The sequence below is a fragment of the Ovis aries genome, chromosome 3 (genome assembly GCF_016772045.2).
Source record: "Ovis aries strain OAR_USU_Benz2616 breed Rambouillet chromosome 3, ARS-UI_Ramb_v3.0, whole genome shotgun sequence".
Classification (NCBI taxonomy): Eukaryota; Metazoa; Chordata; class Mammalia; order Artiodactyla; family Bovidae; genus Ovis; species Ovis aries.
Window position 1 is genome coordinate 99,543,038 of NC_056056.1, and position 144,179 is coordinate 99,687,216.

The window sequence follows — 144,179 nt, forward strand, 5'->3', positions numbered from 1 at the left end:
TCGCACAGAGTCGGACACGACTGAAGTGACTTAGCAGCAGCAGCAGTCCCAGCACAACTTATTGAAGAGACTTCATCTTCTCCATTGTTCATTCTTGCCTCCTTTGAGCAGATTTACTAACCATTGTTTCACGCATTAATTTCCTGACTTTCTGTTCCACTCCACTGATCTCTAATTCTGTTTTGTGCCAGTACCATACTGTTCTGATTAACTTTATAGTGTAATCTGAAATCAGAGAGCTTGATTCCTTCAGCTCTACAGTTTTTTCTTTAAGATTGCTTTAGCTACTTATGTTCTTTTAGGTACCTGTACAAATTTTAAAGATTTTTGTCCTTGATCTGCAAAAAAAAAAAAAAAAAAAAAAAAGCCTTGGTGATTTGATAAAGATTGCACTGAGTCCTTTGACTGCCTTGGCTAACGTAGTCATTTTGACAGCTTTTATTCTTCCTATCCAATAACATGATTTACCTTTCCATGAGGAGGGCATGGCAACCGACTCCAGCATTCTTGCCTGGAGAATCCTCAGGGACAGAGGAGCCTGATGGGCTACAGTCCATGGGGTCTCAAAGAGTTGGACATGACTGAGCGACTAAACACAACTATTTGTATCATCTTCCGTTTATTTGCATGTTTTAGTTTTTGTAGTATGTGTCTTTTGCCTAGTTAGGTATGCTGTTCCTAAGCATTTTATTCTTTTTGATGTGATGCTAAATGGGATTATTTCCTTACTTTCTATTTCTGATCTTTCAGTGTTAGTGTGTAGAAATATAACACATTTTCTCTGTTTCATCTTCTTCAACTATAAAAAATTCGTTAATGAGCTCTAGTAGTTTTCTGGTAGCATTGTTAAGATTCTCTATACCTAGTGTCATTCATATGAAAACAGATTTTTGCTGCCTCTTTTCCAGGTTGGATTCATTTCATTTTCTGCTGCTTGCCATGACTAGTGCTTTCAAAAGTTTGTTGAATGAAAGTGGAGAGAATGGGCATCCTTGTCTTGTTCCTGACCTTGGAAGAAATGCTTTCGGCTTTTCATCATTGAGAATGACTTTTGCCGTGGGTTTGTCATATATGGCCTTTATTATGTTGAGGTAGGTTTCCTCTGTGCTCACTCTCTGGACAGTTTTTATCAAAAATAGAAGTTGAGTTTTGTCAAAAACTTCTTCTACATCTATGAGATTATCTATTTTTTTTTTTATTCTGCAGTTTGTTAATGTGGTGTATCACTGGTTGATTTGCAGATATTAAAAAATCCTCACATTCCTGTGATAAACGCCACTAAATCATGGTGGCTGATCCTTTTAATGTTCTGTTGGATTCATTTTGCTTGTATTTTGTTGACGATGTTCCTCTCTACATTCGTTAGTGATATTGCCTGTAATTTTGTGGTATCGGCCTGTAATTTTCTTTCCATTTGGTATCCATGTCTTGTTTTGGTATCTGGGTGATGGTGACTTCATAGAATGTTTGAATGCGTTCTTCCTCTGCAATATTTTGGAAAAGTTTCAGAAGGATAGGGGGCTTCCCAGGTGGTGCTAGTGGTAAAGAATCCACCTGCCAGTGCAGGAGCTGAGAGAGACATATGGGTTTGATCCCTGGGTCAGGAAGATCCCCTGGAGGAGAAAATGGCAACCCACTCCAGTATTCTTACCTGGAGAATCCCATGAACAGAGGCCACAGTGCACGGGATTGCAAAAGAGTCAGACACAACTGAGCGTGCACACACACGTTTGGTAGAACTCACCTTCCTCCTCTGTTCTCTTGTAATTGGATGACTTTCTTTTATGTTTCGTTGACTTCCTTTTTATCTACTGTAGATTTGGGGGTTTGGGTTTACTTGTGGTTTTTATATAGCAGTCTATATATATATAAGATTTTTTAAGTTGCCGGTCTCTTAATTTTAAATGTGTTTCCACTATCCTGCATTTGTGATCTCCTCTTCTCAGGATTGCTAGCTTTGAGATTGTGTGTGGTGTGGATGATTTTCTACCTTTACTGTTTATTCGTCTTGACCTCTGAGCTTTCCCCTTTCCTGTCTTATTTCTAGTTGTGAGTTTTCTATTCCTCCTACAGAAATGCCTTTAGCATTTGCTGTAAAGCTGGTCTGGTGGTGCTGAATCCTTTTAGCTTTTGCTTCTCTGTAAAGCTTTTGATTTCTCCTTCAAGTCAGGAGAGCCTGACTGGGTTGCGTATTCTTGGTTATAGGTTTTTCCCTTTTATTACTTTAAATATGGGCTTCCCAGGTAGCTCAGTGGTAAAGAATCTGCTAGCCGAAGCAGGAGACAAGGGTTTGATCCTTGGGTTAGGAAGATCCCCTGGAGGAGGAAATGGCAACCCACTCCAGTAGTCTTGCTGGGTGGACAGATGAACCTGGTGGGCTTCAGTCCATGGGGTCACAAAGAGCTGGACACAACTGAGTGTGCCTGCACTGCCCTGCACACTTTAAATACATCATGTCACTTTCTTCTTGGCATGAAAGGTCAAAACAACCTTGTGCTATGTACGAGTTTCAAAACTGTGACAGTGCAGAAACTTATACTCAGGTCTCTTTCCAACTAGGTGGCACCACTAGTAAGAAATAATTCCAGAGACCAAAAAAAAAAAAAAAAAAAAGGCTATTCTGAGTAAAGTTTATCTGGTAAAGAAAAGAATAAAAATTCTCATTTTAAAAAAAGACAATTGCTCTTAGTACTGATTGTTTTATTGTTTGCTAAAAATATATTAACTGGTAAAAAAAAAAAATCACCAAAATATGGTGAAATCTCTCTGAATCCTTCCACTGAGATGGTCTGTTTAGGCAAATTTTCTGGATAGCTGACTCCCCAATTTTCCTAAGTTCTTGTATTTTTAATTTTTGTTGAAAAATCCCTCAGGAATGTGTTAAAGTAATCCCCTTCTTTCTTTAGAGCACTAAACATCCTATAAAGTCTGGGGCTGGCAGAGGGTCATAGGGATACAGTCATTGGCCCTGAGCAACTCAGAAACCCCTGCAGTGGGGGGTGGGCCAGGCTTTGGTCTCCAGACGTCTCGGCTCCGCCTGACTGCTCTCTACTCTCTCATTCCTTGTACGTTGCTCACCAATTGTATGTTTTATCCACTCTATTTGCAGATTTCACTATGACTGGAGAAATCAAGTTTATTTGCAGAATTACTAGAGACAATGCTACCATTCCCTGAGGACAGGCCATCTGCTTGACCCTGTGGACTTTAAGGTGACCCGCCACCTCTGCCCTTCTCCTCGGGTGCTCACAGCACCATCTGCTTGTTACCAGCTACAGGGTAAGAGGAAAGATGCACTGGCCAGCTGTGAAAGGCACCCCGATCCTTAGAGCTTGTGAACATTAGAGCTCGCGTTTGGATATGAAATCTATTGATTTTGTTAGGCTCCTGAGTCAAAGGAGAAAAATAAATAAAAACTTTTTGTGAGATGTAAGTCTAAGAGGAATGGATAAAAAAACAATATGGTACATATATACAATGGGATAGTACTCAGCCGTTAAAAAGAACAAAATAATGTCATTTGTAGTAACATGGATGGACCTAGAGATTGTCATACTGTGTGAAGTAAGTCAGGCCTGAGAAAGAGAAATATGTTATGACATACCTTATATGTGGAACCTAAAAAGAAATGATACAAATGAACTTAATTACAGAATAGAAACAGACTCAGACTTACAGAACAAACTTATGGTGGGGGAAGTTAAGGAGTTTGGGATGGACAGGTACACACTTCTATATTTAAAATTGATAACCAACAAGGACCTACTATATAGCACAGGGGACTCTGCTCAATGTCATATCAGCCTGGAGGGGAGGGGAGTTTGGGGGAAAATGGATACATGTGTATGTACGGCTGAGTCCCTTTACTGTCCACCTTAAACTATCACAACATTGTTAATTGGTTATACTGCAATATAGCTTTTTGTAAAAAGCAAAAAAAAAAGATGTAAAAGTCTATACAAATGTTGCCCCTATGAGTTTTGGACTGGTAATACATTAATAAGACTCATATTTAATCTATTTTAGGAGCAAGCAAACAGATGGAATACAGCTGAGGCTACAGAGGGGAGTCAGCCCTCAGCTAATGACCTCTGACCTCCCCAGGAAGAAGATGTCCTCACTCTCCACCTGACCTGGGAGCACGCAGGTAAACTCAGGAGAGAGCTGGCAAAGAAACAGACTTGAAGGAGAACAATCAATACCGGGTTTTGACAATTTTATTGGAAAATAAGTACAGTCCATTGATCAATGATATGTGCTGTACATGAATCTGGTGTCTTTCTATATAAAAATATTTGGTATCTGCTGCAGAATTATACAAACAAGGTTTTTTAAAAAATCATTAACCAGTACAAATATAATTTATCAAAAAACTCATTAAAAAATGGCTCAATACCCTCTTTTACTGCAAATAGAGGCAGAAGGGGGAAAGTAAAAATTCTGCTAAGCCAGTTTCAACAACTGGAAATGGAATACTTCACTATACTTGCAAACTTTTCTTAAACACTCACACTGACCAAGAAAAACAATTCCCATCAGATTATGCAGTAAAATCTAATTAATGGGGAAGGCCTGAAAGGAAAAGGTTAAAGGGAAACTGAACAGAGGTTTCCAAAAAATAAGATAACCCGTGGACATTTTTAAACAGTAAAGCACTACACCAGTCTATGTTATCTGTGCAAATTTCTTCTGAAGGCACTGCCAACAAAGAGACACCCCTGCCTTTTCTGCAGAGAACAGGGCTTGGAGCTGGAGACAGAAGCAAGTTCCCGCAGAGAGAGCCTAAGTACAATCAGATTAAAAGAAACACAACAAGTGCCTGAGGGCAGTTTCTTGGGGACAGGGACTTGGAGTAAATTTTGGGTTTTAGTAAAATTTGGGTCAGCTAGAGAAAATGTGAAGAGGATTTCTGGTGAGAGGAGACGGGAGGGAGAGGCAGAGGTGGAGGGAAGCTGGGGACAGGTGTGAAGGTGAATGATCTGGGCGCGCGCAGAGCAGGACTGAGAGGTGTCTGGCTGCGTAGGGCGGTGGGGAGATGCTCGTGGGCGGAAGTGGGCTTTCGCTCCTGACCCAGGAGGAGCCCGTGGAGGCGGTCTAGTAAGGGCATTTTAAGATCCGAGCATCGTAGAAAGATGTTTCATCTATAGGCCGTGTGTGTGACAGTGAGAGGAGGTGACTGTGGAAGCGGGCCTTCCAGAGAAGTGGCGAGTCCAGGAGTAAGCAGAAGAATAAGGTGGAACCAAGTGGTCCCTGCAGGGGGAAGGCAGTAAGAGATGGGTCCATTCTCCGCTATTCTCTCAAAATTCTCTCTCTCCTGCAGAAAGCTAAGGTTATCTCAAACCCTTAAGAGTCGGGGGAATTCCTTTGCTCAGTTGAAATGACAGTTTTAAAGGTTCCATGAAATGAAATTCCATCTTTGGAAAGTGACTGCCAGCTGTCTGTCGAGAGGTATGGGAAATGCAAGGCAGATGGAGAGTTCTCCAAGAATGCTTCTACGTCCTCTGGGAAGTACAGGTCTCGGTCTGCCTGTAGCAATGCCCAGGAGAACCACTCGAGGGCCTGCTGTCCCCAGACTGGGCCACAGCCCTGCCCTCAGACCCTGGGAGACTTCCTAAATCTGTCTATAGATGGTGAATATTACCTGCGTGTTCATTCCTCTGGTTTGCTGCCCAGCGCCTTTTCTCAGCAGTTCAAACATTCAGACAGGGCATCCAGCGCCTGTTAAAGGACTTCCCAAGCCCTCTGCCTGGAGTTGCCCTGGCCACAGAGCAACTGTCGCCACATCCTGCTCCCTTAATCCGGTCCCAGGTGACCTCAGGGATAAGGGACTAAACAGGTATGGAGGATGACTGTGCAAGTCAGTGAGGCCCAGCCTGCGGTGCCCGAAGACAGGAGCCACCGAGGAGCTCTTGGCCAAGCTTCTCCACTACCCGAGAGGCACGTGGACCTCCATGGGTCGTTTCTCCTTAGAGTCCAGCAGAGCGGCCGGGGACAGCAGCTGGTGCTTGGATAAACGCCGCTGCCGCTGGACTGGCATGTGGTACCTGACCTTCTTCCAGAATCTCGAGTTCATAGACTGCGACCCCTCTCTAAAGTCCCCTGACCAGCGTATGACCCCCTGCTTCTGCTTAATGAATTTAATGGATTCTGGCATTTTCTCATAGTCTGGAATCTCCTCCAGCTCCAGCAGGACGACTTTAATTCCTTCCTGAATCAGAGCATTGTACATGGCCACCTGCTCTTCAGATGAATTGCCCGGCCAGCTGAATCCTGACGTTTCTGAGACCAAAATGATAATCAGTCTCCTGCTTTTCTTTACATTTTCATTAACAACCTCAACAATGCCTGAAAAACAGGAGACGCACCACAGTAAGTAAACTTTCAACCTATAATCCTTCCCTCCAGAACCACGGCCCCTCAAGGTTCTTCCCACCCCACCACCTATGTCTCCCGATACTCTTTCTTCTTGCCTTAAAATTGAAGGAGTTTCTCATTTTACAGAAGAGCTCAAACACTGACCCACAAAAGGTGAGTATTTCATGTCAGAGTAGGAGTACTTTAAGGATAAATTTTATAAACTTTCCTGCTAAACCACTGGATCTACATCACTCCTATTTTACCATCAGTTGTAAAGTAACTACTAGATCTAACTAGTTAAGTTCTGCAAAACAAAATAAAATTTAGCTAATTGTTGCCCCAATAGAGAATGAGAAAAGTAAACACTTTGCATTTGGTATGAAAACCATCATGTGCCACCATGCTGTTCTTGTTTAGTCTCTCGGTCATGTCTGACTCTCTCTGACCCTTTGGACTGAAGCCCACCAGGCTCCTCTGTCCGTGGGATTCCCCAGGTAAGAATACTAGAAAGGGTTGCCATTCTCTCCTCCAGGGGATCTTCCTGACCCAGGGATTGAACTCGCATCTCCTGCATTGGCAGGCAGATTCTTTACTGCTGAGCCACCAGGGAAGTCCCACTTAAGAGGCTCTTCAAGATGTCAAGTATATACACCCAGGCTGCAGTCTTCCAGAGACAGGAAACCCAACTTTAGTAATTAGTTATACAAGATGTCACTTCTTTCTACTGCATACATACTTTCCCCAACGTAGTCATCTCGGCCACAGATGAACAACTTATAGCCACACTGTTTTTCCAAGACCTCAGGCATGACTTTAAACACAAAAATATCTGAGTTACAGGTGGACCCTTCCCCAGGGGTCTTTGGACATAGTATGTATGCATCATATGTCTTTCCATCTGAAACTAAAAGAGAAAATGCAATAGCTTTAGAACAAAAGAAAAAATGAGATTTGGTAAAGTCAATATCACAAACATCATTTCATAGTGAATTACTAATTTTGTGTACAATGGTACACAGCAACAATACCAAAAAGTATAATGTCTTTTTAAAGTGTTCATCTCTGACAAGTTTCTTTTTATTGTGTTTCACTGCAAAGTTCTTATATTAGTCAAAGGTCCCCATAAGGAAAGATTCTTCACCTGCCTAGAATGAAACTCTCTCCATTTCCTTGTTCTCATCTTACTCAAATGTCTCAGGCCTGCATTCTCTCCACTCTTCCTTTTATGTATCAGTGTTGTTGTTTAGGCACTGAGTTGTGTCTGACTGTTTTCATGACCCCATGGACTGTAGCCCACCAGACTCCTTTGTCCGTGGGATTCTCCAGGCAAGAGCACAGGAGTGGGTTGCCATTTTCTTCTCCAGGGGATCTTCCCAACCCAGGTATTGAACCTGTTTTTCCTGCATTGGCAGGCAGATTCTATATTAGTGGAGCAGTAGTTTTTTCTGAGGTTTAAACAAAATAGAAAATGCTTCCCTGGTGCATGAAAACTGAGTCATTTCTTTCATTTTACGGCAGATAATGGGGTGATCTCTGTGCTACCTAGCACAGAGCAAGTCTTCAACCATGGCTTCTGAATAACTGGATTTATAAGCAGATGCTCTAAATGCCAGGCTATCCCACCATTATGAACACCAGAGCAGTAACTTAGAAAATATTAATACTATTCAGTCTATTCAGTTATGAAACTATAAATATGTATAATTACGTTATTTTGTATGGACCACATTTCATTTTAAAATTTGAATTAAAACCCTCTTAACTAACCCCACTTTCTCAGGAAAATACTACATAGAGTACAAAACCATACCTTTTTTCGGGAGGAAATCATAGAAGGAATCTCTGTACCAAAGCACAATGTCAACCTTGAAGACTTTGTAGATGCAAACAGAGCATGTAATTACCAGTGTTAACATGACGAATATGCCAACTGTGGGCTTCTGGAAATCAGGGACTGTAGCAGGGAAGAGGGAAGAGCACATCAGAACCCAAAGGACTTAAAACCTGAGCACAGCAAACGAAACATTACCATCCCAGAGAATCCATATTTGGGATCGGCCTCTAAGTCCAAATTCCAGACAGTATTAGCTCATTCATTACCGTATCTTATTACTAGATGATTGTTGTTGTTGTTATTTAGTTGCTGAGTCATGACTGACTCCTTTGCGACCCCATGGACTATACAGCCTGCCAGGCTCCTCTGTCCATGGGATTTCCCGGGTAAAAATACTGGAGTGGGTTACCATTTCCTTCTCCAGGGGATCTTCCCAACCCAGGGATGGAATCTGCGCCTCTTGCATTTACAGGCTGATTCTTTACCACTAAGCCACCAGGGAAGCCCCTATTAATGGATACTCATCTACAAAGGCATTGAGGATGGATACTGTATAACACTAAGGTGCACTGCATTTAATTTCCACTTACGTAGTACGCAATAATGTAGAAAACCACCAAAGACCATAAGATAGAGCGCTCCATAGGAAAATGAGTAAAGTCAAAGTCACTCAGACGCCTACAGACGTTCTACAAAAGTAGGAGAGTCACGTGGAAAAAGTGGTAGACTGGAGGAAAGGAAAGAAGAGTTTAGGACTGCCAGAGTGTTTCACACTTCACATTCTCCCAGCTCCACAGGCTAGTTATTCAGCTGATGACCGCAGAGGAGTCTGGTGGAGAGGTACAGGGGAGGAGGGCAGAGAAAGAAGAAAGAGCCTTCTAAACATCAGGAGCCGAGGAGACAACCAGGAAAGAGAATCTAAAAGCTCCGTTATTTTGTTTTTCCAATTTAGGTCACTGACCCCCCTGCAGTTAAACTGGGTATGAAGTGGCAATCAAGGTAGACTAATGTCCTATTGGCCTAATTGATAGTTCACATTTATACTCAATTATTGCAGCTTTTAAAAATACTTATTTATTGGGCTGTGTCGGGTCTCAGGTGCAGCACACAGGCTCTCTAGTTGCGGTGCTTGGGGTTGGTTGCTCCACAGCATGTGCGATCTTGATTCCCCAACCATGATCCAACCCATGTCCCCTGCATTGCAAGGCAGATTCTTAACCACTGGACCACCAGGGAAGTCCCCAGCTGTAGCGCTGTGCACGATCATCTTATCTGACGGGTAAATCTTCCAGACTGTTTTTATGCAAGACCACCTTAACTATTCTGGGCCCTTGACATTTCCAATATGACTTTTAGAATAAACACACCCACAACAACATGCCGACACAAACACACACCCACACCTGCACAAATACTGCTGAGATTTTGACTGGAACTGCTTTCAATGTACAGATTAATTTGAGGGGAACTAGAAGGCAATGGCACCCCACTCCAGTACTCTTGCCTGAAAAATCCCATGGACAGAGGAGCCTGGTGGGCTGCAGTCCATGGGGTCGCTAAGAGTCGGACATGACTGAACGAATTCACTTTCACTTTTCACTTTCATGCATTGGAGAAGGAAATGGCAACCCACTCCAGTGTTCTTGCCTGGAGAATCCCAGGGATGGGGGAGCCTGGTGGGCTGCTGTCTACGGGGTCGCACAGAGTCGGACACGACTGAAGCGACTTGGCAGCAGCAGCAGCAGAGTATTTATAATACTGAGTCTTTCAATCTATGATTATTTATCCCTCCATCTATTAGGTCTTTGTCTCAGTAATTATTTTTAGTTTGTATCAGATTTTGAACAATTGTTGCTGCATTTATTCCTAAGTATTTAATAGTTTTGATGCTATTATAAATGCTATTTTTTTAAACTTAAGTTCTATTTCTTCATTGTTGCTATTTAAAGATTACATAGAAATACTATATATACACATATATAGCAACCCACTCCAGTATTCTTGCCTGGAGAATTTCAGGGGTAGTAGAGGAGCCTGGCTGGCTGCAGTCCACAGGGTCACAAAGAGTCAGACATGACTGAGTGACTAACTTTCACTAGTGATATTTCTAAATTCATTTACTAAGCCTAATAGTTTGTCCATAGGTTCTTTCCATTTTTTTCCATGTATACATTCATAAATATTTTAATTCAACTCTAAATTATCTTTAAATGTTTCGCACACTTTAAAATTTTTACTTATTGAAGTATAGTTTATTTATAATGTTGTTTCAGGCATACAGCAAAGCAATTAAGTTTTATATATATATATGTGTGTGTGTGTGTGTGTGTGTATACACTTTTCCGGGCTTCCCTGGCAGCTCAGAGGTAAAGAACTTGCCTGCCACTGTAGGAGATACAGGTTTGATCCCTGAGTTTGGAAGACCCCACAGCCAGAGGAACCTGGCTGGCTACAGTCCATGAGATCACAAAAGATCTGGACACGATTTAGAAACTAAACAACATATACACTTTTTTCAGATTTTCTTTCCCTTATAGCTTATTACAAAATACTGAGTACATAGTATTTGCTAGATACAGTAGGTTCTTGTTGGTTATCTATTTTATATATATTAGTGTGTACATGCTAATCTCAACCTGCTAATTTATCCCTCTCTCTCTCCTTTGGTAGGGCTTCCCTGATAGGTCAGCTGGTAAAGAATCTGCCTGCAATGTGGGAGACCTGGGTTCAATCCCTAGGTTGGGAAGATCCCCTGGAGAAGAGATTCCCTGGAGAAGGGAATGGCTGCCCATTCCAGTATTCTGGCCTAGAGAATTCCATGGAATGTATAGTCCACGGGGTGGTAAAGAACTGGACACGACTGAGGGACTTTCACTTTCATTCTGACCAGAGGGAAGTGATAGTTTATTGTAGTTCTGATCAGCATTTCTCTATTAATTATTGATGTTGAACATTTTTCCATATGCCTGTTGGCCATCTATATGTCTTCTTTGAAAAAAATATCTATTTAGGTCTTCTGTCCATTTTTTGACTGGGTTTTTGCTGTCACTGAGTTGTATAACTGGAGATTAATCCCTTTCCAGTCATATTGTTTACAAATATTTTGTCTAATTTCTATAAGTTGTCTTTTCATTTTGTTTATAGTTTCATTTGTTGTACAAAAGCTTTTCAGTTTAATTAGGTCCCATTTGGCTTTGTTTTTATTTAATTTATCTAGAAAATGGATCAGAAATAATATTGCTGTGGTGGTGGAAATAATATGTCTCAGTCATGTCCGACTCCTGTGATCCCATGGACTGTATGTAGTCTGCCAAGCTCCTCTATCCATGGGATTCTCCAGGCAAGAATACTGCAGTGGGTTGCCATTGCCTTCTCCAGGGGATCTTCCCCACCCAAGGATCAAATTCACTTCTGCACTGCAGGCATATTCTTTAGTACTGAGCCACAAGGCAGTCCAATATCGCCGTGATGTATGTCAAAGCGTATTCTGCCTCTGTTTTCCTGCAGGAGGGCAAGACGTAGCTCCACCCACCAGAAGGCCTGAACAAGCCTCTAAACCAGCCTCGCCCACCAGAGGGCAGACACAAGAAAACTGCCATCTCACAGCCTGTGGAACTGAGTACGCAAACAGGTCAGAACCTACCCTGGGACCACGGCCCCTGGCACTTGGGTGATGAGAGGGAGGTGTACTGATGGGACAATAGAATGTTCCCTATAGAGGCCACTTCTCCAAGGTCAAGAAACATGACTAACCTTCCATATACACAAAAATTCAAATAGAAATCTACGCAAAATGAGACAGCAAAGGAATACATTCCGGACAAAGGAGCAAGATAAAACCCTTCACCTAGAAAAGCAGCTAACTGAAGTGGAGATAGGCAGTCCACCCAAGAAAGAGTTCAGTATACTGATCGTAAAGGCCTTAAAGTTCTACTCAGGAAAAGGGTGGATGCACAGAGTGAGAAGCTACAAGAAGGCTTAGCAACCCAGCAGAGCAGAAGGATACCATAACGGCAATGAAAAATACACCAGAAGGAGTCATGGCAGGATAAATGAGACAGAAAAATGAATCCATGGGCTGGAACACAAAGACTGTCAATATTGTGTTTGATTATACAATGTATGAAAACCAGTAACGTCTGACATCCTCTCTGGAAAGTAGATATTTTGGCTTCCCCTGTGCATCCATCACGGAACTGTTTACCTAAAAATATATTCATTAGGCACCTAGGATGATCAAGATGCAGGTCAGGAAGCAACAGTTAGAACTGGACATGGAACAACAGACTGGTTCCAAATCAGGAAAGGAGTACGTCAAGGCTGTATGTTGTCACCCTGCTTATTTAACTTCTATGCAGAGTACATCATGTGAAATGCTGGGCTGGATGAATCACAAGCTGTAATCAAGATTGCTGGGAGAAATATCAATAACCTCAGATATGCAGATAATACCACCCTTATGGCAGAAAGTGAAAAACTAAAGAGCCACTTGATGAAAGTGAAAGAGGAGAGTGAAAAGGTTGGCTTAAAACTCAACATTCATAAAATCAAGATCATGGCATCCATCCTATTACTTTCTGGCAAATAGATGGGGATAAAATGGAAACAGTGTCAGACTTTATTTTGGGGGGACTCCAAAATCACTGCAGATGGTGACTGGAGACATGAAATTAAAAGACACTCGTTGGAAGGAAAGTTATGGCCAACCTAGACAGCATATTAAAACACAGAGACATTTCTTTGCCAACAAAGGTCCATCTAGTCAAAGCTATGGTTTTTCCAGTAGTCATGTATGGATGTGAGAGCTGGACCATAAAGAAAGCTGAGCACCAAAGAATTGATGCTTTTGAACTGTGGTGTTGGAGAAGACTCTTGAGAGTCCCTTGGACTACAAGGAGATCCAACCAATCCATCCCAAAGGAAATAAGTCCTGAACACTCATTGGAAGGGCTGATGCTAAAGCTGAAACTAATACTTTGGCCACCTGATATGAAGAACTGACTCACTGGAAAAGACCTTGATGCTGGGAAAGATTGAACGCAGGAGGAGAAGGGGACAACAGAAGATGAGATGGTTGGACAGCATCACCGACTCTATGGACATGAGTTTGAGTAAGCTCCAGGAGTTGGTGATGGACAGGGAGGCCTGGCGTGCTGCAGTCCATGGGGTCACAAAGAGTCGGACACGACTGAGCGACTGAACTGAACTGATGATCAGACTTAAGTTGCTAACTAGCTCTGGAAATAGAATGATTAGCAATTGTCTGCATTATCATAGAACTTACAATCATGTAAAGAAAACTAAGTAAGATATGGAAATACATAGCTGAGGCCCTAACACCTTATCTTTTGGGGCAGAGAGATGCGTTAAGAGACGGAAAGTAGGACAAAAAAACTTCACAGAAGATACAGTTCACCTGAGAAGTAAAGTGAATGGAAGTCCCCAGGTTAAAAGGAATCTAAGAGCATTGTGGGCAGGGGAAATGGCATGGCAAACCTCAAGGTCACGGTATCTTACCATGGGAAAACAAAACTGCATTTCAAATAACCGACTCTCTTGTTTACCTGGATGTATCAGTTGTATATACGCTGTGCTTATTCCTTCTGTATTCTTGGCTAAACAGGTAAATGGATGCAGGAAAAATTTACTTTCCACTGCCGAAATATTAAGCCGTGCGAGGACTGTACTCCTTCTTCTGTTTACAGGATTCTCCACTCTGTTCAAAAGAGTAAGTAAAATTGTAAAGATGGCATCAACTATAGAAACAATACAATTACCTGGTTTATCTCTTTGTCGCATAAACGGCAGCAGTAAGAATCACCAGCCTAAAGCACAGGCGTAAGAACAAGGCTGTAAGCAGCACACTGATCTGATATTTGATAGCTCTAGGACCACTTACTAGCAGAGAGAAATCAAATCAAAATGACCAGCTTCCAAAAAGAAAAATGGGGATACAGGCATTCTGGGCTCCATGGGACACAGGGAATATATGAAGTAAGAGTAGATCAAGACAGGTGGGCAAGGTTCCCAGGTGATGCTAAGGGCTGGGAGTTTCTCCCTGGAGAAGTGACAGGAAGACATCAGAGACTTGAGCAGGGGTGTGCTTTAATTCTTGGTTACATTTCATGAGTCTTCTCTAAACTACTTTAAAAATGAAATGACATGAAGTGAAATTCAGGACGATTGCATCATTGGAATGTTGCAATTTTTGACTGAATTTAAGAGAAAGCCTTCCAATTGGTCTGGAATTGGTACCATAATAACATGTAGTTCACCTGTATTATACAAGATCTTATGAATCCTAAGCTTAGCAAAACTCAAGGGTCAATCAAAGACCCACTTAGAGAAGGAAATGGCAAGCCACTCCAGTATTCTTGCCTGGAAAATCCCATGAACAGAGGAGCCTGGTGGGGTACAGTCCACAGGGTCACAGCAACTAAGCAAAATGACCACTCATCCTTGGTACTAACCCTTGCTTTGTTATTTAGCTACTCAGTTGCCAGGGTCCCGCCCCGGTGGATCCAGGGAATTTGAAGGGGAGACAGCGTAGGTGAGGGAAAAACTGATTTATTTAGAAATATAAAAGAAATTAAGAAGAAATAGTATAGTAGGAAAATTTAGTGGAGAAAAGAGGCTGAATAACTTGGTTCACGTGGAAAGCCAATAAAGTTCCAGACAAGAAACTTGCACCATCTACGTTAGGCCACCAGTGTCCTCTTGAATAGCGGGGGGTGCCCCACCTTGGGCTCCCTCTCACGTGGATCTTAGAAGCCGGGGCAAGTAGACATGGTGAGCCTTCATGCCCCAGATGGGAATTCAGCCAGAAAATAGAGTAAAGAGGAGACGTGAGGGAAACCAGTCCAGCGACTAGCCCCACCTCTATTGTCCAGAAAGGCCTTATATACTCTTGATTTTACATAGAGATCAATGGATAATACAAAATTATGCAGCATCAGCAGCCCTGACTCTTATCGAGACCAGGCTTTCTCTCTGCATACCTAGTTGTATACATAAGTCTTGGGTGATTTACATCATCTTCTGGGCATAAGGCCAATTAACATTTTACGGCCCTTTTCTGATAAGGGTTTGTCATCCAGAAGACTTATTTGTCTTACAAATGTTGTTCTTCCCAAAGTCTGGTGCCACTCTCGGAAAGCACTAAATAAAGTTACATTCTTACACAGCAAAGATACAACAGCTTATAACAAGTAAAAGGAGTACAGTGATTTATAAAGAGAAAAGTAATTAACTCAAAAGTCTAGTGTTGCTAACATCAAAACTACTATATTCTTATTTCTGCATCCCAATTACATTGATTAATATCCTCCCAGGTGCCTAAAAGATACAGAATATGAAGGCCTGGCAACAGTCATTGAGTCAACAGTGAAAACCTGTCACCAATATAATTTTTAGCTCTTTAGAAAAGGCTCTGTATCTTTAAAATGCTTTAAGCTTTGTGCCTCTCACAGTTGGGGGGCTGTAAGCAATTCACAAGCTGCAAAGGTCCTGGGGAACCTGTCAGGCAAGTTAGAGAGCCATCAAAGGGGTTTGAGCTGATGCAGGAGACTGAAGCCCTGAATTAACTTTTTTTCAGAGAATGTCAGAAGAGTGAAAAGCACAGTAATAAAGCAGGCAGACTCTGGTTTTGGGGGGTAGATGTTCAGGAGAACTCAGGGGGAACCCCTGAAGCCAGATCACGCCTTTGCATCTTGTTGGGCTTCCTTCCTCATGACCTTTGCCATGGGCAGGATTCCTCACGCTGGCTCCCGGCACTCAGTCATGTCCAACTCTTTACAACCCCATGGACTGTAGCCTCCCGGGCGCCCCATCCATGGGATTTCCCTGCAAGAACACTGGAGTGAGTTGCTACTTCCTCCTTAAGGGAATCTTCTCAACCCAAGGATTGAACCTGCATCTTCTCCATTGTAGGCAGATTCTTTACAAGTGAGCCACCAGAGAAGCCAAGCCTTGCTACCCTTGGAATTGAATACCACAGTTTGTCTAGGGCACAACTGACTCTTGGCATACTTACGTGATAAAGTCTTCCTCCAGCACAGGAGTATATGTGCTAATCATTGACCCATTCCACTTCCAGTAGACATAGTTACTTAGCCGGCCAGTAACATTGCAGATCAACTGAAGCCAGGATCCTGCAAAGCAATGTATTTTTAAATCATAACATTAATGGACTCTGGTCTATCTAGATTAACAAATGACTGTTGAATAAAAATTTTAAAGTATAAGAAAGGAAAAGAAATGGCTCTTACATCTACCACTGAGAGATGACCATGATTCAGTTCAGTTCAGTTCAGTCACTCGGTCGCGTCTGACTCTTTGCGACCCCATGAATCGCAGCACGCCAGGCCTCCCTGTCCAGCACCAACTCCCGGAGTTCACTCAGACTCACACCACGATCAGTAACTTCATGTATCTTACTGCTTACTTTTCTGTGCACTGTGCAGCTTTTAAAATGGGGCATTATCATCTACTCTGACTATTGAGAATTTCGGCTCACATGATCAGCCTTCCAAAACAGGCTATTTCAAAGCAGTTTAGTATTCCATCATACAGACATATTATGACAAGCTCCTTTCCTATTCAGTTCAGTTCAGTTCAGTCGCTCAGTCATGTCTGACTCTTTGCGACCCCATGAATTGCAGCACGCCAGGCCTCCCTGTCCATCACCATCTCCTGGAGTTCACTCAGACTCACGTCCATCGAATCAGTGATGCCATCCAGCCATCTCATCCTCTGTCGTCCCCCTCTCCTCCTGCCCCCAATCCCTCCCAGCACCAAAGTCTTTTCCAATGAGTCAACTCTTGGCATGAGGTGGCCAAAGTACTGGAGTTTCAGCTTTAGCATCACTCCTTCCAAAGAAATCCCAGGCCTGATATCCTTCAGAATGGACTGGTTGGATCTCCTTGCAGTCCAAGGGACTCTCAAGAGTCTTCTCCAACACCACAGTTCAAAAGCATCAATTCTTTGGCGCTCAGCTTTCTTCACAGTCCAACTCTCACATCCATACATGACCACTGGAAAATCCATAGCCTTGACTAGACGGACCTTAGTCGGCAATGTCTCCGTTTTTGAATATGCTATCTAGGTTGGTCATAACTTTTCTTCCAAGGAGTAAGCATCTTTTAATTTCATGGCTGCAGACACCATCTGCAGTGATTTTGGAGCCCCCCAAAATAAAGTCTGACACTGTTTTCACTGTTTCCCCATCTATTTCCCATGAAGTGATGGGACCGGATGCCATGATCTTCGTTTTCTGAATGTTGAGCTTTAAGCCAACTTTTTCACTCTCCTCTTTCACTTTCACCAAGAGGCTTTTAGTTCCTCTTCACTTTCTGCCATAAGGGTGGTGTCATCTGCATATCTGAGGATATTGATATTTCTCCCAGCAATCTTGATTCCAGCTTGTGTTTCTTCCAGTCCAGCATTTCTCATGATGTACTCTGCATAGAAGTTAAATAAGCAGGATGACAATATACAGCCTTGACGTACTCCTTTTCCTATTTGAAACCAGTCTGTTGTTCCATGTTCAGTTGTAACTGTTGCTTCCTGACCTGCTTACAGATTTCTCAAGAGGCAGGTCAGGTGGTCTGGTATTCCCATCTCTTTCAGAATTTTCCACAGTTTATTGTGATCCACACAGTCAAAGGCTTTGGCACAGTCAATGAAGCAGAAATAGATGTTTTCTGGAACTCTCTTGCTTTTCCATGATCCAGCAGATGTTGACCATTTTATCTCTGGTTCCTCTGCCTTTTCTAAAACCAGCTTGAACATCAGGAAGTTCTTGGTTCGTGTATTGCTGAAGCCTGGCTTGGAGAATCTTGAGCATGACTTTACTAGCGTGTGAGATGAGTGCAATTGTGCGGTAGTTTGAGGATTCTTTGGCATTGCCTTTCTTTGGGATTGGAATGAAAACTGACCTTTTCCAGTCCTGTGGCCACTGCTGAGTTTTCCAAATTTTCTGGCATATTGAGTGCAGCACTTTCACAGCAGCATCTCTCAGGATTTGAAATAGCTCAACTGGAATTCTATCACCTCCACTAGCTTTGTTCGTAGTGATGCTTTCTAAGGCCCACTTGACTTCACATTCCAGGATGTCTGGCTCTAGATGAGCGATCACACCATTGTGATTATCCAGGTCATGAAGATCTTTTTTGTACAGTTCTTCTGTGTATTCTTGCCACCTCTTCTTAATATCTTCTGACATAATTTCCTAATTTTTAATTATGATTGATATACCAATGAACATGCTTGTACATGTTCATTATGAAATGTTATCCTCAATTTTTTGAGGTTTATAAGTCAGAGATTGAGGGGACTTTTTTTGTTTGGATGGCTTTTTTCTCTCTTATAAATCCAATATATTTTCTAAAGATTTTGCGAAGATACTTTATAGACAGCTCTGTTGCAATAGGATCTCTTTTCTCGTTATGTTTACTTACTGGTTTTTGCTAAAGTCTAATACTATAGTATATTAATTTTATATCTGGCCAGTTAATACAATAATTATTCTAACTTTCCCCAGTTCTCTTGAAATTTATAGGTATGTAATTATACAATCAGAAAACAAAGTTCTTTTCTCCCCTACAGTCAGCAAGCGTTGGTTCTTTAATCTTTGCATTAGTGGGCACTTCTGGAACAAGTTAAGTAATTGTTAATTGTTACAGTAACTGTTACAAGTAACAGTTAACTGTTCATGTGGTCAGCTTAGTCTCACTTGACTTCAATAAGAAAGTTAAGACCTATATAAGGCTTAACACTATAGTGTTTCACAATTAAAAATGCTGGGGATGACTGGTTTGAATTAATGTTATTTATCAAGTGTAAAGGGCTTCCTAGGTGGCTCAGTGGTAAAGAAGCTGCCTGCCAAGTAGGACACTCAGGTTTGATCCCTGGGTTGGGAAGATCCTCTGGAGACGGAAATGGCAACCCACTCAAGTATTCTTGACTGGGAAATCCCATGGACAGAGGAGATTGGCAGGCTACAATCCATGGGGTCGCAAATCAAGTGCAGAAAGTATCCCTCAGTTCCTATTTTTCTAAGTCATTTTATTGGTAATTAATGTGAAATCTTATCAAGTAAAAGCCTGACTATAGCATAACCTTGTGCTATGGTGACCAGGCCTCTGATCAGTGTGGTATATTAAAATAATTATTTCTAATGTAATATAGGAAGGAGGAGAAGGGTATGACAGAGGATGGGATGGTTGGATGGCATCACCAACTCGATGGACATGAGTTTGAGTAACCTCCAGGAGTTGGTGATGGACAGGGAAGCCTGGCATGCTGCAGTCCATGGGGTCGCAAAGAGTCGGACACAAAGGACAGACTGAACTGAATGCAGTTATTATTTTTAGATCTGTAGATCAAATCTAGGTTTTAGAGAGAGCTCTTAAGTACACATTCCGAGAGCATGCCTTCTCAACAGGGAAAAATGTGCTTCTTAGTGAGGAGCGCAAGAAAAGCCTATCTATTGCAATGGTCTGCAGTCCTCTAAAGTGCCAGAGTACATATCTGGGCATTAAATATCTGAGAAAGTAAAGAGGACTGGGGAGAAATGTCCTGTTAGGTGCTACAGGGGAAGAAAAAAGGGGGAAATAAAAGGTTGAAAACACTGCTCTGAATTCTTCTGGCCAATATTTAAAGTTTTCATATCTTTGTTTACATCTATGAATGTCTATATATTACCTTCCAACATGAAGAACAACTTGGCCAAGTACAGAATTCAGAGCTCACACATTTTAGCTTTTAATCTCTGTACAAGTATTCTCTGTCTTCATGCAGTTACTATTACAGAAGAGAATTCTATATGCCAGCCTGAATTTTGATCCTCTGATACAAAAGAAAAGTCTGTTTTTTATGCTGGGACCAGTGGTTTCCAACAACTTTCAGTGTTGGCAAAAATGTTCTATAGCTGTGCTGTCTAATACGTAGTCACATCTAAGCCAGTCAGCCCTTGACTGAGGCAGTAATATTTAATTAAATTTACTTAATTTAGTGTAGCTATGTACATAATCACACATGCCTAGCTGCTACTGTATTGCACAGCTTAGATGTGAATGCCTATAGTATTACGTCTTTATTCTTGAAATAAAACACTATCACTAACTTGGAAAAATAATCCTCTAGAGTAATTTATCTTCTGGGCCTATAGTCTTAGTCTTCTACCTAAAAGTTTAACTCTCTCAGGAAAAGAAATCCCTCCTACACCAAATATATTCCATTTCTTATTCCTAGGCCTAGTGAACTTGGTCTTTAAGATTTTTTTTTATGTGGAGCATTTTTAAAGTCTTTATTGAATTTGTTATAATATTGCTTCTGTATTATGTTCTGGTTCTTTGGCCACGAGGCAGGTGAGATCTTAGCTCCCCTCCCTGGGATTGAACCCACCCCCCTTATATCATAAGGCGAAGTCTTAACCACTGCACCACCAAGGAAGTCCCTGAACTTGTTTTTCGGCTGATGTCTTCATGAATAGTAACTGTCCATAGAAAAGTAACACTGAGTCAATGAGATGTGGCTAGATGTTTGCCATAAGAGGCAAAAAATCCAAAGAATCAAAACACAACCTGTGCCACTTTCTAACTTTAGATACATGGAGTAAACAGCTTGGGTTGTATGCACTAAAGGTACCATTTATCTTACTCTCTAGTTCAAAAAAATACTGATTTCAGCATATTCTAATTGTAGCCCACTTACCCAAGACCACTTCCATTGTCTCATTAGCTGGACTCACAATCTCAGGTATTGTGTTTCTGGATTTCTCTGAAAGAAAAACACCCACAAGGTCTCTTGTAGATTCGAATCTCCAAAGATGACAACACTTGGCAAAATATACCAAATACTAATATATACAATACAGCATCTGCCTCTAGGGGCCAAAGTATGCATGGCAGGAGACAGAGGGCCAGGACTGTTGTGAGGGCAGGAGGCTGACTCAGGGGCCACAGCAAAACCATAACACCTCGACCCTTCTGAACCCAGAGTTTGGTGCTACAAAAAGAAAAGACCACAAATATCACCAGGCCCTGGGTCTCCGGACAAGTGCATCTCTTCATGCACATCAGGGAAAACAAAGTGGCTTCCCTGGATGGAGCTTTATTAACCAGAAAGTCACCCAAGAGTGAAAGCCACAGTTATCAAAGAATGCCACACATTTCGGCATACTTTATTAAAGTAGGCAGAAAAATACCAAGAATCTCCAGAAATTAATCTGTCCTTTAGTGGCTCAGACAATAAAGCGTCTGTCTGTAATGCAGGAGACCCAGGTTCGATCCCTGGGTTGGGAAGATCCCCTGGAGAAGGAAATGGCAGCCCACTCCAGTATTCTTGCCTGGAAAATCCCATGGACCATGGAGCCTGATAGGTTACCGTCCACGGGGTCGCAAAGAGTCGGACACGACTGAGCAACTTCACTTATTCTCAAGAAGACAGGCTTAAAGAGTTGATCTGGGACCAAACCTTAGAAATTCCAAATTTGAATGCCTAGTATTCATTCTGCTACTTAAAAAAATTGTTAGCTCCATCAGCACAGGATATTATCTCTCTTGTTCCCTAATGTATACCTAGAAAGTGCCTGGAAGATAGGAAATGCCCAATAAATATTTATAAATCCACCGTTAGAAAAGAAACAAAATAGAACCCCACCCCTGATTATATTATTTCTACATGAGGGATCAGAAAAGATGTCTGAAAGTAGTTAAAACCCATTTGAATTCTTAAAATTCTGTTTTCCCTCAAATCTGGTCTGCTGGTCTGGCTGCAGTACCCCAAGAAACACAGACTGGAGATACACAATGCCCGGGGAAGTGCTGCTAAGGATGGTTGTGACTCAGGACTCCTGAAATTTAGGAGTCACTGATACTTGTAGGATGTAGGCAAGGAATCGGTTTTGAGACAACACAATTAACCTATGGAAAAAGTAAATAATTGTAGAATTGAGAAAACACAGCTATCTGACAAGTGATCATCTGGGTTTACCTGGGATAGTCCCTATTAGGCCTGTTGTCCCAGAATAATTACTAGTAGAGACTGCTTTAACTTTTCAAAGTCCTGGTTAGGGTAACTTTACTCTTTTTTTTTTTTTTGTAAACAGCTTGATAAATTTAACTTTCTATTTCATATCAGAGTAAAGCTGATTAACAATGTTGATTGTTTCAGGTGGACAGCAAAGGGATTCAGCCATACATACACGTGTATCCATTCTCCTCCAAACTCTCCTCCCATCCAGGCTGCCATGTAACATTGAGCAGAGTTCCCTGTGCTATGCAGTAGGTTCTTGCTGGTTATCCATTTAAAATATAGCAGTGTGTACATGTCCTTCCCAAACTCCCTAACTATCCCTACCCCCCATTCTTTCCCTCTGGTAACCATAGTTCATGGGAATAACCCTCTTCATACATTACTGAAAGCTTAGGAAATCCTAGTATTGAGAGACAGGTTGAGCATGCTGCCCATCTCCAGGTAACTTATAAAGGTGCATTTGTTCTATTTTGTTTTAAAATAGTTTTTAATATGAAATATGGTGGATAGCAGCCTCAGGATAACTAACAAGAAAACCTGGCATGCACCTATTCATTTCTCAGCTGTCAGGCACCAGGCACATGACTATAAGCTGAGCACGCCTGATCAGCAACACAGTTCACAACACCCTTGGAAGCCTGAATCTGCTTACAGAGAAGCAAACGGGCTTAGAGAAGTTACGTGACTGGGTTAACAAAGACCTGACAAGAGTGGAGCTTATTCCATGGATAAAGAAGCTGTGATACAAGTAGTCAGTGGAATATTACACACCATTAGAAAGAATGCAATAATGCCATTTTCAGCAACACGGATGGACCTAGAGATTGTCCTACTGAGTGAACTCAGTCAGACGGTAAAGGGGAAATATCGTATGACATCCCTCCATCAAGCTAAAAGAAACGATACAAAGGAACTTACAAAAAAGAAAGAGACTCATAGACTTAGAGAACGAACTTACGGTCACCAAGGGGGAGGATGCGGGAACGGATATATTTAAAATGGACAACCAACAATATATATAAAATATATATTAGCTGTCACCACTGTGGTCTTCCCTCACTGACCCTGGCAGAGTACTCACCATACTGTGGATTGATTAATTTTTAACTATGAAGAGTCATTTACTGATTTTAAGAGTGGCTCATGCAGATTGAGGAAATCAAAGAAGCCCTGTGGGGACTTCAGCTTATGGTTACCAGGGGGGAAGGGTGCAGGGAGTTTGGGATGGACGTGTACACACTGCTGTATTTAAAGTGGATAACCGACAGGGCCTACTGTATAGCACAGGGACCTCTGCTCAGTGTCATGTGGCTGCCTGGAGGGGAGTTTGGGGAAGAATGGATCCATGTACATGTGTGGCTTAGCCCCTTTGCCGTGCACCTGAGACTATCGCAGTGTTGTTAATTAGCTATACTCCAGTAGAAAATAAAAAGATGTTTTTGAAAAAGTGTAACTTATTTCAAGGTCCGTTGGGGTCCATCAACAACTGCTAGACACCCAGACTCCCCAGGTGAGAGGTCTCAGAACTGTCCTTTCCCCAGTACTAGCCAGATGAGTCCCTGAAGCCTCTAGGGAACCATCTTTAGCTACGCCCAAAAACAAGCCTCCTAGTTCAGCTGGAAAACTCAGCTCATCCCATCTGTTTAATCAGCACTGCGTCTGAAACAGGAATGAAAACACTTAAATAGCATATAGCAACAAACACTAAAGCCAGGTGACCTCTAGCAAGTCATCAAGCTTCTCTTGGACTTGGTCCCTCTGTAGACAGTGAAGGTGATATTACTCACGGTCTCTGGACCTTCCCGGATTTAAACTCCCAGGACTGCAGCTATGACTCACCCAGAGTAATCAGCTTTATCGCCCGGGTGACACGATACTGCTTTCCCAAGTGTGTGTACGATGCAAGACACATATAGTGCCCACTGTGTGTTGTGTTCACATTTGTGATGATCAGCTTATTTGTTACTCCAGCAAAGTTTACATTGTCAAGAAGTAGAGGTTTGCAATCCTAGACAGGAGGAAAGGAAGCATTGAAAACCAATTAGTCATAGTTGCATTCATGTAAGGGCAACCCACTCCAACATTCTTGCCTGGGAAACACCATGGACAGAGGAGCCTGGTGGGCTACAGTCCGTGGGGTCGCAAAGAGTCAGATACGACTAATGGACTAGGACACACAGTCAAGTATATGTGAATAGAAAGGTCCTTGCACGGAAGTTTTAATTTTGCTTTTTTTTTTTTGGCAAAGTCATAATTATATTCCCAGGATATTACATTTTTATGCCTATGAGTCTTGCACTTTGAAGACAACTGGAGACAAATCTACTTTGTAAGAAAAAAATGTTTGAGGAAAGAATGCTAACTACAGTTTCTTCCTAATGATATACTTCCACTCTTTTTGTATTATTATTATTTTGTATTTTTAGACCTCTAAAAAATCATTATCCATGTAAGCTCCAACAAGCCAGGTACATCAAAGATACCAGAATCTGATGTATGCCATGCAGTGCTAGCTGATCACTTTCCAGTTATAGAAACCACTAAAGTTATCTAAGGACCACTTAATAGTTATAATAAAACATGAAATAACATACTTTGTAACAAAGAGTCACTTTAAAAAACCCTAAATATATAATCATCTTTAAACATCTTACGTGCCCACTGTACTTTTCTCAGCTGTGCCCTATTACACAAAAATGACAGTAAATTTTTAGTTAAGCTGCAAATTAAACACATACAATCATAAAACTTTTAAAATGCTCTATGAAGTTTCACCACTCAAAAGCAAATAATCTGCCAAAAGTACTTTGCAGATTCATCCTATTGTCTATGAGAGCAAACTGTTTTATTTGCTAGAGAAGTAAAAGGCCATATGTAATAGAAAATTACCTTATACCACTGTACTTGGGGTAACTCATTGTTTTCATCTTTTAAAAAATCCAAGTAAGGACATACAAGCTGTCCGTCTCCCGCGGTCAGTAGTCTCTGGGTAAACACAGTTCTTTCACTGTAACACAAGTTAGGCTCATGCTGCACAAACTCTACCACTATTTTAATTTTGAGGCAGTAAGTTGAATTTCTAAAATAAATCAAAATAGATTCATTAAAAAAAAATTTTTTTTTTTCTGTCCTGAAGTATTGCAGGAACAGACATCACATGTTTGTAACGTACTTAGCGCTTGCTTACCTCACCGAGCAGTAGTAAGCTCCTGAATCCTCCACTTCAGCAGGAACAAACCAGAGCTTGTCTTCGTGCTGATGAATCCTGGATCCTCTTTCTGTAGATACAGCTGTTGTGCTGTCATTTTTATACCAAGTTATAGGCTCTTTGTGTACACTTGTGATGAGAGGACACGAACGGGCGTCAATTTCATGTGCGGGGGAAACTAATGTAATTTTCTCTTCATGCTCCTCACATTTATCTTTAAAAAGGAGAAAGGGAAAGTCATTTCTGTAAGAAATTTGTCAACGTTTCTTCATGGACTATCTAAATAAAAACACCAGTTATTAAATATATTAATTTGTGTTATACAGGAGACTGTTAGTTCAGTTCAGTCGCTCAGTCATGTCCGACTCTTTGCCACGCCATGAATCGCAGCACGCCAGGCCTCCCTGTCCATCACCAACTCCCGGAGTTCACTCAGACTCACGTCCATCAAGTAAGTGATGCCATCCAGCCATCTCATCCTCTGTTGTCCCCTTCTCCTCCTGCCCCCAAACCCTCCCAGCATCAGGGTCTTCTCCAATGAGTCATCTCTTTGCATGAGGTGGCCAAAGTACTGGAGTTTCAGCTTCAGCATCATTCCCTCCAAAGAAATCCCAGGACTTATCTCCTTTAGGATAGACTGGCTGGATCTCCTTGCAGTCCAAGGGACTCTCAAGAGTCTTCTCTAACACCACAGTTCAAAAGCATCAGTTCTTCGGCGCTCAGCTTTCTTCACAGTCCAACTCTCACATCATACATGACCACAGGAAAAACCATAGCCTTGACTAGACGGACCTTTGTTGGCCAAGTAATGTCTTTGCTTTTCAATATGCTATCTAGGTTGGTCGTAACTTTTCTTCCAAGTAATGTCTTTTAATTTCATGGCTACAACCACCATCTGCAGTGATTTTGGAGCCCCCAAAATTAAAGTCTGACACTGTTTTCAGTTTCCCCATCTATTTCCCATGAAGTGATGGGACCAGATGCTATGATCTTAGTTTTCTGAATGTTGAGCTTTAAGCCAACCTTTTCACTCTCTTCTTTCACCTTCATCAAGAGGCTTTTAGTTCCTCTTCATTTTCTGCCATAAAGGTGGTATCGTCTGCATATCTGAGGTTATTGATATTTCTCCCGGCAATCGTGATTCCAGCTTGTGCTCCTTCTAGCCCAGCGTTTCTCATGACGTACTCTGCATAGAAGTTAAATAAGCAGGGTGACAATATACAGCCTTGACGCACTCCTTTTCCTATTTGAAACCAGTCTGTTGTTCCATGTCCAGTTCTAACTGTTGCTTCCTGACCTGCATACAGGTTTCTCAAGAAGCAGGTCAGATGGTCTGGTATTCCCATCTCTTTCAGAATTTTCCACAGTTTATTGTGATCCACACAGTCAAAGGCTTTGGCATAGTCAATAAAGCAGAAATAGATGTTTTTCTGGAACTCTCTTGCTTTTTCGGTGATCCAGCAGATGTTGGCAATTTGATCTCTGGTCCCTCTGCCTTTTCTCAAACCAGCTTGAACATCTGGAAGTTCATGGTTCACATATTGCTGATGCCTGGTTTGGAGAATTTTGAACATTACTTTACTAGCATGTGAGATGAGTGCTTTTTCGATGATTCAGCGGATGTTGGCAATTTGATCTCTGGGTCCTCTGTGTTTTCTAAAACCAGCTTGAACATCTGGAATTTCATGGTTCACGTATTGCTGAAGCCTGGCTCGGAGAATTTTGAGCATTACTTTACTAGCATGTGAGATGAGTGCAATTGTGCAACAGTTCGAGCATTCTTTGACACTGCCTTTCTTTGTGTTATACAGGAGAAGTTAAGAACCTGACAATTAGGAGAATTATCCTGGAAGTCTGAAAGATTTCTAGCCACTTACTACCTGTGTCCTTGAGCAAGTTATTTAACCTCTCTCATCCCCTCTGTAGAGATGTTTCAGTAAAAAGATGGAATAACCGTAATTTGCCCTCCCACCTGAACAGCTAAAAAAATTGGACAAAGTATAAGAACCAACAATGTTCAAGACATTGAATGTCAGGGAACAAAGGACAGAAATACCACAAAGTCAGGACACAAAAGGAGGGGAACCCTAGAGTTTCCCCAAAGTACTGTGTAGAGGGGGATTCTAAACTGTGGCACTGCAGGGAGGAAAGGAGGCAAAACCCAGTGTTCCTTCTTGAGCTGAGGAGGTGGACCTGGGAATCCAGGTAAACCAGGAGGCCGGAGGGCAGGATACCAAAGAGATGACAGCTGCACCCAGAGGAGGAGCGAGTTCTGGAGGACTACAGGACTGAGCACTCCTCAATTCATGTAACATGCATCCCTGAAGGGCAGGAGAAGGCCTGTCTCCCTGGAACAGGAAAACTCTTTGAAAAAATAAAATTTGAAATTTTTCAGAATTTTATGAAAATGACGTACCCACAGACCCCAAAGCCACAATGATCCCCAAGCCAAAGAAACATGAAGAAAACCACACCACGTAAGACAAAAACGATGCAGCCTTCTTACCAGAAACAATACAAGCCAAAGAGAAAAGAATAAAGGTAAGTACTAAAAGGAAAAAAAAAATCATCTACCTAGAACTCTATATCCAGGGAAAGTATCTTTCAGAAATAGAGGCAACACTGCAAAATTCAAGTCAGACAATTGGTAATACCTGGTTAATAATATTCATCCCTATTCTGTCATCACAGAAAACACATAATTATCACTATGCTCCATTTTCAGTGATGCAAAATTGGATCATCCAGCTAAATTTTATCCTCCAGGTCTTTCAACTATACAGTGTCTCTTTTCAATTAATAAGCAACTTGAAAGGTGGTATTTTGAGATTATGTGCATAGTCTATAAATACTTTTCACTCAATTATTTTTGTATTCACTGATTATCTTGCTTGAATAAATTATAGAGGCAGAAATAGAGGCAAAATAAAGAAATAGAGGCAAAATACTTTTTCATACTTTTAAAATATTACTTTTTTATATTTATCTTCACATATATATATAAACTATCACCAGCACACTTGTACTGACAAAAAATGTAAGGAGGTCCTTTAGAAAGAAAGAAAAAAATAGTATCAGATGAAAAAAAATTAATCTACATAAAGGAATAAATAGCCCCAGAAACATTTACTACATGGGTAGTCATTAAGAGCTTTTCATTTTATTTAAATCTCTTTAAAGATAACTAAAGATCATTTCATGGCAAATAGATGGGGAAACAATGGAAACAGTGACAGACTTTATTTTCTTGGGCTCCAAAATCACTGCAGATGGTCACTGCAGCCATGAAATTAAAAGATGCTTGCTCCTTGGAAGAAAAGCTAGGACAAACCTAGACAGCATATTAAAAAGCAGAGACAGTATACCAACAAAGGTCCATATAGTCAAAGCTATGGTTTTTCCAGTAGTCACGTATGGGTGTGAGAGATGGACCATAAAGAAAGTTGAGCAGTGAAAAACTGATGCTTTTAAACTGTGCTGTTGGAGAAGATCCTCGAGAGTCCCTGGGACTGCAAGGAAATCAAACTTTTCAATCCAAAAGGAAATCAGTCCTGAATATTCATTGAAAGGACTGATGCTGAAGCCAAAGCTCCAATACTTTGGTTACCTGATACAAAGAACTGACTCATTGGAAAAGCCTCTGATGCTGGGAAAGATTGAAGGCAGGAAGAGAAGGGGACAACAGAAGATGAGATGGTTGGATGGCATCACCGACTCGACGGACATGACTTTGAGCAGGCTCCAGGAGTTGGTGATGCACAGGGAAGCCTGGCATGCTGCAGTCAGTCCATGGGGTCGCAAAGAGTCGGAAACAACTGAGCAACTGAACTGTACTGAAAGATAATTAAATGTTTAAAGCAAAAACAATGATTGTGAGACGTATAACATCTGAAGACATAACATGCATGGAAACAATGCGGCCAAGTTTGAGAAGGGAGAAGTGGATGTATTCTAGGTTTTTTATACTATTTGTGAACTGGTACAGTCATTTGAAGGTATATAAAAGTCGCTTAAGTGAAGTCGCTAGTCGTGTCCAACTCTTTGCAACCCCATGGACAGTAGCCAACCAGGCACCTCCATCCATAGGATTTTCCAGGCAACTGGAGTGGGTTGCCATTTCTGGTAAGTTAAAGACGGATACCATAAGTACCAGGGCAGCTGTTTTTTTAAAGTTATTATAAGCCAACACAGAAGATAAAATAAATCATGAAAATTCTCAATTTATCCAAAAGGCAGCAAAAAAAAAAAAAAAAGAGAGAGAGAGAAAAGATAACAAAGTAATAATAGTACAAGGAGAAAATAAAATCACAAGCTCCTAAAATAAACCCAAATATACTAATAATCATATTATATTTTTTTCATGGTATAAGTAACCCAATTGAAAGGCAGAGATAGTCAGATGTGATTTTAAAAAAAGGATCCTACTATATGCTAACATACACACAAACCCACACATATACACACTTGAAGTGTAAAAACACCTTAAAAGTCAAAGTGGAGAGGGGAGAGAAATATTATGCTGATTAAAAGAAGATTTGAATGGTTACTACATTATTATCAAAGTAGATTTTACACTAAAGCATATTTCCAGGGGTAGAAAGTCATTTAATTACGACAAAGGAGTCATTTGTCAAGAGGTGCATGGTAATCTTAGACATTTATTCACCTATTGACAGTGTTTCAAAATTCATAAAGCAAAATCTGATAGAACTGCAAAAAGAAAGAGAGAAACCTACAATTAGAGTCAAGAGATTTCAACACCACTCACAGTAGCTGACAGAACAAGCAGAACAATGAGACAGAACACCAGCAAGGATGTAGAAGAAGATTGGAACCACACTATCAACCAATCTGGCATAATTAGTATTTACAGAAGATCTTACCCAACAACCAAATACACATTCTTTTTAACTGCACACAAGAAAGCTTATCAAGATAAGCCATATTCTTGTTCATAACCCAACAGTTAACAAACTTCAAAGGGTTCAAAGTATGTTCTCTGAATTAAATTAGAAATCAATAACAGAAAAATATCTAGGAATTCACGGATGGGTTTAAAACCTTAAAAAAATATTCTAAATAACCCATGCATCAAAGAAGAAATAAGAGGAAATTAGAAAGCATTTTGATCTGAATGATAAAATATAACATATCAACACTTGTGTCATGCAAAGGAAAAAAATACCTAGAGGAAAGTCAGTAGCATTAAATACCTCTGTAAGAAACAAGATCTCAAATTAATAACTTCAGTTTCCACTTAATAAGTAAGAAAAAATTAAAACCTAAGTAAGCATAAGATAGTAAATGATATGGCTCCAAGAGAAAAATCAATGAAATAAAAAGCAAAAACAACAGAGAAAAATCAAAGATATCAAAAGCTAGTTCTTTCAGAATATTGTAAATCAACTATATTTCAATTAAAAAAAATTTTAAGGAAAAAACCCAACAACAAGAACAACAAAATTTCAAGCCTAGATGGCTTCACTGGTATATTCATAGAAGGAAAACACCAATTTTACACAAACTCTTTCAGAAAATGGAAGAGTCAGAAATACTTCCCAATTCACTCTGTCAAATAAGTACTATTCTAATTCCCAAACCAAAGACATTACAGGGAAACCACAAACCAGTCTTCATCATAGAATACAGATGCAAAAATTTTTTAAACATCTTAGCAAATCGAATCCTACAGTATATTAAAAACCAACAGTGCATTGTGAGGTACATAACACGCTAAGAATGCCAAGTTGGGTCCTTATCCAAGAAAACCAGCAACAATCAAAACTAGAAATAGGTGGGAACTTCCTAAACCTAATAGAGGACAGCTATAAAAAAGTTATAGCTATCATATATAGATTAGCAAGAAGGTAAGAATGCCCACTCTAACCACTTTTATTCAACATTGTAGTGGAAGACCTAATTCGTGTATTAGGGCAAGAAAAAGAAATGGCATTAAGATTGAAGGAGAAAATAAAATGTCTATTTGCACACAACGTGATTATCTATGTAGAATATGCTATGAAATCTTTAATATGCAAAGAAATCTACAAAAGATCTAGAGGGGTTCCTCAGTTGTGGGATATAATATGAATATGCAAATAGGAATGAGTTTATATTATCAAAAACAATTAGAGACTGGATTTTTGAAAATACCCTTTATAAAAGCCTCAATAGATATGAATAATTAAGGATAAATCTGACAAAGATGCATCAGACTAATCCAATGGAAACTGCAAAATAAATTTATAAAGATTAAATTTATTTAAATAAATGTTAAGAGATCAAAGACAGTGAAGACATCTATACTTCATTCTTTGATCAGAAGACTCAGTATTGTTAAGTAGTCCAGTCTCTCTAAACCAATTTACACTCATTTCAATATTATCTGGGATTGCGATGGTTTCATGGGTGACTATGTATGCCAGCACATCAAACTGAATACCTTAAACGTGAGTCTATAATAACCTCCTTTAAAGCTGCTTAAAAACAGTATTGAAACAAAAGTGGCTAGGCGCTCAGCATGGTACCTGCACTGAGCCAGGACTGGACTCCTAGGAATAGCAGTAGCAATAACAATTAACAGTGATAAAAGAATAAGCCTTAAGAATTCAGCTCAACACACTCTCCTGTTTATCTGGGGTTTGCCCCACCGCTCCACCAAAACTCTTCTGACCAAGTCACCTATGACTTTTAAGTTGCTAAATCAACGAGTTTGAAACATCATCCTACTCAACACATCTGCATTGCTGCTATATTGTTCAGTCACTCAGTCCTGTCTGACTCTTTGCAACCCCATGGTCTGCAGCACACCAGGCCTCTCTGTCCTTCATGTCTCCCAGAGTTTGCTCAAATTCATGTCCGTTGAGTCAGTGACGCCATCCATTGTACTGGACACGTGTTATCCTCATCCTTGAAACAGGCTCTTCACTTGGCTTCCAGGACACTGGCTCTCCTCCTACATTTCTGGCCAGTCTGTCACTGGCTCTTGGTGAGTGGGAGCCTGCCCACTCATTCTTGGAGAGCTGCAGAGTTCACTCCCCGACACTCTGTTCTTTTCTCACTCCCCATCAAGTCTCAGAGTTCAAATACCAGCTGCTTGCCAAGGTCTTCAACTTTATTCCTCCAGTCTCTAGCTCCAGACTGCTTAATCAAATCACTATGTAGACATCTAACAGACAGCTCTTGTGGTGAGAAGACTCTTAAGAGGCCCTTGGACAGCAAGGAGATAAAACACAGTCAGTCCTAAAGGAAACCAACCCTGAATATTCATTGGAAGGGCTGATGCTGAAGATAAATACTTTGGCCACATGATGTGAAGAGCCAACTCACTGGAAAAGACTCTGATGCTGGGAAAGACTGAGGGCAAGAGAAGAGGGTGGCAGAGAATGAAATGGTTGGATGGCATCACTGACTCGATGCACATAAATTTGGGCAAATTCTGGGAGATGGTAAAGGAACAGGGAAGCCTGGCGTGCTGCAGTCCGTGGGGTCACAAAGAGTCGGACACAACTTGGCAACTGAACAACAGCAACAACCTTAACATGTCCAGTCTGAACACATGACCTTCCCCCTCTCATAATGGCAACTCCACTTTCCATGTGCTCAGACTAAAACCCTCTGTCCCTCACACTCACATCTGCTCTATCTGAAAATCCTCTTGGCTCTGTCATCAAAGTATATCCAGACTCTGACAACTCAGTTCTCCTTGTCACCCTTGAATAGCTTACTTTCATAGCTTGCCTGAACCACTGTAACCACGTCCTAACTGGCCTGTTTCTCCCTTTGCCTCCCAATGGTCTGTTCACAGTAGAAGAACCAGAATGAGCCTGTAAAATATAGAAATTTTCTGGCAGTCCAGTGGTGAGGACTCCGCACTTTCACGGTAGAGGGCCTGGGTTCAATCCTTGGTTGGGAAACTAAGTTCCCACAAGCCACAGAGTGCAACAACAACAAAAAAAATCACCTCTCTAGGTTTAAACTGGAAACCTACACAGCCTTCCCATTTCAGAGTACGCCAAGATCCTTATAAAGGGTGCTAAGTTTTCTACACGATCAACCCTCCCCTAATCTCTATCACTCAAGTCATACCCCTCGCCTTTCACTCTGTTCTAGCCACAGCAGATTTTAGTTCCTGGAGCATGCCAGTACTCCTGGCCTCAGGACCTTGGCACAGGCTGCCTAGAATATTTCTCCACCCCCACGCTGCTCTGTGTAGCTCCCTCCACCCCCTCCTTCAGGGTCAAGTCAAAGGTCAACTTCTTGATGAGATCTTTCTTGGCCACACTATCAAAAAAAAATGGAACCTTCTGCCCACCCCAATGCCAAAACTTTATACCTTCCTTTTCCTACTTTTTTTTTTTTTCCTCTCTACACTTACCAACATATGACATAATATGTATTTAGTTATCTAAGGTATTGTCTCTGTTCATTACTGGAATGTAAACCCCATGCAGATAGATATTTCTGTTTGGATTATTGATGGTTGTAGCCCCAGTAGCAGAGCCCAGCACATAGTAGGGCTAAATGCATTTGCAGTAAGAGAGGGAGAGGGGAAGAGTGAAGATGAATAAATGGAGACAATAAATTGTCAGCTGTGGGTTCATAAAGACTGCATTTTATACCTCTTCCAAATGAAAGCCAGGAAGCCCCAGAGTATACTCTTTAAGCAGCAACAAAGTGGGGAGAGACGTGGACTAGACGCTGGTGGTATGGATTACAGCTCTTGCTCTGAAATAGCCTCATGACCGTGGCTCCTAACCTCCCTGGGCTTCAGCTTCCCAGTGGACAAATGAGAGAATGAAAAGTAAAGATGTTGAAAGGGCATCCAGCAATACAGTTCTGTGACCTGGAAATCCAAAGACACAGCTAAGAAAAATGATGCTGTTCAGGAAGGTACCACAGGTATTCTACGTAACAGATTTTCTTAGTGGACAGGAACACAAGGAAATGCTTTACTCACCAGCCTCCAGAGAAGGTATCAGTAAAGTGATGAAGCAAAGAAGCCTGAGTAATAATTTCATATTCTCCTGGAGAAACAAACAAGCAAAAATTTAAAAAGGAACTATTCCCCCCAAATCTCTAAAGCTACATACATTGACTCCCTCCCAGCTTCACCCTCACCCCCAAGTCACACTGATAGGCTAGTCTCCCTGCATCGTTTATGCGATCATGCTTTGTGATGCAAAATGGGTAAAAGGAGGATGAAGATTTTTAACAGAACTGGGGACAAGCTCACATAATTTCAGATGAACAAAACTTCCATCATCTGTGCCATCATTCATTTCCATTTAAATTTCCCCCAAATCCAACCTATGCTACACCCCAAGTAGACTACTCACTAGACCATTAAAGCATCTTGCCTCTACTTATATGGATCTGTTCCCCACCTAGAACATAGCCACTGTCAGGACCCATGTGCGATGCCCCAAACTTCCAGATCCTGCTAAAGGTCACACCTTCCCTTTATAATGTATGACACTAAACCCTTTGGATGAAATGGCACAGCTGCATAGAAATGAACCAGAAAGACCGCAAGAAATAACAATAATAGATTACAATTGGGTTGGTTCTTATGATTGGTTGTCTTCCCCTTTTCTGGGGCTTGCTAGAGCTTTCAATTTAAAATTCCTACAAGAAACATGTATTAATCTTACCACAAAAAAATAAAACCTCCACAGCCCCTCTGCACAGTTGAGAAGCCACACCAACAGAGCAGTAGCTACAACAGGCATTGACCGGCCTCTGGGCTATGTATTAAACTGAGGTCCTGTAGCTACAACACGCATTGACCAGCCTCTGGGCTATGTATTAAACTGAGGTCCTGGTGGTGCTTTAGCCACTGAGTCGTGTCCAGCTCTTGCGACCCTGTAGACCGTAGCCCACTAGGCTCCTCTGTCCATGGAATTTCTGGGGCAATGACCCAGGGACAGAACCCAGGTTTCCTACATTGCAGGCAGATTCTTTACAGAGTGAGCCACCAGGGAAGCCCCTGGTAAGCTGTGATTTTAATTTCGTAACATTTTGTCCATATCCATGGCAGGGGGCATAATCAGGTCAAGCATTTGACTGATGCCAGAAGGAAAGCATGCCCAGGGTTTTACCCATTAAACATCACTAAAATAATATCAATTGGAATTGAAAAAGTAAAAAACAAATGCTCCTTTTGCCTACCTTTCTAAACTACTCAAGCCCACAAGAAATGTTCAGTATGGCCCCTTTTCCTTTTGGAATGTTCCTGTTCGGTATTCCTCAGGCAGCGGCAGGGGGTGGGAGTGGAGTTGCAATTATGTGCACCAAAGTCCAATCTCCTGCTTCCAATGAATTTATGAAAGTGAGAAAAGTGTTAATTCACTCAGTCATATCTGACTCTGCGACCCCATGGACTGTAGCCCACCAGGCCCCTCTGTCCATGGGATTTCCCAGGCAAGAATCCTGGAGTGGGTTGCCATATCCTTCTCCAGGGGATCTTCCTGACCCAGGGACTGAACCTGGACCTCCTGCATTGCAGGCAGATTCTTTACCATCTGAGTCACTAGGGAAGCCCCTAATGTACAAATGTATCCAACAACCTATGAATTCCTCATATTCCACAGGCCTCAAGCCAAATGTATTCTCCCCACCAACCTTGCTCCCCACCTCAGTGATAGGGACAACTCTGCCATGTGTGCTCATGCGCACACACTGCATGCACACGCGCACACACACGCACACACACACCCCCAATGCGAGATGCCGGCTCAGTGACCCTGGCGCCTGCCACACGTGCACAAACACACTGCGTGCACACGCGCGCGCACACACCCCCAGTGCGAGATGCCGGCTCAGTGACCCTGGTGCCTGCCACCCCAGAGCTGCTCTCACCAGCACTAACCGGTCCATCCCCAGGGATTACCAAACTGGTTGAACCAGAGATTACCAAATGATCAGGTCAAAACACCTGCACTGGCTTCCCAGTGCCCCCAAGTCAGTCCGCAGCCCTGAGCACAGTTCCTCGGTGCTGAGGCTCTGACTGCTCCCTTCAGACTCAAGCCTCCGCCTCCCTGTCCCCCTGCCCCTCCACTGTCAGCCTTCACTTTGCCCTGTGCTCCAACCCCAGAGCCCTTGGCTTGACTCTGCCCTTTACCTCCCAAGGTACCTCCCAATCCATCTGGTCTCAGCCAGGCTCACCCTCCTCCCACCACCCCAGGGAGCCCCCAGAACACTTGCCTGGCTATTCCTTCCTCCTCTGGGCCCCCACAGCAACCAGCATGAATGTAATAACACAAGTCACTGCTGTTACCCCAGGACAGGAAGCCCCATGGGGACAGGAACCACAGCTTCCCTATTACTGCATCCAGCACTGTGCTGAGCTGGGAATTCAGAAGCCCATGGTAAGCGCTCATAGAATGACTGAGAAAATGAACTAAAAAATAGCTGTCCTCTATACCCAACCTTGGGGGCAGTGTCCAGGGCAGACCATATAATCTCATGCTTTGGAAAAAAACCTGTCCTTCTAGTTTTACAGATGAGACTTGCCTGATTTTCTACGTCTCTAGCCGTATGTTACTTGCAAACACAAAATATTTTAACTAAGACATCACAAACTCAGATTCTAATAACATGAAATCATTAGAATATTAGCTGGAAAATATTCTATTTAAGGGGGAAGGGAGGGTGAGACAAATTAAGAGAATAGGAGGAGCCTGGTAGGCTGCAGTCCATGAGGTCACCAGGAGTCAGACACAACTGAGTGACTTCACTTTCACTTTTCACTCTCATGCATTAGAGAAGGAAGTGGCAACCCACTCCAGTGTTCTTGTCTGGAGAACCCCAGGGACGGGGGAGCCTGGTGGGCTGCCGTCTCTGAGGTCGCACAGAGTTGGACACGACTGAAGTGACTCAGCAGCAGCGGCAGCAGCAGCAGGAAAACATACATATTACTGTATGTAAAACAGATAGCTAGTGGGAATTTGGTATATGACACACGGAACTCAAACTGGGGCTCTGTGACAACCTAGAGGGTTGGGATGGGGTGAGAGGTGGGAAGGAGGTTCCATAGGGAGGGGACATATGTGCGCTTATGACTGATTCATGTTGATGGATGGCAGAAACCAACACAACATTAAAAAGCAATTATCCTCCAATTAAAAATGAATTTTAAAAAGTGGTATTAAAATGTATAAAAATGTTACAATGTGCTTTTAAAATACAGGCACACCTTATTTTATTGCGCTTTGCTTTACTGCGCTTCACAAATGTTGTGTTTGGTTCTTTTTAAACAAATTCAAGGTTTGCGGCAACCCCTCGTTGACCCCATCTATTGGAAAAGTGACCCCACTTTGCCAACACCAGTTGCTCCTTTCCTGTCTGTGTCACACTTCGGTAATTCTCACAGCATTTCAAACCTTTTCATTTCTATTATGTTTATGCTCATCAGTGATCTTTGATGTTACTACTGTGATTTGTTTTGGGGTTATCACGAACCATGTCCATAAAAGACAGCAAACTTAATTGACAAATATTCTGTATGTTCTGACGTCCCCATCAACTGGCTGTCCCTCAGTGCTCTCCTTGGGCCTCCCTGTTCCCTGAGACACAACAATATTGAAATTAGGCCAACTAAGGTCCGCCTAGTCAAGGCTGTGGTTTTTCCAGTGGTCGTGTATGCATGTGAGAGTTGGACTGTGAAGAAGGCTGAGCGCCAAAGAACTGATGCTTTTGAACTGTGGTGTTGGAGAAGACTCTTGAGAGTCCCTTGGACTGCAAGGAGATCCAACCAGTCTATTCTGAAGCAGATCAGCCCTGGGATTTCTTTGGAGGGAATGATGCTGAAGCTGAAACTCCAGTACTTTGGCCACCTCATGCTAAGAGTTGACTCATTGGAAAAGACTCTGATGCTGGGAGGGATTGGGGGCAGGAGGAGAAGGGGACGACAGAGGATGAGATGGCTGGATGGCATCACGGACTCGATGGACGTGAGTCTGAGTGAACTCCGGGAGTTGGTGATGGACAGGGAGGCCTGGCGTGCTGCGATTCATTGGGTGGCAGAGAGTCGGACACGACTAAGCACCTGAACTGCACTGAATAACCCTACAGTGGCCGCTAAGTGCTCCAGTGAGGAAGAATCTATGTGGCAAACTTCACTGCTGTCTTAGTTTAAAGAATTGCCATGGCCATCCCAATCTTCGGCAACCACTCCTGTGATCAGTCAGCAGCCATCAATATTGAGAGCAGATCAGACCCTCCACCAGCAAAAAGGCTGTAACTCACTGAAGCCATCATAAGTTACACCATCAAGTGATGATGTAACTCATCATCACTCAGACGATGGTCAGCCACCTTTTTAGCAATAAAGTATTTTTTAGTTAATGTACATACATTGCTTTTTTATTGCTCATTTAATAGACTGCACTATGGTGTAAACTTTTATATGTGCTGTGAAACAAAAAATGTGTGGCCTGCTTTATTGTGGTGATCTGGAACCCAACTGCAGCATCTCTGAGGTGTGCCTGCAAACGCAGGGAATGAAAGACATTTTAAACATGAGAGACCAGCCTTGTCTCCAGTGGCGCAGTGGTGAAGGATCTGCCTGCCAGTGCAGGATCTGGGTTTAATCCCTGGGTTGGGAAGATCCCTTGGAGTAAGAAATGGCAACCCACGCCAGTATTCTTGCCTGGAAAATCCCATGTACAGAGGAGCCTGGCGGGCTACAGTGCTCGGGGTCGCTAAGAGTCAGACACGACCGAGTGACTGAACACACACGTACACAGACGCAGGCCTGAGAAACACCTCCGTTCCCATTCTCCTCCGCTGACCCTCAGCGTGAGGGAAAGGCTTTCTATACCTGGTTCAAGCCTTGAAACCTACCTCAGAGCTGTAAGGCCACAGTCCTTAAATATCCTGTAATTCTGACATTTTATTCACATAAATTAGCCTTCTCCCAAAATAATCGAGATAAACAATATTTTCATCATATTTACCTTTAAATGGGACTCGGATTATCAAATGAGATAGGAGGCTTTGACGTCCTGCCGTCTGGCTTATTAACTCTGTCACCCCGAGGAAGTGTGTTTTAAATCTCTACAACACAGAGGAAGAAAATAAAGGGTTAATGCATTTCCCAATTACCTGTTCCAGGTCAACCCATAACCCACATTTGTTTATTAAAAATGAGATAAAGACATCACAAAATCAACTGAATTCTGCCAGCTGTTAGTTACACGCTCTGGCTTGCTCGATGAGTAGGCAGAGAAGACAAGGAAGGTGCCAAGCTGAATTCTCAGTGTGTGTGTCTGAAGATGTATCTCCAAATTAATTGTGGGCAAGCAACGCTTAATAACGACAAGTCCAAGATCAGTGTGATCTTGGACATAACTCCTCCTCATGCAGTTTCCTCATCTATACAGGTGATGATGACTTCAGAGCCCTTTGTATCCTACTGAATATATAAAACACTTGCCAGGTGGCTCAGAGGTAAGGAATCTGCCTGCCAGTTCAGGAGACGTAAGAGACATGGGTTCTATTCCTGGGTCAGGAAGATCCCTGGAGAAGGGAATGGCAACTCATTCCTGTATCCTTGCCTGGGAAATTCCATAGACAGAGGAACCGGGAGGGCATAGACAGTCCCTGGGATGGCAGAAGAGTCAGACGGACAAGACTTAGCAACTGAGAATGCACATATGCAGATCCATAAAACACAGGAGACCAGCCCCAGGGGTCCAGGTTTTATTTCACCTGTCCTGGAACTTTTCTGGGAAAAAGGAGGAGGTGAGAGACGCCCCCTTCCCCTCCACAGGGGACTTTCTATCCCCTGATGAATCCCTGTCATCCCCAGGACCCTAGGACCAGGGGATCAGCTCCAAACCATGGGATGGGGGTTAAGAGTCACACAACCCAGGGAGCAAGGACAGTGGAGAAGAAGCAGGTAAAGATCCACCACCCAAGGCCACACTAAACATGCTCCCAACCGAAATTAACAAAATCCCCCTTATGCCCCAAAGTGACACAAAAATTCCAAGAGCAAAGCCAAACCGGACTAGCTTTCACCCTGAGAGTCCCTGAAAGGTTGGCCAAGTCAGAAAATCCCTTAGCAACATTCATGTTCTGTTGTATGCCAGGCAAAATGGGAGTTCCAGAGACAAAAATAATTTTAAAAATTCAAAATAGAGACTTCCCTGGTTTTCCAGTGGTGAAGACTGCCAACATAAGGAGCACAGGTTCGATCCCTGGTCGGGGAACCAAGGACCCCACATGCCACTCAGTGTGGCCAAAAATAAATAAAATATAATTTAAAAATTCAAAATAAATCAAGTGAAATATAAAATGAGAACCTGCTCTTCAAGACGCTCACAATTTAGGCATCAGCCATATGTGCAGGAAGATCCCCCGGAGAAGGAAATGGCAGCCCATTCCAGTATTCTTGCCCGGAGAACCCCATGGACAGAGGAACCTGGCAGGCTACAGCCCATGGGGTCGCACAGAGTCAGACATGACTGAGTGACTAACACTTTCACTTCACTTTCACATGTGATCACAAGATACATCCCACATACCCACACTGGATAGAAGCTCAGCCTCTGTGTCTCAGTTCCCCCTTTGGATAAAATTGGAACCATGATAACAGTATTTGTCCTTAGAGGACTGTTGTGGGGATTAAATGAGCTACCACATGTGAAGGGCTTAGGACACTGTCTCGCAAATGGTCACTCTGAGATAACTGTTATCAGTCATCTCATGTTCTGATGACAGATATAAGTTCTGGTAAAATTATTTTGAGGTATCCATTCATTTCTTTATTCATTCACTGCTGAATTAATGACTGTATATTGAAGACCTACCACATGCCTTGGAAAGAAAGCTATGACCAACCTAGACAGCCTATTAAAAAGCAGAGACATCACTTTGCCAATAAATGTTTGTATAGTCAAAGCTATGATTTTTCCAGTAGTTATGTACAAACGTGAGAGTTGGACCATAAAGAAGGCTGAGTGCCAAAGAATTGATACTTTTGAACTGTGGTGCTGGAAAAGACTCTTGAGAGTCCCTTGGACAGCAAGGGGATCAAACTAGTCAATCATGAAGGAAATCAACCCCGAATATTCATTGGAAGGAGAGTTGGACTATAAAGAAAGCTGAGTGCCAAAGAATTGATGCTTTTGAACTGTGGTGTTGGAGAAGACTCTTGAGAGTCCCTTGGACTGCAAGGAGATCCACCCAGTCCATTCTGCAGGAGATCAGCCCTGGGATTTCTTTGGAAGGAATGATGCTAAAGCTGAAACTCCAGTACCTTGGCCACCTGATGAGAAGAGCTGACTCATTTGAAAAGACCCTGATGCTGGGAAAGATTGAGGTCAGAATGAGAAGGGGACGACAGAGGATGAGATGGTTGGATGGCATCACCGACTTGATGGACATGGGTTTGGGTGGACTCCAGGAGTTGGTGATAAACAGGGAGGCCTGGTGTGCTACGGTTCATGGGGTTGCAAAGAGTTGAACACAACTGAGTGACTGAACTGAACTGATGCTGAAGTTGAAGCTCCAACACTTTGGCCACCTGATGTGAAGAGCCAACTCATTAGAAAAGATCCTGAAGCTGGGAAAGATGGAGGGCAGGAGAAAAAGGGGACAGCAGAAGATGAGATGGTTAGATAGCATCACTGACTCAATGGACATGAGTTTGAGCAAACTCCAGAGGACAGTGGAGGACAGGGGAGCCTGGCATGCTGCAGTTCATCAGGTCACAAAAAGACACAATCGAACAACTGCATACCTATGTCTACACTTGGTCCTGAGAACAAGACTAGAAATACTGACCCAGGGGCTCAAGGAGCTCACCAGCCAGCAGGGAGAGTGGGCATGTCCACAGAGTCACACCATGATGTGGACAGCTGCCCAGGGCGTGAGGTGGGCTCTCCTCATGGGGGGAGAGCACAGGGGAGATTCATCACATTCCTGTCCATAAGTCAGAGTTGAGGTGCAAAGTGGCAAAGCTTAGAGAGGCGGAGAGTGCCCAGAACATGCAAATCCTTGCTGAGGACTGGGGACTGGAATCTGTAGGTGGCAAAACCACCAGTGAAAGGTTTTAAGCCACAGAGTAGTGTATGATCAGATTTTCTTTTTTCTAATGGAAATTTTGGCACCCACGTGGAATATAAACGGGAAGTGAGTGAGGAGGCAGGGAGAGCAGGCAGCCAAGGAGGGGCCATCCAGGTTGAGTAGGGATGCAGGCATGAGCAGCCAGCAGAGACAGACGGACAAAGGCAGGCATGTCTGATGTGTGAGACTCACTTGGAGGCGAGCCAGAGAAGCAGTGACTGAGTGGGTCTGGGACCCACCAGCCCTGAGTCACGCATGTGGTGCCAGCAAGGGGCAGGGCAGGGTGAGGAGGGTGGGGTCCAGTACCCACAGAGCCGAGGAGATACCCAAGGGGGTGTCACTCACTGCACCACCAGCCTGGGTCTCCTGGAACCACATGACAGATCCTGCGACCAGGAGAGTTAGGTGAAAGTTAAGTGAAATCCACAAGGGAGCCGGCCGACCTGGAGCTGAGACAGCTCAGGCCTGCACTGTGAACAGCATCACAAGATCACAGCTGGGGCTAAAGCGGGGTAACCCTGGGAAAGTGGGTGGGCAGTGATTCTTCCTAGGGTCACAGACCCCTTCAGAAGTCAGATAAAACCGTGGAGCTGTCCCAAAGGAAAACACACCGACGAAAACACAATATTTTATATACAGTGGGAGATAGTCCAGAACTACCTTAAACACTGTAGGAGGCTTCCCACTGTTGATGAGAGAAAGCAGGTGAAGCCCTGGGGTGAACCAGCCTGGTCACTGTGGAGAAGGTCTTTTCCTGTAGGAGGCGGGAACACTTCTTAGGAGGGAGTCGACATCTTCAGTGGCCGCAGCTGCCTGGGGAAGGAAAAGCACACACATGAGTGTGAACTGGAATGGAGACGGGTAAGTCATCCGCCACTGCACAGGTCTCAAGGCGTCCGAAATACCAAAACAAGCTTGCAAAGATGAGTCACACGTTTAAAGAGCACGTCCTTTGAGAAAACAGATTCAGGAAATCAGGTCGGGATGAGGAGTACAGAGGTTGACAACCTCTGTTTTGTTTGTTTTAACTAAACACACACACCTGGCACTTCGCTGTACACCATGGTGCAGGAATGAGTTAAACCACCTCAAGGAGCCCATACCTTAAGGCACCTCGAGAATAACGCTCCGAAAAACTCCCCAGGTACCAGGAGAAACTTCCAGGCCCTGTTTAAAAACAGGCTTTCTCTACGAATCATCACTCTTCCTTTCCACTCTACTTTAACACCTGCATTCCAAATTACATGATTTGCTGCTGAGGTTGTGTTGTTCAGTTGCTCAGTCATGTCCAACTCTTTTGGACCCCATGGTCTGCAGCGTCCCAGGTTCTTTTGTCCACTGAGTCAGTGATGCTGTCTAACCATCTCATCCTCTGTTGCCCCCTTCTCCTCCTGCCCTCAGTCTTTCCCAGTGAATTGGCTCTTTGCATCAGGCAGTCAGAGTACGGGAACTTCAGCTTCAGCGTCATCCGTCCTTCCAGTGAACATTCAGGGCTGATTTCCTTTAAGACTGACTAGTTTGGTCCCCTTACAGTCCAGGGGACTCTGTGTCTGGGTGGCCCTGCACTGCATGGTTTACAGTGTCATTGAGTTATGTAAGCCCCTTGGCCGTGACAAGGCTGTGATCCATGAAGGGGCACATAATTTGAGAAAACTTCAGAAAGCGGAGATGGGGTTGCCCTTCTGAGACGTCCTGCAGCCAGTTCATCGTCCACTCCCGGGGCTGCAGTTTACTTGTAGTATTCTGGAGTCTGATATTTTATCTTTTCTCAGGTCTGTATCATTTCCTTGGGCCTCTGAGAAGCTGGGAGAGCCTCAGCATAAGGGCTTTCCATCCCCAATGGGTAAAACAGCCCAAGTCAATGCCAAACCTTCTGCATGGACCCAATGTGCTCAACTCCACCCTTGTTGTTCCCTTTGGATTTACTGTGAGAAAGCACAGGACATCGCATCAGGGTGTCAGAGCTCGTCACCGTGAAGCATAAGACACCAGATCAAAGACATGCCTCCAGGATCTGCCCACCCCCAAGCCCCTCCCACTGAGGGGCTCAGAATGACCACAGCTGATGGGAGCCCACTGGATCATCGAAAAAGCAAGAGAGTTCCAGAAAACATCTATTTCTGCTTTATTGACTATGCCAAAGCCTTTGACTGTGTGGATCACTAGAAACTCTGGAAAATTCTGAAAGAGATGGGAATACCAGACCACCTGACCTGCCTCTTGAGAAACCTATATGCAGGTCAGGAAGCAACAGTTAGAACTGGACATGGAACAACAGACTGGTTCCAAATAGGAAAAGGAGTGCGTCAAGGCTGTATATTGTCACCCTGCTTATTGAACTTCTATGCAGAGTACATCATGAGAAATGCTGGGCTGGAAGAAGCACAAGCTGGAATCAAGATTGCCAGGAGAAACATCAATCACCTCAGATATACAGATGACAGCACCCTTATGGCAGAAAGTGAAAAGGAACTAAAAGCCTCTTGATGAAAGTGAAAGAGGAGAGTGAAAAAGTTGGCTTAAAGCTCAACATTCAGAAAACGAAGATCATGGCATCCGGTCCCATCACGCCATGGGAAATAGATGGGGAAACAGTGGAAACAGTGTCAGACTTTATTTTGGGGGGCTCCAAAATCACTGCAGATGGTGACTGCAGCCATGAAATTAAAAGACACCTACTCCTTGGAAGAAAACCAACCTAGCTAGTATATTCAAAAGCAGAGATATTATTTGGCCAACAAAGGTCTGTCTAGTCAAGGCTATGGTTTTTCCAGTGGTCATGTATGGATGTGAGAGTTGGACTGTGAAGAAGGCTGAGCGCCGAAGAATTGATGCTTTTGAACTGTGGTGTTGGAGAAGACTCTTGAGAGTCCCTTGGACTGCAAGGAGATCCAACCAGTCCATTCTGAAGCAGATCAGCCCTGGGATTTCTTTGGAGGGAATGATGCTGAAGGTGAAACTCCAGTACTTTGGACACCTCATGCGAAGAGTTGACTCATTGGAGAAGACCCTGATGCTGGGAGGGATTGGGGGCAGGAGGAGAAGGGGACAACAGAGGATGAGATGGCTGGATGGCATCATGGACTCGATGGACGTGAGTCTGAGTGAACTCTGGGAGTTGGTGCTGGACAGGGAGGCCTGGTGTGCTGCGATTCATGGGGTCACAAAGAGTCGGACACAACTGAGCAACTGAACTGAACTGATTGGAGCCCTGTGGACAATCTCAGGGAGAAATTAACAGAGTGGGGAAGGGGGAGAATGGATGAGCAGAACGGATTTATTTGGGAAGCCCAGAAAATCTTCTGCAGAGAAGTGCACACCACACCCTCCTAACCACTTCATTTTTCCTCTTCCTCTTTGCCCTAGAAACTTCTTAAAAGGATTTTCATATCCACTCTGAATGGCCTGCCCTCTGCTCCCCAGTCTCACAGACCTTGTGAAATGTGTCACCCAGGCCACCACAGGCTCTTAGTCGCTCCACGTGAAGGGACCCCTGCCTCCAAGTCCCCGTCTTACTGAACGGCTCTACAGCACACGACCCCCACCCACCCCTGCTCTGGGCCAACTCCCTGGAATGAGGGCCCAGCCCTCCTCCTCCGTCAGCTCCGGGCCGTCTCCGCTCCTGGCTCATCTGTAAGCCCTGTGTCCTTCTGCCTCCATGCTACCTCTACAGTGCTTCCCACGACTGTCATTCAATCCGATCCTTCCTAGTCGGCCAGCTTCTCCTGTGACTTCTGATCAGCTCTGAGTGGATTCTGTGATCCACAGCCTCTCCCACGGGCTCCTGCACAGCCCCTTCCTCCACAGTTAGGAGTGCCAAGTTACACAGGCTCTCCTTGACACCCTGCACTGGGCGCCTCAGGGATGCAGAGCTCTGGCCACACTGGCTGGCTGCCCCAGTCACTGGAACTCCCTGCCGGGCCAAGGAAGAAGGGTGCAGGGTAGACCCACCGAGTCGCCTGCAATCCTCGGAGGAGGACCCACCCTTACACATCCTGCATGTGCCAAGAGTTCAGTAACACTTGTAAAAGTCAGGGTGGAAGGAAGGGGAGAGAGAGGGAGGCAGGGAAGAAGGAACCCACCCGCCGTCTTTGCACTAGACCAGAAAGGGACCAACACCCACCTGGAGTGATGCAGGAGAAGCATGCGCTGCCCGTGAGTCAGAGAACAGACAGAGGGGAGCCATCCCTGGGGGCTGGAGACAGCTGAGACTTGCCCGGGAGAAGGTGGACCAGTGCTTAAGGTGTGGGACAAAGGCTCCCAGCTGGAGGGGGCAGGAGGCTCGAGGGACTGGGGAGCAGGAGCTGGACTGGAGCATTGCAATGCCACAGGGAATTCTGGGTCAGCATCGCCCCCCTTATCCAGAGGAAACTCAGCAAAGATGTCAAAAATGGTGTTTTGAAATCGATTTGTAATAAAATTCAACATATCCTTTTATTTGTTATTTGTTGTTTTTTCCTTGCTGCTTTTAATATATTGACACATATATGTGGAACCTGGAAAAATGATACAGATGAACTTATTTGCAAACCAGAAATACAGAGGCAGACATAGAGAACAAATGTATGGATACCAAGGGAAGAAATGGGGTGGGAAGAATTGGGAGATTGGGATTGACATGCACACACTATCGATACTGTGTATAAAATAGATGACTAATGAGAACCTACTAGAGCACAAGGAACTCAGTTCTCAGTGGTGACCTGAATGGGAAGGAAATCCAAAAGAGACTCCGTATAGCTGACTCACTTTGCTGTACAGCAGAAACTAACAACATTGTAAAGCAACAAAACACCGATAAAGAAAAATAAACATTATCCTTTTAGAAAATATCTACAGTCACCGATTTATTCCACCACGTTATTTCTCAGGTGAATTTTCCACATAAAATGAGATGATTAACTCCCCCAGTAAATGAACAAGCGCCCCCCGCCCCCTGCCTTTATTATGCATGAAATTTCCCAGACTTGCTGACATCGTCTCCATAGCAGCTTCCAGCTGATGTGCAGAGGCGCAGCAGTGCATTGAGGTACCCAGGGTACTGTCTGACCCAGGGCACTGTCTGACCCGGGCAGTCATGGAGGGGTGGGGTGACCTGAAGCCTCGGCCAGTCACCCCACCTCCACCGGTCTGGTCTGCTGACTAGGTGCACCAGGAGTGAAAACAGGGCATAGCTTTCTACGACGCTCCCTGAAACAGCGAGCCATCCTGAACTCCCCAAGCAGAGCTGCCATTGCTTCTTGGGGATAACATCTGGAAACCAGCACATCACAGCATAACTAGGTGGTCCACGGAACATACATACACAGCTACAGGTTTATAAAAGACAAGGTGAAAATGAAAATCTGAGGCATAAAGCAATTCCCTGCTAGATCCAGAAAGACAAACTTCAAGGTGAGCTAAGTTAAGAACACAGACTAAGTATCAGAATTTACAGTGAACATCCTGGCCCCATGGAAAGCCCTGCTTCTGGGGATGATGGACTTCATCCACGGCGCCTTCCTATCACTGTAAGAAATTGCACATCCAGTGCAGACAAAGGAAAAGAGACATGCTGTCATAAGACCCGAAGGGGTTTCCTCAAGGCCCAGGGTCCCAACGCAGGGGGAGGGGACAGTTGCTCCCACCTTGTGGCCATAAAGAATCTATTACTATTAAGGCCTTCTTATTCTTGAGGCATTCCCTTCTTGTTTCTGAGGAATTCCGCCTCATTGGGAATCTTGTCTTCCAGGAGAGAAGCCAGGCATGCAGGGGCTGAGGTGGCATACCGCAGACACACACACGGCAGACACACACACACACCAGACACACAGAAGATGCAGGGAGACACGCGTGTGTCTGGGCTGCACTGTCCACACAGGGCCTACAGGGGGCATTGCTACGTGGGGTTCAGGGGGTTTCTATCCACAGTAAGCTCCAAGCCCGACTCCCTGGCCTGCCCCCAGCTCCATCCCATACTGTGGGGACCCTTAGCGTGCCCGCAGGCAGGCATCCCCGCCCTCCCCTCTCCCACCCTGCATGCATACAGCTCTGGCCACTCTGCAGACCAGGGAGGCCCTCAGGCAGTGGAGTCCACAGAGGACTACCAGGAAAGAGGCCTGCATCCACCCTGGAATCCGAGGGCAGGCTATCTGGGCAGGGAATTCCAGGGGTCCTGGGTTCTGGACCATCCTCTAAGCTCTAAGACTCCTGGCCATGCAGAGGCCTGTAGCCAGCTGATAAGCGGGCAGAAGCCCCCAAAGTATGCAGTCTGGGGGACTACCCTGGTGGTCCAGTGGTTAAGGGGCTTCCCAAGTGGCTCAGCGGCAAAGAATATGCCAGCTAATGCAGAAGATGCTGGAGACATAGGCTTAATCCCTAGATGGGAAGATCTCCTGGAGAAGGAAGTGGCAACCCACTCCAGTATATTTGCCTGGAGAATCCCATGGACAGAGCGGCCTGGTGGGCTACAGTCCTTGAAATCACAGAGTCAGACATGCCCAAGCACACACACCACACCAATGGTTACGACTCTGTGTGTTGGGGGTGGGGGGGGGGGGGGGGTACAGGTTCAATTCCTGGTCGGGGAAACTAAGATCCCACATGCCACACAACCAAAACCAACCAAACATTAGGGCCTGGGTGGGATCTATCCTATCCGAGTTTAAGGGAAGTTTCTGCACAAACCCAAGGAGGCATACTGTAGCCCTAAGGAGCCCTTCCCTCTTCCAGGGACCTGAAGTAGCAGAGCCCTGCCTCTCAATACAGAAGGGAAGTGAAGTGAAAGTCACTCAGTCATGTCCGACTCTTTGTGACCCCATGGACTATTGAGTCCATGACATTCCCCAGGCCAGAATAATGGAGCGGGTTGTCATTGCTTTCTCTAGGGGATCTTCCCAACCTAGGGATCGAACCCAGATCTCCCACATTGCAGATGGATTCTTTACCAGCTGAGCCATAAGAAGGAAATCCTAATGGTACTTTCCATGTTTCCACTTCATGCCAACTCACTCTCCACACTGAGCGTCTCCCTGTAAACTCTGTGTCTCCCTGTACAGACACAGACGGAATCATTTAATATGACTTCTCATCCCAAACATTAACAGACACAGCCTACATGTATGCCTGACATAATGGAGAAATATTCAGAGAATGATGCTCTAATTCACCTATAAGAAAAAGAGACGGTGTATGAGACCCCAGGGAAAGCAAAGACTGTAAAGCAGATTCTTCAGCTTATGAAATGTCACCACCCACATGCTCTATGGAAAATTAGTGGAAACATGCGTGGGAAATGGATCATGGTATTAAAATGAAGCCCGTGACGAGGACCTTCACCTCTGACAAGCATTCAGCCAGCTACTAAACAGTCGATATTAAAACTAAACATGTCAGTTTTAAAGACAAGACAGTAAAAGAACTTATAAAGCCAGAGAACTACATGATGTTGGAAAATACTTTAGAATTCTGTGTTTACACCAGTCTTTGTTTCTTAAAAGCAAAGTCCCAGAGACAGGCTGCCAATGGCCAGGGAGCTCAATGTCTATCTTCCTGCAGCAATGATTCTCCATGAGGATTTTCTAGGGGGAGTTTTTATATTAATATACAATGAATTACATTTATTATTGTATATTAATACAAAATGTTATGTTATATAATATATACATTAACACAAAATTTTATATTAATATAAAATAATTACATGTAATTTAAATATATATTTAAATATACTATAAATGTATTAATATGCATCAATAACTTATATTAACATAAACATTTATATTAATATAAAATTAATTGCAAATTATTTTATATTAGTAATTTTTATACTAGAGGATACAGGACTATGTCATGAAGCAGAAAGAAAAGTCTCCAAGAGATAAAACACGAGACAAAAAACTGCCCCTTAAGGTGACATCATGGCATGCTCAGCCGAGCATCCACTCTGATTTTCCAAGAGGAACGTCTTGGAGGTAAAATCTGAGACGCACTGTCCTGGGTAAGCACCACAGTTCCCTCTCCTCAGCACCCCCGACACACCCACAAGGCTGGACACTAACTCCAAGGACGGAGAGGACCCCAGACGGGCTCTGCTCCAGGAAGGAGAGTGTGAACGTGTCCGCCCCGGGTCCCCGCAGCGTGCTCCCGAGTGACGTGCCTGCCCCCGTTCTGCAGAGATAAACGACACGTCCTAAACCTCGACCGCACGACCGGCACGGCTGTCACCGATCCTCCCCCGAGAAAGAGCCTTCCACGACTCTGACCAAACAGAACCATCCCACCAGAGGCGGCAGGAATATACATCCTCCCCCAAAACCCCAAAGTCCAAAAACCTCTGAGATATTGGCAATCTTCCTATCCGCAGGCAGATCCAAAAGTGTAGCTCACAGAACTCACTTAGTTTCCCAAACAAATGGGGAAAGGAAAGTTTTTGGGTTTTATCATAAGGATATCGCAAACAGGACATGAAGGTGAAGTAAAAATAGCCACAGAGGTTTCTGGTGCTGCTAGGAATCCTAAGCTATTCAGCTCTTACACAGCACCATATTGGTGGTGTCACATGGGTTTTCAGGGAAGAGGTGAAAATGAGGCATGGAGGGAAGTGATTACTGTCACAAATAGGCTACAGACAGGAACGCCCTTGACCGCCAGGCTGGAGTTTGGCAAACTCTGCCTTCCTTGGGCTCCTGGACGAGAGAAACCAGACTGAGTGATGGAAGTGACCCCGGTCTCCATCCCTTTTTAATCTATTGACCCAGGACTTCTGCAGAAACTAATGCCTGTGGCCTGCAGATCGTTAGGTAAGTGGATATTGAAAGGTCTCCAGTCTATAACATCTGGGTAACAAAAGGCAAACGCTATGTCTCTGGTCAACAATGTGTTAAGCACACTGCCTCGCCTCTTCCAGCATCTTATCCTCCAGCACAGCCCCAACCCAGACACTTGCCAAAGGCTCTGAGACCGAGAGCAGCCACACAAGACTTGCAGAGTCGACAGAGAGAGAGAAGATGCCTGGAACACTGGCTCCTGCTCAGGTGAACAGTCCCGCTTCCCAGCGTGGGGTCCACAGATGAGTCTCAGCACCGGACAGTCTCTGCAAGAATCTTTCAGTGTTTTCACTCCTGGGTTTTTTTCCTTACTGAAGTAAAACATGCACACAGTGAAACACATAGCAAATCTTAAGTCTACAATCCCATAAACCAGGACAACTGCAGACACCATCAGGATACAGACATTTCCATGTCCATCTCCTCTGAAGTTCCTGTGAGCCTCTGAGCAGTCACCTCCCGGTAATGCATGTGGCCCCACCAGGCTGATTTCGATCATCTCCTCTACAACCGTCTGCCAGTTAGTGCGTGTGCACCCCCGCCGGCCAGCTCACACCTGCTGCTATTCTTGTTTAGTCACTGGGTTGTGTCCAACTCTTCTGCAACCCCAGGTAGAGTAGCCCACCAGGCTCCTCTGTCCATGGGATTCTCCAGGCAAGAACACTGGAGTGGGGTGTCGAGGCCTTCTCCAGGGGATCTTCCTGACCCAGGGATCAAACCCTGGTCTGCACTGGCGGGCAGGTTCTTTACCACTGAGTCACCGGGGAAGCTCCTGCTACCATCGGTGCCTTGCTGTTTCAGGACGCACACCTGCTTTATTACCTACTACCAACCGATGCAGCAAAAGCAGTGGTTCTCAAGGGGGCCAGCACGCCCCTCAAGGGAGCATTTTGAAAACTGTGGGGAAGGGGACTCTCTGGGTGGTCATTTAGTGGCAGAGACCATGGATGCCACATGTCTGGAATAGCACCCTCCCACCCAACAGTGAAGACCTGGCCCTCATCCTGCTTGAATTCCAGGCTCCCACAGACCTTCACGCTGACAGAAGCACCATTTACTGCTTTGGGAGCCTGGCACCCCTACTCCATCCTCCACTGGGAAAAAATATATTTTGCTGGCACAGTTTCATAGATACTGAATTTTCCTGGGATGCAATCACTGGGAAAACAGAGGGAAGACTGGCCTCCCATCACCACTCAGACCTTGATCACGGGTCAGTCCTCACCTAGGGGTGAGGACAATGTGTCTGCTCCAGGCTACATGGGCAGGCCTCCTATACCCCTGCACTCAGTCTGCATAAAACACCATTGACTTCATCAGACCAGTCTGACCCTACCCAAGCATCCACACACCAAAATACATCGTTTTAACCCAAATTACTTTACTCATTCCTTACATATACTACTATATTATTTGGAAATTATGTTGTAGCTAAGTATTATACCAACTCAGAATTGTAAAGCAGGCGTTAAAATATTTTCATGAAAAGGGAGTATTCATTTAGACCATGAAATTTTTGCACCTTGTTTTATGTCCCTGGACATATTCCAGTGTCTCCTGATTTATAGTCTATGGGAACTTGAATAGAATTTGTATGCTGCTGTTGTGCAAAAACTGTATAAATCTTAATTATGTTGAATTGGTTCATAGTGCTTTACAAGCCTACTTTTCCTTCTAATTTTCTATTCATCCTATTCATTTTTGAGAATTTGATATTGAAACTCCAACTAAAAATATTATTTACTTTAAAAATAATTGTAATTTATAGTGCAACTATATGTAGTTTTGCTCTGTATTTTCCAAGTGTCCTGTAACTGTGTTATCATACTTCCATAATTTAAAAAATAAAAAAGAAAGAAAAATGGGGGGCAGATATTCGGTTTTGAGTGAGGTGAGAAGCACCAGTCTAAAGTGATAGCATCTGATTCAATGTGACTCTTAGTCAGGAGCCATTGGCTGTATTTTCAGCGGTCCATGAGTTCCCTAGGGGCTCAGATGGTAAAGAATCTGCCTGCAATGCAGGAGACCTGGGTTCGATCCCTGGGTTGGGAAGATCCCTTGGACTAGGGCATGGCAACACATTCTAGTATTCTTGCCTGGAGAATCCCATGGACAGAAGAGCCTGGTGGGCTACAGTCCATGGGGTTGCAAAGAGCCAGACACCATAGACTGACACTTCCACATCGTGAGGTCTCTGGTTTGGGAAGCCAGCTGTGCGAAGCCTGGAATGCCAAGCTGCTCCTCCATCAACAGCACCCTGAGTCCCCCTGAAACACAGCTACCAAACTGCACTTTAGTGGGGGTCACTTGCGAGATGGCCCGGAACTTGCTCTTTGTACCTCTTAAATGGGGACTCAGAAGCGAGTGCCTGCTTCTCTCTACCAGGAATGCTTTTGCATCTCCTGAGCGCATCTTTCTCATCTTGAAGACACGGGAGGCTGTGCTATGCCAGGTGTCCTCTTTTCCAGGGCCTGCAGGAAAACGTGCTGGTGTTGTCGGCCTCAGCTACTCGTTAGAACCACCCTGGGGACTCTAGGAACACCAGTGCCCCGGGCACCCTCCGAGATGCCTGTTAGTTTGCTCTGCAGTCCCATCCAGCAGTGCTGAGAGTGCCCTGGGTGGCGCTGAGAAGCCAGCAGGACGGAGCACTGTGCTTTCTTTTGTTCCTGCAGCCCCACTGGGGTCACCCAATAAGGTACACACTGAAAGAGAGTGAAAGTGTTAGTCACTCAGTTGTGCCCAACTCTTTGTGACCCCATGGACTGTAGTCCACCATGCTCCTCTGTCCATGGGCTTTCCCAGGTGAGAATACTGGAGTGGGTCCCCATTCCTTTCTCCAGGGGATCTTCCCAACCCAGGGACTGAACCCAGATCTCCTGCATTGCAGGCCAATTCTTTACCATCTGAGCTACCAGGGAATCCCCTAAGGTACACACTAGTCCCTATAAAATAAACAACAATGACCTACTGTATACCACAGCAAACTTTATTCAATATCCTGTGATAAACCATAATGGGTGCAGGGCGGGGGGAAGATTCAGGAGGGACAGGACATATAAATATTTACGGCTGATTCATGCTGTTGTATCGCAGAAGACAACACAACACTGTAAAGCAGTTATCCTCCAATTAAAAATAAATTTAAAAAAAACATAATGGGAAAGAATCTGCAAACTGAATTTTGCAGATTTTTGAATAACTGAATCACTTTGCTGTATACCTGAATTACTGTGAATCAACTATACTTCAATTTTTAAAAGTACATAGTTCATCAAGCTTTACCTCTTATACATTTCTAGATTTCACTTTGTCTCCGCTTTAAAATAAAAATTTTTTGATGTGTCCCATCTTTATCACAACATTTATCACAACATTGCTTCAGTGTTATGTTTTGGTTTTTTGGCCCTGTGGCATGTGGGATGTTCGCTCCCCTGACCAGGGAATGAACCCGCTCCTCCTGCCTTGGAAGGTGACATCTTAACCGTGGGACCACCAGGGACGTCCTGGTCTCCACTGTTGTTTTGCTTTCTTCCTATTTTTAACTCATGGCGCTGAACTCCAAAGTATGCTGGTGACCCACAGCCCTGGGGAAGCCAGCCCCTTCCCGCACTCGGTGACATCACTCTGCAGGTTCCCGCGTGCCACAGCCAGGAGGCTGCAACAGCACTGCCTGGGGCCCAGCACGTAATGGGGTTCAAGGAGGGGCAAAGCTGCTCACAGTGCAGGTCCTGTCAGCCCACCTGACAGCCTGGAAGACAGGAAAACACAGGCAACTGCCGGCTGACAGCAGCAGACGGGGAGCAACAGGAGGCAGAGTCCCTGACGACTCCGGTCCTTCAAAGCGGTGTGTTCACACTGAGTTTGTCACGAGCTAATAGCGTAAGAATAACCCCTGTGCTTCCCTAACGCCAGCGCTATGGGAGCTTCACTGCGGTTGCCAGCTTTGCCACTTGGATCAGTGAGATGCTCTCCACAACCTCTCTGCCTACTTCCAGATGGACACGCCTGCCAGGGATGCAGCCCCGTCACAGGCTCTCCATCTGCCCCCGTCCAGGAGCACGGCTGAGAGTGTATTGAGCAATGCCCAGGACAACCACACTTTGTCCACTGGGACAAATCTCCAAGAATCCCATCAGGCAGAGAGACCTCCAATGTCCTCTCCTTCACCAAGCAGACTCCTGTCCAATCAAGGACAGCGATTAGCACCCATCTTGTTCACTACTCTGTCCTCAGTACTTATCACAGAAGAGTACCCGGCACACAGTAGACACTCGATTAACATTTGTTAAGTAAACTTGTTTAGTCATTCAGTCATGTCTGACTCTTTGTGAACCCATGGACTGTAGCCTGCCAGGCTCCCTGTCCATGGAACTCTCTAGGCAGAATACTGGAGTGGGTTGCCATTCCCTTCTCCAACGGATCTTCCCAACCCAGAGATCGAACCCAGGTCTCCTGCATCGTGGGAGATTCTTTACCATCTGAGCACCAGGGGGTATGACTACAAAATACTAAATGAAGTACTGAATAGGATATAAAATAGGTAAGAAAGAACCCACCTGCCAGTGCAGGAGACACAAGAGACAGGGGTTTGATCCCTGGGTCGGGAAGGGAATGACAACCCACTCCAGCATTCTTGCTTGGGGAATCCCATGGACAGAGGAGCCCAGCCGGCTACAGCCCATGGGGTTGCAGAGAGTCAGACACGACTGAGCGCCTTAGCACATACCATGTGGAGTCCAGAGGTCTCTGTCTCCTTCTGGGTGCCAGCCCTCCACCAAGCTAATCACCCCATCTAAGCCTCTGTTTCCTCCGCTGTAACAGGAGGGTGATAATGGCGAGTCTCGGGAGACTGCTGGGAGGATAAAAGAGCAGTAGGTATAAAGGGTCTTATAAACTGTTAAGTGCGGTGCACGCCTGTCAAGAACGAGTGTCGCCCTAGTGTCTGTAGCTACACCACTCAGTGTCAACCTTCATCTGGAGGAGCCACAAGTTACCCTTCCCCACGGTGGTTAGGGCATCATAACCATCTCCTCCAGGAGACAACCCTTTCCAGCCCAAATCCCTAGGAGGGCCACTCCCAAACCAGTTCAACTTGGCCGGATTAAAACGCCTGCAAGCAACTTACAGACACACCCTAGAAAAAACCTCCAGAAAGACTGCCAAATTCCCCAAAGACAGATTTGAACAGCTTTTACCCCTGGTTCACACAGGAATAAAAACAACCACCCTCCCCGCAAAAAGAACACCAACAAAACACAGATTAAACCGCCATCAATCTTCTTACAAGACAAACTGACAACCAAGAGCAGGAGAAAGGACGCTTGCTTTCTGCGCGCTGTGCAGGGAAAGGGGACGCCCCGCGCGAAGATGCCAAAGCGACAGTCGTTCCCCGCCCCAACCTCGCCCCCAGCCCTCCTACCTGGCGCCCGGCGGTCGCGTGCGGGGAGGCCGGGCGGGCGGGGGCGCCCTAGGAGCCGGCACATCACATCCCCGGGTCGGGACCGGGACCCGCGCTCCCTGCCGGCTCCGCCTCGAGCCCGGGTAAGTACGGGCGCGGCTCCGCTGGGGCGGGGACGGCTCTCACTCCGCCCCGCCGGGGAGCCGGGGGACCGCCGGCCCCTTCCGGCGCCACCCCTCCCCTTGGCATCCCCGCGCAGGACCCTGGACGGCGGCCGCGCGCCCCTCGGGACAGAGAGGGGACGACTCACTGTGACCTCGGCCCCGTGGATGTCCCCCACCCCCACGGCGGGGCCCCTGGGCACGATTTCCAGCGGAGCTCTCCACCCCAGGGACGCTCACACTCCTGTCCCCAAGCCTGACCTTCAGCCAGCCTCAGGCACTTTGTTGAACTTCTCTGAACCGCTGTTTCCTCTTCTGCGAAAAGGGATCCTAATGGCGCCCACCTCGTGGAGCAGTTTCAAGGCGCTAATGCTGTAAACCTGGGGCCAGGAGCAGAGCTGATGCTCCACAAATCACCTGCTGCTTTCATTGTTATTTTTATGGGCCCGGACAAGAGATTGGCATGTGGTCCAATCCTGATATCAGACTTCGTGGCCAGACCTCGTGGGCTTTTAAGCTTAAAACTCACTTAAGTTTGTTTTAAATTCAGAGGAATGCAATGAATGGGTCACACCTACACCTCCGTCGGGAGGGTGGACACAGGGAGAAGGCTGAGGTCCCAGAGCACCCCCTTGGTTCCAAGCAACCCTTCCCTTTCCAATCTGTGCCTCCAGCGAGTGACTGGCCCCCAGCTTGTTTTGAGGACTTCATTGGCTGACCTCCCAGGAGACAGGGAGTCAAGGATGATTGTTTCCTTCCTAATAGAACACACCACCCTTCCTGTATCCCTTCCCGCCTGGGCAGACGCTGATGTCCCTCACCCATCTCTTGATATCCGCATCAGAAACTCAGGAACTGAGATAACTTCAGCTGCCCCAGATAATTCTGAAATGGAAGAAAGCATAAATCGTCCAGCAGCCATAGCTCTTCTGCCCTAATGCCTGCCTTGAGACCACAAATGATGATATTTTTCTCTCTCTCTTTTTTTCTTTTTCTTTTATCTGGTTCCAGAGTTCGTATGGTTCCTCTTTCTCGGAGGAACAGGCTTCAGGTGGTAAAGCATTATGAGAACTCATCACAAGTCCCATCTCGTAGTGAATTCCTATTTAGGTGATAGTTCTCAAAACCCAACTTGCATGTTGGAATCACCGATAGGATCTGGACTGCTGATGCTCAGATCAGTGTCATCAGAATCTCTGTGGCTGAGACCCAAATATCAGAGTTTTGAAAGCTCCCGTGCATGTGTGCTAAGTCACTTCAGTCATGTCCAACTCTTTGCAACCCCATGGACTGTAGCCCACCAGGCTCCTCTGTCTATGGAATTTTCCAAGCAAGAATACTGGGGTGGGTTGCCATGTCCTCCTCCAAGGGATCTTCCTGACTCAGGGATCAAACCCTTGTCTCTTAGGTCTCCTGCACTGGCAGGTGATTTTTTTTACCACTAGTACCACTGTAGTCCCTTGGACTGCAAGGAGATAAAACCAGTCAATCCTAAAGAAAATCAACCCTGAATGTTCACTGGAAGGACTGATGCTGAAGCTCCCAACCATTTGGCCACCTGATGCAAAGAGCTGACTCAGTGGAAAAGACCCTGATGCTGGGAAAGATTGAAGGCAGGAAGAGATGGGGACGACAGAGGATGAGATGGTTGGATGGCATCACCAACTCAATGGACACGAGTCTGAGCAAAATCAAAGCCTGGCGTGCTTCAGTCCATGGGGTTGCAAAGAGTCAGAACTACTTCGAGACTGAACAACATGTGTCACCATAGACCCAGGTGATTGCAACATGTGTGCAGGATTGCAAACAAGTGTGTGTCCAAGTGCTGCCGAGTCTCTGCATCTTCCACTTGAAACAGCTTCATTGCATGTGTCCAGGTGGCAGTCAATGAACCTGACACAGGGGGACCAGCTCAGCACTGCAGAACTAGCCCAGAAGTGGCACAACTGTCTTACTGTTTATGCAATGGAAGTTTTTAAAGTCATTGACAAGTAGAAAGTAAAGTTGACTTGTGCGATCATGTTGAAATAATAATTACATTTTCATTTTTCTTTATGGTCTGATGCCTCCCACAAACCCCTACCCCAGCTGTTCTGCTAGATGCCCGGGCCCCTCAACCCATGCGGGACCCTCAAACAGCCCCCCATTGTGGGGATGAGACCTGAAAGCCTGCCCTTCTCTCCTGTGACCACTGTTCTGCTGAGATCCTGAATTCATCATCTCCCTCACTCAGCTGTGCTGAATGCCTTCCCTGGCTCCTCCTCTCTCTGATTCCTAGGTAACAGGTGTGTCCACCGGCCCTGGTCCACCCTGGGTTGGAGGCTTCAGAAGGTGGAGACTGTCACCTAAGTCACTGTCCGCTCTGGTCTCTGCATCACACAGATGTGGTAGAGGCAGGGTATACTTTAGGTCAGAGACCTTTCATGAAAATAACGACACATGTAGTTTGACAAGTGTGAGCAACAGAAACAACAGAACACTTCTGGAGTGTGTGTCCCTCACTCCCCTCCCATCTCTGAGACTCTCACTGGGAAGACTCGACTGTCTGCTACCCCCCCGAACCACCTTCCTTAAGAGAGGCTGTGTGTGTTAGTCGCTCAGTTGTGTCCAACTCTTTGCAACCCCATGGACTGTAGCCTGGCAGGCTTCTCTGTCCATGGAATTCTCCAGGCAAGAATACTAGAGTGAATGGCCCTTCCCTTCTCCAGAGGTACTTCCTAACCCAGGGATCGAACCCTGGTCTCCGGCATCGCAGGTAGATTCTTTACCCTTTGAGCTACAGGGAAGTCTAAGAGAGACTGTATTCCCTGAGAATTGTCAGTCTCTCTCCTACCCGTCAAGCTCCTCAGATCACATGACCCTCTTCAGGAGGAACATCTTACAATGCATGAAAGGAACAGCACCTGGTCAACTGGAACAGCACGCTCTCGTGGTCTGAAACACAAGACGCTGCCCATGGCCAGCGAGGCGTGACACTTTGAAGGATTGCCCATTGTCAACACTGACGCCAGACACGACAGCTCTAAAGAGGGGGAGTTTATGTGCTTGTTTCCTCGACTCCCCAAAGCTAAAATGTTGGTAAACTCTGAGCCTCTCATTTATATCATAAACCATTGAGTTCAGAAGGATGTACATTCATGTAAAGAGCGCAAGGTATTTTTCCCACCCAGAGGAGCAGCGTTCAGCAGGAGGCGAGAAGGAAAGCAGAGAAGAGATGCCTGGTGTTTGCTGACCCTGGACAGTCACTGAGAGGAGACTCAGCACCCCATTCTCCTCTGCCACCAAACAAAAGAGAGACCCTGGCCTCCTCCCGAGAGAGGAGGCTTGAGGGGACCCTGGAAGAGACCAGAATTCCTGGGCTCCCCGAGGTGTTAGCTCTGGACACCACCCATATCGTAGCAAAGTCTGGGGTCCAGCATGGCCCAGGCCAGGGGCAGCTGGACAACAGAAATGCTGGGCTTGGCCCAGGCTGCCACGCTAGGTCCAGTGTTCAGAGTCCCACACCCTCCAAGGGGACATCAGCGGGGCTGAGATGAGCTGGCACAGGTGGGGACCAGCAGGGCAAGCTCAGTCTCCACTGGGGGATGTAAATCCAGAGAATGACCTTCAGGCAGAACCCTTATCCGAACCCCAGGACAAGCCGAAAGCTTTCCCTACCTCCACCTCCATCACGTCCGAAGAGTCCCAGTTACCGTCCAGAGGAAAACAAGCTGCTTGAAGACGGAAGAGTTCTGAACAGATTCTCTTAGGTTACGCAAAGAGACTGAGCCGTAACCCAGGGCAGACTAAACAGCTCTGCATTGCCAAGATTTTTTTCTTTTTTTTTTTTTTCTGGCATCAGATGGAAATGAGGCTTCATGTGCTAAGCTGACTTCAGTCGTGGAAAAGTTTTTCAAAAATTACATGTGCGCACAAGGGGCCTCTGTGACTCTGGCTACGTCTGTTTTCTTTTTATTGTTATTTATGGAACTGCCGGTAAGTGCTCACAGAACCACAGTGTTCCCTGAGAGAGGTTAAAAACCACTGTCCTAGATGGACTTCCTTCTACGGTCTAGTTTTTTTGCTCCGTTCACACATTTTCCATCCACTGGCCTCCAAATAATGACTTTTTAAATCTATGTCTTTTTCTACGTCCTGTCACTGCAGCTTCGTAGCTTTAACGGGCTGGAGGCTCCCTTTCTCTACATAAGTAGTTTACATGTAAAGTTTACACGTAACTGTAAAAGTTTCTTCTTCAGAAGGACACAGCTCTTCTGATGAAGGTCGTGGGATGGGCAAGCATTTGGGCCCACAATATTAGCAGGGACCCTAAGGAGAAGCACGAGGAACTTTCTTCCATCTGCTACCACCCCAGCAGTGACAGGCATTCCCACTCACATAGTGGCAGCAGCCGTGGTGTCAGTCAGCACAGCGCCCAAGAGCTACCACCCACTGTTCTGAGGAGCCCTGTGGGCCTGAGCAGTGATGGCATGTCCTCCAGTTCCGACTCTTCAGGGAAGAAGCTGCATATCAACGATGCATCTCAGCCCCATCACTCCACAGTGAGCGCAAGTTCAAGTTCAGGTGGACGATGGCTATCTCAGCACCCTTGTGAAACTGGACAAGAAGCCAGTGGAGACCAATGGCTCTGATGTCAATCACAAGCACAGCACAGTGTCAATCGCGAGCCAGCATGTGGACATTCATCATGCTGGACTCACTGTTAAGTGCCCAAGCAATGAACGTGTATTCATTTCTTTAGGTCAGTTTTTCCTTTACTGTTTTAATTTAAAAATTGTTAGCATGAAAAACTTCCTCCTGTCATGGAAATTTCTGTGATCATCTTTCTACTCAAGTTCCTCTGATGGTTAAGAATTTTACCAATCAGACAGCTACACGTGAACTAGAAGAGGAAAGCTGGGGAGAAAGTATAAAATATCAGAAAACTTCCATGGAAAATAAACTACTTCTTAACCTCCTTTGTGTGCTTCCCAGGTGGCACGGTGGTAAAAGAATCCACTGCCAACGCAAGAGACGCAAGAGACACAGGTTCAGTCCCTGGGCTGGGACGATCCCCTGCAGGAGGAAATGGACATGCACCCCAATATTCTTGCCTGGAAAATCCCACGGACAGAGGAGCCTGCTGGGCTTTAGTCCATGGGGTTGCAAAGAGTCAGACACTGCTGAGCACGCACACACGTGCACATAACCTCCTACGTGAAAAAGAAAAGACACACACGGCAGGCAGCGCTGCCGACAATTGGTTCTAATTGCAGTTTTCATCTTGTTCAATGAAGGTAAATGGCCACAGAGGCTCCTAGTATCTGTTTTTTGCCATGTTAGCACAGAAAGAATACAGCAAGTTCCAATGGCCGACTGCCTTAGTAACTTCCACGAATTGGTAGTAACCTAGCAGAACTGGCCTGGGGGGCCTTCTCTTTTATACCAGGCTGTCTCTGATTTGGTGACTGCTTCAACACGTAACACAAGAGCATGTATGACCACATCATCTATCACCATCCAAAAGGCAGCCGTTACCAACTTCCCTGCGTCATTAAAAAAAAAGGGCTGAGCGAACCTTTTGTGCTTAGTCACACACAAAGTACCTAACAAGAGTACTGCTTTCCTTAAACACAGTTCTCAATCTAATGTTCTTTCCTTGTAACTCTACATGGTCCCAGCATCGTTGGTTTTCTACAAGATTCTAGAATTGGTCACTTTCCCTTTTCCCCGAGCACCCCAAGCACCTTCCAAGATCCAGATGTTGCAACCTCTCAACCCTTTGATCCTTTCGGAATATAACTGCCAATTTAATTTCTCTAAGTGGTTTCCTTCCTTTCAACATGATCACTGTAGTACTTATTAAAGGGATTTCCCAGGGGCTCAACGGTAAAGAATCCACTTATCAACACAGGAGATGCGAATTCGATCCTTGGCTTGGGAAGATCCCCTGAAGGAGGGCATGGCAACCCACTCCAATATTCTTGCCTGGAGAATCCCATGGACAGAGGAGCCTGGCAGGCTACAGTCCATGGGGTCCCAAAGAGTCGGACATGACTGAGTGACTAAACAAATATATTCAAGGTGGATGAAAATTCTCTACTCCTCCTTTAATTTAGAGGCAAAGTCAGATTTCCCTTCCCTTGAATCTGGCATCCCCTTAAATCAGTGACTTACTCAACCAATTCCAACCAATAAAATGAGGTAGAATGGAATTTCTGGGACTTCTGAGGCAAGATCATCAGAAACCTTTCAGCTTCTTCCTGAGTCTCTTGGAGGACTCTCTTGGTGCCCAAAGCTACCTAGTAAGAAGTATTACTCTCCAGAGACTGCCACACTATTAGAAACCCTAAACCCCGTAAAGACCACATGGATGTACCCCAGTCCACAGCCCCAGCTGACAGCCGGGACCTACCCCAGCCATGGGAGAGCTGTCTTGGATGTTAAGCCAGTCAACTCTAGTCAGCTGCTATCTGACTACATACCCAGGAGGGGCACCAAAGGAAAACCTCCCAGCTGAGGCCCCTCAACCCACTGAAGCATGAGTGATGATAATACACTGTTGTTTTAAGTCACTGAGTTTGTAGCACAGTAACAGACCAGCAAAGCAATGGCCACACTCAGGAATGTGCCGTGATTCTCCATGGCCCATCCTGAACCATGGCGAGTCAGCCCAGGCTGCGACATCCCCCAGAATTAAAATGACACTGATCTCTTTTCTCCATCGTCACCTCTGAACACTGCCTAGTCACAGAGTTCCTTAATATCTATCTCACCAGTAAAAAGAGGAAAAATGAGAGGTATGAGATGGTCAAATAGGTTTAGCTTTAAATACACTATTTAGAGTAAGAGAAGTAGCTTATAATCTTGTACTTTTCAGCAAATGCTAACTGCAAGAATGAAAAAGTTTCTAGTGTTGTTATTCCATGATTTTCCAAGAAATAGTACAACCCGTGAGAAGTAAGCCTCTGTCAGCGAAGATACTGGGAAGAGTAAGATGAGGTCATGACTTTTGACATCAGAAGCAGAAGGAAAACCTGGGCAGACTCAAGAATGCCTAGTTGTTTAATCGTTTCCCTAATTTCCAAAGGTTATATTAACACTCACCTATAATGGCACCCAACTCCAGTATTCTTGCCTGGAAAATCCCATGGATGGAGGAGCCTGCTAGGCTGCAGTCCATGGGGTCACTAAGAGTTGGACACGACTGAGCAACTTCACTTTCACATTTCACTTTCCGGCATTGCAGAAGGAAATGGCAACCCACTCCAGTGTTCTTGCCTGGAGAATCCCAGGTACTGGGGAGCCTGGTGGGCTGCTGTCTGTGGGGTCGCACAGAGCCGGACACGACTGAAGCGACTTAGCAGCAGCAGCAGCAGCATTCCTTTCTCTTGTCTTTTCTCAAAACAAACAATTTGGCAAAAACCTGGCAGCTGATGAACTGCTCTCCAACAGTCGCCCCTGTTCACCTTTCCCCCAGGGAGAATGGAGCTGGGTCCAAGGGTTGGGAGATGAGGCCATAGGACCACAGGTGCCTTCTTTGCCTCTTGCATTCTTATTAGTAAGTCTCTGACTTAAGAGCTTTGATGGACGATGCTGAGCCGTCCCAACTCTGGGATGGTTAGACCTACTGATGAGCTCAGCCTGTGGTCAAGAATACAGCTGGTATTGACCTCAGAGAAGGCCAATGCCATGGGGCCCTGAGTCATCCCAAGAGTGACCCTAGTAGAAGCCTGTGATCTTAATTCCTCAATAACTGCGTAAAATATTCAGGATCCAGACTCGGGACCAGTTTTGGGCAGGAGACACAGAAGATTCCCTGAGTGTGACTTCTGTTTGGGCACCAAAGATGCCTTCTTGTATTCCTCTAGATCTGTGCTACCCAATATGTGTAGCCTCTAGAAGCATGACGCTATTTTAAACATTAGTAATTGACATGAGTTTGAGCAAACTCCGGGAGATAGCGGAGGAGAGAGGAGCCTTGGCATGCTGCAGCCCATGGGGTCACAAAGAGTAGGACATGACTGAACAACTGGACAACAACATAATTACTTTACATTCGTAAATATAATGCTTTGACCATAATTATTTCATATCTATATTTTTTATTTCTCTGGTAAATATAATATCTTCAGGGATTAGAATCACGTATTTTGGGGGGAGGATAGGGGATCTCTCTGCTCTCTGTCCCAAAACACTCATATCAACCATATCACTACCCTGGATATCAGCATTAGTCAACGTATCAGCTAAGGAAGGGCTTCTCTGGTGGCTGAGATGGTAAAGAATCTGCCTGCAATCCAGGCCCATTGACTCATTCTTGGCTGGCAGCAGAATTCTGCTACAGTTTCTGGAAGGTCACAGATACGACAGTCAGCCATGAACATGCCTCACTTTCTCTCAATTTTGGTTGGAAATGCTTTGAGAATATTTATAAAACATAGACCAGAAATAATGAATATTAGCCAGGATCAAGACTTTTGAGGAAGCAAGTAGATTGTGATTGATGTAAGTGAAAAACAGCCTGGCGATTGCCAGGTTCTAACAAGAAAAGCTCCCCAGGTTGTGAAGGTAGGAAGGAAAGTGAAGGGGGAGAGAAAAGGGGCGGGCTATGAATCCACTGTCTCCAGTCTTGCCAAGCCCAAGAATACTGAAGAAAGACTTATTAGCCATCACGGTCGCTTGAACACAAGCAGCAGGAGGAAGATGTTTAGAGGAAATTGTGCGAATGTTGACAAAAGATTGTTAAAGAGTAAAAGATATTCTACATTAGTGGTTCTCAAGGGGCTTCCCTGGTGGCTCAGATGGTAAAGAATCCACCTGCAATGCGAGAGACCCAGGTTCCATCCCTGGGTTGGGAAGATCCCCTGCAGGAGGAAATGGGAACCCACACCTACTCCAGTATTTTTGCCTGCAGAATCCCCATGGACAGATGAGCCTGGTGGGCTACAGGGAAGCACACAGTGGTTCTCAAAGGTCCCTGAGACCCACCCAGGAGGTCTACAAAGTCAAAGCTACTTTGATACGAATTCAAAGATAGCCTGTTCTCTTTCTACACATGTCTTCTCACAAGAAGCTTTCATTATTGTTGTTCAGTCACCCAGTTGTGTCCAACTCTTGGGGACCACGTGGACTGCAGCACTATAGGCTTCCCTGTCCTTCACTATCTCCTGGAGTTTGCTCAAATTCATGTCCATTGAGTCGGTGATGCTATCTAACCATCTTAGCCTCTGCCGCGCCCCCTCCCCTTCTCTTCCTGCCCTCAATCTTTCCCAGCATCAGGGTTTTTTTCCCAGTGAGTCAGCTCTTCACATCCAGTGGCCAAAGTATTGGAGCTTCAGCTTCAGAACAGTTCTTCCAATGAATACTCAAGGGTTGAATATCACAAGAAACCACATGATCTATAATAACTCAAAGACTAGGTGCAGATACAAGAACTTGTCTTCTGCTGAGCTAAATATTAGTGAGATTTCCACAGCAATGGAAACAGTATAAAACAATGCCAGAAAAAAATTCTAGTTTTAAACTTTGTTTTAAAAATCTAATAATTTTTATAAAGGAGATGTGACTTATGGTAACAGGTAATGAAGTTCCTATTTTCAATGATTAATAAAAATTCATCTTAATATTTAGTTTCATTTCTAGATCAATATCAATAGTTAACCCATGTAAACAGATCTTTTTAAGTTTAAAGTTCGCAATAATTTTTAAGAGTGAAAGGAAGTCTTTAAATCACAAGTTTGAGAACTTCTGCAAAAAGCTTGGGCAGGGCTCCTCTGGAGGCTCAGTGGTAAAGAATCCACCTGCCAATGCAGGAGACATGGGTTGAATCACTAGTCCAGGAAGATCCCACATACTGTGCAGCAACTAAGCCCGTGTGCCACAACTACTAAGTCTGTGTTCTAGAACCCAGGAGCCTCAACAAGAGAAGCCACCACGATGAGAAGCCTGCACACCGCAACTTCAGAAGGCCTGAACAGCAATGAAGGCCCAACACAGCCAAAACTCAATTTAAAAAAGCATGGGCAGCTCTATGGAGACCACCATGAAGTTCAAGGAGGCATCTTCCCAGAAGCAAGGATCAAGGGAAGATCAAGGGCTGAGAAGGGAGAACCACCCCAACAGTGGCTGCTTCACCTGTTACCCAGGCTTGGAAACGGAACTGCACTAAACAGCAGCCCCTCTGAGCCTCCCTCATAAGAAACCGTGCCCTAGTTCACCAGTGTGATCTTAACTGCTCTCTTGGGTTACACAAGAGTTTCTCAAAGGGTGTGCAAGACAGTCAGTGTCATTTACAGCTTACCTCACCACTGGGTCCCTAACTGTTCATCTGACCCAAACCTAGTAACTGCTTATACAGGAAGGACATGCAAACATCAGGACATACACGTGTCTGAGAATGAGTTAGATGCTTTCATAGAACATCCATTCAGAGCCTGTCATACAGAGGGAAGGAAGAAGTCAGAAAAAGAAAAACAAATATCACATATTAGCACATGTATGGAGAATCTAGAAAAATGGTACAGATGAGCCGATTTGCAGGGCAGGAATAAAGATGTTTCCCTGGTGGCTCAGCCAGTAAAGAATCTTCCTGCAATGCCAGAGACCCGGATTCAGTCCCTAGATTGGGAATATCCCCTGGGAAGGGAATGGCTACCTACTCCAGTATTCTTGCCTGGAGAGTCCCTTGGACAGAGGGGCCTGGCGGACTACAGTCCATGGGGTCAGAAGGAGTCAGACATGACTTAGTGATGAAACCACAACCCACTCAGGCTCTGTGAATCTGTGGAAGTGTGTAACATTCCTGCCCTGTTAACAGAGACACGTCCCCAAACTTCTCAGGGTAACTGAGAAACTTACAGATAATGAATGTACCTGAGAACATTTTTAAGTGAATAGTACTGGAGTGGGTTGCCATTGCCTTCTCCGAATAATACTATACAAAGAAGCAAATATTGCTGAAGCCTTATGAGCCATAAACTCCTAATGTGATCTCATTTTGAAATAGGGATATTTCTGGTAATGAGTGGATCAATATTTCCGACTAAAAGGGTAGATACGCTAGTAAATACACCAGCCAATAAGTTTCTCATTCCGAAACACCAGCCAAAGCCGCAGCTAAAAAGCGGGGATTATCTGCACAAATACTCCAGTCTAAAGTAATCAGGGGTGAAAGGTACAAACAGCTCGGTCTCAGGTGATAGGACACTAAATATAGTCAACATCACAAAGGACTCTCAGGGACCGAAATCTAAACAGTACTCAAAGACCGTGAAGGGCTTCAAGGAAACAAAACGGTGGTTGGCAACCAGAAGTTTCTCAACCTTCCTCACGCAAACCCTGAAATGTAAGTACTGCCGCGCTGAAGTGGTTCTGTTTCTTTTCATTTTCCATTGTTAAAAAGCTTTGCCCAAATTTGAATCATTTCCTGTCTAAACAACTGCAATCTCTCTTTCCCGTCCTTCCTACACAACTAAACTCCCAATCGCCTCTGCCGGAGAAATTCCCTCCTCGTTGCCAAGTAAGCATCTCAAGCAGCGCGATGTCAGGCGCGCACGCGCACACACTTTCCTGCTCTGCGGAAGCCTCTCCTGGCGCGTCAGAGCGCGTGTCGGCATCGCGCTTACTGCACACGGTCCTTCGTGATCTTGTCTACTCACCGTCTGTTTCCACTAGCATGTGTGCCTCCAGGAGGATGGGAATGCGGTTTATTTACCATCGCATTATCATTATCTGGAAGAAAGCCTACATGTGGTAGACGTACATCATGGAAAATGAATATCACTGAACTCTGCACATTGAAAGCTCTTTTACTTGATGTCAGGGTGGTATGTTTGTTTGTTTGTTGTCCCTTCCATTTAATAATACTTTTATCTTCTTTCAGGGGCTTTCCCGGTGGCTCAGATGTCAAAGAATATACCTGCAACTGCGGGAGATTCGGGTTTGATGCTGGGGTCAGGAAGATCCCCTGGAGACGGGAATGGCAGCCCACTCCAGTACTCTTGCCTGGAGAACCCCATGGACAGAGGAACCTGGCTGGCTACAGTCCATGGAGTCATGAAGAGCTGGACATGACTGAGCAACTAACATCTTTTTATCTAACTTTTCATTTCATATTGGAGTATAGCCGATTGACAATGTTGTGATGGTTTCAGGTGGACAGCAGCAAAGGGCCTCAGCCATACATATACATGCATCCATTTTCCCCCAAACTCTCCTCCCAGCAAGGCTGCCACATAACACTCGGCAGTTTCTTGTGCTGTACAGTAAGTCTTTGCTGAATAATACTTTTTCTTCTTACCCAACTCTTTGTCACCGCCCTTGAGAAGAATCTTCAGCTGTCTTTGTTTTATCTCACCACACACTGTCCATGAACATGCAGGCCTTGAGTTTGAGAATAACTTTCCTATACTGGGAGGGCTTCCCTGGTGTCTCAGATGGTAAAGAATCTGCCTGCAATGTGGGAGAACTGGGTTCGATCCCTGGGTTGCGAAGATCCCCTAGAGAAGGAAATGGCAACCTACTTCAGTATTCTTGCCTGGAGAATTCCATGGATACTAGAGTTCTTGGGGTTGCAAAGAGTCAGACATGACTGAGCGACTAACACTTTCCTATACTGGATCCTTCTGAAGGAAGATGGAGATCTGACTCAGCCAATGGGACTCACAGGATGGAGCACAGTGTTTCTCGGCCTTAACCCTGTGGGGAAGTGAGGAGAGGAGGGAAACCTGATGTTTGAATCAGCACTCAGCCATTTCCAGGGCTGCGGCCGGCAAAGGCCCAAAGGAAGAGTGTGTGCAGGAGCTCAGACCACCGCTCCCAACCCTGGCTTTGCCTCCTGGGCCCACAGGTGGGCTGAGAAGAGAACGACACTGTTGACGCTATTTACTGAAGCATAGTGCCTTCAAACCCAGAGCAGACCCAGAGGGCCCATGCCTGGCTATGCGCCAGAGTCTCCTGGACTTCTATGGTCCTGTCTCCTGAGCTTGACTCTACAGGGAGTGCCTGCGAATTTGGATTTTTTTTTAAGGGCTTTTTGGGGGCTTATTTTTGTTTCTGTGGCTGTGTTGGGCCTTAGTTGCAGCACAGAGGAACTTCATTGCATCCTGCAGGATCTTTTTCTTTTTTCTTCTAAAGTGGCATCACCTATTCAGTGGACATGAACTTGGGCAGACACCTGGAGATGGTGAGGGCCAGGGAAGCCTGGTGTGCTGCAGTCCATGGGGTTGCAAAGAGTCAGATAGGACTTAGTGACTGAACGACAACATGTACAAATGAATCACTGTGCTGTACAGCAGAAACTCACACATGGTAAATTAACTATACTTCCATTTTAAAAAATGGTTGTAAACCTCTTAACTCGTCCCTTAGAACAAACCTACTAGTTGGAGACGAAAGCACTGTTTTCTTTGGTTTGTCCTTGTTGTCTGCTTGTTCAACCCTTGACTTGATTCCATTTCTCATTCAAAATTTGTCACTTATCCAGTAATAAATCTTGCAGCAGAGCTACTTCAAATGCCAAGTCTTGCAGCATCTCAAGCATCACAGATTTGTTTTCTTTTTTATCATGGGCGGGCCCCCAGGAGACCCTCTTGGCTTTGCTCAGCTTTCCTTTAAAAGCACAGAGAATGTGAGCATTCTTTTTAGACCTTGCCTTTATGCATGTGAACTCTGCCTTGATATTTTACAGTCAAGACCACAAGAAGGGCTTGACACAACCACACTGGCTGACCTGGCTGAGCAATATGTACCACAGTGGGGCTGGAAGCACTTCATATTTAGTGCTTCTCCTTTGTAAACATCTTCCTGACTCCTGCCCCTCACCTGTATACCAGTGTACACTCTGGCTGCGAAATGTGACTTAATTCTGAGCCCATCTTTGTGACTGCTCTCAACACACATCAGAAATCCTTCCCTTTACTTCCTGGGGAAGTTCTCACTCCAAGAAACAAAAATAAGGTTACCAAGATCTATGACCAAGGAGGATGGAGATACTGTTTGTGCCAGACAAAACCCCACCTAAGAATTATTCTTCAGTGGGGACCTCCCTGGTGGTCGAGGCGTTGAAACTTTGCCTTCCAATGCAGGCAAAGAGCCCTAGTTGGGACGCTAAGATCCCACATGCCTCGAGGCCGAAAAGCCAAAACATAAAACAGAGGGGAAGGCATTACAAAGTCAAAGAAGCTTAAAACCATTTTTTAAAATGGTTCACATCATGGTACATATATACCATGAAATATTACTCAGCCATTTAAAACAATGAAATAAGGCCATTTGCAGCCACATGGATGGCCCTAAAGAGGGTCCTACTGAGTGAAGTAAGCCAGAGAAGGAGAAATATATGGCATCCCTTATATGTGGAATCTAAAACGAAATGATATAAATGAACTTACTTACAAAATAAAGAGACTCACAGATAGAAAATGAACTCATGGTTGTCAGGGAGAAGGGATAATTCAGGACTTTGGGAAGGGCATGTACACACTGCTATATTTAAAATGGATAACCAACAAAAACCTGTTGTACAGCGCATGGAACTCTGCTCAATGTTATGCTCCAGCCTGGATAGGAGGAGGGCTTGGGGGAGAATGGATACATGTATATGCATGGCTGAGTCCCTTCACTGTTCACCTGAAACTACAACAATATTGTTAATCAGCTGTATCCAATACAGAATGCTTTTAGTGTTAAAAAAAGATAAAAATAAAATAAAACATTTTAAGAGTTTTAAAATGGTCCACATCAAAAAAAAAAAAAAGAATTATCCTTCATGTGGAGATGATACAGAAGTTGTAAGAGAAAACTCTCTAGTATGGTTTTCCTACCGAGTTGTTTGGCAGACAGAAGATAGCACCTGCTAAATAACATGCACTGATCCTTCCAGATAGTTGGGAGTAGCTAAGAAAGAGCCTCCAGGGGATGCTCCCAGTCGTCATCCTCCAAAGCTATGAGGATGGCCACTCCGCCATGTTCCTCTGCATCCTCAGCTAACCTTCCCCTGCCTCAGTAGTGGGGGCCGTATCTGAGGTAGGGTTGTATTAAACAACTATATTCTTTCTAGGTCACTCTCTCATTGTTTCTGGTTGCCTGGCAGCTTCCTACCTTTGAATGAGAGGCACCCATTACCTTAAGGAAAGGAAGACAAAGGCTGGAATAAAGAAGGCATTGCACGTCTTTGAACTCCACAGTAGAGTTTAAGGCCATGGCCAGGCTATAGCCTAGGCTAAAAGGTCCTTAACTGTCATATGTGCAATAGGAAAGAAAAAAAAAAAAATGCTGACAAGTAACTATGACATCATCTATTGCAAGATGTATCTTCAAATGTGGTGGGAAAGACTCCAGACTTTGTCAAGAGGCAAAAAGGAATTATTTGCAACTCTTCAAACTGGTCTTTACTTCTCAAAAATCAGGGAAGAAGAGTGGACTCACACACCAGAGAGTGAGCAGAACTGGACTAGGGTGGGGTGGACACGGCCAGTGGTTGCGGGAAGAGCCTGCAGAAAGCGGAAGAGGAGGAAGCAAGAGCTTAGCTCTGACGGTTAAGTCTGGAAGTGGGGATAGAAACCTGTGGTCTCTTCCCCTGGGGTGGTCTGGGAGATAGAAGTTCCCCAGAGAGGTGGGCTCAGAGTGAGACCTGGCTTCTAGCCAGGCACTTGGGTGTGGGGGGGGGGGTGGGTGGGCAGTCACAGAGCCAGGGAGCTACCACCAGCAGAGTGGGAGAAGCCACCAAGGATTTCTGGAACCAGGAGGCTGGAGTCCAGGGGCCTCATATATGGGGGGCAATAGGAAGGCCCACGGCTGTTGGCACCCAGCGGCTTCTTGCCCTGCAGCTGATAAGACCTGTCACACCACGGCAGACACAGGGCACTGGAGACCACAAGGACCCAAGGATAGGCTGCCACCTGACCCAGAAGAATGAGACATCCCTGCGGGGTGTGTGAGCGGGGGTTCCCTCTCCACCACCCCTGCAGACGCGCACCCCCCGAGAGGACCAGAGGAAGCCTGAGGGGATGCTCTGAAAGGCCATTTCCCAGGAGTTACTGAGAATAAAAATAGGCTCAGTGGCAAATATAGTAATGCCGCCAGCACCAGACTGAAAACCTTGACCTTGGAGGCACATGCTGGAACTAACTGATCCTGACCTGTGCCCATTCAGTAAACATTTATGGGGCTCACGCTCCCTGCCGGGCAGTGTGCTAGGATCTAGGATGGATCCGGGAACAAATCAGAACCCCCCCACCGTGGAGCCCACATCCTGCAGGGTGTGGACAGACAGTGAACTGCAAAGGCGATAAGGAAGGGACTTGCACAGACTGGGAGATGTGAAGCTGGGAAACAAGTGTCTGCCTCGAGGAGTCTGGGCCCAAGAGCGGAGCCGCGCCCAGTTACACAGCACGCACCCCCACTGCGCCCCTGCGCTGGTCTCCCCCAGTGCCGCCTCCCTGTGCAGGACACCGAGGGCAGAAGAGTCAGCACAACGCAGGCCCTGTCCTCGGCGGCCTGCTGGCTCAGCCGGGAACTGGCACCACCGGCTCCACAGGGCAGGAACTGGGCTTTTCCTCCAGCTCACAGTTGTTTACCTGGCACTCAGGCAAGCGGAGCCAGGCACTGGGCATGCACACAGCACGCTCACACGCACATGTGAAACACTCACAAAGTGCACACACGCCACAGAAAATATACACACGGGCACAACACAGAACAGTCACACAGCACACAGTCACACAGCATGCAATTACACACACACACACACACACACACACACACTCATAACACATACACCAAACATCATGCAACAAATACCTACATACTCACACAATATACACAGGTATAACATACACAAAAGATACAACACAACACACACTCAATCAATACACCCTCACACAAAACACAGAAAACAGCCATGCAACATACCACACACACAAAAAACACACACTTACACAACATATACAAAATAGTCACAACCTCCAATACACACACAACACAGTCACACACTCATACAGCATACACAAAAATACACACAGCAAACACAACCCCTCTCCCCCACCCACACATAACATACACACTCACACAACACACACATCCAAGTCTCCATGCTAAAATGTTTTCACGTTAAATCCTCCAGAGATGCAGGCAGACAAGGCCAACCAAGCAGGCGAAGGTGAATGAAATGAAAACCCGGAGACCTGGGGGCAGGGGTGTCCCAACTGAGCCACCGCAGGACTACACTTCGGGTCCCGAGTTCCCACAGGAGCCCCCACAGGAGCCCCCACAGGGGCTTATGAATGGTTTATGACCATCAGAGTGGTTTACGGCCAAGATTTCTGGGTCTGCTCTCGTCATGGAACTTCTGCCAAGATGTTCCAGATTCTGTCCATGCCAAGGCCGAGAGGGAGCTCTCAACGCCTGGCGCTTCGGGAAAGTTACAGTCACATTGTGCAACTGTGTCACTGGGTCTCCTTTCCAGAAGTTAGTCTGACGCAGTGATTTAAAACATTAACCCCCCGGCTGCACGAAATTTATCTTCCGATTTTCAGCAGATCAAAGGAAGCGCGATATTTGTCTTTCTCTTATGTTGCCTATTCTTTAATCTGCTGAGACTTAGAAAATATTTTTTTTTCTGCTATTGCCAGGTTATTGTTTTAATAACATCAGACTAGCTTCTGGAAAGACCTCAATGACATATCAGTGCATATACGTGGAATCTAGAAAAACGATTCAGATGAACCTATCTGCAGGGCGGAAATGGAGACGGAGAGGACAGACATATGGCCACAGCTGGGGGATGAACTGGGAGGGGAGCACTGACGAGCACACACCACCACGTGTAAAGCAGATGGCTAGTGGGAAGCTGCTGTGCTGCACAGGGAGCTTAGCTTGGTGCTCTGTGATGACCTGGAGGGGTGGGATGGTGGTGGGGGCACTGGGAGGGAGGTCCCAGAGGGAAGGCATATATGTATACAGCTGACTCATTTCACTGTATGGCAGAAACCAACACAACATTGTAAGGCAACTATACCCCAATTTTTTTTTTTAAGTACTCACCACACAAAAAAAGAAAGTGCAATTTGGTTTCCACAGTGAATATCCCAGCTTGGCATGACAGCACAAAGTGATTGAGAGGCCTCTGTGGTTAAAGGCATAACTTTGAAGTGCCATAAGGAGCCTATGTTTTAACTAGATACACTTGAATTATTGAAAGAAAGTTCTAACTGCAGCACCAAATTACAGCTTTTACCATTACCTTCTTATAAACATTTCCTTGGTACTGAGCTGTATGCTTACTTGGAGCAATTTTAAAAGAATTGTGTCTCTATTTCTTTTCATGATATTAATACTTCCCAAACACATCCTTTACCATGACTGTGATGAAAAACTCCCAAGAGGTAACAGTTTTAGCCCCTTTTCAAGGTCTCATTAAATGAGAGCAATTCTTGAAACTCAAGTGCTCAGGATGTTTCCTGCTCAGCTGTGCCCACCTGCCCCGACACACAGCGGTATTTCTGAGAAACCCACATCACACATCCCCAAGGGGCCATACAGACTTGGACAAATATTTCCATAAGCAACAAGCTGCTTCGAGTCCTTTGTGGAACACAGCAAGGTTCACCTAAAGAAGTAAAGAAGCAGGAACACACAAGAAGATTAGGATGGAGACTGGAAGATGGCTCTATGAGTGCAGAAGTGACTGAAGCAAGACAGTGGCAACTGTTTAGAGATCTGAGATGTCGGAGGTAACCAACAGCAACATACGCAAGCATCCTGTTGTAATGTCAACAGGAGAACGAAGCCACAGATGTGTGCGGTGGGGATGCCGTGAGCAGTGTGAATTCATAAACACTTCACACTGGAGGCTCAAGGTGCCTGCAGCTCTGCCCTTTCCAACAGGGCTATGTCAGCCTCAGTTTCCCAACAGTCACCTGGGGATAACAGAGCCCACCTGGCCCGGATGGTGGACATACAAGTAAAGTGCTTACTGCTGCAGCTGGCACATAGTAGGTGCTTTGTGCAGTTATTTTTGGTCCCAAAAGACAAGTGGGGAAGGTGTTATGATTTCAAGCATAGAGTAAAGATGTCTTTCCAGTCCAAAACTGGACATGTGGTTTGATAAGAAAACAGGAAGATATTGGAAATATTACCCAAATATTTAAAACTAAGACGTTACAATATTTTATCTCCTGACTTTGTTACATAGCTATGATTCATACACAAATAAGCCTTCCCTTTATAAAGTAATTTTTTTCTTTCCTCCTTCGTGATCAGATTCTTTCAAACTAGGTCAAATACCTATTGCCATGGGACTATGAATTATGCTATATACATATATGGATATGGATTATACATGAGAACAGTAAGAAGCAAAACTGATCAACTATAGATATGCAAATTTATCTAGAAATATGTCAGCCTTGTAATATAGAAAACACTAGGAACAAGCATAGAAAGTCGGCTAAAGTGATTTCACCCCTTTCTTCTGCTAAGAGAAAAAGTGGACCCAAGAGTTTTCAGGATGATTGTGTGTGGGGCGGGGGCGGGGGGGCAGAGAAGGGAGGAATTCTCCAATGTCTCGAACATGATGCAAATAAATATTCTTACTGAAATATGATTGACATCCTATGTTAGTTTCAGATGTACAACAAAATGACTGAATATTTGTATATATTACAGAGTGATCACGAGCCTAGTGACAACCATTACTACCCACAGCTACAGATTTCTTTTCCTGTGATAAGATCTAACCTCTTAGCAATGTTCAAACATGCAATATTCTTAACTACGGTCATTATGCTGCACGTGACATCCCAGAACTTGTTTATTTTATAACTGGAACTCTCCATTTTGACCCCTTCACCCATTTTTACCCTCCCCACCCCCTGCCTCTGCTAACGACCAATCCGTTCTACCTCTGAGATGATTTAAAATCAGACTTAGACAAAGTTATCTCAATTATAGAGAAATCACTACCTCTCTTTCTTCCCCTTTTAGACAGAATCACTAGAAACACTTTCTTAGGAATAAAATTCTCAAAGTATATTGATGAACTTTTAGAGGCAATAAAATTAATCCAGAACCATCATTGGCAGAAGCAAGTTGGCCATTGAGCCAAAACCTGACTGACCTTTCAATGTGATTATTGTATTGTGAAAAGAACTTTTAAACAAGCAGTTACCATGTTTACATAAGAGTCAACGTGGCCAAAAATGAAATAAATACTGTGCAAACCATCAAACCTCTTAATGACCAGAGAATCTTTTTATTCTCAGTTTCACTGTTACTATTAGAGACAAGATTACCTGTGTGGGAAGCTCTTCAAATTCTCCCTCAGAAGGAGGACTGGGGAAGAAAAAAGTAGAGAAAAGGAGAGATGGATAAGGTAGTGACAAGGAGAAGTCTGACCCACCCTGATGCAAAACCCACCTGTGGCTGCAGAACGGACGTGCACAACCTAAACGGGCTTTTTTTTCATTTTGTCAAATGAGATGTTTATACCGAGACTTCTCTTCTAGAGCATCCAGATTAGCTGGATAAATAATGCTAGGCAAGCCCCGACTTGTCTGTTGCTCGGTCTTGGCAGTCAAACCCCACCCTAGCAGGATGCCCTACTCCTCTGGATAAAGCCCAGAGCCCTTGCTCTTGTTCCAGACCTGCCCTGTCTCCCTGGACTCCATCTTTCTGACAAAGTCCTCTGTTGCCTGGATGCTTCCAGGCTGAGGTCAAATCGCATACCAGTCTCCTTGCCAGTTTTCCCATTTCTTTCTACCCAGAATGTCATCCTTTCTCCTCCAGCTCAAGACTCCCTCCTCCTCCTTTTTCTTCTCCTTTTCCTCCTCTTCCCACATCCATCGTCTACATTGTATGCCCCTTTCAGAGGGCATTCTAGGGTATGCCCCCCAACCAGAGGAAGCCAGGGTGACCATCTCCACCTCCTCTGAGCCCTTGGCTTCCCCTCTGCCTCCTTGAAGCACCAGCACCCCAGATTCTGTATGGCTGACTTCTCTCCCTGATACTCATCAGATGCTTAAAGGTAAGCTTGTCCCCTGACTGGTCATAGCTGGAGCAGAGCCGATGTTTACATCTTTGCCCAATGAATGAAAGCACCCCCATTCACACTGCTTATATCCACAGTCCCTTAGAAAATTCAAACCACACGGTTAGGACAGACAGCCCGCGATCATGACCAGGGATAAGCTTTCTGGGAAATGGACCTAAATTCCCCCAGCAGAGGGATTTAGCAATCACTCAGGACAACTCTTGTGCTAGCCAGCTTCTTGTTGACTTGGGCAATTTACAGAAATTACAGCTGTCTATTTCCCGGGTCAGTGGTTCTCAGCCGGCATTAGACCAGCTACTCCCAGAGACTTTTGTTTTTTTTTTTTCTAAATCACTCTCCCCAGGCTGTGTCTCAGTCTTATTCCATCAGAACCTCTCAGGGTGGGGCTACTGCTGCTGCTGCTAAGTCGCTTCGGTCTTGTCTGACTCTATGCAACCCATAGACAGCAGCCCACCAGGCTCCCCTGTCCCTGGGATTCTCCAGGCAAGAACACTGGAGTGGGTTGCCATGTCCTTCTCCAGTGCATGAAAGTGAAAAGTGAAAGTGAAGTCGCTTAGTCGTGTCCGACTCTTAGGGACCCCATGGACTGCAGTCCACCAGGCTCCTCCGTCCATGGGATTTTCCAGGCAAGAGTACTGGAGTGGGGTGCCATTGCCTTCTCCGGGGGTGGGGCTAGGGCACCGATATTTCTTAAGGCTCCCAGGTGATTCCAACAGGCAATCAAGAGGGACAATCACTGACCTATATCATAGAGGGTGATGTTTGTTCTCTCTATTTGTAGCTGAGTGGGTCCCCTAATGCAGCCACACCATTTTCTACACTGACTGGACAGACAGGGGCCAGGCAGAGGAAGAGAGTCCAGCTCCAGGGGCTTGTTCACACCCAGAAGTTTTCCCTGGAACAACAGTTTATGATCCAGATATCAGTTCCAGACTAAAGGAAGTCTCTGTCTCCAGCACCCCTCCTCCACCCCACCCCAGCATTTTTCACTTTCCTATGAACCTAGTTTCTATCCACCATGTCCCCATTACCTAAATTTCTTCAGTATTATAACTGGTGGGGGGGAGGGGGGGGAAATCTTAGAACTCTGATCTCGCAGTTAAGTAAATCTCAGAATTTGAGGTTGATGAGAAATATTTAAGCCTGGTGAGTGAGGTGGAGTGCGATTTCCCACATCATTACAATAATAGCAAAAATGTAACCTCTCCTCCCTATGAGTCAGCTCAGTAACCCTCTGTGTTCCTCTAGAGAAGCGCTTAAACCTTGAGGGAAATGTGTTCAAAAGAGGTTGTCATGGCAAGTATCACATAAGATTTTTTTAAATCAACAAGTCAAATAGATACCCATTCCATCACCTCTGACAAGAATCATATATTTTCTCTCCAGGAAAGAAATGCTGTAATTTTTTGTACATAATTTTACAGTTTATTATGTTGCTTATGTCTTCCAGCTTAATCAAAATACAATTTACATATTACATTGGTGTAAGTTTAGGGCTGTACAGTGTGTCGGTACGTTTTAATACTGACAAATATAACCACCATACTGTCAGCTAATATCTCCACCTCATCACATAATTACCACTTCTTTTTTTGTGTGGTGGAAACCTTCAAAATTTACTCTCTTAGCAACTTTTAAGTATATAATACATTAGCGACAATCAGCATGCTGTCCATTTGCTGGTGGTCAGTGGCTAAGTCGTTTCTAACTCTCTGAAACCCCATGGACTGCACTGTTTTCCACAGTTTTCTCATCTTATCCTTTGTTGCCCCCTTCCCCTCCCGCCTGCAATCTTTCCCAGCATCAGGGTCTTTTCCAATGCTGCATATTGGATCCCCAAATTTGTTTCTTTTTTAAAGATTTTTTTTTTTGATGTGGATCCCTTTTTAAGAGTCTTTACTGCATTTGTTACAATATTACTTCTGTTTCATGTTTTGGTATTTTGGCCCCAAGGCATGTGGGAGCTTAGCTTCCCAACTGGAGATCAAACCCACACCCCCTGCATTGGAAGGCAGAATCTTAACCACTGGGCCACCAGGGACATTCCCCAGACTTATTCATCTTATAACTGGAAGTTTGTACCTTTGTACCAACATCTCCACAATTCGCTTACTCCCCAGCTCCTGGCAGTACCAGTCTACTCTCTGTCTCTCTGAGTTTCACATTTTTGGACTGTATGTGATATCATACAGTATTTGACTTTCTGTCTGGCTTATCTCATTTAGCTTAACGTCCTCAAGCTATGTTCTTGCCAAAGACAGGATTCCCTTTCTCATGGCTGAATAATACTGTATGTCCAGTATATACCGCACCTTCTTTATCCAATCATCTATGGAGAAACAGATAGCTTCCATGCCACGGCTATCATGAATAATGCTGCAGGGGCATGGGGACATAGGTTTCTCTTTGAGATGCCAATTTCATTTCCTTTGGATATATACCCAGAAGTGGAATTGCTGGGTCATGTGCTAGTTCAATTTTTAACTTTTTGAGAAACCTCCGTATTGTTTTCCAAAGTGGCTGTACCCATTTACCTTCCAACCAACAGTGTCCAAGTGTTTCCTTTTCTCTACATACTCATTAACACTTGTCCTCTATTATCTTATCGATGGACAGATTATTCATTAACAGATAGACGGTACGATCTGTGAAACCAGGTTTCTCTCACCTATTTCAGGCAGGGGATGTTTAAACCCTCCAGAGAAATATCTATGGAGTTCTGCTATGGTTGAATTTTTACTTTATTGCATGTATGGTATTGATTTCAGCTTAAAAATTATCAACAGGTCATTTCAGAGGCTAGAAAAAAAAACCTGCACATAATGCCTTTTTAAAACTCTCATCAGAAACGGTAGACAGGAGCCTTAATTTTATTTCTCATGTGAACAAACTCTGACAGATTCAGCACTTCTACAAATAGAAGTACAAATACATGGCAGAAAGAGCCACTCACTGACTAGCACTCTGCCTCCTGGAGTCTCATTATCATGTCAGCACAATGAAGTGTGAAGCTCAACTGGGAGCCCGACTGATGACGCTCCCATTCATCCGCCATCGTCGGGAGGTGGCAGCCTCCTGTCCCTGCCAGTCCTGAGCCCCATCTCCCTTTGGACACATTGAAAATAGTAAGGCCTGTGTACAGAGCACAGGAGAGGTCTGTAAAGCACCCAGATGTTGCCAGGAAGGGCAGGATGGTGGCTGATCCTGGCTCATTCAGGAGCTGGAGGCTCTGTAGGCCCCTCCAGGACAGGACGATGGAAAATCAGCCCAGAGCAAAGAGATCAAAGGGCCAGCGAGTGAGAGCCAGGTAATAAAAGGTCTGAGAAAAGTTGTCCCAGATTTCCGGTCAAGTCTGCCCTCTCACTAAGTCCAGGAATGAAACGAGGGAAACCACAACAATCTTCGGGGTCATATTCATGGTTGTGGAATGTGCTGGCTCTGTGACCACGTTGGAATATGTTGTTGGCATAACTGACGGAGTGGATACCGTCATGAAAGCAATGCTGCCAACCTCAACCGTTGTCAAGAGATTCAGCATCTCTAGATAAACGAGGATGATGTACAACAGTGTGTGTCCATTTCCAATCATTTTCCCTCAAATGATTTTTTTAAAAAAAGGCAAACTTCCACAAAAGACATAATCACAGCATCACCTAGTTCTCCAGCAGTATCATCACTCATTTGTTCTCTGATTCTGGAAATGCCTGAAGCCTTCAGACGTCAGACTTGCTAATATTCCCACTGAAATTTTAGTCCTTAAAGCTGGTCATATCATTGTCATAGACAGATTGAACACAGATATCACAAAAGCCTAAAAGTCTATGAATCCTAACAGTGAGCTCAATTACAGTCAGTACAGACGCAGTTCCAGTTTTACAAATATGTTTCTGGACTTGCCCTTCGTACGCATTCCTTTCACCGCCACCATCTTTTACCTGGTGGCTCAGATGGTAAAGAATCTGCCTACAGTGTGGGAGACCTGAGTTCTCTCCCTGGGTCAGAAAGATCCCCTGGAGAAGGAAATGGCAACCTACTCCAGTCTTCTAGCCTGGAGAATTCCATGGACAGAGGAGCCTGACAGGCTACAGTCCATGGGCTGCAAAGAGTCAGATACAATTGAGTGACTATTTAACACTTTATTACTAGACAGTCCCAGCCTCTGCCCCATGTTGTGTTCATTTAGGCCACTCTGTTTGGGTCAAGCACCTGGAATTCACCTGCAGAGTCCCTTCTCCTCAGTAACAAACCCTGCCCTCCCCTCCCTGGACCAGGAGGCAAAGCTCCCTGAGATGTTAACTGATCTCCCAGCTGTCTGACTTCCCGCCCAGGTAGTCCTATCTCCATGGAAACCCACATTCCTGAACACATCTTCTTGATCAGCAGTTCCTAAAGCCTTCATTCCAGACTCATCACCTACACACACACATACACACACACACACACACACTAATTCCCACTTGGCTCTGGCCACAAATGACCAGTGTGCCCTAGGGACGATCCCGAGAGCCCACCCGAAAACACCTGACCTCAGTTCCTTGTGTTTCTTCACAAGATGGAAGCATCTCTGAGCTTCGAGCCCTGCCATCAGGCATTTGAGGGTGTGGTCCAGCCCTTCTGCAGGGTCCTGCCAACACTCCAGACTCAGAAACGGAGCAAATCCATAATAATGGAACCAAAGAGGCCAGAGTGAAAGAGCATGCAGGCTACAGAGAGCGAGCCCTCCTCCAGTGGTGAGGCTGAGGGATTTTGATCTGTTTGGGCACCCAGGGAGCTCAGTGTTAGGGGCCAGTCCCAGCGCCATCCTTGGCCTACCCCGTGGCCTTGAGGAAAGAGGCCTTTCTTCACCTCTAAAGACAGAAGGAACACGTTACCTGCTCCTCCACAGAAGGATGGAAGAGAAGCTCGAGCTGCTGCAAGCAGCTCCCACAGTGCTCTGCAAGGCCTCCCGTCTCATCTGGAGCCAGAGCGGCTGGGCCCCTTCCCCGCCCACTCCTGCCTCCCTTCTGGCATTGACACACGATTCTGTCTTGAAGCTGCACTGGAAGCCACTTCTCACCGTCTTCCTCTCTGGGTTTCCCCTTCCTCCTCCTCCTCTCATCCCTAGAAGCACTGAGCACAAGGCTCAGCCTGGATTGAACACTCAAGAACCATTTCTTAAAACCCTTGGTTAATTTAGTAAAAGCTGAGATGCCAAGCAAGTCCCTGGTGCACGAGTTTTGTTCCTGGGAGGGTAGAGGGTGCTTCTGTGGAATGTCTGTGCCTCCAGGTTCAGGCAGAGCACCTGTCGCTTGTCACACACCCAGGAATTCAGGGCTGGACAAGAGAGTGCCATATCCTGGGTACCAGCCTGCCACTGTCTCATAAATAAAACAACATCCCCCAGCGCTCACACAGAGGGACTGGGTCTGCCTAATGTCACACAAGTGAACACTTGTGGTCTGGGAGGTAAGGCTGTGAACACTTGTGGTCTGGGAGGTAAGGCTGTGAACACTTGTGGTCTGGGAGGTAAGGCTGTGCACACGCGGGCACCATCTCCCCAGCCTGTGACTGGCAAGTTCAGAATGGAATCCAAGCTCCTCATCATGGCCCCACCACTGTCTGCACCACCGTGATCTGGCCCCTGCCTCTGTCTCTAAGCTCCCTCCCACTCACTCAGCCCCCACATACTGAGCTTCCTCTTCCCTCCAAGGGGCTCAAATCGTGCTGCCCCCCTGCCTCAGACCTCACCCCTCCTCACAAGGACACCCCCTCACCAGGTGACTCACACCCAGCCCCTCGCCACTGTCTCAGCAGCCGTCTGTGTCTTTCGTGTTTATCACACCCTCAACTCAGGCTACTGCCTGGCCCCTCCGTGTGATCCTCGAAGGCTGCTACCAGACTGCTCTGCCCTACCGTGCTGCCCCATGGGTAGACACCCACAAGGCATAAAAACCAACTGCGGTGATCACAGCTGGTTTTGAAACAACCTCAATGCCACTGCACACATATTAGAATGACCAGTGGCAACTTGCTCCAGCAGTCTTGCCTGGGAAATCCCATGGACAGAGGAGCCTGGTGGGCTACAGTCCATGGAGTCCCAAAAGGGTCGGATGCAATCTATCAGCTAAACAGCAAAGCGACCAAAATCCACAACACTGACAGCAGATCCCATGAGGGACGTGCAGCAACAGAAATTCTCAGTCACAGCTGGTGAGAAGGCAGAAAGTGCCACCGCTGTGGGAGACAGTCTGACAGTTCCTTATAAAACTAAACAAACTCTTACTGTAGGATCCTACAGTCACTCTCCTTGATGTTTATCCAAAGGGGCTGAAAACTTACATCCACACAAACACCTGCACGTGGACGCTTAATAGATGCTTTATTAATAATTGTCAAAACTTGCTAGCAGCCCAGATACCATTCAGGGCGTGAATGGATAATTTAAGTGTGGTCCATTTAGATGATGGAATGTTATTCAGTGCTGAAGAGAAATGAGCTCTCAAGCTATGAAGAGACATGAAGAAATCTTCAGTGCAAAATCCTAAGTGAAAGAAGTCAGTCTGAAAAGACTACATAACATTTACATTCTGAAGAGGCAAAAGAGTGAAAACAGTGTTGGTCACTCCGTCGTGTCCGACTTTTTGCAACCCGTGAGCTTTGACTCATCAGTCTCTTCTCTCCTTGAAAGTCACCAGACAGGAAAACTGGAGAGGGTTGCCACGGCCTTCTCCAGGAGAGCTGCCCAACTCACGAATCAAACCTGGGGCTCCTGCATTGCAGGCAGGTTTTTCACCTTCTGAGCAACCATGGAAGCCCAAAACTATGGAGGCAGTAAAAACTTAAGTGGTTGCCAGGGGCTGGAAGGAGAGATGAACAGGTGAAGCACAGTGAAATACCCTGTGTGACACTGTAATGATGGGTACATGTCATCCTACATTTGCCTAAACACACAGAATATACAACACCTAGAGTGAGTCTTAAGGCAGACTGTGGACTTCCGGTGATGACGGTGTGTTAGCGTAGGTTCATCAGTTGTAAGGAATGAACCACCCTGGGAAGGGAGGGAGCAGGTTATACACACGTGGGGGCAAGGGTTATATGGGAAATCTCTTTACCTGCCCCTCAATTTTGCTGTGAACTTACAAGTGCTTTCAAAAAATAGTCTAGGGATTTCCCTGGCAGTCTAGTGGTTAAGACTTCACCTTCCAATGCAGGGTGTATGGGTTTGATCCCTGGCCAGGGAGTTAAGATCCCATATGCCTTGTGGCCAAAAACCCAAAAGGTAAAATAGAAGCAACATTTTTAACAAATTCAATGAAGACTTAAAACATGGCCCACATCCAAAAAAAAAAAAAAAAGAAAGAAAGAAAGAAATCTTTAAAAATATAAAGTCTAAAAATCCTCAGTTATATAAGGTATGAAAAATTTAAAAACAACAAAAACACCCACCAGCTTGCTAGCATACCTATTTTGGTAGGCACATGAGGAAATACTCTCTCAAACATTCCTGGCAGGGCTGTTAATTGTTACAACCTGTTGTAACAGGTGGGAAATCTTGACATATACATCAAATCACAAACACACTCAGCCTTTGACCTGGCAGTTCCACTTCTAGGAATGCAGCCAACAAATACTCTTGCTAGCACTTCTGCAAAATGACAGAGGCATGGCTATTTGCTACTCATTGCAACATCAGTTGTAACAGCAAAAGACTGCAAACAACTTGAGTCAGCAAAAGGTTAAAAGGAAGCTTTTTCTGATGCAGATATAGACCCAAGCACAGAAGAGCGTGGGCTCCCTGGTGGCTCAGTGGAAAGGAATCTGCCTGCCAATGCAAGAGACCTGGGTCAGGATGATCCCCTGGAGGAGGGCATGGCAACCCATTCTGGTATTCTTTCCTGGAGAAGCTCATAGACAAATGAGCCTGGTGGGCTATAGTCCATAGCATCGAAAAGAGTCAGACATGACTGAAGCAACTTAGCGTGCACCAACGCACAGAAGAGTGTATGTCCTTAGTGTGTGATGGTTAGCTTTCTGTGTCAACTGAAACCTCCAAATAGCTGGTGTGTCTGTGAGGGTGTTTCTGAAAGAGATTACCACCTGAATTGGTGAGCGGAGTACAGCAAATAGCCCCCGTTCCAGAGTGGGTGGGCTTCCTCCAATCCCTTGGGGACCTAAATAGAGCAAAAAGGCACAGGAAGACTGATTTAACTTCGCCTGAAAACTTGATCAAGGACGTCCATCTTCTGCACTTGGCAATTCTGATTCTCAAGCCTTTGGACTGGACGGGAGTCTACACCATTGCTCTCTGGCCTTCTAACTATACCATCTGCTTTCCTGGGTCTCCTCAAGCCTCCATAATAGCATGAGCCAATCCATACCTTATTATAAGAATCTTCCTGGCTGGGGGAAAGGGATAGTTAGGGAGCATGAGATGGATGTGTACACACTGCTCTGTTTAAAATGGATAACCAACAAGGACCTACTGTGTAGCACAGGGAACTTTGCTCAGTGTTACCTGGCAGCCTGGATGGGAGGGAAGTTTGCGGGAGAATGGATACATATATATGTATGGCTGAGTCCCTTGGCTGTTCACTTGAAACTATCACAAAATAGTTAGCCAGCTATTAGTTGTTAAGTCGTGTCCGACTCTTTTGCGACTCCATGGACTGTATGCCACCAAGCTCCATGGGTTTTCATAGGCGAAGATACTGGAGTGGGTTGCCATTTCCTTCTCCAGGGGATCTTCCCAACCCAGAGAAGGAACCCACATCTCCTGCATTGTCAGGAGGATTCCTTACCACTGAGCCACTGGAGAAGCCCATTAATCACTTATATTCAAATACAAAATAAAAAGTTAAAAAAGGAAAAAACTCTTCATAGATAGATATAGACAGACACGTATATAACAGGAGACTGAAACAGCTATATCAATATCTACATATTAATACATCTACGTACATATCAATCCCCCACTGGCTCTCCAAAGAGAGAACTCTGACAGATACAGCAAGAAAGAGGTGGAAGAGACTAGTAGCAGTCACCTATTGATGAGAAAGAGGGAAAGACTTGGTTGAATAACCTTTTTAAAGCCTTTTAAATTGTGTGCTATTTGTTCAAAAGCACATGAACCACGTGTTTTCATTCATCATCCCTTGAGTCCAGCAGCCCGTGAACTCTAGAGTGAGGCTGTGTCATGAACCCCAGGCGTGCGCTAACTGCTGATGTGACTTCAGGCAAATCACATCTCTGCACTTCCATTTCTTAATCTGCAAAGTAAGATGATAATAAAGACTCCCTCATACAGAAGGCACTCAGAACCGGGGGTCCCACATTAAGGAAGTGCTCTACTGGTTATTTGCCATCATTATTACTTATCCACTATGAGTGTCAAACCATTGCTGAGCATGTACTTGACCCTGATTTGAACAGCCGACCACTGAGGTCAGAGTGAAATCCTGTACCCCTTGTAAAGCCTTCCATACTTGTGGCAAGTCCATGGGACTTGCACTCACTAAAGGCACCATCTCCATTTTCCTGGATCTACCCCTGGTTGGAATTCATCCGCTTCACACCCATTCAGAGCTTTAAAGTTGTACTCAGTAGAACAGAAACCAACCCACATTTAACAAAGAAAACAGTCAGTGCACCCCAGGAAAAAAGCTCCACTTTTGAAAATGCTCCATAATTCCTCTTGAGGGGATATTCATTTCCCTGGGAAGTTGGGTTAAAATGTTCCTAGCTTGCTTTCGCTGACTCATTCAAAAAATGTTTATGCCCCCCCCTCAAAGGGTGTCAGACCCTAAACCAGGTCCTGGAAAGAGAGGAACACATAAAACCAGGCTCTGCCTTTGAAAAGTTCTGACTGGGGATCAGAGCAGAGCAAGTGGATGGTGACCATGGGATACGAGAAAACTAGCATGTGACCCCATACGCAGATAAGCAAGCAATAAGACAAATCCATCTTCAAACTATGTCCCTGTGCCGCTGAATCTAAGAACAAAGAAATATGTTGAAATACATACATGTTTTCAAGTTTAGAACTATTTCGACAACACCAAAATTTCAGCACGCAGCTCTCTGAAAACTAGACACTTCATAAGGCGAGGCTATATATGAACTTCATATTATAACAACGGTGATAGTACCATTTGGTATTTTTACTTTTTTTCTTTTTAAAGAACATTCCTCTAGCCTTTCCCTTTATGTCCCCAGTTCAATCACGTGGTGGGGTGGACAGCCAGTCCTTATCTCTAAATTTAATAGAGAAAAAGGAGATAAAAAGACTGAGTTTGCTCTGGGTTGTTCAAATGGTAGAAAGTCAGCAAAAGCATTCAACTCCCCACACACTCAGTGAGCTTGCTGAGAGACATCAAATGAGGTCAAAGACCACAGAAATTAGGTTGGCAAAAGTTACTCTGAGAAAGGATTGGTTTGATGATGACTAACCAAAAGAAGACAAGAAGCTGAACCCAAAGGGGCAGAATAGGAAGCCAGAGGTTTCATAAAAAAAGTGTTCTTAAAGCAAATTAAGACAACAGAAGACTCCTTTCCAGTTATCAGATTAGAACACTTAAAAAAAAAAAAGGTAAAAAACCCAATGCTGGTGAAAGTGTGAGAAAAAGGTGAAAAAGGTGTTCATCCAGTGCTGGAGGGGGTGCACATGACTAGCACTTTCCTAGATTAATTGAGTAACAGAATCAAGAACTTTAAATACGCTGATGTCCTTGACCTCTGGCAATTATTCCAAGCAAAGACTAAGGAAGAGATGCGTAGGATCCCCTGCTGCTGAGTCACTTCAGTCGTGTCCGACTCTGTGCGACCCCATAGACGGCAGCCCACCAGGCTCCCCAGTTCCTGGGATTCTCCAGGCAAGAACACTGGAGTGGGTTGCCATTTCCTTCTCCAATGAATGAAAGTGAAAAGTGAAAGTGAAGTCACTCAGTCGTGTCCGACCCTGAGCGACCCCATGGACTGCAGCCTACCAGGCTCCTCCGTCTAGGGGATTTTCCAGGCAAGAGTACTGGAGTGGGATGCCGTTGCCTTCTCCTACAAGCATGTTAGTATGGGGGATATTAATAATAGAAAAGAAAAAAATCAAATATACCAACATGATTTAATAACTCATCTATGTCATATGATTAAAAAGCTTTTGTAGGAAGAAGTTCCTTAGCAGGACAAGACCCTCACAACTTACTGCTGAGAGGCAAAAGCAGGTGATAAAACAGCATGGAGAGCCCAAGCATGCTTTTTCCAAAATGCAAATGTGTTTTGAGAAAACCACACCCACCCAAACACTAACAGTATTTATCTCACAATGTTAGGCTTTTATGTTTTACCTTTTTAATTCATCTCTATACATTCTTTTTCAATTGTCTTTTTGACCATGAGCATGTGTTGTCTGTATATGTTTTTAAAGACAATACTTAAGAAGTGGATCTTAGCCACTCCATGATCTTGCCTGAGAGTTTCATTCCTCAGCAACTTAACCGTGCCCCAAAAGGTTTGTGTGTTAAAGAATAAAAGCTGAATAATAAAAAATAATAAAAAAATAAAAACTGTTGAGTAGAGACAGTCCATAGGCTTCTTTTAAAATTCCTCACAGCTTGTCAACAGATGAACAGATAAAGAAGATTCTACTTAGCCATAAAAAGAATGAAATAATGCCATTTTTAGCAATGTGGATGGATCTAGAGATCATACTAAGTGAAGTCAGAGAAAGACAAATACCATTTGATATCGCTGATGTGGAATATAAAAATTATACAAGTGAACTTATTTATGGAACAAAACAGACTCACTTACATAGAAAACAAACTTATGGTTACCAAAGGGAAAAGATGGGAAGGATGAATTGGGAATCTGGGATTAACATATACATACTACTAATATAAAATAACCACCAAGGACCTACTGTATAGCACTGAGAACTCTACTCAAGACTCTGTCATGACCTATGTGGGGAAAAAAAATCTGAAAAAGAGTGGCTTTATATATAATTGATTCACTTTACTGTATACCTGAAATTAACACGACATTGTCAATCAGCTATACACTAATAAAAAAATTTTTTAATAAAAATGGAAAATGTACTAATATCTAAGTTAACTTCTAGGTTTAAAAAACTGTGAAAAGTATTAGAAGTATAATAATATAAAGCAAATTAGAACAAACATTGCAGAAACTCTAAAAAAATACCATTTTCAAATAAAGAAAATTCATCACTGCGATCAGGAAGATCAAATTCAGAAATGTCAAGAAATGCCCCCAGTCCTTCCAGACAGCACTTCTCCCCTTCCCCCAGCAACCCGCCCACCTCCAGTGGAACACAGACTTCCCCGGCCCCCAGCACACACAGGGCGGCCCCCAGGCGGCCGTAGGTGGACACAGCGATTGAGCAGACCACCCAGTCTCTCACTGCACCTCGTGAGCTGTCCTTTCCACCATCTGGCCCTTCATGTGCTCACAGCCACCGTGCAAAGTCACATTTGGCGTAAGAGCAAGCGCAAGATTCAAACTGAATTGAATGGTTAACCTCATTTTGTTTTCTTCTTTCCTTAAACTTCTCAAATTCTGACTGACCCAACAACACTATTATAGAGTATATGGAGGTCAAGGGTGTCCAAGAAGGCTTCCCTGATAGCTCAGTTGATAAAGAATCTGCCTGCAATGCAGAACACCCCAGTTCAATTCCTGGGATGGGAAGATCCCCTGGAGAAAGGATAGGCTACCCACTCCAGTATTCTTGGGCTTCCCTTGTGGCTCACCTGGTAAAGAATCCACCTGTAATGCAGGAAACCTGGACTCAATCCCTGGGTTGGGAAGATCTGGAGAAGGGAAAGGCTACCCACTCCAGTATTCTGACCTAGAGAATTCCATGGATCCACAGTCCATGGGATTGCAAACAATCGGACATGACTGAGCAGCTTTCACTCACTCACTCAGTAAGACAATATGGACCATCCCCTGAGAGCCTACAGTCTCCTCACAACTTCAGGTGCAATATTTGCAACACCTCTGAAAAAGCATGCTCAATACAGTGATGTCTGACCTGACCTACACAGGCCTCTGCTCTGGGGGTGATGGCCAGTCCTGGTATCTGAGTGATCCCCCGCAAATGGATCCAGTTTCCAGAGCCCAGTAAAAATAAAAACCAATAAACAGCAACAACAACAAAAGCCACACTCAAGTTTTCGAGATTCCATTGTAAGTTTTTATGGAAGGAAGCATGCGCAAGTCTTGATAACACAATATATTATAATCTTAAATGCAATCAGTGATGTCAGTTTATAGTAATGCAATGCCTTCAGCCAAACACGGGATGAGATGATCCCACTCTAGAATCATAGAAGCATAAAGGAAAGTCATAAAGCAAGTCTTAATTCTGCCATCAGCTACAGCATTTTAAAAGGACTTTACAGGGGCTTCTCTTGAGGTTGAGTGGTTAAGATTTCACCTTCCCATGCAGGAAGTGTGTGTTCGATCCCTGGTCAGGGAGCTAGGATGCTGCATGCTTTCCAGGTGAAAAACCAAAGCATTAAACAGAATCAATATTGTAACAAATTTAAAAAACACTTTTTTTTAAAAAAAAAAAAAAAAGGACATTACAATATCCTTCACTTAAACCTCATGATGTATATGGCTCTGTGTGTTAGTCGCTTAGTTATGTCCAACTCTTTGCGACCCCATGGACTATAGCCCACCAGGCTCCTTTGTCCATGGAATTCCCCAGGCAAAAATACTGGAGTGGGTTGCCATTTCCTTCTCCAGGAGATCTTCCCGACCCAGGGATGGAACCCAGGTCTCCTGCATTACAAGCAGACTCTTTACCATCTGAGCCATCAGAGAAGCCTTTGCTGGCTAACAGGAAGTATATAGTCATATTAGTTAATCTTCCATAGAATAAACATATGTAGTCATAGATGGGGCTTCCCAGGCGGCTCAGCGGTAAAGAACCTGCCTGCTAATGCAGGAGATGCAGGCTTGATTCCCAGGTCAGCAAGATCGCCTGGAGGAGGAAATAGGAACCCACTCCAGTATTCTTGCCTGGGAAACCCATAGACAGAGGGGCCTGGCAGGCTACAGTCTGCGGGGTTCCAAAGAGTCAGACACATCTGAGTGACTGTAACAACAGCAACAATCACAGGTGATCCATTAGCAGGGCTCACAGGCACACTCAGGGTTTTAAATATGCCTACAGAGCCACATAACACTAAGAAATCCTTCAAATCTTGTTTTAAAAGACAGCACAATACTGTCTGTTTTATCAGACTCCATTCCTCCTTCCTAAATACTTCAGTGTATAAGTAAACAAAGGAAAAAGGAGGGGGGAAATGCAGAAACAAAAGCTAAAGTGCAAACCCATCGTCTTACCCACTCCTTTCCTCGTGACTGGAGGCTGTGGGAACGGCTGGCCCCACCAGAGGCAGTAACTCAGGCTCAGCCCGCGGCGTTTCTTTTCCCACCTGTGAAGCCCGCTGAACTGACGGTGGTTATTAAAACCAAAAGTGCATCTCAAAAATCAGCCCTGAATGGGGTTGCTGATGGCGGTTTTCTTTTTCTAGAGAGCTCCAGGGCTGCTCAGCACACAGGAGGGCGAGGCCTCACAGCTTGTCAGAAGACCCAGCTATGCAGAGGCCGGGCCAAAGGAGAAAGTGGGCTCCAAGCATGCCTGTTAGGGCTTTAATCCTCAGCTGTGACACATGGAGGGAGCTATGAACAGGAAACTCAGAGCTGGGCAGGCAGCCAGAAACATTCAGAAAACGTGCCAAGCCCTTTCGAAATACCACACTCTCCACTGAACACTCACTGCTAACAGTTCACAGGCTGTCTCTCTTCTCAAATGACAGAGCCATAGACCCGGGCCGGGCTGGCCCGTGGACATCCAGTCTGTCACAGTTCCCGTCATCAGAGCCAGGAACCAGTCAAAGCCAGGCCTGGTGTCTCCCACCTCCTCCCTCTTCTCCCACCTCCAGATCCTTCTCCTAATGACATCTGCAGATGTGAGCTCCCAGCGATACCGAAGGACCCTTCCTTCAAGCTTTTGTATGTTTCAGATGCAGGGTCTCTTCCTAATGCACACACCGCCCCTGCCACATGCTCTGGGGACCCTGCAGGGATCTCTTGCAGCATCCCGGAGGGGAGGAGACCCACTGGTCATTCCTGGACTCAGGGGGATTCAGGAAGATGGGGTCCCAGCCCAAGCCTCTGGCTCCCACTCTCAGCAGCCTGATTTCATCCATGAAAGAGGGGGCTGTCGAACCCCTCTTCTGACTGTCTCTCAGGGGCCCTCCTGCACTCCACACCTGGATTCATGTTCTCAACACAACCCAGGTCCCACCTATCAGAGCCCTACTCACAGGCTGAAACACAAGGACCAAACTGTCCAAAGCTTATATCCTGGTACCCAGGCCCACCCTCAGCAGGCTCTGCACACCTCTCCACCTTGTCCCCGCTGCCCTTCAAAAGAATTCTCTGTGCCCACTCGGATGGGCCACCACTAACTCCAGAAGACAGTGCTCAGGGACGTCCCTGGTGGTCCAATGGTTAAATACTTTGCCTCCCAATGCAGGAGTGTGGGTTTGATCCCTGGTTAGGGAAATAAGACCCCACATGCCTTGAGGCCAAAAAACCAACATGTAAACAACAGAAGCAATATTGTAACAAATTCAATAAAGACTGTAAAAATGGTCCACATTAAAAAAAAAAAAAATCTCCTAAAAAAAGGCAACACTCAAATGGCATGGGTTCTGCAGCTACCCTCCTGACCCAACTCCCCTTCTCCTCTTGAATGTGATGCCCTTTCAGACACAACACTCCCCCTCCTCCTTGACCCCCTCTCCCCATATTTCCAGTCTTCACCAAGGTTCATATAGGAGTACCCCCTTCCACATCTTGGGGTGATGCCCCATGCTCTGAACCCATGTTTTCACTCCCTAAAAATAACAGAGACGGCAAGAGTGGGCACTTACTATTCATCAGGCACGTTTCTAGGAACTTTTGATTCTTTCAGCCCATTTTACAGATCAGGCAATTGAGGCACAGAGAAGGCAAATGCTTTCCCTGAGATCCCTCAGCCAGGTAGGGTGGAGCCTGGTGGAGTCCAATCTGGCCTCACTCTTTCTTTCCAGGCACCTGTGCTGTTTATTTGGGAACAAGGAGTATGTACTTAGGGAGGGTGCAATTTCCTCACCCTTCTCGGTAGCTGTTTCAGAAGGGCTTCCCAGAATGCTTTCCCAGGCTAGGTAATTACAAGTAGCTGTGATTAATTGGTAGTCTAATGAGCTTTAATTGAGAGACCAAATGGTCCACCTGAAAACTGCTATGGACTGGGCTTTCAATATTAGGAAATAAACAGAATAGTCTTGAGGTTACGGCAACATTATTGTAGTCCAGGGGTCCCTAACCTCTGGGATCTAATGCCTGATGACCTGAGGTGGAGCTGATGATGTAAGAATCATAGAAATAGAGTGTACAAGAAATGTAACATGCTAGAATCTTCCTAAACCCACAACCCTACAACCCACAGTTGGTGGAAAAATTGTCTTCCACAAAACTAGTCCCTACCCTGGTGCCAAAAAAGTTGGGAACCACTCCTGTAGAAGTTTCACTGACATTTTTAACCTATCTTAATGTGTGTATCCAGGCCCTGGACATCTGGTGCATCAACAGACTGCTAAAGCCATAACCTCACTGAAAGAGCTGAGGTGCCCTGATGAGAAGAGCTGACTCATTGGAAAAGACCCTGATGCTGGGAAAGATTGAGGGCAGGAGGAGAAGCGGACAGCAGAGGACGAGATGGTTGGATGGCATCATTGACTCGATGAACACGAATATGAGCAAACTCTGAGAGACAGTGGAGGAAGGGCAAGCCTGGTGTGCTGCAGTGTATGGGGTGGCAGAGTCAGAAACAACTGAGCGACTGAACAGCAACAGTCCTCAAAGGTCTAGGGTGATAAGGGGCAGGGAGACGTCCCCACCCTTCCTCCAACGTGGAGTAGCTGAGGTTTCGGGGACCTAATCCACCCCCAGCTCCAGAGGCAGCCCCACTGATCTGAGCCATTAGATCTTCAGAAATGCTCTAGTACCTTCTAAGCTGCTGGCCAGGTCCTATAAATGCTGGAGGTGAATGACATTTCATTGAGGAGATGTTTCTGGCTCCCACTAGGGGCAAGACCCTCCCTATGCTCTTTGGTAAAACAACAACAACAAAATCAGGAAGACCCAGCTTTTGTCCCTAAGAAACCTACTATCCAGCTGATGGGGAGGCCGTGGATGAGACCCTAACAGGCCTAACACACTGTAGCTATTGATATTTGCCTCCCAAAACAGGAGTTTGTTTTCCCAATTTTTCTCTAATCAGTTCATCTTTATTTAACACTTAGTGGAGAGGAAAGATTTTTGCTTCCAGGATGCTTCTGATTCTCTTTTCCACTCCAGACAACATCTCCCTTCTTCCTGCCCACTTCTCAGCCAGGAGACACACACACATATGCACACACACACACACACACACATACACACACACATACAAACTCCCGACTGGGTTTTGTAAGTTGCTTAGTGCCCCCCACCCCACAGAGTTAAGGGGGCAAAAATAGTCATACCAGGCAATAACAATCCAATACCAGAAGTTTATGGAAAGTTCCCAGACTCCAGGGTCCTTTATAAAGGCTGAAGCTCAGAACTCACTGAGCAAAACCTGGAAATTTTACCATGAAAACTCTCAGAAGACATCACTAGGACACAATTTTATCAGCAACATGGCCTTTGTAGAACTCTGGAATGCCTGTATTTCTACTTAATAGGTCAGAAATAACTCATATCTTTCCCCAGAATTCTTTTATGGAAAAGTTTACACATTCAGAATGAATCTGCATTTAAGAATACCTTGAATGTGGCTATAATCCACGTGCTTCCTGTGTTTCCTTAATCCATGTGTCGTCCACATGTTCCCCACACATCAAAATTGATGAGAACGGAAAATGCGAAAAAGCATGGGAATGTGCGTGTGCGTGCGTGCAGACGTGTGTGCCTGTGCAAGCATGTCCATACCTGGAGTCTGACCTCACCTCTCCTGCCACGTACTACAGGCCCTTAAGAAAGGGTGGGAACCCTGTTTTACTAGGTTCAGCAATTTTGTAGTTAATTTGGTAATTAAACAGATACCTCCCTGGGCCCCAGGAGACCTGGGTAAAAGGGCCTGCTTTAACTTCATGGGGGACTTAAGATGGCTCAGATGGTAAAGAATCTCCCCACAGTGCAGGAGATCTAGGTTCAGTCCCTGGATAGGCAAGATCCCCTGGAGAAGAAAATGGCAACTCACTCCAGGATTCTTGCCTGGCGAATTCCACAGATAGAGGAGTCTGGCGAGCTACAGTCCATGGGGATGTAAAGAGTCAGACACAACTGAGCGACTGACACTTTTAATTTCATGAAGGTGGCTTTGAGGAGTCAATTTCACTTCCCTGGACTTCAGTTTCTACCTCTGGAAAAAAATACAGCATGATCTAAATCCATGCTACACAAAGTGTTGCCACCGGCCAGGGGAGGCATTGTCAGGAAATATGCTAGAAATGCAGATTCGCAGGACCCACCTCAGAACAACTGACTCAGAATTGGCATTTTAATAAGATTCCCACATGACTTGTGGGTACACGGTAAAGTTTGAGCAGCACTGGTCCAAACATTCTCTGAAGTGCCTTTCAGGGCCACATTTTGTTAGTTTAAACTTTGTCCCTTTCAGCTAGAGCATTAACATACCAAGGCCAATGGCTGCCCATGACCTTTGTGGTCAGGCCCTGGGAGGATCTGGTTAGAACCCTGCAGGCTGACTTCACTCCCATTCCAGGCAATGACACACAAAAAGTCAGGTCATCTCCATGACTGTCCCAGACCGCTAAGTCACACTCTGTCTTCCAGCTTCCTACCAAGCCTCTTAGGAAAAGGCCACCCCTTAGTACTTCCTACCTCGAGACAGCTCCCACAGCCATCACTGGGTCTCAGGGATTGTGCAAGCAAAGATTAGTGAACAGGAAAAATGCCAGATGGATTATTACAGCGACTGTCTTTAGCACTTAATGGAGCCATGATCACTAAGATGAGAAATGAGCCATGTCTGGGGAAGCTCACCAAATCTCCTGTTTGATGGGGCTATGATGATACGATTAGGCAAAGTGTGAATGTGTGTGTTAGTCGTTCAATCTTGCACAACTCTTTGAGACCCCATGAACTGTAGCCCACCAGGCTTCTCTGTCCATAGGTTTCTCCAGGCAAGAACAGTGGAGGGGGTTGCAATTTCCTGGACCAGGGGATCGTCCCCAACCAGGGATCCAACCTGAGTCTCCTGCATTGCAAACAGATTCTTTATGTCTAAGCTACCAGGGAAGATCCATCAGGCAGAATACTGCAAATTTAATGAAGCAGGACTTCATGAAAGCATTTCAAACCTCTTTCTTTTAAGCAAGATGAAGAATGCAGTTAGCAGAGCTGAATTATTTCCTCAACACCAACACTCCATGACATATGGGTTAATTTGAAGAGGGGTCACCAATGGAAAACCTCAGGCACTGCATTTGGTTCTTCCCATGAAAGCGGCTGCCAGGCTGGGTGTGGTCACCCTCCAGCTGTGATAAGTCAAGAACAGAGGAGGCAGAGGTGGTTGGAAGGAATACATTTCCTCCACACACACACAAAAAGCAAATTCAAGATTAAAAAGCAAAGCTGAAATCTGAAATCAAAAAAGAAAAAAAATTACCAAGTGAGCATTGGCCAAAAGAACCAGTGTGGAAGTGGATGCTGATAGCGTTCCTGGGGGTCCTGAATGCAGACAAGAGAGGGCTGCAGGGACCTACCCAGTGGTTCAGTGGTTAAGAACCTGCCTTGCAATGTAGGGGACATGGGTTTGATTCCCGGTCAGGGAACTAAGAACCCACAGACTGCCAGCAACGAAACTCGCAAGTCATAACTACGGAAGCCCACGTGCTTCACAGCCCACGTGCCACAACTCCTGAGCCCGAGTACCACACCTAGAGAGTCTGTGCTCCACAACGAAGATCTCGCATGACACAGCTAAGGCCCAATGCAGCCAAATAAGTACACACGAAAACAAAATTAGAGAGAGGGAGCCGCAAACCCACGCCAGAGGTTGGGAAGGGAACTGGGAGCTGCAGAGCAAGTTCTTAGACATAAAGGCACTCTCGCCACACGATGGGAGATGCAGACTTAGAGTCTGAATTTTAAGAGTGAATCAGGGGTGAGTGAATCAGGAGGGAGTGAATCAGGAGTGAGTGAATCAGGACCCCAAAGACCCCTTGAAGATGGAACCAGAGGCCAGATCTAACAATATAAAATGTAATCGAGACAAATCGGAAGTCCTGTTCTTACTTCCCAAACCTAATTTCGTAAGTACAGGACAAAACCAGACAAGTGTCGGGGTCCTGGTTGACTGAACCCTTAGTTCAGTGGACCCTTTATTTTTTTTTAAGCTCAGTTAACCCATGGTTGACTGAACCCTTAGAACCTCTTTGAACCCTTCGTGTGATGGGAGAAACCAGCTCAGCTGCCCTGGTGGACGCTTAACTTCTAATACAAGGAAGGGTGGTCCCTCTTTGTACCCCAGACCCCAACCCAGAGATGGAACTAAGACAATGGAACAGAACTTTCTGGAGGCCCATCTAAGACCCGATGCAACATACCATCTACTTTGCAACAACAGAACTTTCCGCAGCGAAACCAGTCAATCCACAGAGGGTGTGCTGCCCCATCCCGGAAGTGCTCAAACAGAGGCCACTTGCGTGGTCAGGAGCATCTCACAGGAGCCACTCTGGCACCTCTACTTGGCCATCTGATTTTACGTCCACTTGTGGGTTGTTCTCTGTGGTTTTGTTTTGCTCTAGTGGCAAATCAGTGTGCTGAGCTGGGCATTTTCTTATCATTCACATGTTGAAATAGGAAACCAGGGCCAGCAGGGACAAATCTCAAACTAGAATTCAGACCTGGAGACTCTAAAACCTTTCCTGGTTACTCTCTCCCAGTGCCTGGTTATAATTTCTGTGGTTTTTTGGACACAGTTTTCAGTTCTTCCAGTGAATGAGGAAGCCACTGCTTTTAACAAGGTAAGGTGAAATATTTACCGTGTGTCAAGTTCTAAATATGAGTCACAGCCCAGCAAATGTGCCCAGCTAATCGTATAATTAAATTTTATGAGAAGACACTGTCTTCGGTTGTTCTTTGACACAAGTTAACTAGTGTCATAAGTGTGTAGGAAGGTTCAGTCATTCCAATTAGTACACATTTTAAAAACATTTTGTTATAAAAAATCTATAACCATGATACAGAAGATAAGAAGGAAAAAAGAGAAGACTCAAACATTCTTCCTGATCTTGCTACCAAATTCTCATCACTGTTAGTTAGCATTTTGGAATATTTCCATCTACCCCTTTTTTTTCTAGGCACATATATCTTTGTAATCTCTTTTAATATTATATCACAGTGGTTTTTTTATGTTATTACTTGACTTTCATAACTATCATTTTTAGTGCCACATACTGCCTGTCACTTTGCCCCTGACACTTTGCCCCTTTTCCACAATCTTAATGGTCCCTATGGTTTTCATTTTACATTTAAGAAGAAAGAAGATTTTATCCACACATTGTGTCTTAAAAGTCTGGATGAGGGGGTAAGGGGGGAGGGATAAATTAGGAATTTGGGATTAACATATACACACGCCTATATAAAATACATCATCAAAAGGACCTACTATATAACAAAGGGAGCTCTACTCAATATTTTATGATAACCTATAAGGGAAAAGACTGAAGAGGAAGATATATGTATATATGTATGAATGCATCACTTTGTTGTACACTTGAAATTAACACAACATTATAAATAAATTATACTTCAGTAAAAATCCATTTAAAAATAGATAAACAAGGACTTACTGTATAATCACATGGAACTCGACTCAATATCTTGTAATAATCTATCAGGGAAAATAATCTGAAAAAGAGTATATATATACACGCATGTATATATGTATACACACACACACACATACATACACATATTAACTGAACCACTTGGCTATACATTTGAAACTAACCCAACATTGTAAATTAACTATACTTCAATAAAAAGAGAGAAAATTAAAAAATAAAAGTCCAAGTAGCATCTCCATGGCACTCACAGTGATTATTTGGAAGGGAAAGAATTGTAATAATACAGGCTTGATTTCATATTTATGTTTTTCCGCTGTGCTATCGATATGTTACTAAAAGTCTGCATATTTCCTTGTAGACACTTTAAAAATCTGTAGACTATGGTGTTACAGACTCAGTGACTACAAATGGAACACTTTCGCACTCCTAACCCTTCTGCAGCTGTCCCTGAAAACGTCCACAAGCACCACTGCATACAGGGCAAGGAAGTCAACAGAACATGCGGACTGCTTTAAATGTTAACAGCCATCTTCATCAAATGCATTAGGAGGTGTGCGTGCGTGTGTGAGGCCAGGAAGCATCACTTCCCGAGCTTGCTTGCCTGTGCCTGTCAGTCGTGCCTGACTCTTGGCAACCCCATGGACTGTAGCCTGCCAGGCTCCTCTGTCCGTGGAATTCACCAGGCAAGAATCCTGGAGTGGGTTGCTATTTCCCACCCCAAGGGATCTTCCCAGCTCAGGGATAGAACCCAGGTCTCCTGCATTGCAGGCAGATGTTTTACCACTGAGCCACTAGGGAAGCCCTTTCCACGCTTATTAGATCTATATCCTCCTAGATAAAGATTTCAGGAGCAAAAAACACATTAATTTTCCAGCTTACTGCAAATATGGTTTCAATTATAGAAATCACAAAAGTAAAACGGTCTAAACATAGCTATAAGCTAACAAAAAGCTTGCAAGTCTACTCAGTTTTTAACTCAGTGCCAAACCCTGTTCTTCTAGAAGCAGTGCTCCTTAGAAGTCAGTTCATCATTACCTTTGTTTCTTGCTTAATTTTTTATTTTATGAAAGTATGATAACATTTACAGGAGACTTTGAAAATACAGAACAAGGTTATATATTGTTCTACTACATCAATTCATAATTACTATTGTACAGCAGAAATTAACACATTGTAAAGCAATTATCCTCCAATTAAAAAAAGACAACTAAAAAAAAAAAACCTTAAACAATGTGAATGACATGTGAACAGCTGTAAACACAATATAAATTCTATGTAAATAGTTTCCAGTATGTAGCATATTCAAATTTTCCTTTTTGGGAAAAAGAAAGTCAGTTCAATCTCCAAGCTATCCCTAGCCCCTTCACTGTTGAGGAATCCTTACTATTAATAATCATGTTCCCAAAACTGATACTTCCTTTCCAGTTTTTCTTTCGGACACCCTTGCATCAGCTTCTCTAAGAAATCCGGGTGCTGTTGTCTCAGGGGTGGTTCTGCACAGCTGTTCTCACCGTATTCTCCCCTTTGTATCACCAAGAGAGGAGGGGAAAGCCATTACTGGAGAGAAGAATCTGGGGTCTGAGTCTGACACCAATGGCCATGTGCTGTCCACAGGGCTCCTCTCCCCACAACTACTGCCCTGTGTTAAGGCAAGTATGGGGCGAAGCGACCCATAAGAGGTTCTGCAAAATTCAGACTATGATTCATTTACTTCTCAGTCTATGCTTAGGATGTGAGCTCACTGCTGAGGCTCAGCGCTACCTCTGACCAGCTGTGTGGCCCTGAGCAAGTTTTCCAACCTCTCTGTTCCTTGGTTTTACATCTTAAAACAGCAATGATATTTGTATGTTTTTCATTGCACTATGGAGCATTTAAAGTGAAGTCATGTACACACTGCTATATTTAGGATGGAAAGCCAACAAGGACCTACTGCATAACACGTACCTGGAACTCTGCTCAATGCTATGCACCAGTCTGGATGGGAGGGGGGTTTAGGGGAGGATCACTTCAGTTCAGTTGCTCAGTCATGTCCGACTCTTTGAGACCCCATGGACTGCAGCACACCAGGCTTCCCTGTCTGTCACCAATCCCCAGAGCCTGCTCAAACTCATGTCTATCGAGTCAGTGATACCATCCAACCATCTGTCATCCCCTTCTCCTCCTGCCTTCAATCTTTCCCAGCATCAGGGTCTTTCCCAAGGAGTCAGCTCTTCGCATCAGGTGGCCATAGTATTGGAGCTTCAGTTTCAGCATCAGTCCTTCAGGACTGATTTCCTTTAGGGTAGACTGGTTTGATCTTCTTGCTGTCCAAGGAAATCTCAAGAGTCTTCTCCAATACCACAGTTCAAAAGGATCAATCCTTCTTTATTATCAGCCTTCCTTATGGTCCAACTCTCACATCCATACATGACTACTGGAAAAACCATAGCTTTGACTAGACAGACTTTTGTTGGCAAAGTGATGTCTCTGCTTTTAATACGCTGTCTAGGCATCTTTTAATTTCATGAATGCATAAGTATGGCCGAGTCCCTTTGCTGTTCACCTGAAACCACCACAATATTGTTAATCAGCTATACCCCATTACAAATGTTTTTGGTGTTAAAAATAAAATATCCCCAAAAGTGAGATAATACACATAAAGCACTTAGAATAGTAAGCTGGTGTATGCAATTATTTGGTTTTCTGTAACTTTCTTTGTTCTTTTCTTTAAAAAACAATGTGCCACAGAAATAAAATGAAAACAACATTTTCCTTCGGGAGCATCTGACTCAGTGAACCATCTCTATTCTGGTTTTCTTTCTGTCTCTCTGAGCCTTTCTGTATTCTGCATCCTCAGTCTCTTCCTATCTTCTAGCTGCCAAGACTCCCAGGAATCACAGCTGCCAAGCCAAGTCAGGCTCGTTGTCCACCTCTTTGCCTCAACTCTCCCCCTCTGGGAGGATCAGTGTGACTGTGTGATCAGCTGAGCTCTGTCCTAGCTCGAACAAGTTTACCCACCCACTGAGTACTTCCCCTGTGGTTGTTCAGCATTTCCCTATCGCAAACTTGTGTCAAGTGCTGAATTGGCCTGAGAATACAGATTTGAAAATTCTACTTTCAGGAACCCTACAGTCAAAGACAGTAGGATGTGGGCCAGAGGGCTGTCCTGAGGATGTTCAGTTCAGTTGCTCAGTCGTGACTCTTTGCGACCCCATGCACCACAGCACACCAGGCTTCCCTGTCCATCACCAACAGCTGGAGTCTACCCAAACTCACGTCCATTGAGTCAGTGATGCCATCCAACCATCCCCTTCTCCTCCTGCCCTCAATCTTTCCCAGAATCAGGGTCTTTTCAAATAAGTTGGTTCTTCGCATCAGGTGGCCAAAGTATTGGAGTTTCAGCTTCAGCATCAGTCCTTCCAATGAATATTCAGGACTGATTTCCTTTAGGATGGACTGGTTGGACCTTCTCGCAGTCCAGGGGACTCTCAAGAGTCTTCTCCAACGCCACAGTTCAAAAGCATCAATTCTTCGGCACTCAGCTTTCTTCACGGTCCAACTCTCACATCCATACATGACTACTGGAAAAATCATAACCTTGACTAGACAGACCTTTGTTGACAAAGTAATGTCTCTGCTTTTTAATATGCTGTCTAGGTTGGTCATAACTTTCCTTCCAAGGAGGAAGCGTCTTTTAATTTCATGGCTGCAGTCACCATCTGCAATGATCTTGGAGCCCAGAAAAATAAAGTCAGCCACTGTTTCCCCATCTATTTGCCATGAAGTGATGGGACCAGATGCCGTGATCTTAGTTTTCTGAATGTTGAGCTTTAAGCCAACTTTTTCACTCTCCTCTTTCACTTTCATCAAGAGGCTCTTTAGTTCTTCTTCACTTTCTGCCATAAGGGTGGTGTCATCTGCACATCCAATGTGAGTGGGGGTGAGGGGCAATCAGCACAATCAACTTGGCTATCTGAGCACTCCTTCCAGCTCTCCCACAGGCTCACTCCACACCCACATGTCCCCCTAACTCTCACCACGAGGCACAGTTATCAACACTCCCTTGGCCCATGCATACAGGCACCATAATCCTTTTACTGTCATTGTTTCTTCACGTTCGATTCTTTAAATACCCGGTGGATATTGACTTGCTGCTAAGTCTCTTCAGTCATATCCGGCTCTTTTGCGACCCCGTGGACTGTAGCCCACCAGGCTCCTCTGTCCATGGGATTTTCCAGGCAAGAACACTGGAGTGGGTTGCCATTTCCTTCTCCAGGGGATCTTCCCAATCCAGGGATTGAACCCGTGTCTCATTATGTCTCCTGCATTGGCAAGCGGGTTCTTTACCACTAGTACCACCTGGGAAGCCCAAGTATTGGTGTGATTTTACCTTAAAAATCTTTCTTCTAGAGAGGTGGGAAGAAAAGTCATCATTAGTCATCATTAACATTTTACATGACGAAAGGTTGACACTACATATATATATATATAATCATACATAAATTATATGCACATATAACGTCAGACACAATGGCAGTGACTTAGCACGCACGCAAATATTGATGTATTGCATGGCTTATATGGAAAGTCAATGGCCAGAGATTCCCACCAAACTGACTTAGGACCCCTTCTGCCAATAGACTGAGGACAAAGATTTCAACCACACAGGATGAAGAGTAAGATGGAAAGCATAGCATCTCACACAAAAAGGTAGAACTCACAAAGGATTAAAACTTTCTAAAAGTATGAACTCATGAAAGATAACCCTAGAGGCAAAGAGCAGGGAAAACTGGTTGTCTCAGTCTTGTCTTTAGGTGATGGCTGACAAAGAACTGGCATCTCCCATGAAAATACGTGCCCTCTGACACACCTTGGTAGTGGGTTAGAGCCTGATTTTACACACTTTTATATGCTTTGAAAAGGCAGAAGGCAATTTTGGTAGTCCTAAATCTCTTGGCTGAGGAAATTAAATAATCTCTGGAGGAAGACACTAGAAACGAGCCTCAAAAAACTTTCACTGATAGATGTCTAACAGACATGACTTCACAACCGAAAATCTACAGATAAAAGTACATAAGCTATTAAGCATTGACAGACGAAAAAGAAGAACCAGGCTGACAAAAGAAAAAAAAAACAAACCTTCAACTACTGAATGATCAGACATGGAATATAAAACAAATACATTTATATACGGCCTTTCCTGGTGGTTCAGATGGTAAGGAATCTGCCTGCAATGAAGGAGATGCAGGTTCAATCCCCAGGTTGAAAAGATCCTCTGGGGGAAGAAATGGCCACCCACTCCAGTGTTCTTGCCTGGAGAATCCCATGGACAGAGCAGCCTGGTGGGCTACAGTCCATGGGGTCACAAAGAGTCAGACATGACTGAGCAGCTAACACTTCCACTTTCATATATATGTGTGTGTGTGTGTGTTTTAAAAACTGAAAGAGAATCAAAACATAGTAAGGGGCAAAAGAATATAAAAAACAGGCAGACTAAAAGAAGACACATGTACTATTTAATAAAAGTGATTCTGAAATGAGACTGTAAGTTTAGAACAAATTTCAAATTATTGGAATCAGACACAGACTCTATTTTCTTACTACAATGCAATTAAAGTTAGAATTACAAAGACACACATATTTGGAAATGTAAACACACACATCTACCTAACTTATGGTAATAACAGAAATTATAATATATGGAATTTAGAAAGATGGTAATGATAACCCTGTATGCAAGACAGCAAAAGAGACACAGATGTATAGAACAATCTTTTGGACTCTGTGGGAGAGGGAGAGGGTGGGATGATTTGGGAGAATGCCATTGAAACATGTATAATATCATATAAGAAATGAATCGCCAGTCCAGGTTTGATGCAGGGTACAGGATGCTTGGGGCTGGTGCACTGGGATGACCCAGAGGGATAGTATGGGGAGGGAGGAGGGAGGGGGTTCAGGATGCGGAACACATGTACACCCGTGGCGGATTCATATTGATGTATGGCAAAACCAATACAATATTATAGAGTAATTAGCCTCCAATTAAAATAAATAAATTTAAATTTTATAAATAAATAAATTGGAAATGAGAAAAAATGTCATATTCAGAATATTCTAAATTAGATTTTTCTAATAAATTATATATGGTAAAAAAAATTAAATCATACTTTTTAAAAACTATATATCAAAACTAACAGTATAAAGGGGCAATTTTTAACTTTAAGATTATATATTTGAAAAAAGGTTAAAAGCAGTAAACTCAAGCTGCCAGGTTTCTTTGTCCATGGAATTCTCCAGGCAAAAATACTGGAGTGTGTAGCCATTCCCTTCTTCAGGGGATCTTCTTGACCCAGAGATTGAACCTGGGTCTCCTGCATGGCAGGCAGATTCTTTACCATCTGAGCCACCAGGGAAGCCCCAAAATAACTTTTAAAGAATATTGAAAAAGAAAATCAGATCAGGGCACTTGAATAAAGCAGCCACCCAAACTTATTCTAAGTGAAGTGAAGTGAATTGAAGTCGCTCAGTCGTGTCCAACTCTTTGCAGCCCCGTGGACTGTAGCCTACCAGGCTCCTCTGTCCATGGGATTCTCCAGGCAAGAATACTGGAGTGGGTTGCCATTTCCTTCTCCAGGGGAAAAACTTATTCTAAAGCCCCTGTAATTAAAGAATTGGTATGAGGGTACACAAACCAGGAAGAGAATAAAGGGCTCAAAAGGAGGCCCACACTGGGATGACAAGGCAGAGACAATTCGTGCTCATTAAACATGTACATGCTCCCCAATTTCACGACCTCCCTTGTGGTATGGTGGGGGCCAACTAACTAGCTCTGGACAAGTAGCTGTGAGCACAACTGACCTGTTGAAGAGGGCAGGTTTTTTAGCTTAAGTCCTTTATACGGTACCTTTATTCCATTATAAACTTCAAGTATTTTGCAATTTAAAAATGAAAACTCATCAGGGTCCCTCTCTTGTCTTCTTGCTTTTGTGCTCAGTTACTAAGTCGTGTCTGACTCTTTGCAACCGCATGGACTGTAGCCTTCCAGGCTCCTCTGTCCGTGGAATTTTCTTGCTTTCAAAGAAAAAGAAAACTATATTGTAGTGAAACATCATCAGATAAAACAGAATTTATTTTCTAAAAAATGGAATTTTTCTCCCTAATGGAGAAGTTGGCTTCCTCTCCTTTAACCTTCTTTTAAAATATTTATTCATTTGGCTGTGTCGGGTCTTAGTTACAGCATGTAGGATCTTTGTTTCCACCCAAGGAATCTCCAGTTGTGGCTCCTGAGTTCAGTTGCTCCGAGGCATGGAGGGTCTTATTTTCCTAACCAGGGATCAAACCTACATCCCATGCATCGCAAGGTGGATTCTTAACCACTGGACCACAGGGAAATTCCCTCTTCCATTATCATCACTGTAACCTCCTTTTCCAATAGAGGTCAGGTTGGGTCCTTTTCCCCCATGATCACTATAAAAAACGGCATCATCACTACCACTGTGCAAGAATCATACCTAGGTGACTATCAGAAAAAGTGCTCGGTTCATGAGGCAGCAATACGAAGGGGTACTGCAGTGGATGGAGAGTGTACAGTTCAAAGGTTAAACTCTTGGGAAAATTCGAAGTGGAAAATTCTCCAAGTTTTGACATATATATAAGCCTATAAGATCATCGCCACAATCAAGAGAATGAACATATACATCACCTCTAAAACTTTCACATACCCATTTGTAATTCAGTCCCACATTGTTCGTACATACGGACCTTTATTTTTAATATTCTGTTCTGTTCCACTAACCTATTTATGTATGCGCTCATTTCAGTTGCTCAGTCATGTCTGACTCTCTGGGACCCCACGGACTGCAGCACACCAGGCCTCCCTGTCCATCACCAACTCCTGAAGTTTACTCAAACTCATGTCCATTGATGCCATCCAACCATCTCATCCTCTATTGTCTCCTTCTCCTTCTGCCTTCAGTCTTTCCCAGCATCAGGGTCTTTTCCAATGAGTCAGTTCCTCCCATCAGGTGGCCAAAGTATTGGAGCTTCAGCTTTAGCATCAGTCCTTCCAATGAATATTCAGGACTGATTTCCTTTAGGATGGATTGGTTGGATCTCCTTGCTGTCCAAGGGACTCTCAAGAGTCTTTTTCAACACCACAGTTCAAAAGCATCAATTTTTTGGTGCTCAGGTTTCTTTATGGTCCAACTCTCACATTCATGACTACTGGAAAAACCATAGCTTTGACTAGATGGACCTTTGTTAGCAAAGTAATGTCTCTGCTTTTTAATATGCTGTCTAGGTTGGTCACAACTTTTCTTCCAAGGAACAAGAGTCTTTTAATTTCATGGCCTCAGTCACCATCTGCAGTGATTTTGGAGCCCCCCCAAAATAAAGTCTCTCACTGTTTCCATTGTTTCCCCATCTATTTTCCATGAAGTGATGGGACCAGATGCCATGATCTTAGTTTTCTGAACTAAGGCTGTATATTGTCACCCTGCTTATTTAACTTATATGCAGAGTACATCATGAGAAATGCTGGACTGGATGAAGCACAAGCTGGAATCAAGACTGCTGGGAGAAATATCAATAACCTCAGATATGCAGATGACACCATCCTTATGGCAGAAAGCAAAGAACTAAACTGCCTCTTGATGAAAGTGTGTGTATTAGTGCGTATGTTACTGTGTGTGCATCAGAGAACTGTCTGTTGTTACTTCACAGGATAAAATATTTATCCTAGGAAATAGACTTCCACATACTGCTGGGCTTGTGAGTTAATATTTTAGGAAATCAATCAAGTATAAAAGTGTCATCTTTATCATTCTAAGCATAAATGTAGCATCCCCTCACACACAGACACAACGACCCATATTCAGGGGCCAAGTCACATATTCTCAGCTCTGACATAGGAAATGGCAACTCACTCCAGTATTCTGGCCTGGAAAATCCCATGGACAGAGGAACCTGGTGGGCTACCGTCCACGGGGTTGCAAAGAATCAAGCATGATTGAGTGCCTGCACAGACACGTGCGTGCACACACACACGTACACACTGAAATAGTAACACACACTGTCATTTCCTGAATTCAATATCTGACAACACAGAACTTTCTCTTTTTCACTTTTTGAAAAATTATTTTATTTTTTGTGTTAAAGGAAAGTTGATGTACAGTGTTGTATTGGTTTCAGGTGTGCAGCAAAGAGCCCAGTTATTAATATAGCATACATATTTTCATTGCTGTTCAGCCACTAAGTTGTGTCTGACTCTTCGTGACCCCTTGGACCGCAGCACATCAGGCTCCCCTGTCTTTTCATTGTGTCCTGGAGTGTGTCCAGATTCATGTCCATTGAGTCAGTGATGCTACCTAACCGTCTCACCCTCTACGTGCTGTGCCCAGGTGCTTAGCTGCCTCTGAGTCTTTGTGACCCCATGGACTGCAGCCTGCCAGGCTCCTCTGTCCATGGGATTCTCCAGGCAAGAAAACTTGGACTTCAGTTTGCTCTTCTCCCCTCTCATCTACCCCGAAGCGCAGATAAGCCCCACATCTGACGAACAAGAGCTCTGCTTCTAGAGGAACTAGTATTACAAACATGCTTCCCTGCGCTCTGTTCTCTGAGTTCATGTTGCGTCCAAAGTAGAATTTTCAGTGTTATTTTTGGCATGGGCCACAGTGTTATTTATCTCATGAATGAGGAAATGAATAAGGAAGATTAAAAAAAAAAAAAACTGGTTTAAGGAACCCTGAGAAACATGGGCTTATATAACCAGCTGGGAAATGAAGATCAAGATAAGACCAGCAAGAACTACTTCTTCTGGGGAAGATGTAATAGAAAAAACACAAGCTAGGTCTTTGCCATGACTGCTGGATAAATATAAATAAATTTAAGAAGCTTACTTTTTAAAAAACATCAGAGACCTGTGGAAGCAATAAGGAGCAGAAGACATTTTTTAGAAAAGAGAGAACAATTACATTACGAACTTGTAATCACCAGCTATTTTTTTCTCTGATATTAACCAATCCTGACTACAAGCCGAGAACAGAACTTGGCTCAAATGTAGGATGTGGCTGGAAAAAGAGAAACCAGTGAAGTTTTTCATAGTCATGTGGGACAACTCTGACAGCTTAGGAACTTGAGGGCTCCCAAATGCATTAAGGTGAAAGTCGTGCAGTCGTGTCCAACTCTTTGCGACCCCATAACTGTACAGTCCCTGGAATTCTCCAGGCCAGAATACTGGAGTGGGGTGCTGTTCCCTTCTCCCGGGGGATCTTCTCAACCCAGAGATAGAACCCAGGTCTCCCACATTGCAGGTGGATTCTTTACCAGCTGAGCCAGCAGGGAAGCCCATATACATGACAAGTTGCAAAATAAGACATTTGCTGAGGCCTGGGTAGGGTAGGTAACTGGCGAAGAAGGCTTAAAAGCTTTTCAAATACAGAAAGAGATCTCCTGAAGTCTTGAAGCAATCACAAGTCAAAACCTCCCAGCAGACAGGGCCTGTCTCATGCCCATAACCTTTTCTTCCCCTCAAGATCAGATTTTTCATCTCTGGGGACTGGACACTGGAGAGCAGGGTTGTGAGTCTCTGGGGGGCATGCCTGGATCTCTCACAATTTTTCAGAACTAGAGAAAAAAGAGAGTAACAAGGCTGTCTACAAAAAGCCCAGAGAAGCCTCAGTGATGACACAGGGGTACACCAGGGTCCAGCTAGGCTTCAAAACTGCCAATCTGATGGGGCTGAGTTTAAACATCTCATGCGCCTGAAGAATAACAGGGGACACGCTTGACACATAATAACATCATCTGAGCCTCTTTTGCACATTATCTGGCAAAAGTAAAACTTTCTGGGATTTCCCTGGTTGTCCAGTGGTTAAGAATCTGCCTGTCAATTCAGGGGATATGGGGTCTATCCGTGGTCCAGGAAGCTCTCATGTGCCAAGAGCCAACTAGGTGCATGTGCCGCAGCTAGAGAAATCCTTGCACCGCAGCTAGAGGAACCTCCCTGAGCACCATACCCAGAGAAAGCCTGCACACCTCAATGAAGACCCAGGGCAGCCAAAACCAGCAAAAACTGACTGAGGAGGCGAGAGGAACAATAGTCAAGGGGTGGGGGGAGCAGTGTTCTTTTCTACAAAAGAGTCATGTCAACAATCAAATGGAAAAATTAAAGCCCTACCTCAAAACACCACCTAACACCATATGCAAAAATCAATAGTAGGTAAACTGCTGATCTAAATGTGAAAGGTAAAACAGCAAAGGATTTTAAGGAAAACACAGAAGGAAGTCCTCATGACTTGGGAGTAGACAAAGATTTATTCAACAGAACAGAAAATAATTCCAACCAAAAGTGAAGCAATATTGATAAATCAAGACTGTTCATCCAAAGACACTATTAGGAGAGTAAAAATCCAATCCACAGAGTTGAAGAAGAAATTTGCAACTGACATATCTGACAAAGTATTCTTATCTAGAACATACTAAAAACTCCTGCAGGTCAATAAGAAAATTACGAATGACCCAATAGAAATAGGAGGGCTTCCTGGGTGGCTCAGTGGTAAAGAATCCACCTGCCAGTGCAGGAGACACGGGTTCCACCCCTGGTCTGGGAAGACCCCGTGTGCCGAGGAGCCTGTGCACCACAACTCCTGAAGCCCACACGCCCTGGAGTCTGTGCTGCACAACAAGAGAAGCCACCGCGATGGAAAGCCCAGGCACCGCAAGTAGAGAGTGGTGCCCCCACTTGACGCAACAGAGAAAACACCACACAGCAGCAAATATGGGCACAGCCAGAAATAAACAATTTTTTAAAAAATAGAAATATGAACAAAAGACTGAAGAGATAGTTACCAAAAGAGAATATTCAAATAGATATTTTTCTTTAATGTTCAACTTTATTAGTCATCCGGGAAACTCAGTTTAAGCCAGAATGAGATACCGGGACACACCTACCAAAATGATGAAAAAGAAAGAAAATACCAGAATAGAGGAAAACAGAGAAAATTATTGTAAAAATCTCAATGAATGGAGTTCTCCAACATTCCTGCTGGGAGCACATATGAGTAAAACAGATTTAAGAAACTGTGAGGCAATATTTACTACTATCTAGCATCACTGATTCAATGGACATGAACCTGGGCAAACTCCAGGAGAGAGTGAGGGGCAGGGAGGCCTGGCTTGCTGCAGTCCTTGGGGTCACAAAGAGTTGGAAATGACTTAGCAACTAAACAACAGCAACAATCACCCAGAAACATAGGCATATCCTCCAACCCAGGAATTTCATTCCTGGGCTTACAACCAACAGAAAAGTGTAGAAATGTCCATCAAAAGACAAATATTCATAGCAGTTCTATATATAACAGCCAAAACCTAGAAACTGCCTGGGTCCATCTGCAGTATATAGGATAAATAAATCATAGCATATTTCCAAAACTTGATTTTGTGAAGACTCACTGAGTTGTCAGCGGTAAGTTCATGTTTCTATAACATCAAAGGGATTTATTTAATTTAATTGGGCTTCACTTAACTGGGCTTTTTAGCTCAAGTTTTTACACGGCCTTTCTCATTTGAGCCTCATGTTACAACAGCTAAATCTTAGTTTTGCCAACAAGGAAACTGAGATTTAAAGTCTCAAGGAGACCTTAACCAAGGCCACAGAGCTAAGTAGCAAGGTCAAAACAAAATATTCATATATATATGTATGCATGCATAGTCAATTCAGTCATGTCCAACTCTTTGTGAACCTATAGACTGTAGCCCACCAGGCTCCTCTGTCCATGGGATTCCCCAAGCAAGAATACTGGAGTGAGTTGCCATTTTCTCCTCCAGGGGATCTTCCTGACCCAGAGATTGAACCTGGGTCTCCTGCACTGCAGGCAGACTCTTTACCGACTGAGCTACAAGGGAAGATAATATACATGTACATGTCAGAAGGAAATGGCAGCCCACCCCAGTATTCTTGCCTGGAGAATTCTATGGACCGAGGAGCCTGGCAGGCTACAATCCATGGGGTCGCAAGAGTCGGACACGACTTAGTGACTAAAACACCACCACCACCATATATATAAAATTGTATGTAATTAAGATTAATTACATTAATTTAATATACTAATATTTAGCTAAAGTATAGGTTCATATTCTCATTTTTACAAATCATTGGCCTATATTGTAGCTGTTTTTAGATAACTGGTACCTATAGTTAGGGCATCACTGACTCGATGGACGTGAATCTGAGTGAACTCCGGGAGTTGGTGATGGACAGGGAGGCCTGGCGTGCAGCAGTTCATGGGGTCACAAAGAGTCGGACATGACTGAGCGACTGAACTGAACTGAACTGATAGTTAGGGTTAGGAAGATACCCTGGAGAAGGGAATGTCTACCTTCTCCACTATTCTTGGCTGGGAAATCCCATGGACAGAGGAGCCTAGGCAAGTTACAGCCCGTGAGGTCACAGAGTTGGACACGACTGAGCGACTCACACACATAGTCTTTGGTGCTTGAGGAAAAGCCTTAAACGAATCTTCAGCAGTGCTGAGATCTACTAAGCTGTTCTCATACCTGCAATCAAACACTAGACCAGAGCAGCCTGGGATGGATAAGCCGATGTCTACAGGTGTCAAGATTCTCTCAGGGGTTACTCTTGACCACTCAGACCTTCCAATTATTTTATTAAAAAAAAAAAAAGGAGCTAGAGGGATGACACATACGGTGATGACGTCACCCTGTCTGGGTGTGCCCCAGGTGTGCTTGGGGAACACAGCATCCATCTGAGGGGAAGGCGGCTCCCCAAAACATTAAAATAAAGATTCTAAGCCAGGTATAGTCAGTACCAGCCAACAGCACCTGATAGATGGGAAGCTTACATCTATGTGCATTTTCTTTCTGAACACCCACTCAAAGAAAGTGTTCTCAAGAGTGTGGAAACAACTCAGTGTACAAACCTTGCTCTCCTGGTGTGGCAGCCGAGCTTCGTGGAGTCTAGAGCGGGGTGAGATGCCCCCAGCAGCCAGCTGGCGATCGTCACCCAGGGCTGTCACGTGCCGGCCCCACGGAAGCCCACAGTCCCAGGAGAGGGCCCCCGCCAGCCTCCTGCTGCTCCGCCAGCACTCCTGTGCTGTCACAGAACTGGCCCAGGCCCAAACCCCAACCTCAGCCTCAGCTCCTGGGAGGAAGTCAGTCTTCACAGGCAAAGCCCCGCTTTCATCATGGGCTGAGTTTTCAGAAAACACTGACAAACTCTCGCCATCTCTGAAGGTACCCAGACCACCTCACAGCCTGGACTCAGCTCTCACTTGCACTGACCAGGCAGCTATTTTCAACATCCCCCAGCACTAAAGGTCGCTACAAAGACAGCCCCATGGATGGCACACTGACTTGAAGGAATTAAAGAGAGAGAAAGAAAGAGAGAAGGCGATGCACAGGTTCCTTCTCTCTGTCTACATCTCTATTCCTGCCCTGCAAATAGGTTCATCAGTACCATTATCTAGATTCCATATATACACGTTAATATACCATATTTGTTTTTACTTTCTAACTTACTACACTCTGTATTATAAATTCTAGATTCATCCACACCACTACAAATGACTCAATTTCGTTTCTTTTCATGGCTGAATAACATTCCATTATATATGCGTGTACCTGAACATGAATTTGAGCAAACTCCGGGAGGTAGTGGAAGACAGAGGAGCCCGGCATGCTGCAGTCCATGAGGTCGCAAAGAGTCAGACATGAATGAGCAACTGAGCAACAATAACAACTAAACAAATACATGTCCCACGTCTTTGCTCATCCATCTGTTGATGGACATTTAGGCTGCTTCCCTGTTCCTGCTGCTGTAAATAGGCTGGGATGAATTGGAAGCGTAACACCGACATACACACACTAACGCGTATCCAGTAGCTAGCTAGTGGGCAGCTGCGCTACAGCGTGGGGAGCTCAGCTCAGCGCTCTGCGATGACCTAGAAGGGTGGGAGGGAGCATATACACATGTACCTACAGCTGATTCATGCTATGAATGATTGTACAGCAGAAGCAAATATGACACTGTAAAGCAATTATAGCTCAATTTTTTAAAAATAGATAAATAAAAAAATTTTTAAAGGAAATGCACTGTACAACTTTACAAGGAAAGCTAGGACTCAGTCCCCAGAGCCTCTTCTTGTCAGAGCAGTTCCAACAGGAAAAAGCAGGAAACCAACACCTCTGTTATCACCTAACTTTAGCTAAGTTAGCAGAATACTCAGGGCGTCATTTCCAAGAAATAACTTCTACTTTACTCTGGTTCCAATGTTTTCATATCAGGTAAATACATGATATCTGGAGGAAGAACATCCTTTGATCCAAAATGTACGAGCTGCATGACACATCCTTAGCTTCGGGACAAACAAGACCATCATTTTTGAGAAGACACGATTAATATTTTCCTCTCTTGAGGGCAAAGGGTACCACATAAAAGAACATTTTCCAGAATGTTTAAATGAAACGATTAGATTTAAAATGTCATGAAGGCATTTAAATGAAAGGATTCAATTTTTTTTTAATTTTTTTTAAATTTTTTTTCCTGATGTATTTTATTTTATTCTATTTTTTTCTTTCCTCCAAGTCTTTTTTTTTTTAATTTTTATTTTTGCTTTATTTTCCTTTACAATACTGTATTGGTTTTGCCATACATTGACATGAATCCACTACGGGTGTACATGCGTTCCCAAACATGAACCCCCCTCCCACCTCCCCTCCCCATAACATCTCTCTGGGTCATCCCCATGCACCAGCCCCAAGCATACTGTATCCTGCATTGGACATAGACTGACGATTCTGATTCTTACATGATAGTATACATGTTTCAATGCCATTCTCCCAAATCATCCCACCCTCTCCCTCTCCCACAGAGTCCAAAAGTCCGCTATACACATCTGCGTCTTTTTTGCTGTCTCGCATACAGGGTCATCATTGCCATCTTTCTAAATTCCATATATATGTGTTAGTATACTGTACTGGTGTTTTTCTTTCTGGCTTACTTCACTCTGTATAATCGGCTCCAGTTTCATCCATCTCATCAGAACTGATTCAAATGTATTCTTTTTAACGGCTGAGTAATACTCCATTGTGTATATGCACCACAGCTTTCTCATCCATTCATCTGCTGATGGACATCTAGGTTGTTTCCATGTCCTGGTTTACACTTTTAAATAAAAGAATTAGATTTAAAATGTCGTGAAGACAACGTGCAGGATGGGGAAACAGAGACAAAGGCCATAGTAAAGCCAAAAAGAAATGGAAGAAAATTTAAAGAAGAAAAGGAAGGAGAGGTGAAAGAAGAAAGTGTGTGGGGGCTGGCAAGGCAGCAGGGTGTTGGCCCACATCCACTGATTCACAAACCCCGGAGGTGGCACCCTGGCAATCTGTGCCCGTCAGTCCCTCTGAGGCTGAGTCTGACAAACACAGAATTGGAGCACCCTGTGACCCTTATCTTAGCTTCTGGAAAGATGGTACTGCATTTTCTCGGTTTGGAAGACACCCAAGCATCACAGGAAAATGGGCCATTAATAACGAACAGTCAGCTTTGTTGTCGTTCAGGTGCTAAGTCATGTCCAACTCTTTGCGACCCCATGAATTGCAGCGCACCAGACTCCTTTACCCTTCAACATCTCCAGAATTTACTCACATTCATGTTCACTGAGACAGTGGTGCTATCTAACCATCTCATCCTCTGCCACCCTCTTCTCCTCCTTCTCTCAATCTTTCCCAACATCAGGGTCTTTACCAATGACTCACATCAGGTGGCCAAAGTATCAGAGCTTCAGCTTCAGTCCTTCCAATGAATATTCATGGCTGATTTCCTTTTGAATTGAGTGGTTTGGTCTCCTTGCAGTCCAAGAGACTCTCAAGAGTCTTCTCTAGCACCACAATTCAAAAGCATCAATTCTTCAGTGCTCAGCTTTCATTGTGTTCCAATTCTCACATTGTATATATCTACTGGAAAAACCATAGCTTTGACTATACAGACCTTTGTCAGCAAAGTGATGTCTCTGCTTTATAATGAATAGTCAATAATGAATAATTAATAATGGGCAGACATGTAATAGCCACTGGGAACACCAAGAGAGGAAGGAGACTCTGGGCCACCCTGACCAGTGAGCCCAATTCCACGAGCACTTGAGGCCACGGCAACCTCGGGGTTATCACATACATCTAATTATCCCCTGGCTTCTAATCAGCAGCAACAGGATCTCTGGCTTTCTTCCTGGGCAGGAAACTGGGTTACTCACTGGCAGCTGAGGTGCTTCCCAAACCCCTGACCCAAGAATGGGCAGGAGCTGTTATTTCCTGTCTCTGGGTACAATTAGTCTAACTCAGTCCTCATCGTTATTCTATTATCACTTGATCATCTGCGGGGAAATGGCTGAAGGCATTGTGGAATCAGACGGATAGATGTTCTGGTGTGTTGCAGGTTCAAAGGAGTTATCTTCAGTTCTTGACAGAGCGCCAGATAGCCCACTGGGTGTGGCTCCAGTTTTCCCAGCCTCAGTCAATTTTGACTAATTCAGCATATTTCTATATGACTGTTTTAGACCTCTGCTTTTAGAAATAGGTACTCTCATATATTCTTAAGAAAGTCAAATGGATGGACCTAGAGTTTGTCATACTGAGAGAAGTCAGTCAGAGAAGGAGAAATATGGTATGACAGCCCTTTGATGTCGAATCTAAAAAGAAATGATACAAATGAACTTACTTACAGAACAGAAAGAGACTCACAGATCTAGAGAAGGAATTTACAGTTGCCTGTATGCATTGCTATACGTAAAATGGGAAACCAACAAGGACCTACTGTAGAGCGCATAGAACTCTGCTCAGGGTTACATGGCAACCTGGATGGGATGGGAATCTGGGGAAGAACTTGTCTAGTCCCTAAGTCATGTCCAGCTCTTTTGTGACTCCATGGATTGCAGTTCGCTGGGCTCCTTTGTCGATAGGACTCTCCAGGCAAGAATACTCGGAAGAGTGGCTACTTCCTTCTCCAGGGACGCTTCCTGAACCAGGTATCAAACCCAGGTCTCCTGCATTGGCAGGCGGATTCTTTACCACTGAGCCACCAGGGAAGCTCTGGGTAAGAATGGATACATGTATATGTGTGGCTGAGCCCCTCTGCTGTTCACCTGAAACCATCACAGCGCTGTAAATCAGCTATATTCCAATAAAAAAGATTTTCTTTAAAAGAAAGCTTTGTGATATAATTCAGTTCAATTCAGTCCCTTAGTCATGTCCAGCTCTGTGCAACCCCTTGGACTGCAGCATGCAGGCCTCCCTGGCCATCACCAACTCCTGGAGTTTACACAAACTCATGTCCAGTGAGTCAGATATGCCATCCAACCATCTCGTCCTCTGTCATCTGCTTCTTGTCCCACCTTCAATCCTTCTCAGCATCAGGGTCTTTTCAAATGAGTCCATTCTTCCCATCAGGTGGCCAAAATATTGGAGTTTCAGCTTCAGCATCAGTCCTTCCAATGAATATTCAGGATTGACTTCCTTTAGGATGAACTGATTGGATCTCCTTGCTGTCCAAGAGACTCTCAAGAGTCTTCCCCAACACTATAGTTCAAATGCATCAATTCTTCAGTGCTCAGTTTTCTTTATGGTCTAACTCTCACATCCTACATGACTATTGGAAAAACCATAGCTTTGACTAGATGGACCTTTGTTGACAAAGTAATGTCTCTGCTTTTGAATATGCTGTCTAGGTGGTACTAACTTTTCTTACAAGGAGCAAGCGTCTTTTCATTTCATGGCTGCAATCACCATCTGCAGTGATTTTGGAGCCCCAAAAAATAAAGTCAGCCACTGTTTTCACTGTTTCCCCTTCTATTTGCAGTGAAGTGATGGGACCAGATGCCATAATCTTCGTTTTCTGAATGGTGAGCTTTAAGCCAACATTTTTACTCTCCTCTTTCACTTTCATCAAGAGAATCTTTATTTCTTCATTTTCTGCCATAAAGTTGGTGTCATCTGCATATCTGAGGTTATTGATATTTCTTCCAGCAATCTTGATTCCAGCTTGTGTTTCATCCAGCCCAGCGTTTCTCATGATGTACTCTGCATAGAAGTTAAATAAATAGGGTGACAATATACAGCCTGACATACTCCTTTTCCTATGTGGAACCAGTCTGTTGTTCCATGTCCAGTTCTAACTGTTGCTTCCTGACCTGCATATAGATTTCTCAAGAGGCAGGTCAGGTGGTTTGGTATTCCCATCTCCTTCAGAATTTTCCAGTTTATTGTGATCCACACAGTCAAAGGCTTTGGCATAGTCAATAAAGCAGAAATAGATGTTTTTCTGGAACTCTCTTGCTTTATCGATGGCCCAATAGATGCTGGCAATTTGATCTCCAGTTCCTTTGCCTTTTCTAAAACCAGCTTGAACCTCTGGAAGTTCATGGTTCACGTATTGCTGAAGCCTGCCTTGGAGAACTTTGAGCATTTCTTTACTAGCGTGTGAGATGAGTGCAATTGTGTGGTAGTTTGAGCAGTCTTTGGCATTGCCTTTCTTTGGGATTGGAATGAACACTGACCTTTTCCAGTCCTGTGGCCACTGCTGAGTTTTCCAAATTTGCTGGCATTGGGTGCAGCACTTTCACAACATCATCTTCCAGAATTTGAAAGAGCTCAACTGGAATTTCATCACCTCCACTAGCTTTGTTCATAGTGATACTTTCTAAGGCCCACTTGACTTCATATTCCAGGAGGTCTGGCTCTAGGTGAGTGATCACACCATCGTGATTATCTGGGTCATGAAGATCTTTCTTGTACAGTTTTTCTGTGTATTCTTGCCACTTCTTCTTAATATCTTTTGCTTCTGTTAGGCCCATACCATTTCTGTCCTTTATCGAGCCCTTCTTTGCATGAAATGTTCCCTTGGTATCTCTAATTTTCTTGAAGACATCTCTAGTCTTTCCCATTCTATTGTTTTCCTCTTTTTCTTTGCATTGATCACTGAGTAAGGCCTTCTTATCTCTCCTTGCTATTCTTTGGAACTCTGTATTCTTTCCTTTTCTCCTTTGCTTTTTGCTTCTCTTCTTTTCACAGCTATTTGTAAGTCCTCCCCAGAAAGCCATTTTGGTTTTTTGCATTTCTGTTCCATGGGGATGGTCTTGATCCCTGTCTTCTGTACAATGTCATGAACCTTCATCCATAGTTCATCAGACACTCTATCAGATCTAGTCCTTTAAATCTATTTCTCACTTCCACTGTATAGTCATAAGGGATTTGATTTAGGTCATACCTGAATGGTCTAGTGGTTCTCTCCACTTTCTCCAATTTCAGTCTGAATTTGGCAATAAGGAGTTCATAATCTGAGCCATAGTCAGCTCCTGGTCTTGTTTATGCTGGCTGTATAGAGCTTCTCCATCTTTGGCTGCAAAGAATATAACCAACCTGATTTCGGTGTTGACCATCTGGTGATATCCATGTGTAGAGTTTTCTCTTGTGTTGTTGGAAGAGGGTGCTTGCTATGACTGGTGCATTCTCTTAGCAGAACTCTATTAGCCTTTGTTCTGCTTCATTCCATATTCCAAGGCCAAATTTGCCTGTTACTCCAGGTGTTTCTTGACTTTCTACTTTTGCTTTTCAGTCACTGGCTGCGATGGACCTCACAGAAGCATGGCTGAGAGGAGCTACCCACCGCCCAAGGCCAGGGGTGGTGGCCGAGAGGAGCTACCCCACACCAGAGGTCAGGGGCAGCAGCCAAGAGGAGCAACCCCATGTCCAAGAAGCAGTGGCTGCACAGACATAGGATGGCTGAGAGGAGCTACTCCACATTCAAGGTCAGGAGGGGCAGCGGTGAGGAGATACCCCTGGTCCAAGGTAAGAGAAACCCAAGTAAGATGGTAGGCGTTGCAAGAGGGCATCAGAGGGCAGACACACTGAAACCATACTCACAGAAAACTAGTCAATCTAGTCACATGTACCACAGCCTTGTCTAACTCAATGAAACTAAGCCATGCCCTGCGGGGACACCCAAGATGGGCAGATCATGGTGGAGAGGTTTGACAGAATGTGGTCCACTGGAGAAGGGAATGGCAAACCAGTATTCTTGCCCTGAAAACATCATGAACAGTATGAAAAGGCAAAATGAGAGGATACCGAAAGAGGAACTCCTCAGGTCGGTAGGTGCCCAATATGCTACTGGAGATCAGTGCAGAAATAACTCCAGAAAGAAAGAAGGGATGGAGCCAAGGCAAAAACAATACCCAGCTGTGGATGTGACTGGTGATAGAAGCAAGGTCCAGTGTTTTAAAGAGCACTATTGCATAGGAACCTGGAATGTTAGGTCCATGAATCAAGGCAAATTGGAAGTGGTCAAACAGGAGACGGCAAGAATGAATGTCAACATTCTAGGAATCAGCAAATTAAAATGGACTGAAATGGGTGAATTTAACTCAGATGACCATTATATCTACTACTGTGGGCAGGAATCCCTCAGAAGAAATGGAGTAGCCATCATGGTCAACAAAAGAGTCTGAAATGCAGTACTTGGATGTAATGTCAAAAACGACAGAATGATCTCTGTTCAACTCCAAGGCAAACCATTCAATATCACAGTTATCCAAGCCTATGCCCCAACCAGTAAGGCTGAAGATGCTGAAGCTGAATGGTTCTATGAAGACCTACAAGACCTTTTAGAACTAATACCCCAAAAAGATGTCCTTTTCATTATAGGGGACTGGAATGCAAAAGTAGGAAGTCAAGAAACACCTGGAGTAACAGGCAAATTTGGCCTTGGAATATGGAATGAAGCAGAACAAAGGCTAATAGAGTTCTGCTAAGAGAATGCACCAGTCATAGCAAGCACCCTCTTCCAACAACACAAGAGAATACTCTACACATGGACATCACCAGATGGTCAACACTGAAATCAGGTTGGTTATATTCTTTGCAGCCAAAGATCAAGAAGCTCTATACAATCAGCAAAAACAAGACCAGGAGCTGACTACGGCTTGGATTATGAACTCTGTATTGCCAAATTCAGACTTAAATTGAAGAAAGTAAGGAAAATCACTACACCATTCAGGTATGACCTAAATCAAATCCCTTATGACTATACAGTGGAAGTGAGAAATAGATTTAAGGGACTAGATCTGATAGATAGAGTGCCTGATGAACTATGGATGGAAGTTCGTGACATTGTAGAGGAGACAGGGATCAAGACCATCCCCATTGAAAAGAAATGCAAAAAAGTAAAATGGCTGTCTGAGGAGGCCTTACAAACAGCTGTGAAAAGAAGAGAAGGGAAAAGCAAAGGAGAAAAGGAAAGATATAAGCATCTGAATGCAGAGTTCCAAAGAATAGCAAGAAGAGATAAGAAAGACTTCCTCGGCGATCAGTGCAAAGAAATAGAGGAAAACAACAGAATGGGAAAGACTAGAGATGTCTTCAAGAAAATTAGAGATACCAAGGGAACATTTCATGCAAAGATGGGCACAATAAAGGACAGAAATGGTATGGACCTAACAGAAGCAGAAGATATTAAGAGGTGGCAAGAATACACAGAAGAACTGTATAAAAATGATCTTCACGACCAAGATAATCAAGATGGTGTAATCACTCATCTAGAGCCAGACATCCTGGCATGTGAAGTCAAGTGTGCCTTAGGAAGCATCTCTATGAACAAAGATAGTGGAGGTGATGGAATTCCAGTTGAGCAATTTCAAATCCTGAAAGATGATGCTGTGAAAGTACTGCACTCAATATGCCAGCAAAGTTGGAAAACTCAGCAGTGGCCACAGGACTGGAAAAGGTCAGTTTTCATTCCAATCCCAAAGAAAGGCAATGCCAAAGAATGCTCAAACTACCGCACAATTGCATTCATCTCACACACTAGTAAAGTAATGCTCAAAATTCTCCAAGCCAGGCTTTAGCAATACGTGAACAGTGATCTTCCTGATGTTCAAGCTGGTTTTAGAAAAAGGCAGAGGAACCAGAGATCAAACTGCCAACATCCGTTGGATCATTGAAAAAGCAAGAGAGTTCCAGAAAAACATCTATTTCTGCTTTATTGACTATGCCAAAGCCTTTGACTGTGTGGATCACAATAAACTGTGGAAAATTCTGAAAGAGATAGGAATACAGACCACCTGACCCGCCTCTTGAGAAACCTGTATGCAGGTCAGGAAGCAACAATTAGAACTGGCCATGGAACAACAGACTGGTTCCAAATAGGAAAAGGAGTACGTCAAGGCTGTATATTGTCACCCTGCTTATTTAACTTCTATGCAGAGTACATCATGAGAAACGCTGGGCTGGAAGAAGCACAAGCTGGAATCAAGATTGCCGGGAGAAATATCAATAACCTCAGATATGCAGATGACACCACCCTTATGGCAGAAAGTGAAGAGGAACTAAAAGCCTCTTGATGAAAGTGAAAGAGGAGAGTGAAAAATTTGGCTTAAAGCTCAACGTTCAGAAAACGAAGATCATAGCATCCGGTCCCATCACTTCATGGGAAATAGATGGGGAAACAGTGGAAACTGTGTCAGACTTTATTTTTGGGGGTTCCAAAATCACTGCAGATGGTGATTGCAGCCATGAAATTAAAAGACACTTATTTCTTGGAAGGGAAGTTATGATCAATCTAGATAGCATATTCAAAAGCAGAGACATTACTTTGCCAACAAAGTTCTGTCTAGTCAAGGCTATGGTTTTCCAGTAGTCATGTATGGATGTGAGAGTTGGACTGTGAAGAAAGCTGAGTGCCAAAGAATTGATGCTTTTGAACCGTGGTGTTGGAGAAGATTCTTGAGAGTCCCAGGGACTGCAAGGAGATCCACCCTGGGTGTTCTTTGGAAGGAATGATGCTAAAGCTGAAACTCCAGTACTTTAGCCATCTCACGAGAAGACCTGACTCTTGGAAAAGACTGTGATGCTGGGAGGGATTGGGGGCAGGAGGAGAAGGGGAGGACCTAGGGTGAGATGGCTGGATGGCATCACGGACTGGATGGACGTGAGTTTGAGTGAACACCAGGAGTTGGTGATGGACAGGGAGGCCTGGTATGCTGTGATTCATGGGGTCGCAAAGAGTCGGACACAACTAAGCGACTGAACTGAACTGTTCCCTCCCTGCTATTTTCCTGGGGCCAAACAATGGTGGAGGTAATGAAGATAATGGCGGCCTCTTTCAAAAGGTCCCATGCATGTACTGCTACGCTCAGTGCCCCCACCCCTGCAGCAGGCCACCACTGACCCATGCCTCCACCGGAGACTCCTGGACAGTCCCAGGCAAGTCTGGGTCTATCTCCCATGGGGTCGCTGCTCCTTTCTCCTAGGTCCTGTAGTGCTCAGGGTTCTGTTTGTGCCCGCTAAGAGTCTGTATTCAAGTCCTGTGTAAGTTCTGGCGGCTCTGTGGTGTGGTTAATGGTGACCTCCTCCAAGAGGGCTTATGCCATACCCAAGTCTGCTGCACCGAGTCCCCACCCCTGCGGCAGTCCACTGCTGACCCATACCTCCACAGGAAACACTCAAACACAGTTCTATCTCAGTTTCTGCGGGGTCTCTGGGCCCTGGTGCATACAAGGTTTGTTTAAGCCTTCTGACCATCTCTGGTGGGTGTGGGTTTTGATTCTAAACATGATTTCACCCCTCCTACCATCTTGCTGGGGCTTCTCCTTTGCTCTTGGATGTGGGGTGTCTCCTCACAGTCACTCCAGGGCTGGTAAGTGGCCATGAGATATAAATAACTCACACAACATCAAATTTTTCCTTTTAAAAATGTACAATTTGGTGAGTTTTAGTGTATGCATATAGTTGGCTATCCATCATTGCTAATTTCAGATCATTTTCATCACCCCAAATAGAAACCTCATGCACATTAATCATCACACTGCTTCCCTCCTTCCCCTAGCCCTGGCAAACACTAAACTACTTTCTGTCTCTATGGATTTGCTTATGCAGAAATTCCACATAAATTCCATGCAATATACAGCCTTTTGTGGCCAACTTCTACTTAGCCTAAGGATTTCAAAGTTCATCCATGCTATAGTATGTGTTGATGTCCATTTCTGTTAGTGCTCAAACCGTACTCCATTGTGTGGATATACTATACCTTGTCTGTCCATTCATCAGTTCATAGATATTGGGTTGTTTCCTCTTCTTTTCTATCATGAATAATGTTGCTCAAACACTGGTATACAGATTTTTGTGTTGTTCATTTTACTGGGTATATATCTGAGAGTGGAATTGCTGCGTAATAGGGTAATTGTAGGCTGAACATTTTGAAGAACTGCAAAACTATTTTACAAAGTGGCTGCACCATTTTAGATTTCTGCTAACAATGAGTGAGTTTTCCAGTTTCTCCACATCCTCATAAGCATTTATTATTACCTGTGTTTTTTTTATTTCAGTGATCCTAGAGGATGTGAGGTGATATCTTACCATATTTTTATTTATATTCTGCAATGGGGAAACAGTGGAAACAGTGTCAGACTTTATATTTTGGGGCTCCAAAATCACTGCAGATGGTGACTGCAGCCATGAAATTAAAAGACGCTTACTCCTTGGAAGGAAAGTAATGACCAACCTAGATAGCATATTCAAAAGCAGAGACATTACTTTGCCAACAACGGTCCATCTAGTCAAGGCTATGGTTTTTCCAGTGGTCATGTATGGATGTGAGAGTTGGATTGTGAAGAAAGCTGAGCACCGAAGAATTGATGCTTTTGAACTGATTTTTTGAACTTTTGAACTGTGGTGTGGAGAAGACTCTTGAGAGTCCCTTGGTCTGCAAGGAGATCCAACCAGTCCATCCTAAAGGAGATCAGGCCTAGGATTTCTTTGGAAGGAATGATGCTAAAGCTGAAACTCCAGTACTTTAGCCACCTCATGCGAAGAGTTGACTCATTGGAAAAGACTCTGATGCTGGGAGAGATTAGGGGCAGGAGGAGAAGGGTACGACAAAGGATGAGATGGCTGGATGGCATCACGGACTCAATGGACGTGAGTCTGAGTGAACTCCGGGAGTTGGTGATGGACAGGGAGGCCTGACATGCTGCGATTCATGGGGTCGCAAAGAGTTGGACATGACTGAGCGACTGAACTGAAACTGAATGACTAAAAAGTTGAGCATATTTTTATGTGCTTATTGGCCATTTCTATATCTTTCTGGTATTTTCTGGTATTTCTTATAAGGGATACTGGCTTTTATTTTACTTTTCTTATCAAGCCTTTTTCTAGTTTTAGTATCAGGGTAATATTGGCTTCACAGAATGAATTGTCAAGTGTTCCTTTTATGAAAAGTTCATTAAATGATTGGTATATTAACTCCTTTTCTTTCCAGGTGGCACTAGCAGTAAAGAGCACACCTGCCAATACAAGAGATGTGGGTTTGATCCCTTGGTTGGGAAGATCCCCTGGAGAAGGAAATGGCAACCCACTCTTGTATTCTTGCCTGGGAAATCCCATGGACAGAGGAGCCTGGTGGGCTACAGTCCATGGGGTCGCAAAGAGTCAGACCCACGTGAGCAACCAAGCAAAACATGTGGTCTAATCTGGAAAAAGTTTCATGTGCTGTTGAGAAGAATGTATATTTTGCTGTTGTTTGGTACAGTATTCTGTATGTGTCTATCAGGCCTAATTGCCAATGTAAAACTCACAATGTCTACCATCCAATCAAAAATGACAAGACATGCAAAAAAGCAGAGAATATAACTTATGATAAGGAAAAAAAATCAATCAAAACCGACCACAAAATAACACAAATTACAGAATTAAAAACCAAGAACATTAAAAGTTAATATGACTGTAGTACTGGGTATGTTCAAGATGATAGAGAGCAAACATCTTGAGCAGAGACATAAAAAACATTTTTTAAAAGATTCAAATTATACTTAGTGAGATTTAAAACTACTGTTTGTTTAGATTTTTTTCTAATGGATGTGATTAAGGACAGATTCAACATTACAAAAGAAAAGACTAGCAAACTCTACAACACAGCAATAGAAACTATTCAAAATGAAACAGGGACAAAAAGATGGATTAAAATGAGAGCATGTGCGATTTTAACCCATCTTTTTGTCCCTGTTTTATTTTGGATAGTTTTTATTGCTGTGTCTTAAAGTTTACTAATCTTTTCTTTTGGGAAGGAAAGGGTTGGATGAATTGAGAGAGTAGAACTATTATACAGAGTGAAGTAAGCCAGAAAGAAGAACACCAATACAGTATACTAACACATATATGGAATTTAGAAAGATGGCAATGATAAGCCTGTGTGTGAGACAGCAAGAGACACAGATGTATAGAACAGTCTTTTGGACTCTGTGGGAGAAGGCGAGGGGGGGATGATCTGAGAGAATAGCATTGAAACATGTATATTATCATACGTGAAACAGACCACCAGTCCAGGTTCGATGCATGAGACAGGGTGCTCAGAGCCAGTGCACTGGGATGACCCTGAGGGATGGGATGGGGAGGGAGGTGGGAGGGAGGGTCAGGATGGGGAACACATGTACACCCATGGCTGATTCACGTCAGTATATGGCAAAACCGCTACAATATTGTAAAGTAATTAGCCTCCAATTAAAATAAATAAATTTTTTTAAAAAGAGAGAGTAGCACTGAAACATGTACGTTACCAGATGTAAAATAGATAGCTAACAGGAAGTTGCTGTATAACAGGGAGCTCAACCTGGGGCTCTGTGCTGACCTAGAGGGGCAGGATGGGGGCCGGGGGAGGTGGGAGGCTCAAGAGGGGGTGACAGATGTCTACTTGTAGCTGATTCTCATTGGTGTATGGCAGAAGCCAACACAATATTGTAAAGTGATTATCCTCCAATTAAAAATGAATTTTACAAAATGCACAGAGCATTGATGAATTGTGGAACAATTTAAGCACCAAATACACCTGTATTTGTAGTCCCCACAGTGGGAGGGCAGGGGGAAGAGGCGGTAGGGTGGTGATAGAAAAAATATTTGAAGAAATAATGGCCCCAAATTTCCCAAATATAATAAAAACAGTAAATTCACAGATCAGAACTGCAACAAACCCCTAGCACAAGAAATATGAAAAAGATGAAACCAAGGCATCTCATAATTAAATTGCTTAAAATCTGTGATAAAGTGGAAAATTCAAAAGCCAGTAGAGAACAGAGAAACAAATATAAGGGTGTCGAATTTCAGAGACAAGCAAGGTAAAAGACATTAGATCAATATCTTTAAAGCACTAAAAAAAGTAACTGTCAACCTAAAATTCTTTACTCAGCAAAGATATCTTCAAAAATGAAGAAGAAATGCTTGTTTTCAGACATAAAGGAACTGAAAGAATTCATTACCAGCCGACCTACAGAACACGAAATGTTAAAAGAAGTGCCCCAGGCAAAAGGAAAATTATGCCGCATAAAATCCTGGAACTATGCCAAGGACTGCAAAGCAGAAGAAATGTCAACTCCATGAGTATTTACCCAAGATTGCCTTTTATTATTTAAATCTCTTTAAAAGATAATTGCTTGAAGCCAGAATAATAATTTATCGTGAGGCTTATAACAAGTAGGGGGAAAAAACGTGTGACGCTAATACTAACTGAACAAAGGTCGGCGGGTATAGAAATGAAAGTATTATAAGGTTCTTATACTATCCATGAAGTAATTTAAGATAACTGGAAGTAATTTAACAGCAGTGACATTGGATCCTTGAAGAGCAAGAGTCTGAGCTGGTTGGGTCCACTGTGCGTGGATCTTTATTTTGGGCTGCCTCAGGTTTTAGTAGTGGTGTGTGGGCTCTTGGTTGGAGCACGTGGACTCTAGCTGTGGGACGCGGGCTTAGTTACTCCATGGGATGTGGGATCTTAGTTCCCCAACCAGGTACTGAATGCATCCCCTTCATTGCAAGGAAGATTCTTAACCACTGGACCACCAGGGAAGTCCCCTACATGGATCTTTTTTTTTTAATAAGCATAGTCATCCATCAGCGTAGGTGGAGTCTGGCTCTAGGACCCAGTTATGGACAATGGATATTCATCCCATAGTCAGCTCTCCATATCCAGGGTTCAGTATCCATGGATTCAACCAACTGTAGACCATGTAGTATTTACTGAAAAACTCCCGTGTGTTCAGTGGAATGGCACAGTGCAAACTCACATTGTTCAAGAGTTGATTGTACATACAATACTATACAATCAGCAGTGGATTGGGTCCACAGATGAGTGACCACGAATATGTAGGGCTGACTCAGTCTTGGCCATCCTTGAATTTTGGCATCCACAGCAGGTCCTAGAACCAATCCCCCATGGATATGGGAGACAACTATGGATCATACTGAATTTCAAACATACTGGATAAATCCCTTCACAGCACAGATCATGGCTGATGTGGTTGGGAACCTCTGTCCTACACGGTCCATAGCGCCCATAGATCGATCTTCTGAAAGTCAATGGTACCACCCTTTGCTGCTTGAAATGTAATTAAATGACTCCAGGTAGCTCCTCCAGAAAATCTTTAAGTTAAAGTCTTAGGCTTCCCTGGTGGCTCGGTGGTAAAAAAAAAAAAAAAAAAAAAAAATCCGCCTATCAATGCAGGAGACACAGGTCTGATCCCTGATTCAGGAAGATCACACATGCCTTGGATGAACTAAGCCCACCACAACTATTGAACCTGTGCTCTCGAGCCTGGGAGCTGAAACTACTGAGCCCTCCAGCTGCAGCTACTGAAGCGCATGCGCCCTAGAGCCTGTGCATGGCCCCCCATGCCAGTATCCCTGCCTGGAGAAACCCACACTGAGGAGCCTGAAAGGCTACAGTCCATGGAGCTGCAGAGCTGGACAGGGCTGAAGTGACAGCGTGCACACACGTGTTTGTCCCTGTTTTACAGAAGTTTCTCATTTAGCTTCCATCTCATCCTCTATTCAAGGGACTTTACAGTCTCTGAGTCTTGGCATCTTTCCTATAGTCATGACAACTGCATGTACTGAGTCCTAAGAGGGTTCAAGTCAAAAACTCCAGACCCTATTGACTAAATTCATCTGGGAAGACACAGGAAAACTGCAGGTAAAAGGGGATTTATGCCCACATGTCCAGTTGACAGCCAAGCCCCTCCTTGGCATAGAAACACAAAGGATTGTAACAGGAAAAGAAAGGACTGCTTCACTGGAAAACGCCTACTTATTCTTATTCCTTTGGTTCCAAAGCAGTTTGGCATGCTGGATGGAAAAGAAGCTACAGACACAAACAACTAAATGACAGTTCCTTGGCTGTTTCTACAGGCTGTAGCCAAACAGAAGAGCCCTAAGGCTTCCCACAACCTGAACAGAATCCAGCTGAATGGGGAAGCTGAGGATGAGATTGGAGTCAGATGCTTAGAAGGAACACACTGGGGATACAATGGTGATACTGGTCCCCAGCCCAAGGCTCCCTTGCAGCCCCCACCACACTGGGTGTCAGCAGCTTCCAGGCAGGCTCAGGGGGACTGCAAGGTTCAGGGTGTTTGCGGGGCTGGGGGCAAGGGATCAACTCACACTGAGCTACTGACCTCGCAGAAGCCAGGAGCACCAGACCGTCAGGACAAAGGGGAAAAAAAAAAAGATGAGATATGAAAAGAGAGGGGAGGACAAGAACCAGGTTTATAAACAAGGACAACAAACCCTGACTTCTCCTTCCTTAGCGACCTTCTCAGGGAACACGCTGTCAGTGTTCCCTGAAAATGCTGCTGAGAGGGAAAGGGAGGCAAATTAAACTGTTCAGCAGTGAGTTATCCTTTTTTAATGTGTGTATTACATTCGCCTTTTTACAGGCAGCTACGACCCTAGAGTGCTGTGATTTCTGCAAACCAGTTACATGGGCTGTATGTATGCTTATGTTTTAATGGTGTCCTGAAGTCAAGAAGTTAGAAACTATCTATCCATATCCATACACACACATACACACACACACACACACACACACACACGCAAATATATCAGATGATGAGCTCCCTACAAGTGGAAATCTTGTCTCCTTGACAGACTTGTTGCCAAGGGGGAGGGGAGCCAGAGAGAGATGGATTGGGATTAGCAGATTAGTTAGGGCTGGCACCCCACTCCAGTACTCTTGCCTGGAAAATCCCATGGATGGAGGAGCCTGGTAGGCTGCAGTCCATGGGGTCGCAAAGAGTCGGACACGACTGAGTGACTTCACTTTCACTTTTCACTTTCATGCATTGGAAATGGCAACCAATTCCAGTATTCTTGCCTACAGAATCCCAGGGATGGGAGAGCCTGGTGCGCTGCCGTCTATGGTGTTGCCCAGAGTCGGACACGACTGAAGCGACTTAGCAGCAGCAGATGCAAACATATATAGGATGGATAAACAACACGGTCCTTCTGCATACAACAGGGAATTATGTTCCATATCCCGTAATAAATGATAATAGAAAAGAATATGAGCAGGAATGTGTTTATGTGTATAACTGGATCACTCTGCTGTAGAGCCAAAATAACACAACGTGGTAAATCAGCTATAAATCAATAGAATAATTTTTTTACTCTTTCTGGTGGGGTTGTCTTGTGACCCACTAGAATCCAATAGCATCTCATCTACAAATTAGTAGAATACATTTTTAAAACTTTTACTGAAGTAGATTTGATTTACAATGTCGTGTTTCAATAAAAGAAATTATAAAAATAAGAGAAATCTAGTCTCCTTGGAATGAAGAATATATGCTTTCTTTTCAAGCTTATGGGGCTCACCTCTGCATTTTTGCAGCATTAAAATTTTCATCTCCCTTTATCAGTATGTTTTCAACATTTGTTATAATTCTGTGCACCACGGTATCCACCCCCCATGAGCCCACAGGCTCCTGAGGGTAGGACTCCTGTACCAAGAACCTCTCAGTGTCAACTTGCCTAGGGCAGAGCTATCGTCATGACTTGCCCACCCTACTTGTTTGTTGAATGAATACGTATTTGCTTGTGTAACAGATCAACAGAGAAGATTCAGTAAAGAAGCTTCTGCTTGGATTGGATGGGATCAAGATTTGAAGCTGTCAGCTGAGATGGTCATTACAGGTCATCCAGTCAAACTCCCACCATCACTACTGTGTTTTACTTGCAAGTCCTGGGGAGGCTGGGACATCATGCAAGGTCACATGACTGAATAAGGAGAGTGCAAGTAATCCAGGTTAATCACTGATTTTGCCAAGGTCCAAATAAAAAGAAGTAAAAAATGTATGTAGCATTTGAGTCAGTTCTAATGAGGTGGATGAACCTAGAGCCCGTTATACAGAGTGAAGTAAGTCAAAAAGAGAAAAACGGATATCATAATGCATATGTATGGAGTCTAGAAAGATGATAGTGATGAATCTATTCACAGGGCAGCAATGGAGATGCGGACATAGAGGACAGGCCTGTGGACATGGGGGGAGGGGGAAAGGAGAGGGTGGCCCGCATGGGGAGGGCAGCACGGAAACATACACCACCATACATAAAACAGAGAGCCAATCGGAACTGGCCGTGTGACGCACAGAACTCAAACCGGGGCTCTGCAACAACCCAAATGGGAAGGATGTGGAGGGAGGTCGGAGGGAGGTTCAAAAGGGAGGGGACGCATGCATACATATGGCTGATTCATGTTGATGTGTGGCAGAAACCAACGCAATATTGTAAATCAAGTATCCTTCAATTAAAAACAAATAACTTCAATTTTTAAAATATATGAAGGATATGCATATTGTGAACACATATTCACACATAGATATATGCATATGGCTACCCACTCCAGTATTCTTGCCTGGGAAATCCCATGGAGAGAGGAGCCTGGCGGACTACTGTCCATGGGGCCACAAGGAGTCAGACACGACTGAGTGACTAACAACAACATATATATAATGGTAAATTGCACTCTTTTCTGATAATAGAAAGGCTTCCCCAGCAGCTCAGTACTGGGTAAATAATCCACCTATGATGCAGGAGTTGAGAAGATCCCCTAGAGAAGAGAATGGCAACCTACTGTAGCATTCTTTTTTTTAATTTATTTAAATTTTATTTTTTTACTTTACAATACTGTATTGGTTTTGCCATATACTCTAGCATTCTTGCCTGGAGAATTCCATGGACTGAGGAACCTGTAAGGCTACAGTCGATGAGGTCACAAAGAGTCAGACATGAATGACATGACTAAGCACTCACACACGCACACCCTGATTACAGGAATGATATGTGGAAATGCATTGAAAAAATTCACGAGATCCAGAAATGTTTAGAAAGAAGAAAACAAAAACCATCAAAAATTCCACCCTCTGGAGCTGGCCGTGTTTTACATGACAAATCTCTTCCTATGTTGCTTTACTTGTCTGAGTGCCATGGTGAAAACTAGTCCCACCTTTTCACTTGGCAGAACATCCAGGAAAAAATGGGCCCTCCTTTTCAGACACTGCCTGGATTAAACAAGGCTGCAGATTCACTGTCACTCTCCCCTTTGAGAGGGTGGTCTGTTTTCCTTCCTCTTGAACTTGGCATGAGCACTTTACTCAGAGGCAGAGAAAGCGGGGCCATGCCAGCTCTGGACCAGCACCTCACAAATGTCCAGCAGCTTCCACTCCTACAATCTGGAAAGTTCTGAATTCGTGTGCAAGAAACAGGCCACCCTGATGGAGAGGACATGAGCAAAGACCGTGTGAAAGGCACCCTGGTGGCTCAGTGGTGAAGAATCCACCTGCCAATGTAGGAGACACGGGTTCGATTCCTGGTTGAAGAAGATCCCACATACTTCGGGGCCACTAAGTCCACGGGCTGCAACTACTGAGTCCACACGCCACAAGTCCTGAGGCCCACGAGCCCTGAGCCTGTGCTCTGCACCAAGTGAAGTCACTGCAACGGGAAGCCTGTGCACCAGAGCTGGAGAGCAGCCCCTGCTCGCTGCAGCTAGAGAAGAGCCCAGGCAGCAGCAAAGACCCAGCACAGCCAAAACTAAAAATAAATGTCTTTTTGAAAAAGACATTGTGGAGACTCTGAGATGATGGCACAAGGGATGGGCTTTGCCATCTCAGCCTGCCAAGGGAGTCCACCCTCCAACTGCCCTCACCAAGATGGCAGCCATGGGCACGGACCATATGGACCCCTGCCAGCCCAGCTGACACCACACAGAGCAGGAGGACTGCCCACCTGATCCCAGCCAACTCACAGAATCACAAGAGAAGGTAACATGGTGGTTGTGTCCCAGGATTTCAGGGTAGGGATGTGGAGAGGGGTGGGCGTGATGACAAAGCAACAGATAACTGAGACAGCTAGAAATAACCTTCCAACTCCTTTGAGAAGCATCAAACCTAAATCTAAGAACTAAATCTGAAATTAAATTGCAAAACTGCAGACCATGTGCTGATAAAGTGAAAAGAACATGGATCTAAAGGGGGTACAGCCAGGTTTAGAGGGGCTTCCCTGGTGGTTCAGACAGTAAAGAATTTGCCTGCAGTGCAGGAGACCTGGGTTTGATTCCTGGGTAGGGAAGATCCCCTGGAGAATGGAATAGCAACCCACTCCAGTATTCTAGCCCGGAGAATCCCGAGGACAGAGGAGTCTGGTGGGCCACAGTCCATGGGGTCACAAAGAGTTAGACATGACTGCTCAACACAACTGCAACAAGGTTTAGAACAGATTGAGCTACTTAGGAGCTGTTTAACCTCGAGAATAAGTCTCTCGACCTGCTTGCTCCTCCAATCTCTTATTGTAAAATAAGGTCATTGCTGATGTCAATTTCCGGGGCTTCTGAGAAAGGGCAGATGAAACCATGTAAGGAAAGATGCTTTTTACCCATCAGTACGGTTGTTTTTGCCTCTTTTCTTCGAGCTTAGAGATTTGCTGATCATGAACAGTGACTTCTAAAAGAGAGCACTGCTCAGTTCTAATGAGGTGAATGAACCTAGAGCTTATTATACAGAGTGAAGTAAGTCAGAAAGAGAAAAACAAACATTGTATATTAACGCATATGTGCGGAATCTATAAGAATGGAGCTGATGAACCTGTCTGCAGGGCGGCAATGGAGACCCAGACTAGAGAACGGCTTATAGACACGGTGAGGGAAAGTGGTGCTGCTGCTGCTGCTGCTAAGTCACTTCAGTCGTGTCCCACTCTGTGCGACCCCATAGACAGCAGCCCACCAGACTCCACCATCCCCGGGATTCTCCAGGCAAGAACACTGGAGTGGGTTGCCATTTCCTTCTCCAATGCATGAAAGTGAAAAGTGAAAGTGAAGTTGCTCAGTCGTGTCCGACTCTTCGCGACCCCATGGACTGCAGCCCACCAGGCTCCTCCGTCCATGGGATTTTCCAGGCAAGAGTACTGGAGTGGGGTGCCATTGCCTTCTCCGGAGGGAAAGTCGGGGGAACGAAAGGAGAGAGTAGCGTGGAAACATCTATATTACCATATGTGAAACAAACAGCCCATGGAAATTTGCTGTACTACTCAGGGAGCTCAGACTTGGTGCTCTGTGATGATCTAGAGGGGTGGGATGAGGCGGGAGGGAGTTTCCAGAGGGAGGGGATATATGTATACCTATGGCTGATTCATGTTGATATAGGGCAGAAGCCAAGACAATATTATAAAGCAATTATCCTCCAATTAAAAAGAAATAATTTTTTTTTTTAAAGAGAACCCTGTTGTCTCCTCTCTTGGAAAGACAAGAGGAGGCCAGACCTTGACTGCAAGGAGATCCAACCAGTCCATTCTGAAGGAGATCAGCCCTGGGATTTCTTTGGGAGGAATGATGCTAAAGCTGACGCTCCAGTACTTTGGCCACCTCATGCAAAGAGTTGAGTCATTGGAAAAGACTCTGATGCTGGGAGGGATTGAGGGCAGGAGGAGAAGGGGACGACAGAGGATGAGATGGCTGGATGGCATCACAGACTCGATGGACGTGAGTCTGAGTGAACTCTAGGAGATGGTGATGGACAGGGAGGCCTGGCGTGCTGCGATTTATGGGGTCGCAAAGAGTCGGACACAACTGAGTGACTGAACTGGACTGAACTGAACATTTTATCCACATGACATCCAAGAAAGGACTGCAAGGAAGGCCTTCATGTGTTCAGTATTTTAAGCCATTTCTCAAAGTTCTGTAGAAGAGGCCAGAGAGCTCGGTGGGGCCTCTTTCCTATCAGCGCTGACCCTACTCACAAAGGCTGCATCTTAGGGTTCCCTGAGTCCCCAGCTACTAATACCAGCATCTTTGGGAGCTAGGATTTCAACAAAAGAATTAGTGGAGGCGGGGCTTGGGAACCACAGCAATGAATAAACAACGGAGTCTCTGCACTCTGAACCCAGACCTGCTGCACCAGCAATGGGGCCTCAGAAATCTGCCTTTTATTAAGTTCCCCAAGTGCTTGATCTTCATGCATTCTTAAGACCCATCAGACCTTGCCTGGATCAAACAGAACATTTAGAAAAAAGCAACGAGAGGGAAAAGGTATCATGATATTCCAGGACCCAAGGAGAGAAGTATCATACCCACTACTCCAGGAGGTGTTTCCCACAGAGCAATCCACCCACTTGGCTCAAGCTCAGGACTGGCCGGAAGGCAGCTCTGTCATCCCAGTGCTGTGAAAACAGCCTTCCAGCAGCTCTTTGGCAGTGTTTCTCGGCTCACTGGGGGCTGGATGACAAATCCTGGTCTTGTCCTGACATGTAAAGCCCTGGAGCGAGGGAGGGAGGGAGGGAGGGAGGAAGGGAGTGTGTGTGTAGATGTGGCTCTGGGGTTACTTCTGTGTGAACACACGGCTACCAGAGGAGAGAAACAGCAGAGCTCTCTGTCCGAGGACTAGGGCAGGGAGGCAAGGGTGGGTCAGACAGATCAGGATTCAAACCCAACTTCTAATCTCACTCTTGACAACAAATACTGGGTTGGCCAAAAAGTTCTTTTGAGTTTTCCATAGGCTTTTAGCAGAAAACCTTGAACTTTCTGGCCAACTCGATATATCTTTGATAGTTCAGAGATAAAAATTTTAAAAAAAAAAAAGAGGACTATTTTCATAATCCTCAACAAAAGGACTTCTCAGCATGGGGGACTTTCCTGGTGGCATGCCTGCCAAGGCAGGGGACGTGGGTTCAATCCCTGATCCGGGGAGATCCCATGTGCTGTGGAACGACTCAGCCCTTGCACCACAACTACCGAGCCTACTTGCTGCAACTGCTGAGCCCAAGGGCCTACAGCCTGTGCTCTGCAACAGGAGAAGCCACCACGATGAGCAGCCCATGTACCACAACAAACAGCAGCCCTCACTCGCTGCAACTGGAGAAAACCCACACACAGCAACGAAGACCCAGCAGAGTCAAAAATAAATAATAATTAAAAAAAAAATCTTAGAGGCTGTGAAGGAAAATAACTTCAGATGTCTGCTACAGGAAAGTGAAAATCTGTGGACATGAGGGGAAAAAGTAAAGGTTAACAACCAGATGAGAATTTGGGGGAAAGTGTTTGCAACACAAGACTACCAACAAAGGATTAACACTCAGACTAAACTAACGACTCCCATAAATTCAAGCAAAAACTGGGCAAAGGATGTGAATAAACAGGCCACGGAAGAAGAAGAAAGACAGTCAATTAACAAGAAAACTATGTTCAGCATTACCAATAATCAAAGAAATATAACTTGGCATAATAGGGAGGTGACATGCTTTGACAGAGACTAAAAGATTCCTAATACCCAAGGAAGCAAAATATACGGAAACAGGCACAGCTGTTAAAAGCGCAAATTGTTGAAATCTTTTTGGAAGGACAAAGTATCAGTATCAAGCAAAATATAAAACTTGCCCTCCACTTATCCCAGCAATTTTATATCTAGGAGTTTATCCCAAACAGGTCTTTGCACAAATAAACAGCTCTGTGTGTACAGTACAAGGCTGGTGTTTTAAACGCATCTGTAATCCTGATGAATTTGGACTGAGATTAGGGGACCCCTGTGGAGGAGGTATGGCCCGGATGCTTCCATGAAAGATGACCCCTGACCAGTCGTTGGTCAAGAAGGGGACATATGCACAAAGGTGTCCAACTAGGGGTACTTCACTGGTGATCCAGTGAGTTGGACCATAAACAAGGCTGAGTGCCAAATAATTGATGCTTTTGAACTGTGGTGCTGGAGAAGATTCTTGAGAGTCCCTTGGACTGCAAGGAGATCAAACCAATTTCTACAGGAAATCAGTCCTGAATATTCATTGGAAAGACTTGATGCTGAAGCTCCAATACTTTGGCCAACTGATATGAAGAGTCGAATCACTGGAAAAGACCCTGATGCTGGGAAAGACTGAAGGCAAAAGGAGAAGGGAGTTACAGAGGATGAGCTGGTTAGATGACCTCACCGACTCAATGGACATGAGTTTGAGCAAACTCCAGGAGATAATGAAGGATGAGGAAGCCTGGTATGCTGCAGTCCATAGGATCGTAAAAAGTCAGACACAACTTAGCAACTGAACAACAATAAATAACCAAGATGAACTGAACAATTCTTCCTTGCCATGTAAGGAGAAGTGTTTGTTTTTTTCTCTTTCTGCTGTGAGGTTGTAAAGCCTAGTGTTGCTATAACAAGCATTCTGCCACTATGAGGGGGAAATTGCCTTCTTAAGAAAACCAACATGTAGAGGAGGGCATATCACAGGGAAACAAATGGCAAAGGTAACAGAGAAACAACCAGTGGAGCTAGAATCACTAGATTAACCCATCCGGAAGCCACCATTTCTGTAAACTTCAGTTATAAAGGCCAATAGCTTTCTTTATGAAGCCCAACTGATACTTGCAGCCAATGTTTCCTGATATAGCCAGCAGAAAAGAGCTGGTTAAATATATTATGATACAGCCATATAATAAAATACTGTGTATAGGATAAGATGTACAGGTGGCTGCATAAGTAGTATTCTGTACAGATTTCCATTAGGTATCAGGAAAATGCTGGGGACTCATAGGCATGATGTCACCTATTTAGATAAAAAAGTAAATTGAGCTCTAGATAGAGATACAAATTACAATCATAAAGGAAGAAGAAGCTTTTATTTCTACTTGCACACACTTTTGATTTTTTTTAAGGTTTTAACAATAAGTATGTGTAAAAAGCAGAGACATCACTTTGCCAACAAAGATCCACATAGTCAAAGCTGTGGTGTTTCCAGTAGTCATGTACAGATGTGAGAGTTGGACAATAAGGAAAACTGAGTGCCTAAGAATTGATGCTTTCAATTCTGTGGTGCTAGAGAAGACTCTTGAGAGTCCCTTGGCCTGCAAGGAGATCCAACCAGTCAATCCTAAAGGAAATCAATCCTGAATATTCATTGGAAAGACTGATGCTGAAACTCCAATACTTTGGCCACCTGATAAGAAGAATTGACTCATTGGAAAAGACTCTGATGCTGGGAAAGATTGAGGGCAAGAGGAGAAGGGGGTGACAGAGGATGAAATGGTTGGATGGCATCACCAACTCAAAGGACACAAGTTTGAGCAAACTCTGGGAGACAGTGAAGGACGGGGAAGCCTGGTTGTGCTGCAGTCCATGGGGTCACAAAGAGTTGTATACAAGTTAGTGAATGAACAACAACTTTTAATATATATGAATATGCATAAATATATATTTTCAGTTTGGGAACTCTGAAGTGCTTTAGGTAACACTATTTTTTCAAGTATGATATTAAAAATAGATATTTAAACCAACATTTAAAAAGAAAATTTTATTAGCATAGTCTCCAAATGTCTGTTTTTTTGTTTTTACATAAGATTAGTTTGTATAACCTGATGTTATTTAGCTTTTGATCACTTCTTCTCATTTCTTATCTGTCTGGAAACAGAAGTGTGTTCTTTTTTTTTTTTTACAGTGTGGACCATTTTTAAAGTTTTCATTGAATTTGTTACAATATTGCTTCTCTTTAATGTTTTTCATTTTTTGTCCATGAGGCATGTGATATCTTAGCTGTCAGACCAGGGATCAAGCTCATATCCCCTGCATTGAAGGTGAAGTCTTAAGCACTGGACAACCAGGGAAGCCCCAGAATGTGTGTCTTGATCCCTAAAAGTAATAAAAATAAAAACTCTCATGGGGCTGGCACAAAATGAGTGATCAGTGCTAGCTCTGCTATTCAGTACTCTTCTGACATTACATTTCCTCAAACGCCCTGGAAGCAGCACCCACCCATCCCCTGAGTCTGGCTCAGGGGCCATGCCGGGCTTCTGGATCCCAGAAACAGCTCGGCTGTGAACACAGGGCTGTCCCAGGGAAGCCAGGAAGGCCCTTTGAGGGAACCTCAGCATCACCACCCAGCCAGTTGATAAGGAGCCTCAGGAAAGTCATCTGGCTGCCCTATTCATTTTTCAGATGATTAATGAAGACCAATCACTTGGAATTTTCCTTAACTGGACGTCACCGCCCATTTTCAACATGAGACAATGAAAGCAAGGAGCTGCCGTTGAGTGAAGTCCTGGACCATGCTCTATAGGACCACGCTCTGGGATAGGTTTCCTTCTTGGGGGAGGTGGGCAGGCGTGGTGGAACAGAGCCAGCCAGGGCTGCTGTCTCCCCCATGTCTGCAACTCGGCGGGGGGGCGGGGGGAGGGGGGCGGGGGGGGGGGGGGGGGGGGGGGGGGGGCGGGGGGGGGGGGGGCGGGTCTGAGCCCTGATGTGGGGCCTTCTGACATCCCAGGTCCCAGCTCTCCAATGATGACTATTACACACATATACACACCACTCATACACATATCACACACACACCCCCCACATGCCCACCACACACTCACACCTTGATTTTTAAGAGCCTTCAATAAAGTTTTAAATTGTTGTCCATTATTGTTGTCCGTTATTGTTTTCAATGACTGCGCTAGCGATTCTTCTAAGGAAAATATCGAACAGGGCTGGTCTTTGAAGTTACCCTGCCCAGTGAACACATATCTGTATACATACCTGCAATCTGAGAAAGATTCCTGTGCGATGGAGACATAGGAAAGGCATCTAACTCCTTGCAGAATTTTACTGAAAGGAGGACATTGTGTTATTTGAAGACATGATAAAGTACAAAATAAACAGGCTTCATAAGTGGTGCAGTGGTAAAGAACTTGCCTGCCAATGCAGGAGACCTGGGTTCGATCCCTGGGTTAGGAAGATCCCCGGAAGTAGGAACTGGCAACCCATTCCAGCATCCTTGCCTGGGAAATTCCACGGGCAGAGGAGCCTGGCAGGCTACACTCCATGGGGTCGCAAAAGAGTTGGAAATGACTACGCAGGCGCACATAAAAGAAACAGGAATTCATTAACCTCCCACCTGACCCACAGAGCGCGCTCAGGTATTTGTGGGATGATGGAAGGACTTTGCTGGTGACCTCACCCTAGTGGCTTGCCTTTGTCGGGTGCAGGATTCCTCTCTGGGAATGCGGATAACCACCCCTGCTCCATGGTGGGATGAAGGCTGAGGCGGAAGGCTTTATCAGGAAAGGCACACTGTGAATATCAGACGCTAGTGGTGGGGGCGCGTGGGTGCCAAGACTGGCACCAAACTGGGCCTCTCAGAAACCAGAGGGTGACCTGAGGCGACCGTTCCAAAAAATCACCGCCCCCGCTCTTATCTCCCCTGGAACCACATCCTCCCCTGCAATCAGGCTGCCTTATCAGCGTTTCCACACCCAGCCAGCTTGGCACTTTCAGACTCCTCTGGAACAAGTGTCCAGGCCCTCCACCCCCTTACTCTCTTTTTAAAGTTCAGTCTCTTCTCCAAAGAAGATATACAGATGACTAATAGACACATGAAAAAAACAAAAAACCTCAATATTGCTTATTATTAGAGAAAGGCAAATCAAAACTACAATGAAGTTATCACCTCATACCGGTCAGAACAGCCATCGTTCAAAAAAACCCTACAAACAATAAATGCTGGAGAGGATGTGGAGAGAAGGGAACGCTCTTGTACTGTTGGGGGGAATGTAAATGGATACAGCCATTATGGAGCTTAGTATAGAGATTTCTTAAAGTTCAATTGCTCATCACTCCAAGAAGCCTTCAAACTACCCTCCAGGCCTGTGCCTCTCTCCCATCCCCTACTTCCTTAGTCTACCATCCTTGCTCAAAACATCGGGCAGCTCCCCATGAACACCCCCCTATCAGAGAGGGCAGGTATGGGATGGAATCAAGACGCCAACATAACCATCGCACTGATTTCCAAAAGGTTCCACTTAAAACCCTTGACTTTTAAGCCTGGTCCTTGAGTCACAATAAAAGGCCTTCCTTTTGGCAATGCCAAAGAATGTTCAAACTATCACACAAGTGCTCTCATTTCACAGGCTAGGAAATTAATGCTCAAAACCCTTCAAGCTAAGCTTCAACAGTACACGAACCAAGAACTCCCAGATGTTCAAGCTTTGTTTAGAAAAGGCAGAGGAACCAGAAATCAAACTGCTGACATCTATTGGATCATAGAAAAAGCAAGGGAATTCCAGAAAAGCATCTACTTCTGCTTTACTGACTACTCTAAAGCCTTTGACTGTGTGGATCACAATCATCTGTAGAAAATTCTTAAAGAAACAGGAATACCAGACCACCCTACCTGTCTCCTGAGAAACCTATATGCACATCAAGAACCAACAGCTTGCTGGTTCAACAAAGGACTAGTTCAAAACTGGGAAAGGAGTATGTCAAGGCTGTATATAGTCACCCTGCTTATTCAACTTATATGCAGGGTACATCATGTGAAATGGTGAGCTGACTCAAGCTGGAAACAAGATTGCTGGGAGAAATATCAACAACCTCAGATATGCAGATGACACCACCCATATGGCAGAAAGAGAAGAACTAAAGAGTCTCTTGATGAAAGTGAAAGAGGAGAGTGAAAAAGTTGACTTAAAATTCAACATTCAAAAACTAAGATCGTGGCATCTGGTCCATCACTTCATGGCAAATAGATGGGGAAACAGTGAAAACAGTGACAGACTTTATTTTGGGCTCCAAAATCACTGCAGATGGTGACTGCAGCCATGAAATTAAAAGACGCTTGCTCCTTGGAAGTTATGACCAACCTAGACAGCATATTCAAAAGCAGAGACATTATTTTGCCAACAAAGGTCCATCTCGTCAAGGCTATGGTTTTTCCAGTAGTCATATATGGATGTAAGAGTTGGACTATAAAGAAAGGTGAGAGCTGAAAAATTGATGTTTTTGAACTGTGGTGTTGGAGAAGACTCCCAAAAGTCCCTTGGACAGCAAGGAGATCCAACCAGTCCATCTTAAAGGACATCAGTCCTGAAGATTCATTGGAAGGACTGATGCTGAAACTGAAACTCCAATACTTTGGCCATATGATAGGAAGAACTGACTCATTGGAAAAGACCCTGATGCTGGGAAAGATTGAAGGCAAAAGGAGAAGGGGGTGACAGACGATGAGATGGTTGGATGGCGTCAGTGACTCAACGGACATGAGTTTGAGTCAACTCCAGGAGTTGGTGATGGACAGAGACACCTGGTGTGCTGCAATCCATGGGGTGTCAAAGAGTTGGACACGACTGAGTGACCGAACTGAGATGTTTTTCTGGAACTCTCTTGCTTTTTAGATGATCTAGTGGATGTTGGCAATTTGATCTCTGGTTCTGCTGCCTTTTCTAAATCCAGCTTGAACATCTGGAAGTTCATGATTCACATACTGTTGAAATCTGGCTTGGTGAATTTTGAGTATTACTTTGCTAGCATGTGAGATGAGTACAATTGTGTAGCAGTTTGAAAACTCTATGGCATTGCCTTTCTTTGGGATTGGAATGAAAACTGACCTTTTCCAGTCCTGTGGCCACTGCTGAGTTTTCCAAATTTGCTGGCATATTGAGTGCAGCACTTTCACAGCAGCATCTTTCAGGATTTGAAATAGCTCAACTGGAATTCCATCACCTCCACTAGCTTTGTTTGTAGTGGTGCTTCCTAAGGCCCACTTGACTTCGCATTCCAGGATGTCTGGCTCTAGGTGAGTGATCACACTAATTATCTGGGTCAAGAAGATCTTTCTTGTATAGTTCTTCTGTGTATTCTTGCCACCTCTTCTTAATATCTTCTGCTTCTGTTAGGTCCATACCATTTCTGTCCTTTATTGTGCCCATCTTTGCATGAAATGTTCCCTTGTATCTCTAATTTTCTTGAAGAGATCTCTAGTCTTTCCCATTCTAATGTTTTCCTCTATTTCTTTGCATTGATAACTGAGAAAGATGTTCTTATCTCTCCTTGCTATTCTTTGGAACTCTGTGTTCAAATGGGTATATCTTTCCTTTTCTCCTTTGCCTTTAGCTTCTTTGCTTTTCTCAGCTATTTATAAGGCCTCCTCTGACAATCATTTTGCCTTTTTGCCTTTCTTTTTCTTGGGGGTGGTCTTGATCACTGCCTCCTGTACAATGTCAAGAACCTCCGTCCATAGTTCTTCTTCTTGAAGAATTCCTCAGTCC

At 44.5% G+C, this 144,179-nt stretch overlaps 1 protein-coding gene, 1 long non-coding RNA gene and 1 other non-coding gene across 22 annotated transcripts; 1 reads left to right on the forward strand and 2 right to left on the reverse strand.

The window, feature by feature from the left end:
• Window positions 1–4,201: 4,201 nt before the first annotated feature.
• On the reverse strand, window positions 4,202–98,743 carry IL1R1 (interleukin 1 receptor type 1). Of its 20 annotated transcripts, none has more exons than XM_060412379.1 (14): window positions 98,582–98,743; window positions 43,170–43,322; window positions 39,395–39,494; window positions 35,607–35,743; window positions 34,396–34,462; window positions 25,416–25,650; window positions 25,118–25,307; window positions 24,068–24,236; window positions 20,906–20,971; window positions 16,224–16,341; window positions 13,756–13,907; window positions 8,168–8,311; window positions 7,094–7,261; window positions 4,202–6,345 (listed from the first exon to the last, which is right to left on the reverse strand). In XM_060412379.1, the coding sequence occupies exons 5-14, from the start codon at window positions 34,454–34,456 to the stop codon at window positions 5,927–5,929; spliced, it is 1,722 nt and encodes a 573-aa protein (XP_060268362.1). In that variant the 5' UTR covers window positions 34,457–34,462; window positions 35,607–35,743; window positions 39,395–39,494; window positions 43,170–43,322; window positions 98,582–98,743; the 3' UTR covers window positions 4,202–5,926. The 20 variants fall into 20 exon arrangements, with proteins under 20 accessions (XP_060268362.1, XP_060268355.1, XP_060268352.1 ...); XM_060412372.1 differs by having other exon boundaries at window positions 35,607–35,746; XM_060412369.1 differs by having other exon boundaries at window positions 92,259–98,743.
• Window positions 90,918–90,994, forward strand: LOC114114266 (small nucleolar RNA SNORD86). The gene has a single exon (XR_003589096.1). It is a non-coding gene; the product is annotated as a small nucleolar RNA SNORD86 (small nucleolar RNA).
• A 40,688-nt stretch (window positions 98,744–139,431) lies between the features above and the next one.
• On the reverse strand, window positions 139,432–141,209 carry LOC132659418 (uncharacterized). The gene is made up of 2 exons (XR_009599867.1): window positions 140,674–141,209; window positions 139,432–139,785 (listed from the first exon to the last, which is right to left on the reverse strand). It is a non-coding gene; the product is annotated as an uncharacterized LOC132659418 (long non-coding RNA).
• Window positions 141,210–144,179: the final 2,970 nt, after the last annotated feature.

Coding starts and splice junctions, on each gene's coding strand:
- IL1R1 (XM_060412364.1), bottom strand. CDS start 34,456: ATGAAATTATTACTCAGGCTTCTTTGCTTCATCACTTTACTGATACCT. Junction 25,651..34,395: donor GATACCTTCTCTGGAGGCTG/GTGAGTAAAGCA, acceptor TCCTTTTTAAAG/ATAAATGTGAGGAGCATGAA. Junction 20,972..24,067: donor GATAAAGCTGATTACTCTGG/GTGAGTCATAGC, acceptor TTTTTCTTTCAG/AGAAATCCAGAAACACAATA.